General features: G+C 37.4%; 15 protein-coding genes and 1 long non-coding RNA gene across 30 annotated transcripts in view; 9 read left to right on the forward strand and 7 right to left on the reverse strand.

Annotated features, from left to right (window-relative positions):
- Positions 1 to 2,195: 2,195 nt before the first annotated feature.
- LOC122302696 lies at positions 2,196 to 21,462 on the reverse strand. 5 transcript variants are annotated; one of them, XM_043114083.1, is made up of 19 exons: positions 21,238 to 21,462; positions 19,948 to 20,311; positions 19,383 to 19,631; positions 18,607 to 18,797; positions 18,319 to 18,490; positions 17,648 to 17,785; positions 17,312 to 17,504; positions 15,904 to 16,028; positions 9,331 to 9,507; positions 8,973 to 9,083; positions 8,570 to 8,689; positions 8,262 to 8,415; positions 7,728 to 7,891; positions 7,499 to 7,585; positions 6,178 to 6,506; positions 5,585 to 5,666; positions 5,212 to 5,351; positions 3,675 to 3,948; positions 2,196 to 2,994 (listed from the first exon to the last, which is right to left on the reverse strand). In XM_043114083.1, exons 2-19 carry the CDS (start codon positions 20,236 to 20,238, stop codon positions 2,662 to 2,664), a joined length of 3,330 nt encoding a protein of 1,109 aa, XP_042970017.1. In that variant the 5' UTR covers positions 20,239 to 20,311; positions 21,238 to 21,462; the 3' UTR covers positions 2,196 to 2,661. The 5 variants fall into 5 exon arrangements, with proteins under 5 accessions (XP_042970017.1, XP_042970018.1, XP_042970016.1 ...); XM_043114084.1 differs by having other exon boundaries at positions 3,675 to 3,924; positions 8,259 to 8,415; XM_043114082.1 differs by having other exon boundaries at positions 8,259 to 8,415; positions 21,238 to 21,461.
- Positions 21,463 to 23,533: 2,071 nt separating this feature from the next.
- LOC122302698 (probable carboxylesterase 11) lies at positions 23,534 to 28,769 on the reverse strand. The gene is made up of 2 exons (XM_043114087.1): positions 27,545 to 28,769; positions 23,534 to 24,425 (listed from the first exon to the last, which is right to left on the reverse strand). The coding sequence occupies exons 1-2, from the start codon at positions 28,450 to 28,452 to the stop codon at positions 23,888 to 23,890; spliced, it is 1,446 nt and encodes a 481-aa protein (XP_042970021.1). The 5' UTR covers positions 28,453 to 28,769; the 3' UTR covers positions 23,534 to 23,887.
- Positions 28,770 to 31,643: 2,874 nt separating this feature from the next.
- On the reverse strand, positions 31,644 to 42,337 carry LOC122302699 (serine/threonine protein phosphatase 2A 57 kDa regulatory subunit B' theta isoform-like). 4 transcript variants are annotated; one of them, XM_043114090.1, is made up of 5 exons: positions 42,206 to 42,337; positions 41,698 to 41,820; positions 39,893 to 41,159; positions 32,068 to 32,474; positions 31,644 to 31,959 (listed from the first exon to the last, which is right to left on the reverse strand). In XM_043114090.1, the coding sequence occupies exons 3-4, from the start codon at positions 41,105 to 41,107 to the stop codon at positions 32,115 to 32,117; spliced, it is 1,575 nt and encodes a 524-aa protein (XP_042970024.1). In that variant the 5' UTR covers positions 41,108 to 41,159; positions 41,698 to 41,820; positions 42,206 to 42,337; the 3' UTR covers positions 31,644 to 31,959; positions 32,068 to 32,114. The 4 variants fall into 4 exon arrangements, with proteins under 4 accessions (XP_042970024.1, XP_042970022.1, XP_042970025.1 ...); XM_043114088.1 differs by lacking the exon at positions 42,206 to 42,337 and adding an exon at positions 42,028 to 42,199; XM_043114091.1 differs by lacking the exon at positions 42,206 to 42,337 and adding an exon at positions 41,987 to 42,005.
- Positions 42,338 to 44,398: 2,061 nt separating this feature from the next.
- On the reverse strand, positions 44,399 to 52,301 carry LOC122302700 (AUGMIN subunit 6-like). The gene is made up of 13 exons (XM_043114092.1): positions 51,942 to 52,301; positions 51,760 to 51,816; positions 51,560 to 51,654; positions 50,931 to 51,081; positions 50,001 to 50,126; positions 49,701 to 49,857; positions 48,887 to 48,947; positions 48,479 to 48,800; positions 47,498 to 47,623; positions 46,566 to 46,727; positions 46,208 to 46,460; positions 45,605 to 46,081; positions 44,399 to 45,023 (listed from the first exon to the last, which is right to left on the reverse strand). Exons 1-13 carry the CDS (start codon positions 52,155 to 52,157, stop codon positions 44,983 to 44,985), a joined length of 2,244 nt encoding a protein of 747 aa, XP_042970026.1. The 5' UTR covers positions 52,158 to 52,301; the 3' UTR covers positions 44,399 to 44,982.
- A 1,579-nt stretch (positions 52,302 to 53,880) lies between these two features.
- Positions 53,881 to 57,606, forward strand: LOC122302702 (plant UBX domain-containing protein 1-like). 2 transcript variants are annotated; one of them, XM_043114094.1, is made up of 8 exons: positions 53,881 to 54,042; positions 55,190 to 55,286; positions 55,464 to 55,532; positions 55,994 to 56,061; positions 56,237 to 56,366; positions 56,503 to 56,607; positions 56,977 to 57,207; positions 57,307 to 57,606. In XM_043114094.1, the coding sequence occupies exons 1-7, from the start codon at positions 53,959 to 53,961 to the stop codon at positions 57,183 to 57,185; spliced, it is 762 nt and encodes a 253-aa protein (XP_042970028.1). In that variant the 5' UTR covers positions 53,881 to 53,958; the 3' UTR covers positions 57,186 to 57,207; positions 57,307 to 57,606. The 2 variants fall into 2 exon arrangements, with proteins under 2 accessions (XP_042970028.1, XP_042970027.1); XM_043114093.1 differs by having other exon boundaries at positions 53,883 to 54,042; positions 55,461 to 55,532.
- Positions 57,607 to 60,273: 2,667 nt separating this feature from the next.
- LOC122302703 (glucose-6-phosphate 1-dehydrogenase, cytoplasmic isoform-like) lies at positions 60,274 to 67,662 on the forward strand. Of its 2 annotated transcripts, none has more exons than XM_043114097.1 (16): positions 60,274 to 60,426; positions 61,063 to 61,243; positions 61,562 to 61,647; positions 61,994 to 62,060; positions 62,146 to 62,332; positions 63,373 to 63,530; positions 63,610 to 63,678; positions 63,988 to 64,046; positions 64,797 to 64,833; positions 65,201 to 65,272; positions 65,646 to 65,793; positions 65,942 to 66,037; positions 66,482 to 66,552; positions 66,938 to 67,053; positions 67,142 to 67,187; positions 67,255 to 67,662. In XM_043114097.1, exons 2-16 carry the CDS (start codon positions 61,073 to 61,075, stop codon positions 67,420 to 67,422), a joined length of 1,551 nt encoding a protein of 516 aa, XP_042970031.1. In that variant the 5' UTR covers positions 60,274 to 60,426; positions 61,063 to 61,072; the 3' UTR covers positions 67,423 to 67,662. The 2 variants fall into 2 exon arrangements, with proteins under 2 accessions (XP_042970031.1, XP_042970029.1); XM_043114095.1 differs by having other exon boundaries at positions 60,342 to 60,838.
- An 801-nt stretch (positions 67,663 to 68,463) lies between these two features.
- Positions 68,464 to 75,201, forward strand: LOC122302704 (F-box protein SKIP14-like). Of its 2 annotated transcripts, XM_043114098.1 has the most exons (3): positions 68,464 to 69,808; positions 73,390 to 73,461; positions 73,560 to 75,201. In XM_043114098.1, the coding sequence occupies exons 1-3, from the start codon at positions 68,936 to 68,938 to the stop codon at positions 74,136 to 74,138; spliced, it is 1,524 nt and encodes a 507-aa protein (XP_042970032.1). In that variant the 5' UTR covers positions 68,464 to 68,935; the 3' UTR covers positions 74,139 to 75,201. The 2 variants fall into 2 exon arrangements, with proteins under 2 accessions (XP_042970032.1, XP_042970033.1); XM_043114099.1 differs by lacking the exon at positions 73,390 to 73,461 and having other exon boundaries at positions 68,480 to 69,808.
- A 154-nt stretch (positions 75,202 to 75,355) lies between these two features.
- Positions 75,356 to 82,023, forward strand: LOC122302705 (cytosolic Fe-S cluster assembly factor NBP35-like). The gene is made up of 3 exons (XM_043114100.1): positions 75,356 to 76,093; positions 76,213 to 76,314; positions 80,924 to 82,023. Exons 1-3 carry the CDS (start codon positions 76,057 to 76,059, stop codon positions 81,853 to 81,855), a joined length of 1,071 nt encoding a protein of 356 aa, XP_042970034.1. The 5' UTR covers positions 75,356 to 76,056; the 3' UTR covers positions 81,856 to 82,023.
- A 902-nt stretch (positions 82,024 to 82,925) lies between these two features.
- On the reverse strand, positions 82,926 to 85,462 carry LOC122302707 (prohibitin-3, mitochondrial-like). The gene is made up of 2 exons (XM_043114101.1): positions 84,568 to 85,462; positions 82,926 to 83,352 (listed from the first exon to the last, which is right to left on the reverse strand). Exon 1 carries the CDS (start codon positions 85,407 to 85,409, stop codon positions 84,573 to 84,575), a length of 837 nt encoding a protein of 278 aa, XP_042970035.1. The 5' UTR covers positions 85,410 to 85,462; the 3' UTR covers positions 82,926 to 83,352; positions 84,568 to 84,572.
- Positions 85,463 to 86,338: 876 nt separating this feature from the next.
- LOC122302709 (54S ribosomal protein L37, mitochondrial-like) lies at positions 86,339 to 96,157 on the forward strand. Of its 5 annotated transcripts, XM_043114105.1 has the most exons (4): positions 86,339 to 86,512; positions 87,480 to 87,546; positions 92,215 to 92,328; positions 95,307 to 96,157. In XM_043114105.1, exon 4 carries the CDS (start codon positions 95,317 to 95,319, stop codon positions 95,710 to 95,712), a length of 396 nt encoding a protein of 131 aa, XP_042970039.1. In that variant the 5' UTR covers positions 86,339 to 86,512; positions 87,480 to 87,546; positions 92,215 to 92,328; positions 95,307 to 95,316; the 3' UTR covers positions 95,713 to 96,157. The 5 variants fall into 5 exon arrangements, with proteins under 5 accessions (XP_042970039.1, XP_042970038.1, XP_042970040.1 ...); XM_043114104.1 differs by lacking the exon at positions 92,215 to 92,328; XM_043114106.1 differs by lacking the exon at positions 87,480 to 87,546.
- Positions 91,655 to 92,603, forward strand: LOC122302255. The gene is made up of 2 exons (XM_043113433.1): positions 91,655 to 92,036; positions 92,215 to 92,603. Exons 1-2 carry the CDS (start codon positions 91,655 to 91,657, stop codon positions 92,601 to 92,603), a joined length of 771 nt encoding a protein of 256 aa, XP_042969367.1.
- Positions 96,158 to 98,251: 2,094 nt separating the features above from the next.
- On the forward strand, positions 98,252 to 102,100 carry LOC122302708 (inversin-like). Its single transcript, XM_043114102.1, has 3 exons — positions 98,252 to 98,494; positions 99,406 to 100,128; positions 100,510 to 102,100. Exons 2-3 carry the CDS (start codon positions 99,421 to 99,423, stop codon positions 101,839 to 101,841), a joined length of 2,040 nt encoding a protein of 679 aa, XP_042970036.1. The 5' UTR covers positions 98,252 to 98,494; positions 99,406 to 99,420; the 3' UTR covers positions 101,842 to 102,100.
- Positions 102,101 to 112,706: 10,606 nt separating this feature from the next.
- On the forward strand, positions 112,707 to 114,528 carry LOC122303961. Its single transcript, XR_006240869.1, has 2 exons — positions 112,707 to 113,201; positions 114,231 to 114,528. It is a non-coding gene; the product is annotated as an uncharacterized LOC122303961 (long non-coding RNA).
- Positions 114,529 to 120,241: 5,713 nt separating this feature from the next.
- On the forward strand, positions 120,242 to 124,938 carry LOC122302712 (lysine histidine transporter 1-like). The gene is made up of 8 exons (XM_043114109.1): positions 120,242 to 120,481; positions 122,467 to 122,624; positions 122,784 to 123,167; positions 123,338 to 123,731; positions 123,825 to 123,930; positions 124,058 to 124,149; positions 124,275 to 124,343; positions 124,442 to 124,938. Exons 1-8 carry the CDS (start codon positions 120,434 to 120,436, stop codon positions 124,538 to 124,540), a joined length of 1,350 nt encoding a protein of 449 aa, XP_042970043.1. The 5' UTR covers positions 120,242 to 120,433; the 3' UTR covers positions 124,541 to 124,938.
- A 359-nt stretch (positions 124,939 to 125,297) lies between these two features.
- Positions 125,298 to 126,843, reverse strand: LOC122302713 (TLC domain-containing protein At5g14285-like). The gene has a single exon (XM_043114110.1). It carries the CDS (start codon positions 126,399 to 126,401, stop codon positions 125,658 to 125,660), a length of 744 nt encoding a protein of 247 aa, XP_042970044.1. The 5' UTR covers positions 126,402 to 126,843; the 3' UTR covers positions 125,298 to 125,657.
- Positions 126,844 to 126,987: 144 nt separating this feature from the next.
- The window catches only part of LOC122302711 (transcription factor GTE8), a 7,442-nt gene continuing 5,331 nt past the window's right edge, over positions 126,988 to 129,098 (reverse strand). Inside the window, exons 7-11 of the mRNA XM_043114108.1 lie at positions 128,042 to 128,122; positions 127,848 to 127,963; positions 127,670 to 127,736; positions 127,402 to 127,532; positions 126,988 to 127,328 (exon numbers count right to left, since the gene is read on the reverse strand). Coding sequence (XP_042970042.1) covers positions 127,068 to 127,328; positions 127,402 to 127,532; positions 127,670 to 127,736; positions 127,848 to 127,963; positions 128,042 to 128,122 — 656 coding nt within the window. The 3' untranslated portion in view covers positions 126,988 to 127,067. The remainder of the gene's footprint in view (positions 127,329 to 127,401; positions 127,533 to 127,669; positions 127,737 to 127,847; positions 127,964 to 128,041; positions 128,123 to 129,098) is intronic.

Genomic DNA, 129,098 nt, shown 5'->3' on the forward strand with positions numbered 1-129,098 from the left:
TCACATGCCTCTCTTGTTGATCCTGTTCCTATTCAATTACTCAATGGAACTTCCGTTCATGTTTTCTATGTGGTTCCATTGATCTTACTTCCATGTTACACTTAGATAATGTATTTCATGTCCCAACCTTTAATGTCAATTTAATGTCTGTAAGTAAACTTACACATTCTCTTCACTGCTCTGTTTCTTTTTTCCCTGAATTTTGTATTTTTCAGAACCTTGCAACGAGGAAGATGATTGGATTGGGTAAAGAAGTTGATGGCCTCCATTTGTTCAATCCAACTACCTCTTATCCTCGTACAGCTTTTTCTACTCACAATAAAGTTTCGCCACACATTTGGCATCAACGATTGGGACACTCATCTCATGAATGAATTCAATGCCTTGCTCGAGCATTCCCTGAAGTTAGTTTTGATACACCTTATTTTGTAAACTTTGTCCAATGGTAAAGCAAACTCGTCTTCCTTTTTTTAGTAGCTCAATAACTTCTAGTTATTTTTATTTATTTATTGTAAGTACCATAGCATCACATAATATCATTGGCCATTGCCAAAGAAGTTTTCTCCAGGTAGCATATAAGAAGACAACTGTTTCGCATTATCAAACCCTAACAACAAACTGAAAAGAAATGATTATATGTCTTCCCCAACAATTACAGAGATACCTATGATACGAAATACATTATTGCTAACAAAGTTGTCCTGAATTCAGAGCATTGAGTCGTTTAGGAATTCAAGACACCGATTTAGATCTTACTCAGCATTGTGTCGTCTAGTTAGTTGATTAGTCTTGAGTTTGGAGCTTGCCACACATTACAGACTACAGTGTGCTTTTAGTATAAATGATAGGAAATGCCACAATTGTTTGTTGCTCAATCCTATTGAGTGTGGTCTCTTTAAGTAATCCTTTTGTTATTGATCGTTTGCTTAAAAGAATATGAGATGATAATTTAATGATTAAGGTTATTTATCAATGTGAAATCCACGAAATGTTGGCTTTATGAAGGATACATCCCTCAATCAGGTCTATGTAGTATGAAAATTAAACGGATTCACATCAATAACAATATATTCTATTATCATAACCTCATGATTGTCCAACCACTTAGCAAATATCTAAATTAATTTAGAATGGTCAACTTTTATGCGCTGCAGCCGTTAAATAGTCAGTCCAAAAGGCATCGGCAGGGGTTTTCATTGCTAGTTTCTGTGAGAACACTAGCGTGCTAAGATACTGACCTCTAAAGCCCTCCAGACTTCATTCATTAGATATAATACAAGTGATATTGTAATCTTGGACTGACCATTTCTCCACAAACTGTAATAATAATAACAATATTGAATTACAATAATAACAGCATCTTGGACTGAGGAAATAGAAGAACTAAACAAATTGATGGAACCCTGACTATTGGGTACGTGGGAGGTTGACTAAATGGACAAAATGCGCCATTACCTTGTGTAACAAGCATGTTGGTAAGGTTAGGATTTAGGAAGATTGTGGCACCTCCATATTATATAAAGCTTTACCACTTTGAGACACAATAAGCTCACTCATTGCCTTAATTCAGTGGAGATGGCAACCAGAATGTTAGGGCTTCTCTTTGCCTCATTTTGCATGATACTTGCAATGCTTGTAGCGGTGGGTATGTCCGACTCCAGTTGGGACTATGTGCACTCACCTACATCGAGTCGGCCTCCTAACACAGATGCTGGACCTGGTGGCTCTGCTGCATCCTGTCTCTCTCCACACTTACTCACCACGGCATTACTTGCATCCTTAGCCTTCCTCTTGCCTTTCTGCCTCTCTTTCTTGTGCTAGTTGCTTGGAAAGCAGTGAGTATCAGGATCCATGTAGTCATGTTTTTGCTGCTGTGCTGGTTTTGGTCTACTGGATTCAGGCTTGGGTGGGAATTAATCTTCTCGGTTTTTTCTTCATAATAAATGGTTTTCAGTACTCTTTTGAGTTTGAATGTTGTTTATCGTAACATGGGAGTAATTATGATTACGCTATGTGATATTGTCATTGTAATTTAGTTTCTCATAGTAAGTTGGTTTTATTCTGTGGTCTGAAACAGAGACACTGCACATATGCAAATCATCCATATCCCTTACGAAAACACAAGTGGCGTAGTAAGTAAGTAGTCCACTCGTGGTATTCTAATTTTAGCAGCAGTCCTTTCTCACAATCAGATGTAGAAGAAATTCAAAATTCATTAATTGGATTTATCGTCCGGCTTGTTTTGAACATGCAATCAATCCCAAACTATAACCATTCTTCTCTGCTAAGAGCACACTTCGCAGGCCAACACTCTGCTCCCAATGGTGAGACAAGCGGCTTTCCTCCGTCGATTTTCAGACAAGTTGCTAAAAAATGTGAACTTAAATATCACAAAATGGCCCCAACACATGAAAAAAAAGGACCCAGCCTCCTATAAACGCCCGAGATACAACAACTGTATAAAGTTTTGCTCCTTCCCAACATTACAGCTTTTCACCTGTAAATAATGTCACTTGAATGAGAGAATTCTGCTAGCAAAACTGTGGTTCTTGGAATGATTTCCACTACACCTGACTCTTGTGGATGAATCACGCATATCAGCAGATAATATATGATTGATTGTTCAGGGGACCTGGGAGTCTTGATAATGGAAAAGCTCTCTCAATGTCGGTGTGAATGCTTTCGGCTCCCAAAAGAAACCTCACCCTTTTCACGGTTTCTTCTCTGCAGAGTCCTCAAAACAAAAGAAATGAAGCCAATGGCGGCCATGACATAAATTGCTCTGTATGGAGCCAAGGCCAATCCCGAGAGATAGGAATAGTATCCGGCAACAAGGTAGACAAAATCAAGTCTCACTTCCCTGCTTGGGATGCCAGGAAAAGAGAACAGGAAGTAATTGAACTCAGGCTTTGAATTGCAAATACCATGAAGGATGACACCAGTGCAAAGAGCAGAATCCAGGAACCATGGAAAGCTCTGGCCCATCCCTATTCTCTGCAACCATGCCAGAAGTCTTGTTAAGGCCAGCTACATGTTTGAAATACAGAGGATAATTGATTTTCTTCAGTAGGTCAGGGCAACATAATGCCTTAGCAACTAAGTAGAAGGTTTTAATTCCTAAACTTAGAAATTTGCTATGCAATATATATTCAAGAGCAAAGCACCCATTTTGTAACCATGTTGTGTATACTATGAAGACAAAAGAAGTTTGATATACATCATGTCAAGTAGAACCCAATACTAAGATACGCCATAGAAATTAAGATTAAAAAAAAAAAGGAAGAAGGAAAATATAAACATTTATTTATTTATTTTTGATAAATAAGAAGGCAAATATAAACATATAGAAGCAAAATCAATGGATGCTGGGGCAGTAAACTCAACCTTCCAGAGATTTTTGACTTTCAAACAAAATAGTAAGAGATCTATAGATAAGATTGTTGGTAACTGCTTGGGTACTTGGTTGGGCCTTATGCATGAACGCGCGTGTGTGGGTGCACATGTAAGATTATTTGCACTCGGTCTTGGGTATAAACTGAGCTTAACATACATCTTCAGAGTGTAGGAAACTAGAATGCGTTGATAGCAGTGATGGTAATTGCTCAAGCATCCAAACTTTCTTTTCATTTGTTTTAAAGTCACGTTCTAGACAAGGAAAGAGATATCTTTTATACCTGCAACCAAGCCACAAGTGAGGGAGCAAACATAAGTGCTGCAACAAGGTGCAAAATCAACATGCCATGCCGATGATGGAACATCTCTAATTGATTGTCCCCAAAACTTTTTGGAGAGTCTAGTCTATTGGAACTGTTCTCTTCCAAAGGCAATCTCTGGTTGGATCTTTCGTCAAATTTGGATGTAAATTGCCGAGACCCATCATTGCCTTTATTCTTATAGCCAAATAATTCTTTTCTCCATGCATGGCTGCGAAAGGAAGCCGTCAAAAAACTGTTACAGAAACATGAAGCAACACTTAGGATCACCATAGTCGCAAATAATGACACATGAAAATTTCAATATTATCTTTCTGACATTTTTTCTGTAAATAATATTATCTTTCACCATACACACGGTTTGATAAAGATTGAGCAAACAAAATGCAATAAGCAATTATAAGTTTTATAATACGTCCTTTAAATTACATCCCACTTGTGGATGCTTGAGCTTAAACTGCAGTCAAGTCTAGCAGATGGACCATAATTGAGAGCAAGGGAAAATTAGTGGAAAGTCAATGCTACCACTATCTGCGTCCGTATGTCATCAGACTTTAATAATTTAACAATGAAGCACGACTCTAGAAAATAAAGAACAATGAAATAAAAGTACATAAACAGGACCGGTTAAGGACAAATCACAAAACAAGCCCCTCCGTAAATTGGGCCAAATTCCCATCAAAGACCATCCTATTCAGTGTTTCCTCGTAGCTGTCAGACATTAGCATCATTTCTTTTTTCGTCACAAACATTAGCGTCACTGAATTAATACTAAATTGAACATCAAAAGCCATTCAGATCAATACTGCTACCTAAGAAAAAGAACACAACCAGAGCGTCAATGCACTCACATAACACAAGGTGAACGTGTGCACTTCTCAAGTGTAAAGAAATAAGAAGCATGCAGTGCTCCACCTTTTCAATGCTTTCAAATTTTTTTTTTTTTTGGTTGAGGCTGTTCTTATAAGAGATAATGTGTTCCATATATCCCCTGTGCACTAGGGACTAGCTTCTTGTCTAGTAATCAAAGTATTTTATTCATAAAAGTAGGCAAAGCCCAATTACACAGGGAGTATGAAATACCTAACTAGAGTTTACAACTGATGGTAAAAAGTCATGGACACTTAGTCCGTTACAAACAATTGCCCCCAAGTTACCAACGTTTTTACCATGTCATCATTCTTGAGATGGTTTCTAGAAATTGTCCTTTCCAATTTTTTTTTTTTTATTATTAACTATCAAAAAAAAAATTGTACTTTCTAACTTTCCATGGCTTTTACTGACATGCATGCGTAAATACTAATAATTTTGCCCATGCAAGAGAGAAATTCCTCCACAATTTTTTGGCAAAATATATTACTTAAGAGAGAGAGAGAGAGTAGCAGCACATAGCATACAGTTAAGCAAATCCACAAATTTGAGGCCCATGTCTTTATTTCAATGATTCACACATCACACCATAAGGAAAATCAAGAAGGAATTTAAACTTGAACAATACCTGCACAGCATCTTGTGACAGCCCAAAGCATGAAATATGAGGAGTGCGAATAATCCTAGTGCTGGGTGAACCAAGCATGCCAACATAACTGCAGTGAGTGCTGTAACAAGTAAGGGATTGACTCTTAGAACCCTTACCACCTGTTTTATGATTGGATTAGATCAAAATTGACAAGTTAACATTTGCCTAAAAACATAAAAGGGAAGGAAACAAAGTGGGGTATAAATTTTTGTGCCACGGGAAATTTTTTCTGTATCGTTTGCCACTTATCTGGGCCGGGCAGAAGTAAAGACAACATGATAGCACAAAAGAATTTTAGTCCAGTCCACCAGAATCCATTACTTGCACATTTGTATCAGAGATATGTAGTTACCTTTAACGAGGAAAAACGGGAGAAGAGATTAATAAACCGGTGAAAAGATCCAAAGCAGACTTTTCCTTCCCACACCTCCCACCTGTAAAAAACAATAGTTCCTACCATTCAGCAGTTGGAGTTTTAGACTTGGGATCAGACAAATTACTAATATACAGAAAAATAAAAGAAAATGTCAAGGTGTTCAACGAAAACATATTTTTTGTTTGATTTCCATCAACAAAAGTGGCGTACTATCATTTAGTCTATTCACATTGAGTTAAAAAATATTATTGGTGAAAAAAGAAAAAAAAATAGAGAGGTATTTCCAGTTTTCTCCAATAAAACCATGATTCACTATGTAGATAATGCCGAACCATGTTGCAAAGATTAGACACTTCAAAAAAGCTAAAGAGGGATTCTTAAATACACTACAAAAAAGGGGGAAAAAAAGATACACCAAGTACTTTCCCATATTCTCTTCTCATCTTGGTTCAGGCGTGAGGGTTGGTTTCTACAAATGTTACAAATAAGATATCTACAATTTAAAGTGACAAACACATCAAGCCATATCATATTCCATACTAGTGAGATTGTAGAAAGAGCCTACTAACCTTGTCTTAATGAAAATATGTATAATGGCAGCCACATAGAAGACCGATTGGGTTACCAAAATCAGAATGATAATGAACCCATTTGCAAATAAGTAACAAACCACTGAGACAATGATGAAGCTAGCAAATGGAGGAAATGGTTGGGACATCAAAGAGGTCAGCAACAAGGAGACCAAGATTGGGACAATGGCAAGGAGAAAAATTGGCACTGGCATTCTCAAATTGGATTCTACAGCTAATAGCATCGAAGGTATAGGCAGATCGAGATCCCAGGAACGTGCTTGCCGCATTAGAGCAAAAAAGACTACAGCAATGGAGAAACCAATTATCTGCATGAATACAGTTTAATAACATTATAACCGCTGCTAGGTATGAGGCATAGAAAACCAAAAATTATAATTGCTTGGGCTACGAATTAATGGCAGTTTGTAATAGTGAACTACATTCAGAAAATATCAGTTAGTTATTGCTGAGCCTTCTATTGAGAACCGTAACACTCAGAAATCACAGGACAAACACTAGTGTTTATCAAAACATGCTTAAGGTTGATTAGTTTCTGATGTGCATTTAAATCAAACGTCCAATTTGCTCTTCATTATGTGTTTTTTTATAAGTAAAAGTTTATTAATACCGGCGTAGCCAAGTACACTGGATGTATACAAGAGAAAACACCTAGTTGTGGCAATTTGCTCTTCATTATAAAACCTAACAGATTTAGCAATTGCTTGGACATTACTTTCAAGATTGCTTTAGAGAAATTAAAAGGTTCCCTCATCATACCTTCTGTGTGTTTCCCAAGAATTGCATTAAAAAACACAACATTTGGGCATTCATAGTTTTCCTTGGAATCTATCGGTGATAATTCCGTGCATATATTTTTTAATATATTGCTGCAAATTAGAAGTTCAAATAGTTAATCATTAAATCTCTATAGCCCCAAAGTCGAGTGTAAAAGGAATTGTCACAAAATTGCAAATGAAGCATATAGGGTAAAGAAACATCGTAACTGCATGCTGTTCTTCCAACCAATTTGCTCCACATAACCTTGATGGCAGCCTTTTGCCTTGGATGCTATGTGAATGGAAAACTCATCCCAATGTTTTCTACTCATAATTACCTTCTATAAGAATTGTTTGGCAACAACTTATTCAAGCAAGAACTAGAAAATAGTCTAATAACCCACAAAGGTGAACATAAATATAATAGACTGAAGCAATTATGTCTTTTAAAATAAGTATCAAATGGATACAAACTCCAGTAGGCAAATATCATGCACAAAATTAGAATATGCATCCACGTCACCACTGTTTAAACTTATCACCTGTGGACTATACAAGAGCAAAAATCTGCTGGAAGCTGCAGTGACAGAGACAGTGACGCTTGTCCTGTATGAACAATGTGGGTCTACCTGAGCAAAGTGATGCAGACATTAAAACCTATGATCAATAACAATGGAGGAATGAGATAATGAAAAAACACTATAACCTGCTACCATTGCATGCTAATATCATATTAAGTGACAAGACACTTTTATTTAGGTGACCTCTTACCAACAGCAAAACAGTAGTTTTCTCAGAATCCCGAGTTGAACCCCAAAGTGCTGGTGAGGAATCGACAACAATTGTCTCACTGTACAAATTGGGAAATATGTGAAGTCCAGATGTATCATCCCACACAAGGGCAACAGGCGGGAAACAACGCAGTTTACAAAGCCCTGTAATAAAGAGGTGGCTCATGAAAGCTGTTGGTCCACATCTGCCAAACTCTTAGTCAAATTCACTACAACAGCCTGAGATCTAAGACCATTGGTCAAGGGCAAGCATTTGTTAAGGTTGGATAGGCTACCTCATCCAAACACATGTTTGGACAATTGCAAGGACTATCCACCTTGACTCTTTTGGAAATATACATCAGACTAAATGCATCGCACATGCTTTTGTTTAGCCTACCACCAACTTAAGCTGGTGGTGTCTTTTATACGTAAAACCTGTTATATATTAGCGACTCCTTTCACTTATCATATATGTAAATATATATATAAAACTCTAAACTGACTGCTGAAAAGTGTATAGATTACTTACTACCGTTTTCTACATTTCCAGCCACTTCATCTGGTAGCTCAGAATTTTTAATTCCACATCCAACAGTTTTCAATGATAGAGTGACAGGAAGAAGCCCTAAGCTAAGGGCAAAAGATAGATTGAGAGCAAGGGGATGATCCTCCTTCACAAGTGTCTCCTGCTTCACATCAAAGTCATGAACCAGTGAAAGATCAGTGAGCTAAATTAATTTTGGGGGGGGGGGGGGGGGGGGGGGGAGGGAAATGGAACAGATAAAAGTTCTATGATTTCATATTCCAGGTACTATCTAAGCCGCTGCATGAGATAATAACCTTATGAGAATAAAAAGATTGAAGCATGGATAAGGGAGGAAACTCTATCTTCCCTTCCTCGGGGTTAAAGAACTGCCCAACTGCCATGGATGCTGCTGGTGGAGGTCTGCCTGAAACAGTCTGAGAACCAGATTGTCACCAAAAGAATCAATACCAAAAATAAGCTTATACAAAGTTTACATTTCTGTTAATAAAGGTTAGAAAAATCTTCTAAGAATATCAGAAAAAACAGTCCCTTGCAGGAAAAAAATAGAATATAAAAAAGCAAAGGTATCGCAAGAGCTTTTTATGTATGCTTAAGATGGTGCATCCATGAGATAGAAGCATCACACAGAAAAAGCAAATTGCTAATAACCTCCCAACTTGATAAGAGTAGAAAAAGAATCTTCATAAAAAGAAATACCGGACGAGGTGCAACTGAGATGGTTAGAAATCTAAACCCATGCAGATCCTCTGGTCCCAACCAAAATACAGCTGATGGAGGAGCTTGCTCAGTCTGACTCCCAGGTTCAATCTAATAAACATAAAGCAGGTCAAGAAATATAAGTAATGCCAATCATATCAGCTGAACCAATTTTTTTAGTCCAGCCAGTCTCTGATAGCAACCAAATTTAAATGTCCTACTTAAGGACAGCACTTCACCCAGACAAGACAAAAAGAAAAAAAAAGTACAGTCCAATTTGTGAAGACATACTGAGTACAAAAACAAAAACGTTCATAAATGTGAGTTCTAAAAGAATGCCATGAATACAGCAGTGTACCTGTGTTGGTGCTGGTCCTGATGGAATAGACACCATTTTCAATGTCACCTCAACAACCCTACCACTCAAAGGCAAGTTTGAATTTGAAGTTCCTTTTTCTGGCCACATATGAAGTCTGACCCCAGAACACGGAGCAAGGTTTGTCACAAATATGAAATGGTTTTTCCCATTAGACCCCTACACCACACAGGCTGAATGTGAGTAACTTTTGGCTAATAGAAACATAATGAATGAATGATACCACAAAAGTGTGTGTGTGTGTGTATATATATTTTTTTTTGATAAGTAAACGGTAGTATTAATAATAAAAGGCATAGCCCAAGTACACAAGAAGGTATACAAGAGGCAAGACCTATCTAAGTGGCTATAGAAGTCATTAGAAACTCGTTTACATTTAGTCCATTAAAGTCTATAGCTAGAGACCATAGAAACAAAGTGCTGAAAAATAAGATACAAAGCTCCTCAGATGTCCTCTCCTTATCTTCAAAAGTTCGTTCATTTCGCTCTTGCCAAATGCACCACATAATGCAGATAGGTACCATCTTCCACACAGCTTTGATATGTAAGTCTCCCCCCGGCATCGCCCAACTGGCTAATAGTTCAACAACTGACTTCGGCATCACCCAATTCAACCCTACTCGACGGAATACTTCACACCACAATGCTCTGGCTGTCTCACAGTGTAGCAGAAGATGATTCACTGACTCACCAGCTTTCTTACACATACAGCACCAATCCGTAATGATTACCCGCCGCTTCCGCAGATTATCGGTAGTCAGGATCTTACCCAGGGCTGCTGTCCAGATGAAGAAAAGTGTTTTGGGCGGCGCCTTATTCCTCCACAATCTTCTCCATGGAAACGGAACATTCGGTATATCTGTAAGGGCCTTATAATAAGAGCGAACCGAGAAAATACCCTTACCCGTATGTTTCCACCACAGCTTATCTTCATGCAATCCATTCGGCTTCATAGAGTACACTAGGTTGAAAAAATCTGCGAAACTATTTACTTCCCAATCATGTGCTGCTCTATAGAAAGTGACGTTCCAGTGTACTTGATCCCCTGAGCGAATCAAAAGATCCGCGACCGAGGCTTCTTGATCGCACGCCATTTGATATACAAAAGGAAAAGCATCCTTCAGTGCCTCCTCCCCACACCAAATGTCCCTCCAAAATCTTATACGTGTGCCCTCCCCCACCAAAAGTTTAGTATGGTTGGCAAATAGCCTCCATCCTCTTCTTATTTGCTTCCAGACCCCCACTCCATACGGCCCATTTCCTTCTCTACTACACCATCCCCCCCATAGGCTGCCATATTTACTATGGACTACTGTTTTCCATAATGCTTCTGGTTCCATATTATATCTCCAGAACCATTTCCCTAGGAGTGCCTGATTGAACTTTCTCAAGTTCTTTATCCCCAAACCACCTGAAGAAATTGGTCTGCAAACCGTATCTCAGTTGATTAAGTGAAACTTGAATTCATCCCCCAAACCACTCCAGAGGAAATCCCGATACAATTTTTCAATCCGTGCCGCCACAGATGCTGGAATTGTAAAAAGAGACAGGAAGTAAGTGGGTAAGTTAGAAAGAGTACTCTTTATCAGGGTCACTCGGCCTCCTTTCGATAAATACAGTCTCTTCCATCCAGCCAATCTTCTCTCTATTTTCTCGATAACTGTATCCCATATAGCTATGGCACGTGAAGCCGCCCCCAGCGGTAGACCCAGATATGACATAGGAAGAGTGGCTACCTTACACCCCAAAGTGTTAGCCAACTGTCGAGATCTACTAACATTCCCAACTGGTACTAGTTCTGATTTATCAAAATTTACTCTCAAACCTGATGCTGCTTCAAAGCATAACAATACCGCTTTCAGAGTTCTAAGTTGTTCTTGATCTGCCTCACAGAAAATTAAAGTATCATCGGCAAAAAGTAAATGAGATATTGAGATAAGGCCCCTATCCGGATCACCCACAAAAAAACCAGCCAACAAACCATTGGTAACTAAGGCCATTAACATCCTACTCAGGGCCTCCATGATAATAACAAAGAGAAGTGGAGATAGCGGATCCCCTTGTCTCAAACCTCTCGAACTGTTAAAAAAGCCTTCTGGACTGCCATTAATCAGAATTGAGAATCTTGCTGTTGAGATGCACCATCTGATCCACCTACACCATTTTTCTCCAAATCCACATCTCCTCAATAGATAGATAAGAAAGTCCCAATTTACATGGTCATATGCCTTTTCCATGTCTAATTTACAAATAATCTCTGCCATACCGGATTTTAGTCTACTATCCAAACATTCATTGGCTATTAATACCGAATCCAGAATTTGAAGACCCCTAACAAAGGCATTTTGTGGCTTTGAAATTATCTTACCAATGGCCTCTCCCAACCTGTTTGCTAGAACCTTTGAAATGATTTTATAGACCCCGTTAATGAGGCTAACGGGCCTAAAATCCTTCACTTCCACAGCCTCGGTCTTCTTCGGAATTAATGCAATAAAAGTTGTATTCAAACTTTTCTGAAATTTCCCAGACAAGAATAATTCCTGGAAGACATTCAACATATCCTCTTTTATCACCTCCCAACATGTGTGGAAAAATCCCATCGAGAAGCCATCTGGTCCTGGCGCTTTTTCTTTCCCCATACGTCTGATCACTTCATATATCTCCTCTTCCTCGAACGCTCTTTCCAACCTTGCCGCTGTCTGTGGTTCAATGGAATCAAAAACAAGACCATCTACTTTTGGCCTCCATCCCTCTCTCTCTGTAAATAGTTGTTCGAAAAAATTCAGCACATGTCCCCGTATCACCGGTGCCTCAGTACACTCTCTACCATTTATATTCAACATCTCAATGGTATTATTCCTCCTATGTGAGTTTGCCACTCTATGGAAGAATTTGGTACTTCTATCCCCTTCTTTCAGCCACAAAGCTCTTGATTTTTGTCGCCAAGATATCTCTTCAAAAGATAATACCTTTTCCAGCTCTGAAGTCAATTCTGCCTTTCTTGATCTTTCCTCTACGGTGAGAGATCGACCTTCATTGATCCTTTCAATAACCTGTAATTCTCCCAACATGTTTTTCTTTTGCTCCCCTAGGTCACCAAAAGATTGAGCATTCCATAGCTTTAAATCTTCCTTTAAAGCCTTTAATTTGCCTGCAAGAACATGGGAAGGAGTACCATTAAACTGATAAGAGGACCACCAACGCCTTACCCTTTCCACAAAGCCCTCGCTTTTAAGCCACATGTTTTCAAATTTGAAGTAACTACGCCCACTTTGAATGCCTCCTCCGTCCAGTACAATTGGAAAGTGATCTGAGCATATACGCGGCAATCTCCTCTGACAAACCTCTGGATACTGACATTCCCACTCTGGCGATATTAAGAATCTATCCAACCGTGACCATGTCTGACTATTGGACCAGGTAAAAGGGCCGCCGATAAGTGGTAAATCCACCAAGTTCAGCTCAAAGATACAGTCGGAAAACTCTGTCATGGCTGGTCGTATACGACTATCACCCGATCTTTCACTGGGAAACCTTGTGATGTTAAAATCCCCTCCTATGCACCACGGGAGATCCCACCAGCTGTGTACCCCCGCCATTTCTTCCCATAGTTGATGTCTGACGTTGTCAACATTCGGTCCATAAATTCCTGCAAAAGCCCACAAAAAATTATCTTCCACCATTTTAAGAGAAACGGCCACCGTATATTCCCCTATGAACTCCTCCCTCTTCATCATCACCCTTTTGTCCCACATCACCAAAATACCCCCCGAAGCCCCATTCGAAGCCAGATACACCCAGTCTACGTATGGGCAATGCCATACACTTCTCACTATTTTTCTGGTTACCAATTTCAGTTTGGTCTCTTGTAAGCATACAATATCCACCCGCCATTCCCGTAACAAGTTTTTTATGCAGGAGCGCTTATTATTCTCATTTAGCCCCCGAACATTCCACGACACTATTTTTGGCTTCATAAAGGAACAAACGTACCCTTCCCTTTGACCCTCTCACGGCTTGAACTACCCTCATTCAATGACCAATCCAATCTCTTAAGCTCCCTTTCTTTCTTGGCTCCTTTATTTTTAGAATGCGAGTGACCCACCTCAATGGCTGTGAGAAGAGCCAAAAACTGTTCTTCATAGCCCACACACTTCATGCCCACTATCTGTTGAATATCTTTCACCTTGTTGAATACCCAATCCGACATCTCACATTCATTTGGTAAGAGACAGTCTAAAGGGAACGGATTCTTGTCCCCCTGCCCTTCACACTGATTTTGGCCTTCCCATTCCACCATTGTGTTTACTGTCTCCACTCCATCTGCTCTGGTGATCATCTGGTTTAAATCTTGAGAGTTAGGGACACTGATTAAGGTTATCGGCTGGTTTAAATCTTGAGAGTCAGGGACCATTATTATTTCATCACTTTGATCTGTAGGCTCCTCCCCCATGCTATCCGAAATATTCTGTCCACCATCCGTAAGTGGGAAAGCTCTCGGGAGCTGATTTTTTTCGTTTTTCTCCATGATCTCCTTATTCCGTTCGGATCCGTGTTCTGGGAAAAGGTCTAGATGTTCTCCCACTGGACCATGTAACTCCATATGCGGAAAAACCTCCACCATATTGCCTATCGGTGTTGTCTGTACGTAAATATCTGGGAAAAGAACCATCGGAGGCTGGATCTCCTCATTTTCCTCTATACGATACGGTAAAATCTGGTCCACCCTACTCGCCGGCGATGTCTGTGTTGCCGGAATCATATTCGCCGTCGTTATCTGTTCAGCCTGAGCGTGGGTTTTCGTTAGCTTCTGGGCTGCCGACGTAGACGGGTCTGCTATCGGGTCACGGATCCTCCAGGTTTTAGATACCTGCCCGTAAGCTAAGGTCGGGTTATTAGGCCTGTTAGGGCCTTTACCCACAGGCCCCTTGCTGCCCAAATTAAAAGGCCTCGTGGCCCTGAGCTCCTTTTCTTCCAGGCCCATATCCGGCCCATTATAGGCCTGCCCCAACTCCTTGTTTAAAAGAAACTCTATTTTCTTCTGCAGATCTATAATCTGCGTTTTCGCTTCCCACAACAAATTCAACTTTTCCCCGTCAGACACGCCACCTACCTGTCTGCTACAGTTCTGCCATTGTATCGGGCACGTCTCTCTGTCAGGGACCTGACCCAAAGCCATACTTTCAGTTCGCTGCTCCTGTGGTTGCACCACCATCAAAGCCTCCTTGTAGGACAGAGGTTGTGATTGCACCCGCCACTGCTTAACCATCGCCTTCTTCCTACTGTCCTCAGTTTGCATTTTTCTCTTTTCTTCCACAAAATCCCACAGCGCCTCCCCCATCTTATTCCACCCATTTCCTTCTTCCTCAGGTATGAGTATGAAGTTCCTCCTCCCACCAACTCCATACTCTACCACTGCTAGATAACGGCCTCTCGAGTTTGAACACCGTTGAGCAATGAAACTACTGCTGCCTTCCCTTTTTGAGGTATAAAACTCCTTTTGTTCTTCCTTTGAACAGACCTCCATGGCCTTTGCCAGCCACTGCACCGCTGATATACCCAGAGTAATCTTTGCCACCATCCTCCAAGATTTTTCAGTGATAACCACCCTGCCTCCCTCCTTTACAAGAGAGAAGCATTTTGAATCAATAACTATCTCCTTACACCACTGCATAACGTATAACCAGATCCTAACTAACCACCGCCGTGAGAACCGTCGTTACCTACCCCAACTAAAGCAACTGGATAAAGCTAACCATCACGGGAGAGAAAGTGTACGGAGAGAAAGTGACCCAATCTCGAAAAGTGAAGAATGATATTGTGAGAGAAGTGAAGAATCAGTTGATCATACTTTACTTCGTTGCGCAATTGCTAACGCCTTGTGGAATGGCTTCTTCAATTGGGTTAGTTTGGCTTGGGTCATGCCCATAAGAGGAAAGACCTTTTTGACTTGGAGAGGGTTAGTTGGTGGCCCACAAATTGCAGTTGTGTGAAAGATCTGAACCTTTTCATTCTGAAGTTCCTGAAGGTGTGACTTAAGCTCTCCCAACTTCTTCACTGTCAGATCACTTTCAGAAACTTGTGGATCAGAAGAAATGTTACGTTCACCATTGCCTGCTATTTCAGCACAGATCTGAACAACCTGAGTCTGTATTTCTGAAAATTCCTTAACTCTTTCTCGCTTCTTTGACCTCAACTCCGCCAATATAGGTTTTATGGCAGATATCTGCTCCTTAAGAGTGCCTCTTCCCTTTCCGTGTATATATATAATATGTATATGAGGAAGAAAACAAAAACAATCCCTAATGCGACAAATATAAAAGATGATTAATCATAGTTATTACATCGGAGAGCATCGTTGAGCTTTTGAGGACTAGTATTTTTTACAGATAGAATATAAAACAATGTGGCACCAAGGTCAAAGAAACCCTTGTCTAGAAACATGAATCATAAAGAGGGGAAGAACTATAGAGAATAGGATATGCAATCAACTGTGGGGAAAAGAATAATCAACAGAGCAAGTTTCTTTCTTATGAATACTCTGAAGGAGCTAACCAGTTTCTGGATGTCCAACCATCGCCTCCGACCATCCATTGCTAAAACAGTGACAGTGGTCGTCTGAATGTATAGATCCCTCTCAAGGCCATCATCAGTCCAATGAACATTGCTGGGACAAGCGGCTGAAGCATGCGGTAGAAAAGTGAGAAAATTTGTATGATAATACCGTGTAACTTTAACTATAATGTCTTGTGTAAGGGTGCATTGAGTCCCAGATGCTATGAAACTTAAGCTCTAACGCATGGTTATACATCAAAAGAAGCCCATCCTTGCATGGTTAAATATGTAAGCGTCAAAACAGTGAACATTTGACTTCAATAATTACATCAAGCCTCTTTATGCTGCATGTAAATCATAATTTCAAACCGTTGTGCTTTCTCAACAAAAAGACCTACAGTCATATACTTCTTTTTCTTCACGGTGTGGAAGTTCACCAAGGCACAACCCTTCGGACCCACCCTTGTGTAGTAAACCACCCAGGATACACGACCCTACCCTCCAAAACATTGTATCAAGTAATCTAAGGAAACTACAAATGTGGAATACCCAGGATCACTAAGTATACAGCAACAGAATTTCTTTTTTTTTTTTTATAAGTGTATACAGCAACAGATTTCATCATGAAATTAAAAATTTTGAGATATGGGTTGAAAATACTACTACTGAAACTGTTAACCAATCATCACCAAAATTCTGCTTATTCATGAAACTCCCATTATGAAATCGGATTTCTGATTTTGGTCAGGAAAAGTATTATAAACATAGCAACTGGGCATAGGCACTTAAACCACTTCTATATGTCTAAAAACATTTGCCAAGCAAAAGCACATTCAGAGTGTTTGATAGCTGTCTATAAAGTAATGCCCATGCCAGATATGTGGCATTTTCTGTTTTCTTGTTTTGTCTCCATTAAGTGCAAATTAAGAAAGAAAAGAATGGTTTATAAACATAAGATTTTAGATTTTTCTTTTGTATACTTCCTGTGTACATGGGTTTTGCCTATACGTTCGTTTCTACTAAAACTTCTTATTATCAAAAATAAATAAACATAAGATTTCAGATATTTAATAACAGCAGCACATTATGATTTATGACAGTTATACAGAAGAATAATAACTTCAGGGAGAAATTTTAGTTCAAATATACCATTCGGAACAATAGTGCTGAAGTTGGTTTTCTAGTTTACTAAGGCCAAAAGTTACTGCTTTCACTCTTGCTACCTAAGAATTAGAAGAAATTATCCTCGTTTAAAAGCTCAAAATTTTTCTACCAAAATCACTAACTTGGCATCAAGATCGATTCAGCAACTTAGCTTATAAAAGAAAAGAATGTTCCAGAAATTTCAGAAAACTGAAATGTGCAACAATGTAGTTTTCTGGCAGTAGACAAAAATAGAGTATAATACCAGCTGCATGTTTGACATCCTTCATGGAAACATGTTTCAGCTTCTGGGATGCTAATTGTGATTGCATCTTCCAATTGAAGCTAGGCGGTATGCCACTACGAAGCATCCTTGTGAATATCGCAAGTCTCTTTTGAGCGTTAGCATATGGTTGGCCTGTTCTGGAGTCTATCAAACTCAGAAGAGTGTGCGACACCTAGAAAAGAACAGACACGTTAAAATCATTTTTTATCAGTAAATAAGAATTTTATTGATGAGATATAGGCATAGCCCAACTACATGGGACGTTATATTCATTTATCCAAATGTTAAGTTTGAATTGAAGAGAGTTTCACTCACTTGGATAACTAGCTGATTACACCACAGAATAGCCTGATGTTCCATTGACAACCACACATTTTTCATGCCAGTACTACTGATCAGAAAGCCATTGGTAGGAGGAACAATACCATCAAGGGATTCTAATTTTGTTCGCACCTGACAACGATAACCAAAAATGCTCAGTGGACCAAATTAAGGTACATACAAAGATTTTTTTTTTTTTTTTTTTATAGGTAATCAAGAAGTTTTATTCATAGAAAGCATTTAAATCAATACAACAACAAAAATATGAACTTTCATGGCAACCCACTAGACAGCAACTTCAAACATGGACAACTACAGTAAAGCGGGGTTAATTCATCAACCAAAAGAAACAAAAATGAAAAAGAAAACATGCATCGACCATATTACATGAACTATCCACAAGAAGCATGGGAAAAACAGCAAGAAGGCAGCTACTCTAGAGTGTTTACGAAAGAGCATCATGCCTAGTCAATTTGCCAGATACTGCAGAGTTGCATAGAGCTACTAGAAAAACTAGATGTAAGAAAACAGGACTGAGATCCTCATTGACCAGAGATTAGTACGGAATCATGCAAACATATAAAGAACCCCTTTTAGTTTAATTAGGCAGAGAATCTGGTGGATTGCCCACCCTACTAAAGCAAAAGATGCAAAGATACATGTACCTGATAATCATGATAACCGCCAGAAATGGAAACAACAACAACATGAGAGAGTACAGGATCAGACACAAAACGTCCAGTGCGAGTGGTTTCAACCTCATATCCCTTTCTCCATTGTTGATTTACACTTGCAAAGTAATGACCCAAGGAAGGCTGCAATGCCACAGGAGGTGATCTGAATAAAAATAGGTAACCCAATTAAAATTTGAACAAACAAAACAATTTGTAAAAACCAAAGCCGTCTTCATTAAAGGGAGAAAAACGTCATTTCATTGAAACGACAGGACTCACTGGTGTGGGCTTGAAAGTGTGAGAACAGTTTCAACTGCTGACTTCCTCAAGCGAGGATGTATGATGGCAGCTCTAGCAACAAAACCACCCATAGAGTGGCCAACCAATAACACACTTTTTGGCAAACTCCCTGAGGTTGCAGCACCTTCTTTTTCTCGAACATCATATGATGCTCTGTACTGGTCCAAAATCTGTAAGCATAGGCATATGATAGCTTTTGCATAAAGTTCTTCAAGAAAACATACACAACCACAATTGGCGACAAGAATTGCGAACTCAATAAGTGCCAATATGGTGTAACGGGATCAGACAATGATGACAAGATAAGAAACAGTGAAAGAAAAGTGTGGTCTGAAGCTATGGAGAAAGGAAATAGTGGACACTAAGAGTTGCATGGTTCTTGGTTCAGTGAAAAAGTTTAATGTTTCAGTTTAACGTCATTAACCTCTTGCATTGAGAAGTACAGTGATAACATCAGTTTTTTTTAATAAGACATTCCATGTCCTCAATATTTTTTTTATAGAAGTATCCCATGTCCTCAATATTGACACCCATATTGAATATGTTAGTTTAATTACAAAGTTTGATGCCATTTATCTCAATTTTCAAGATCTTCCTGATTGGCAGTTCTAAAAACATGTTAACTGAAAATATTATCTGATACATCTATGCTAAACAGAGAAAAGGGTTCAAGAGTATTTAATCTTAATTGACCTTATCATCCAATTTTCATATGCTACTAGAGTCAATAACGCCAAAAATGAAGAAAGAAATACCCTGTGAATGGCATTTACAACATATTCTGTATGTTCTTCAAGTATTCCACCATCCATTGCAGAATGTTCACCTTCAAGATCCACGGCAAACCAGTCTAGCCTGCTAGTATATCGATTGGGCAATTGAAAGCCAGCTACATCAAAATCCACCCCTCCCTCTTCAGGAGTTAGGGAGGCTTCTTGATAAAATGTATGCTCCAAAGGCCCTCCTTGATATGCCCTATCAGATTCTGCTGCCAAGGATCGTACCTATAAATTGTAATGACCACAAAAAAATCAAAGAATATCATAAAGATAACTAATCTCAACACTAAAGGCACCATATTTGATACTATATATGCCTATTGTATAATACATTCCAACACTTTCAATGGAATCTGATCTACCTTATGTCAGATGACAACCAAATATTTGTTGTATCATATAGTGACTATAAAACTCTACACTACAGGTATGATTACAAGATTTAAAAAATAATAATTATACAAAAAGTAAATAATTATAAGTAATAGCCAGGTGTTTCGGTAATAATCTAATCGAGTTAAAGAGACTATGAGGACCTTGCCTGTTTGTAGCTACCACCATTGCCCGGAATAAAAAGGACGGGAATGCCACTTAGTTTCTTAAGGTGCTCCTTAAAATCTATCTTTTTCCATCCTTCATGGTACAGATACAATCCATACTTTTCTGATGATACGCCTTCCAGAGATGAAATTGGAATATATGTTGGATACATGTATGTCATAATACAACCATTCGAAATAGGTTTTAACAAGCCATACAAAGCAGCTAGACCAGTCCATACGGCTACAGCCACAAGAGTCGCTACTCTAAATTTCGCTTTGAAACCTTGCATTGTTCAGGATCAACCTTTCACTCCTCGTTGAACTTACTTCGCATATCTTTCTGTCTGCCTGCACCAAGAAACCCTGCCCTCCCCAAAAAAAAACAGCAAAAAGATTTTGCTAAAATATTAACAGTCAAAAATTGCATCCATCCAACCGTGACACTTGAAACAAGCATCAGGATAATGGCAATATATAACGCATGAATACGGTTTTGGTCAAAATCGTGCCCCAAAAGATGTTACGAAGTCCACAATTTATTATCTCTTTCAATTTTCCATAAGAAGGAGAGCAATTTTCCTTCTATTTTTCTCTTTCTGTTTCGTTAATTCTGAAGTAGACTTTAACTAACGAGCGACCGATGTTTTTCCTTTCAGACCGAATCGTTAAACAGTCTAAAAACCAACACCTGCACAAACTTTGTGCAAACTAACACAGCAGCAAGCTCAGGACAACGCGATAGCGAATAACAATCCACTACAGTATCCACGAAACCACATTATTTAGCCATAACCAAACCTACATACACTTGTATTAATCTCATACCAGCAAAGAAAATCCGACCAAGTTTAAGAACCGAACCAAATTCCGAACAAAAATATCAAGATTGTATATAGCCTAAAAGGCATCCATGTATACATATATATTTTATGTGCATACGTAGATGCATACATCATATAAAGCGATAGATAGTCAATCTATCGCCCTCCATGGTTTCAAACCGGAGTGCAGAAGGTAAATAGTAACAAAACATTCCGAAAAGCTAGTTGGTTCAGATCGATTTTACTGGAAAGGTAGAAATATCAGTTTCGCACAAAGTTGCATTAATTTGAGTGTTATATTCGGGATTGCGAGAGAGAGAGAGAGAGAGAGAGAGAGAGAGAGAGAGAGAGAGAGAGAGAGGTGAAATCAAAGCGAACGGAGACCAGTACTAGGATTGAGCAGATGGATCTGAATCGCGGAAGAAGCTGAAGAGAGAAAGAGAAGAAGAATGTGAAGGATATTCTTACCAAATCGGAGAAACACCGGAATCTCTGGCTGATTAAACTGTGAGGCTCAACTTGCGGAGACAGATCCGGTACTGAGAGGTCTACCGAACTGTATATTACTATATTGGTCCTACAGGGAATGGGAAAGGATATGACGATACATAGAAAACAAGCAAACGGGTGTCAGATCGAGCTACGGAAAGGTCACCAGCAAGGTTTTTCTCTTTGGTAACAAACTTTCTCGGTGGTAAGAAACTTTTTCTAAAGTGGTTTCTTTTTGACATTTTTAAAATATGTGCAAAATTTAAGAATATGTTTAAATATTTTTAAAAAATTAAAGAAAATAAAAATCTAATTGTAAGTATAATTACGCACTAATATGTATATCAATCTAATTTAATTAGTCAAAAAATAGATTTTATTGAAAATAGTACTAATTTAAATTTTAAATATGAAGAAATTAATGTTAGTATGTAGATTAGTACACGATTTTGCTTATATATAGCAAAACTCTTAAAGAAATTTACAAATACACTAACCCTCACTTAAAAAATTAAATGCATGAACAATTAAAATGAGGAAGCAAAATGAAAAAATATGGTAGCATTATTCCTTTTTTTTTTCCCTTTTTATGTCTTAGATATATTCCTGATTTTATTCAAATGAAGTAGGTAATGTACTCTACATACTACACTCTGATTTGAGAATATAATAACTCGTATGAATGTTGTATAGAATACATCTAACCTTCCTATGCTACAAAAGGTGCAGAAAGTTGTAGAAAAGGTTTTAAGGGCATTTTTAATTTCAAAACGGATCAAAACTGGTTGAACTTGTTCAATAATATTATTCCTCAACTTTCTATTTGTGATGAGACCAGGTGGGTTAATTATTTTTATTTTTGTAAAGTTTATGAGATTTAATTATGAAAAAAAATGGTGGCAATTTTAGAAGTTCAGCTTCCTTTAAAAATGTGGACCAATGACATGATCAACTAACGTTTATCACATTTTAACGTTAATCATGCTTATAAACCTATCGATCCATGTAAAGGAGTCGGTCCAAAATTCTTTAGAACTAATAAAACTAAAATCTGTAGAGGGTCGGCCCAAAATGCCTTATCTGCTGTGGTAAGTCTATTTATTATCACCTATCAAAAAAAAAGTCTATTTATTATCAAAACTTTCACATAAAATAAACATAAAATTTGTCAATTTGATACAACCTAGAACAACACCACACACTGAAATCTTTTTTTTTGATCGGTAACACCACACACTGAAATCTTATCCAAGAAATGTATTACTGGAACAATCCTGCTACCCTTAAAATTTCATTAGGTTGCTTAAAATTGCAGTAATACAGTTTTCGTGCCTGCTCTTTTATAGGGAAGTAGGTAACTCCCGGTAAAATTCCAGGTCATCTTCCTGGGTATTGTCATGAGAGGTGACTAAAGGATCGCCTTCAAGAACACGAGTAGTAGTGATCTATCTGAATATGCTTGAAGTTGAAGATAAACAAAGCGGCTTTTCACTGACAAGCCTATGAGTTTTCAACGTGTGCTAGCCACAGGCAAGGCCGGGTAGATTGCATCACACAAGCCTGTGAGTTTATATGCCAAAGATGATTGGGTGGGGGTTGATTAACCCAACACCGCGCCGGCGGCCAGGTAGACCAAGTGCCATTGCCTAAAGTCACCATTTGAACTCCCTCCCTCAAGTGCTTCCAGCATTGGGGTGCATTGGCTAAACTGGATTCAGCTCCTTGAGCATGACCAAAGAAGAGAGACCCAGATGTTTCTTGCGAGAGAATCATCCGTATATTCACTCCAAGGTCATCTTCAGCCTCTTCTGTGGTTCCCAAGGGTTATTCAATAAGTGGAGGAACCACAAAGAGGAACTGCTTAAAGGTTTAGACACAAACCCCAGGGACCCAATCTGAATGACATTGGATATTTATAATTGAAGTGGGAACTCTCATCAAAGCTCTCCCAGGCTGAATCCGTATAAGGAGGAAAAAATGAAGTTTTGTACTGTACTTTGGTTTGGAATTACTGGTAGTCCAAAACTCTTATTAGCCTAGGCGGTGTCACTGTCTGCTCGCAGAGATCCTATATGGGAGAGTCTCTTTCAATTTGAACAATCCAAGGTTCCAACAAATGCTCACACAAGAAAAAGGTGGGGTGGTTGTTTTTTTTTTTTTTTTTTTTTTTTTTTTGGGGGGGGGGGGGGATGTGGCGGGGGTTAATTAGGCATCATTAACAATGGGCTTGATCCAGTGATGTCTCCGAAACACAAGTACACAGCAAGAGAGGGCATTTCATAATATATTCATTGCATTGAACAATTGAAGTCTATTGATTGCGACAGCACATCATAATTCACAGGAAAATTTTGACAAGAACGTCCAAATGTGGCGTTCGTTTGTTGAACTAAATCCTACTCTCAGACAGTTTCTCTATCTTACAAAAAAAAGAGAAGAGGAAAAGGAATAAACCTGAAACTAATAACCACCCAGCATCTTAGGAGCCATATATAACCTATGCAATATATCATAATCCCCAAGTAGTGGATGCGTTGTATGATATCACGAGCTCATCTTCCAACAGAACACGCTCACAGGAAAATGTTCATCTTGCTGCAATGTAAACCTCAATTTTCTTGTATCCTACTTAATAAGAGAACTCGTGACCTCGAAGTGAAATGTATTTCTTGACCCAGATGGCAATGTCCTCGGCACAGGCTTGAGCCAGTGGAGTCTTGAGAAGCATGTCAAGGGTCGCGAATTCATGAACTGCATCCTTGTACTCAAGAACAGGAGCGTCGACATTTACCTTCCGTAACTCCTCTGAGTAAGCAATGGCTCGATCTCTCATCCAGTCATGTTCTGCCACTACTGTTAACGTTGGAGGCATGAGCTTCAAAGGAGGCCCCCGTCCTGGGATAAGAGGGTTGGCAGCTGGGTGGTCCAGACTAAACTCTTCCTCTGGTAAGAATAATTTCCATGCAAGTGTGCACATAGCCTTGTCATAGAAGTAGGAATTTGCTAACTTTATCTCGGAATGTGTGGGGACACTTCCAATGAAGAATGGGTACATAAGGACCTGAGCAACCACTTTGACAGGATCCAGAAGCCTGCCCGCCTCTACAGCTTTCCGAGCCACATAATCTGCAATATTTGCACCACAACTCACACCAAGGAGAACACATCTGTTTCAATGAAATAAAAAAAGGTTTAGACATTTGTTGAATAGCATTCAAGTTCTTCTGAGAGGATGGGTTTCTAAATGGCTAAAAGGGGAACAGCTAGAGGGGTACAGTACATATATATATAAATATATAAAATCTATCAATAAAGTTTGTTTATTTATCAAAAATATATATATAAATATATAAAATCAGCATTTGAAGCTAATTTTGTGATGTTACCTTATGTGGCCATACCTAAATCTGGCATCATATCGCGTCAGCACAGTATCAAATAAAGCCTCCTATTCCAGGAGCATAACTAGCTACCCAACTATATCATTTGTATTTGACATGCATCCTAAGATAGTTTCCCATAAGCAAAGAAGCACATAGGCAAAGGGGTCCAAATCAACACAACAGCGCAATTTATGCAAGATCATCCAAATTTCCAGTTCTATTTCTGGAAAGATACAGCTAACAGCTTTCTTTAGATAATTTTTGGTTTAAATGTTGGCGGCGAAAGTCTAACAATGGAGCCAAATACTAACAAACAATCAACGTGGCAGGAAGAAAGATTGAGCAAATGGCAGTGAAGTGTGTATTATATCTTTCAAAAAGACGCGAGCAAGCCTGAAAAGGCCCTCACACCTGGACTACCTGAACTCTTTCTTTCCACTTCCGGTCTAGGTACACTATTTCTTAGCAAATCCTCCCCGCTTTACCATTTACAGATGAAACTGATCTTGTTAAACTCTGAACTTATGTACGGGAAACAAACAATGACCGGTCCGGGACTGAGCTGAACTTGTTAAAATTCTAAAAAAGTAAAAAAAAATGAAAAAGGAAACAAGCAAAAGCTTGTGATACTCTTAGAATGCACTAACTTCCACTAGTGCAAGGTAGTCTAAGCAGCAATGGACCCAGCTCAAAAATAGACCCAAAATGAGATATTAGACCAGGCACAATCTTGAGAACTCTATCATAAACACTAACATAAAGCTCAGATTTAATTCGCATCACCTACTTCTTGAATGATTAAATATACAGTTTTAACCATGGGTGATGAAATTTGGTTTCATTACTTTAACACCTAATTTATAGTTGGCTAACACTTCAGTATCAATTCCACTCACATTCATATGAAGTATGAACACCATTCTCTTTTTATGATGAGGAATTCCAAAAACCATGCAACTGCAACATGCTTTTTAATCTGGTTAAACTCCGGATCTGTGTAACATAGATCAGATAAATCATCAACTTTTCACTGATGAGATATGGCCTATAAAATTGTTTACACCACAGGATTCGAACCTTAGACCCGAAGGAAGCATACCAACAATACCAAAGCCCTTACCACTTGAACCAATCCCTAGGGGTTTAAGTATGCACACCATTCTAAACTTGAAAACATTCTTACATCCAACGATTCCAAATCTAGAGACTAGAGCCCCCATTTTCCAAGTTCATGATCTACAAGAGCGTTGCACGCCTGCTTCGCAGATCACAATCACCCTCCCAACTTCTAGATAATTTTAAACCACATATGAATTACTAGAAGAGTATGTATAACTAGAAAGTGGTAAGAGCCTTAGTATTTGTGGTATGCTCCACCCAGGTTTAAGGTTCAAACCCTTGGGTGCAAACAATTTCTTTAGCAATGGGCGATTTTTTTTCAATTACTTGAGGTGCAATTACGATTTTTTTTTTTTTGATAATTAATAAGATATTTTTTTACTAATAATAGGCACAGCCTAAGTACACAGGATGTATACAAAGGAAATACCTACTAAACTCTAGAAAGCAGGACAACTAAAATAGATTTAGTACAATATCATCATTCCTTGCAAAGATCTTAGCCCACAAACTCAAAAATAGAAAATAAAAATTTCCGAAGATCTTCGAAAGAATGCCCTGTCTTCAAAACATCTCTCATTCCTTTCCAGCCAAAGACACCACATTAAACACAAAGGAATCATTCTCCATCTAGCAGCTACACATTTCCTTTCCTCAAAGCCATGCCAACATGCAAGAAGATCCACAACTTCCTTAGGCATCACCCAAAATAAACTCGTCCAACCAATAATCTCATTCCACAAAGACTTAGCCACCTCACAATGTAGAAATAGATGATTTACAGATTCACCATCCTTCTTACACATGACACACCAATCAACTATACACAAACCACGTTTTCTAAGGTTATCCGTGGTCAATAGTTTCCCTAAAGCAACCACCCAACTGAAAAGCGCCACCTTAGTAGGTACCTCCACCCTCCAATGCTTTCACAGGGGAATACACAGCCCAAATGACAATTAAGCACCTTACAAAAAGAACTGACTGAAAACCTGGAATTTCCAGCATGGTCCCACGGTAGCCTGTACTCTCTTCCTTGCATCACTTTTGAATTATAAATTCTTCCCAAAAAATCTGAAACAACATTCACTTCCCAGTCATTTGCATCTCTAATAAAGTCAACACTCCATAGAATATTATTATCTGTACATTGAAGATAATTTGCCACAACAGCATTTTGATCCCTTGCAAACCTATAAAGAGATGGAAAATCAGATTTGAGAGCTGATTCCCCACACCAAATGTCATGCCAAAAGAGAATCCCCTTCCCTTCCTTCCTCTTCCCTTCCCCCACCTTAAATTTAATATGTTTAGAAAACTCCCCCAACCTTTCCTAATAAGCTTCTATAAACTCAACCAATACGCTCCTCTAACTTCATTAGAACACCAAGCCCCACACCCACTCCCATATTTAACACAAAATTCTTTGCCGATAGCATGTGCACCCTAGAATTAGTCGAGCCTTTGTTCCAGATACCCAGTACCAATATAAAAATAGCATGAATCAACAACAGCCCTCTCCTTGCCTTTATCTCTAAAGGCAATTGCAAATAATTCTTTGCCGATAGCACGTGCACCCTAGAATTAGTCGAGCCTTTGTTCCAGATACCCGGTACCAATATAAAAATAGCACGAATCAACATCACATCTTGTACTGAATTAATTTCGATAGTCATCGGACATCAGCAGATAATAACACAAATTCACCAATAATATTAATGTCGGAACATGTCGCATCGAAATGCAAGCGTTCTAGAAAATCACAATGTGATTGAGATTGTTACCTCGATGGATCTGCGTGCGCTGCCAACCATGGCTCGACCATCGACGCCCCAAACGTGTCCACAATATGAGACTTCTTAAACTCGCCACCGCTACCCCCGCCGCCCCGCACATTCCCCATCGACTTACTACACTCGGCCAAATTCGCCTGCTTCCCCAACCAATTCAATACCTTCACACCATCCTCGAATGCCGCCGGGTAACGATTCTCCGGCGCAAGCCGGTACCCCACTGCCACAATGATCACATCCAAGAGCTTTGCGATTCGCCGGCAAAAGAAATCGTTGGCCACTGAATCATTGCTCCCACTGACCCAACCGCCACCATGAAATTGCAATATCACCGGTAATTTACGACGATTCTCCGGCAACGGAGAGTACCCTCTGTAAACTCCTCCGCCAGAGCTCGACATCAAATTCAAACCGTCCATGTCATTGGCGGAACCGTGGCTATTCCTTCTAGGCTCTTCCTTAGGGTTGCTGGGAATGTTGGGATGGCCATAGCTGTTCCGGCGCAAAGAGTAATAGTGAGAATTGGATGAGTCGAGTTGGGGCGAACCTGGACCGATATCGAGATCTGAATCGGATCCGGGGCGTTTTGCGATGGGGAGATGGGATTTGGATCTGGGAGGGTGGTGGTGGTGCGATTTCGAGCCGGTCTCGGGTGCGTTTAGAGCGGATTCCGGGAGGAATATACGGATTGAGAGGGAGGTGAAGGGGTCTATGTGGATGTCCTTGGTGGCGATGCCGTCGGTGAACGAAGGGTTAGCGGCGGCAATGGTCTCCTCGGGGCGGGAGGTGACTCCGAATGGGTCGGACTCTTCGGGAGAAGACTGGATCCGATTTTGCAGCCGGTGCTTCAAGAGGAACTTGAAGAAGACGCTATAGAGCTTCACAGCTACGCTTGGCATTTCCGGAAAGAAACGCGCTGTGTCTTCCTCTCAGGGATTGTTCTATACAAGGAGTGTGTGGCTTTTCAAATTACGGAAAAAAAAGCCATAGCTGACAAAGGATCAGAAACTATAGATGGATTATATGAGACACTGGGGTTTTGAAATTGAAGATTGCTTGATGCCGGGGCTTCAATGGCGTGGCGAGGTGAGAGACAGGGAGAGAGAGGTGCGCGATAGTGATGGGCTTGCTTTGGCTATGCATGCAAGTTTAGGCTGTTTCTTCGGCTCATTCAAAGATTTTCTTTTTCCTCAGGGTTTTCGTATTGAATTCGAAGATGTGCCGAGTGCTTATCCGTGCCAGGTGTGAATATGCGGGAGAGCCAGATTCGTATGTGGTGTATTTTCGTGCAACCATGCTCGGATATTGGTCCTCGCCAATAGAATCAAAGATAGATTCCATCGATATTGTTTTAATTTTTAAAATGAGTAATGCTACATACAGTTATTTTTGCACACTCTCAGCGCACTCTACTGATATGATTGGCTGGATTAATTTTTTTTTAATACACAACAAATCATATCACTGGAGTGCGCAAAGGAGTCCGCGAAAATAACTGCATATAAAATTTTCCTTTTAAAATTTGAACTGCTTGGTCATCACGGTATTCAAGATAGATAGGTTAGAATCTAGGGCGTTTATTGTAATTTACTGAATTTGGAGCTATGAGGTCTCATTATAGTTATCATTGCATTACCCAACATTTAAGATACATAATTGCTTTGTTTGTATTAAAATTAAATACTAGTAGATAATTATAAATCTTTTATCTTATCGCCTAGAAAATCTATCCATCAAACCGACTGATTTACAATTAAATCGCTTGAAATTTAATTTAAGAAAACTGTTTTAATCACAAAATTTACAAATTGATGTAAATTGATATGATATATCATATTGTATAAAATAAATATAATATATCATATCAATTCACGACATCAAATTTATAGAATAATAATCCAAACGAGTAGTAAATTTGTCAATCATGCAACCGTATTAAAATTGTCAAGACATATTCTATTTTTTAGGGGTGAAAACAGTACGGTCTGAAGGGTGATGATTTTGATCTATCATTTTCTCCATATCGAACTGGATTGAACATCTTTAAGGACCAAACCAGACCAATAGCTATTGATCCGATTCAGTCTAACCCTTTTTTTAAAAATCAATTAATAAAAAAAAATTATTTAAAATACTCAATTAAAATTAAGTAACTTATTAAATGAAAATTACGTTATAAATTGTACAATTATTAATATATACTAGCACTATATATTATAATTATACATTAAAAAATATAATAATATATTGATCTAAATATATATAATTATAGACTTAGTAGCAATACTATAACTAGTAAGTATACTAGTAGTATTACTAATATACTATATGTTAGTAATAAATTTGTAATACTATATTAAATAATACTATATGCAGTTATAGTGATTTAATACTAACATATTAAATTTACCTTGGCTTGCAACCCGATCCACCAAATGCAGATGTTGGGCAGACCCGACCCGAAAAACAACGTAGTCGAAATTGATATGACCCGACCCAACATGTTGCAGGTCGGATAAGAAAATTCTAGAACTAAACGCTGCATTTCACCTCTTTCCTTTTCCCTTCTTTCATTTTCTATGTAGCGACACCCCACAACCCACTTCCATCGTTCTCGCTACCAAAGAACCATCAAAAGGCACACTCTTGAATCTCAAATCGAGTCGATGTTGTTTTCGAATCCAAAGAAAATCAAGAGGGGAGTATGGGCGAGGACAAGGAATACGATCTTGGAGCAACGATTATGGAGAGAAATGGGAGTATGGGCGAGGAGAATGAATACGATCTTGGAGCAGCAATCATGGAGAGAGAGAGAGAGAGAGAGAGAGAGAGAGAGAGAGAGAGAGAGTAGGGTGTTTTTGCAGGGAAGAAAGGTTGAAAGAGTGGGATTTTTTTTTGTTCTAAACTTCTGAAATCGCTGCTCCAAAATCATGATTTTACTGAAAAGTATAACTAATACAAGTGGTAATAGTAATACGTACGTAGTTTAGATGTGGAACCTCAAGTTTCAGCTAATGAACCATCACGAAGCCAAGTGGAATGATCCAAAAATGTTTAATATTTAGCAGATCAGCATCTTTGACAATGCACGAAATTATCGAGATAGAAGAAACTATGGCCTGTGACTTTCACTCCTTTTCACCTTACTCACACAAGTTGTAATTTCCTTGCTCGTTCCTTTTTTCTAAAATTCTGAAATCGTCCATATACTCCAGCAGCAGCTCTTAATGTCCAGGGGTGTGGCCGAAGCAAGTGATTCTAGGTTGATTTTTGAGATATGTTAGGGTTTGAGAACAAGGGAGAAATGGGGACAGTTTCAACGGGTTGGTCAGTTTCGACTTGTAATTAACCCAGTAAATGGTTTGACCTATTGAACCTGACTTTTGTTAGGTGGGCCCATGTTGGGTTTGTCGGATTGATCGAGCCAAGCCCTTTTATTCACAAGCTTAAGTTAACTATACTAACAGTACTATAAATTTATACATGTACTATAATTTATACTATAACTCTTATAATATGTTAACATATTAATATATACTAATACTATATATTATAGTTATATATTAAAGAATATAATACTTATATAATATTGTGGTATATTAATAATTAATTATATACAATTATTTATATAAATAATATATATAAATAATAAAATATATATTTTTATTTTCATATGGTCCGGTCTGCCGGATGGACCGGATGAATTCAATCCAATAAAAATTAGACTGGATCAGACCAGACTAGACCCAATTCAATCCGGTCACCGGCCGAGTCTCACCCTTGCTCCTTTTGCGGTCAACACGAAAAGTTATTGCGTTCTTAATTTGCTAACTCAACATCAAGAAGTCCCAAAAATAAACACCCCCACCCCAACCCCAATTGATTTACAAAAGAAACGAGAGAGCCAATTCGTGGTAATCTAGAAGTTCATCTGGAGTCTTAGGTAATTAGTCTAGAAGAAAGACTTGGATGACATGAAGAGAATTCAAGTTGAATACGAGGAAAGCAATGAAATGGACGCTGTGTTCATACTGCCTACAAAACTCTTCCATCTTTAAACAATTTTATGTCAAAGCAATGGAACACCCAGTAAAGAAAAAAAACAACAAAGTTTGATAATATATATTAATAAATCAGAAGATTTGAGCCTACTTCCATTGAACCAAATACACAAAAATAAAATAAAATAAAATAAAAATGTAGCTCATACATGTCAAATTCGAACTCTTCCCCCTCGTTTCCTTTCCCAACTACTTTGCAGACTAAATCTTCATTACCAAGGCGATCTGCAGCAACCATTTGCTTTGTCCATCCAATTGAATATATACAATCCAGACGTGCTAAACCGAAATGGGGCTGCTTCGTACCCCCATGCAATGCCATCTTTGACTTTGTGGTTCAATCACCTGGCAAACCAACAATACAGAATGTGATCAACCAAGGAACTAATATCTAGCAAAAACTAATTTGATCTCTCATAACTTAAATCACAAAGTCTGTTTATGGTTGCATACCAATTTATGTTTCAAACCGCTAGAATCTGACACGCAGAAACCTCTCTCTAGCCAGAAGGTGCACGAGTGGCATTTCTTGGAGAGACAAGCACTGCTTCTTTAACTGAAACTTTCATTGAAGCCATTTCTTCTAAGCGCTTCCATGTGGCTTCGCGTTTCAATTTCATTTCATTCTCTTGTGCCTCATCTTCCTGAAACTTGAGCAAACATTCCTCAAAAAGCTCAGGGTCGGTATCAGAGAAAATTTTGCGAACGTTTAATGTCAAGTTCTGTACTGCCAGGTTCCAGTGGTTTCTTGAATTTCTCTCCAATGCAGGGAAGATAATTGGCAGTATAACATTGCGATTCTGTTTGATTAGGTTCTCAATGTGATCGTTGTTCCATAAAAACAAAGCCCTCTCCGCCACCTGTATAGAAAGGATATACACATCACGGTAACTGGCTAGCTAGACCGATTAACCAAGAAGGGTTTCTCATTTGGTATTTGATGTATGACTTCAGAGTGAACTAAATTCAGGAATCGTAGGGGATATAATTTAAACCAGCATCACTTACAAGGATCTAATTTTGCTGTGGCATAAGGTCTTTTATAAATAATATTATGACAACACTTAAGGTATTTATTTGATGTATGTGGCCAAAGACTATAATTAGCTTCGCATACAATTGATATTTCTGAAGAAGCCCATGATCTGGAAGCCCAGATTCTAGAAAGAAAAAATTTATGAGAAGCTTGTGCATGCACACGGGAAGAGGGGGCATATAGAGTTCAGAACCAAGAATTATATATCTGACTACCTACAACGAGCACATACTACCAAAAAAAACCTCAGAATTTCTCCATAGATACCTAAGAATGAAAAGATACCCCTTACCTAATAAGCGTATACATTTTTTTGATAAGTATAAGAATCAAGCGTAAATACAAAGCAATTGAACATTATTGTTAAGAATAATTCTATTTGAAAACCTTTACACCACGCACCATTTATATGACATATTTTGATTTGGAATATAAATTTTAAAATTTGAATCTTACAAATAAAATTATACCACGTGGATGGTATATGGTGTAAAGGCCTTCAAATAGCACTACTCTATTGTTAATTAAGGCCTCGTTTGGTTACACATACCATCTCATCTAATCTCATTTAATCATTACAATTTTCTTAAACTCTACACAAAATACAATAAACAATTCAATTTTTTCAAATCTCAAAATAAAAATAATATTAAAAAATTATATATATATTTTTTATATATATAATGTCGGGGAACCTTTCAAAGGCAGGGCCCTTTGGACCCACCCTTGTAAAGTAAACCCCGATCCCGTACATAGCACCCTCAGAAGTTTCCCTACACGGAACTGTTAAAAAATTATATTCTAATAATATTTTATTCAACTTTCATCCCACTTCATCTATGTAACTAAACGAGGTCTAAAACCTTCTAAAATTTCAACCTAGTCTTTTATTTTACCTATGAAAAAAATTTTCACCTAGTCTATACACGTTTTATTAAGCTATTCCATGAGAAGATTATAAAAGTAGAAAGTACACTAACACCATCACTACTACGTTAACCACAAAATTACTAGACATCAAAATTATTAAAGAGTAAAGATAAAGTATATAAAAATTATTACTTTTTTAATCCATTTAATTGGACTCTTGAGATTCAATTTACCAATGTTGCTACTGCAACTACCAATAATTCCTGGGCAGCCACCAACACTCCACAATTTAACCCTCGACCCTCTGCAAGACTACCATTAAGCCATGACAGTAAAACAAGCTCTAATATACCCATCTAGACTCTAGATTGCAGTACCATTTGCCACAATACAGTTACAGCACCATACCAGCACACCACCAGTAGCTCCTTGATGCTGCTGAAATAGTACCATTATCCCACAGCCAAAGAACAGCTCCATAATCACAGCCTAGTTACCAATACCATTCCGCTGATCAAGATCATCGTCACCATTTGTTGTTAGGCACCTCCAGAATCCTACTATGGCTTAGATTGGGCTAATACAACCAGTTATACCATGTCCATACATGGACAAATATGTTAATCACACTTAAGACACGTGAAATACTTAACAGGGATATCCAGACTGCATATATGCCTCAATTCAACCCCATGGTATTTGTGGTTCATAACCAGGCATGCATATGCAATGGTGTTATGAACAGAAATGAGAACTCCCTAAATGAATCTATATCAATTCAAACCTGGCCACGCGTTCAAGAGTCACCATTAGACATGACTTTCTCTTGGAATCCTAAGACCAAACGCTGAGTTTGGGGTTTGACGTGCACAGAATGGGTCACCATTAAACTCACTCAATCTCTCCGTTGAGTTGGATGGTACGTGGCGTTTTTCACGGCTGAGTTTGGGGGTTGACGTGCACAAAATGGGTCTCTCTAAGGAGTTGGTCGTTGATTCTAAATACTTTACACTCGTGAAAGAGGGTCATGTTGGTTATTACAGAGAGAAGTTGGAGGGTGGTGGCTAAGGTGGTTCTGGGACTTTCATCGGTGTAGTGGCTGGCTAAGGCCATGAAAGCATGCACAAAGGAAGAAAAAGGGGATTTTTTCCCCACAGTTCAGGAAGGCAGCCACAGCTTTATAGCACAACGTTGTTTGAATGATCGAGGCCACTATATGGCGGTTGTGGAGGGAGGCGGAATTTTATCTTCATTCTTGAGGAAGTGGGCAGTGGTTGGAATAGGATGGGGGAGGCGCTGCGGGATTTTTTCTTCTACAGGAGAAGCAGCCACAGTGACGGAAACACAAAGAGGAAGGAGGTGACAGCTCAGCCGCGACATCATTCCTACAAGGAGAAAATGATGGTGGAGCAGCCTCATGTGTCTTGGAAAGGGAATGACAACATGTTAGGACAAAGAGGCGCTACTATGGGACATGGCTCTGACAGAGAGTCGCATCCAGCACAGTGGCAGGGTGGCAGTAGCAGACGTGTAGGAGGCATGGCAGAGGGGGAGACTCTGAGTACCTTGTTGGACGCCAAGCTCAACTAGATGTCCTGCAAAACAAAATAGATTGGTTAATAAGGAAGGAGATGGGCTCGGACAGCATGGATGTGGGTGCTGAGCGGATTAAAGCTAGGCCTCAGTCAGGTGGAGTTTCTGGTGAAGGGTATCCATTTCCATTGAACTGTTTGTTACCGAATGAGTTCGAGGTCTCTGATTGGGTGCTCAGAAAGGTAAAGGATATCCAACATGTTGTGGGAATGGAGTGTGAGTTATGAAGAGCAGTTTATGGCTATTCTCACGACCATTGAGGTGGGTCATTTTCAGTCTAAGAAGCTGGATCCATCCAAGAAACAAAGGGAGCTTAAGAGACTTAAATGGTCATTGAATGAGAGTAGCTCAAGCCATGATAGGTCCAAAGGGAAGGGGATTGTGTTTCCTTTATGAAGCCAAAAATTGTGTCTTGGAACATTCGCGGGCTGAATGAGGTAAATAAGCATCTTTGCATAAAAAACTTGCTTCAGAAATGGAGGGCGGACATTGTTTGTTTACAAGAAACCAAGTTGAAATTGGTGACTAGAAAACTAGTGAGAAGTGTGTGGAGTTGCCCCTATGTAGATTGGGTTTATTTGGCTTCGAATGGGGCATCAATGGTATTCTTGTGATGTGGGATAAAAGGGTGGTGAAGAAAAGGGAGGATTTTGTAAGGGAATACACAGTGGCCTGTTCCTTTAAGTTGGTGGAGGATAATTTCTTATGGGCTTTTGTAAGTATATAGGGACCGAATGTTGATAGAAAAAGAAGATTATTGTGGGAAGAACTTGCTGGAATACATAGCTGGTGGGACCTCCTTTGGTGCATAGGTGGAGACTTTAACGTAATAAGGTTCCCTAGTGAATGATCTGGAGACAGTCGTCTATGCCCAGCCATGACAGATTTTTTAGATTGCATTTTTTTACTTGAATCTGGTGGATCCCTATAAGCTCCCACTTATAGGTGGTCCCTTTACCTGGTCTAATAGTCAGATATGGTCTCTGCTGGATAGATTCCTAATATCGCTGAATTGGGAAAGTCATTTTCCGGAGGTGTATTAGAAGAGATTGCCGCACCTCGACTCGGATCATTTTCCCATTTTGTTGGATGGAGGTTGTATTCAAGGAAGTCGTCATTATTTTAAGTTCAAAAACATGTAGCTTAAAAGCGAAGGCTTTGCGGACAGGGGAAGGCATTGGTGGTCATCTTATCAGTTCTATGATACCCCCTCCCAAATACTTGCAGGCAAACTAAAAGTTTTAAAGAATGATTTAAAACTTTGGAACTCTCAAACATTTGGAGACAAAGGGGAGAAAAGAAAATCATGATGGAGGAATTACAGGATCTCGAGAGGATTACTGAAGATAGAGTCTTCACCTCAGAGGAAGTCTCACGAAAGGCAGAGCTAGCCTCAGAGTTAGAAGGAGTATTATCTCTAGAGGAGATTTTTTGACGGCAGAAGTCAAAAGCACTTAGGTTGAAAGAAGGGGATCGAAACACAAAATTCTTTCATAAAGTGGCTAATTCTTATAGGAGAAATAATACCATTGAGATGCTAAAAATCAGTGGTAGAGACTGCATGGAGGCTCTTGTGATCCAGGACCATGTGGTGAGTTTCTTTGAACATTTATTTACAGAATGAGAGGGGTGGAGGCCAAAATTAGATGGACTCGGTTTCAATTCTATTGAGCCACAAACAATGTCTTGGTTGGAAAGATCTTTTGAGGAAGATGAGGTATATGATGTGGTCAGAAGAATGGTGAAAGACAAATCACCAGGTCCAAATGGCTTTTCAATGGGGTTTTTTCAAACATGTTGAGAGTTAGGGAAAGGACATTATGAATGTGTTCCAGGAATTGTTTTTGGTTGGGAATTTTAAGAAAAGCTTGAATGTTACTTTTATTGCTTTGATCCCGAAAAAGATCGGAGCATCGGAAGTGAAGGACTTTAGGCCCATTAGCCTCATAAATGGGGTATACAAAATCATTTCCAAGGTGCTTGCAAACAAGCAAAGGGAGGCCATCGGTAAGATAATTTCGAAGCCACAAAATGCCTTTGTAAGGGATCGTCAAATCCTAGATTTTGACCTTATAGCCAATGAATGCCTGAATAGTAGATTAAAGTCTGGTATTGTAAAATTATCTGTAAACTAGATATGGAAAAGTCATATGATCATGTAAACTGAGACTTCCTTCTTTATTTGTTGAAGAGATGTGGCTTTAGGGAGAAATGGTGTGTGTGGATCAGATAGTGCATTTTAAACGGTTTATTCAGTAGCTCTCAAGGCCTAAGACAAGGAGATCCCCTGTTCCCACTTCTTTTTGTTGTCATCATGGAGGCCCGAAGTAGGATGTTATCGGTTGTGGTTAGAAACGGTTTCATGGCTAGATTTTCAATAGGTGATCCGAATAGGGGCCTTATCTCGACTTCCCATTTACTATTTGTAGATAACCCACTAATTTTCTACGAGGTAGAGCAAGACCAGCTTAGGGCACTGAAGGCGCTTCTTCTATGCTTCAAAGCAACGTCAGGGTTGAGAGTGAAGTTCGATAAATCAGAGTTAGTGCCAGTTGAGAGCATTAGTACTACTAGGCAATTGGCCAGCACACTTGGGTGTAAGGTCGCTTCTCTTCCTATGAAATATTTGAGATTGTCGTTGGGGGCTGCCTCACGGGCCTTATCTATTTGGGATACAGTTATTGAGAAGATAGAATGAAGATTGGCAGGGTGGAAGAGATTGTACTTGTCGAAAGGAGGTTGGGTGACTCTAATCAAGAGCACTCTCTCAAACTTACCAATTTATTTTCTGTCTTTATTTCCAATTCCAGTTTGCGTGGTGGCACGGATTGAAAAACTCTATCGTTATTTCTTATGGAGTGGGATGGGGGACGAATTCAAGTTTCATCTAATCAGTTGGGATAAGGTGTGCATACCAATTCCTTTAGGTGGGTTGGAGATAAAGAACTTGAAAACATTTAATCGGACCCTTCTTGGGAAATGGCTTTGGAGATGCAATATGGAACCAAAAGCCCTTCGGAAACTGGTGGTCGATTGCAAACACAGTAGCTTATGAGGGGTTGGTGTACTAGAGATGGGAATGGGTCCCATGATGTGGGGGTTTGGAAGCACATAAGACGAAGGTGGAGGGTGTTTACTCGCCATACTAAATTTATGGTGGGGGAACGTACTCGTATAAAATTATGGAGGAGCATTTGGTGTGCGGAGGAGGCTCTAAAGAACTCTTTCTCATACGTTTTTTGAGTGGCATGTGATCAAGAAGCTTCGGTGGTGGACCTCATGGCTCATGGTTCGTTCAGGAGACCAAGTTCAATGAAATGTCACTTTTAGTAGAGCAGCTCAAGATTGGGAAATAGACAATTTTGAGGCTTTTTTTAACCTAGTCTATTCTATGAAGCTGAATGGACTGCGAGCTAATAAGCTGTGGTGGACACCTGTAGGTAAGGTACCTTCTCGGTTCGCTCCTTCCATAAGTCCCTTACATTCCTAACAAATACTCATTTCCCATAGAGAAGACTATGGAGAAATAAGGCGCCCCCAAAGCACTCTTCTTCACTTGGACAACCGCCCGGGGTAAGATTTTGACAACCGATAATCTGTGAAGCGTCAGGTAATTATTTCAGATTGGTGATGTCTATGCAAGAAAGCTGGCAAGATAGTGGATCATCTCTTGCTACATTGTGAGATAGCTAAAGCTGTGTGGAGCGTAGTGTTCAGCCAAATAGTGTTAAACTGGGTGATGCCTGCTACAATGGTTGAGTTATTGGCCAGTTGAACAATTCTGGGAGGCGCTCCACAAATCAAAGATGTGTGGAAGATAGTCTCTATCTGCATTACGTGGTGCATATGGCGAGAGCGTAACGAGCGAACATTCAAAGATAAGGAGCGGACACTAGAGGAGCTTCGATTTTTATTTTTCCGTACCTTATTTCTTTGGACTATAGCTATAGATTCTAATGGAATAAATTTACATGATTTTCTTGTTTCCTCTATGGTGACCTAGATAGGTCTTATCTCTTGTATACCGTCTTGTGTTACTTTGGTTATGCCTATCCTTATTAACACTACCGTTTACTTATTTAAAAAAAAAAAAAAAACTAAGTTATCACGCTTCCAGATGATTTGGTGGGCGGATTACATCCTCGCTTTAATGATTGGCATTTCATAATATCCATGTGCATGACAGCAAAAACATGAAACTCAAAAAATGGCTAAAAATTTCCAAACTTGAAAAGTATAAAATCTTATAGTTAGGCCAATATCAAACAGCTTTCTTTTTAATATTAAACACGAAGCATCCCGTCACTTTACCACCTCAGCTAAGACCAAGGGCAAAGTCCTTATAAACTTTCTCTAACCAAGAAGAAAAATCTATAAGAGTGAGTGACAAAGAGACAGTCTTTAAAGATATGGAAACGGCATAAGCATTTCCACCTCATCAAACTTATCTGTGAATTTTAAATGTAAATTGACGGAGAAAGGGGAAGATGATATATGGGGGAACCACGGGAGTGAGGACATTACTCAAAAACCAGTATTACCAAAATAATGAATTTGATTTTGTGAAATGCAAATTCTAATTTTATTATTCCATTAATCTAGATAAGCCCAAGACAGATGACTTTCTACAAAATTCATATTCTAAAAGGTTTTGGTTTTATACTAGTCTAACAATGCAAAGACTTGCAAAAAGACCACATGGACCAAACTCGCACTTGAAATGAGAAAGGGGAGAGGAACTAACAAGTAGAAACTGATAGAACTGGTAAAAAAACCTACCTGGAAATGTGAACTGCTCAAGCAACGGCCAATTTGGCGGAACAAGGGCACCATGCACCGCTGGAACTCAGCAGGCTGAGTTGCTTCTAAAACTTCCTCAAGCTCACCTAAGAACATGACCTCCTTAGAACTATTTGTAATTGGCCAATACTTTAGTAAACCCCGTATAATAGTATCAGCAAGTTTGCAATCTTTCTCCACAAATTGGGTTATGCAGTAAGATAACTGCTGATGGTACATGGGAATGCATTTTGGTTTATGAAGTGGAATAAGTGCCCGAACAAGAAAGAGCTTGTGTTCTTCTTTAAGCGGCAGCGCAAACCCATTAATTATACTACCCAGAATCTCCAACAACTCTGCGATCCCATTATGCTTCTCAGTCTCAAAGATAAAACGAAAGAAGATGTTGTTGATTGCTTTCCTGATGAATGGTCGATGCACCATAAATTTCCCATAAATACGGTGCAGAACCGTTTTCAAGTAATCCCTCTCTCTTGGGTCCTCGGAATCAAAAAGATCTAACAACTTGAGAACAAATGAGTGATCAATATACCTCTTAGCCAACTTCGCATCCGTCTCAGGTGACGCCACAACCCTCAAAAAAAATTCATAGACACCTTGCAAGTGAGGCCACGCAGGATCCATTGACGGCTCCTCCTCTTCCAAATCAAAGGCTTCCAAGACTTTATTCTCACGGGGTGGAGAAGTGAGAGTTCTAAACAAATTTATGGATACCATCTTTATTATCTCTTGCATAACATTTTCTGAGAACTTCCCATTAGCTGAAGCAACATAATCCACAAGTTCAACCAATGTCTGTCGCTTGATGTCCTTTTCTTTAAGGTCCTTTGTTGGGTCAGTAAAGTCAAACACAACACAGCATAAGTTCAGCTTTTTAATAAACAAGTTTTGCTTCTCCGAATTCGGAACATCTTTAAAACTAGGCAAAGCCTCAAACGAGGAAGCCGCCAAATTCCCATTCAGCTTTGAGTCCACAGCTTGCATAAGCTTACCGGCATGATTTAATCCTATATTTGAAGAATCAAAGCCTGGAAAAGATGTAGTGCCTGGATTCGCATATCGATTACTTGCTAAATCACTGCTTCTTGAACTGGTAGAAGCATTTGAAGAGGAGGTAGAGGTTCCCCCTCCTTCACGATTTTCAGCAGACTTAGAGGACTTGCGTGGGAGCTTATTAAGTATCTGTTTGATCATAATTTAAGTTGGCAAAATAAAGGCTCCCTCCTGAAGTTTAAGAAATCAATACCTATCGAAAATCATCCAAATTAAAACACAGCATCAATTATAGAGAACAGACGATTCTCAGTCAAACAATACATTAAACCAAATTCAAGCCACATCTATCACTCCGCATGTCCGTTAAAGAGATGATCCACCCTCGGAAGATTTTTAATCTTTGCTTGAATTTAAGAATGGTCCAACCGACCCGAGCGATAACTAGAATAGAAGCATCAAACCCACTCCATACGATAAGCAATAAAATACCAGAGACATCGCAAGCTAAAAATCACATGGAGAATTTAACTTCCGATGTCTCTTCAACTAATTGGAACAAAACACAAGCTAGCTTTTCAGTTTTCTCTAATAAAGTAATAAAGGATATTTTCCCTTGTTAGAACAGTAGAAATGTGACCTTTGGAATTATACTGAAAAATCCTGAGGAAGAAAACCATTGGCAATCCAAGAAAAATAAAAAAAATAAAAAATATCATGCGATCAATCCCCAGAAACTTTGACTTCTTTGTTCAACCAACTTAAAAGGGAAAGCGATAATGAATATCCACCTCTTTTCCTCTCCCTCTCTTTTGTTCAGTTTTCGCAATATGTGCATGCTAATCAGATGGATCGATTAGTAGTAAGATCTGGGTATGATCTAGAAGACCCAGATGGCATTCTCCATAAGCAACCTGCAATTAATTTCACAGAAAGAAAACAAGACAAGTAATGAACAACATTAAACTCATAGTTATAAGGTAAAAAATGAGAACCAACGAACACGAGAGAGAGAGAGAGAGAGAGAGAGAGAGAACAGTCAATAAAAGAGGAAAAAAAAGGGGGCGAGGGGAAGCAAACCACAAGCATCTAAAGAAAGAGGATTGTTCCTCTATACTCACCGAGAAAGTTCATCTACTCCTTTCATAGAGAGAGATAGAGATAGAATCCAAAAATAAAAAAAAAAAATGAAAAAAAAAAAGTGGGCTTAAAGAGGAGCAATCTCTGGCTGCTATTGTTGTTGAAGTTGGTTTTTTGTTATAGCGAAAATCATTGTTGTTGATATTTTCTCTGTCTCACCTTTTCCTCTTCAACTTTCTCGGCAACATATTAACCTCAAAACTGTTTTTAATTTTGTTTACTTTTTTAACTTTCTCCAGCCTCCAGGTAGAGAGAGAATCGGATATCTCTGTGACGAAACTAGCCCTTCATAGCCCGCTACTAAAGCGGTACCGAGTTGGGAAAGATAAAGGTTAAAATGGTACGAATGGCTTAACATAATCTAGAGGAAAAAGTACTTCCCACGCGCCTCTGTAATGGTCGTGGGTTTCGTCGCTGTAAGTTGCAGTGTACGAGAAGTTGCACTTCAAACTTCAAGTCTAAGCACCAGTTGGATAACAGATTCCACGTCCCCTCCTTTAGACGCGTCGACTCCTGGTCCTCCTTCCCCCAGCTCAATCCAATTATGTTTCAAAATTTTTTGCAATTATTATTTTTTAGATTTTTTTATAAATTTTGTAGAAATTGTGTATTTTGATGAACAAATTTCCGGGTTTACTTTATTTTATATTTTTTATTCTAATTTTTTAGAGCAATTGTATTTTTTTTTTTTAAATTCAGATAAATCTATAGCAAACTCTCCAATTAGGAGGTGTAGCTTGAGAGAAGTTATCAAGAAAATCGTTTGTCTTTTTTTTTTTCATGCATTTTGTAGTCCTCTTAAACATATAAAAAAATACAACATTAATAAAAAATACTTACTTAATCATTAAGTAAACAAAAAAAAAAATATCAGGATCTATTATCGAGATGTTTTGTCCGAACACATAGCATTTTCCTTCAAATTTATGATAAAAATTTCTCAAATTTTTACAATTCAAACTTGTATCAGGCAATACATATATGTTCTATTTTTTTGTCAAGTTGAAATTATATTTTTTATATATATTTTAGATAAAAATATATATATATATTTGGAAAGAAAGTGATTTTTTTTTTTTTGGTAGAAATAAAAAGTTTCTCAAAATGTAGAAAAAACCGATTGGGCAAGCTTGGGGACAGGGTAGGTAAGTAATCTTTCGGGTTTGAGTAGTTCTTAAGTTGTAAGATTGATTAGAGACTTGAATTCTAATCATCAATGATGATTGTTCTTTTAGTTCTATGTTATGAAATAACATAAACGAGAAATTAGTCTAAGTTTAATTCTCATATTTTGTTCTATTTTCTTTTATAAATGTTGGTGAAGTGGTGGTGTTGTCCTCTCACATGAAATTAGGCACACGCGAGGCTCTATCTCTCACTCTCATTTAGAGATAGAGAAGAGACGAATATGAAGGGGATACTTCATATTTTCCTTTGTGCTGGGCAGTTTGGAGACAAATATTAGTGATAGAGAAGAAATCATCAGGATAATCCCAATAATGCTAGTAACATCATGAAAAGGATATGAGATGGTACGAACAAAGAAAAGTCACACGGTATGAGGTGGATCTCTTGTTTCAATTACAAGATTTCTTTAAATTGTCGGTAAATGACTTGGAAACACGTAACAATAGTGATATATCTTTAAATTATATAAAAATAAACTTATAAATTGATTTAATTTAATGTAATATGTTATATCTTTTTTATAATAGTTTTAAAAATAATTTTATAATTTGACATATTATATTAAATTATCAATGTGTGAGTTTTTGAAAACCATAATTCCAGATATTTAATTAAATTCACAGTTTATTTTTTTAGACATGTTCTCTTTGAAGAAAAAGAAGCAAAACTGTTCACATAAATGTTTTACAAAAACTACATTGGATCCACTATTGACTTGAACATTTTTATTATTTTTTATATTTTATCACGCGCATCCTTTTAACGGACCAATCCGACGCAACCTGCACCTTAGAATCCTCGCTCCGAGCCCCAAAAACAAAAGGCGAAAAAAAAAAAAAAACCAAAAACAAAAACAAGAAGGGATAACCGTGCGCCAATTAAAATCTACGAAGTTGTTGGGATAATCACATCAGGAGCACAGATCCAACACCCAATACAATGCCGCAATGATCGATATGCCATCTCCAACCATTTCAGTGGGCCATAGACTTGTCAAAGTCAATCCCCCGTATCCAATGAATTTGGCACATCCAGACCCAGATCTAGTTAATTCCGTGTAAGCTTACGTGAGAATATTAATTTTTTGAATTAAATTCTCCACATAATTAAAACTAAATTAAAGGAAAAAACACACACACACACATCGCTTTACTAAACCATATATATAAAATTAATCCACCTGTTACGGGCAGTAATTTCTCATTCCTGTGGCATCCGCAGAATACATTATCCAGTTCATTTCATTACAAATCCCTCAAACACGTAGTAATCAGTCCATCAACAATCGACCCAGTTAAAACAAGATGCTAACTGAATCAAGTTTTGCGGCGCTACACCAATCAGGCTAAAAACCAAACTTCACCTTCTACTTGAACATGGGAGGTCGCATTTCTCTTCTTGGGTAACCTTAAAGAACAAATGCCTAGCAAAGTTTCCGACCATACCGTTGGGCTGTGGAGTCTGGTTGCCGAGAGCCAGGTCAGCATTCCAATGTGTTACACGACCATCTCACGTTCCAGGCATCTGTCAGGCGTGTGTACAAAGGTGATGCAATTGGCACATAGTTCCCTTCAAACAATTGGGATAAAGAAGTGCCGAATGAGTGGGCAGAATTTACAGAGCATGAAGGAAAAGAGATCCTACAAACACCGTGTCATTCAATAATAATGAGAGGAAAGAATATGACACCACAGCAACCAAAATTATCAGGGCTCGACAACATGAGGAAAGTTGCCCAAACATGTGTTTCAATGCTCCATCAAAGCCGTTTCAGTTTCTGACAGAGGAGCTGCAACCAAAAGGAACAAACTGTCAGGCAGTGGTACAGAATGTGGATGCTGTATATGCCATTCATGCATTTTATGTAAAAGGGCAAAGATATAACCCATGTCATGCCAGCTTCTTTTGTATTTTTGTTTGGGGGGGGGGGGGGGGGGGGGGAGCCGGAAGAAGGGAGACAGGACAGGGTATAACACCTAAAGAGACCAAAATCTTGATCAGAAGTTCTTAGATTTCTAAAACACCTTTCTGCTCAGTCTTGCTAAGTTGCACAAGATAGAGACTGACAATTAATGGGTCCAAACTCCCAACCAAGATCAACTGGTGATATTAAATAATCTGACCATATAAATTGTCACAAAATGCAATAAAAGATATTATATAATCTAATATCTCAGGTCAGCACAAGTTCACATTAACCAAAAATATTAGGTTAGAGGTTCTGACAGTATTGCAGTACAATACCTGTAAATGGCATGCTAAAGGTAAAGCATTCAATAACAAGAATGTAATTGTTGAATAAAAAATAACAAGCATGTAAACCAACACAAATGCCTACAATTCGTTTTGTTTGCGGCCAAAACAGCATACCAAGCAAGTCTTCGTAAGAATCTGCTGATAGCGATGTGTCCATTAGCAAAGGAGGTGAGAAGACCTGCTCCTGAGATTCCTCAAAGTCATAAAACGATCTTTTTGCATCGGAAGTTGCACAATTTGAGTCGCTGACTGAGAGAAACCCATTTATGCTGTCATATTCATTGAGTGAATCCAAATCATTTAACATGTCTGGAAACTCATCATACTTGCTCCTGACACTACCATCAGGAGCTTGATTCTCAAGCAAGGAATTGTCTGCTTGAGATACAAACAACCTTTTACTCCTAAAAGAAGACACTTTGTTTTCTGCACCCAGATGAGAGAACCCAGCTGTTGATAGAGGTACAAAGAAGTGCTCAGAGCTTTCATCAGAATGATTGTTTCGTAATGATTCTGAATTACAAGATTTCATCAACAGAGCAGCTTCTCTTACAGATCTCTTCATGTTCTGAACGTAAGTATTATCCCTATCTGCAAAAACATCCACATTTAGAATGACTAAGTCTGTTTCTAATAGGTAAAATAGAATGCGTTAAAAACCAATAAGCTTGTATTTGCAGATGGCTATGAAGTGAGGAGCAGGGCAGATGCAGAAACCTTGAGGCATATTTTCAACTTGTTTACTCGTACGAGTCTGGTCCTGAGATTTCCTTTCAGGATGGTTTTCTATTGGGTTTGTTAGAGGAGCTGAAGTGTTTCGTTTTTGCATATTTCCACCTTTTCCAGAAGAGTTTGGTGTCAAGCTAAACAACTGTGGGAGCTTTAAAGCAGGAGGACTGGCTGAGACCTTGTCAAGCAGAATGGTAGACATTTTTGTAGTCACCTCAGCAACATCATCAGTGCTACTTTCCTGAAATTTTCCAGAAGACCCAAAAGAAAGTTCTATAGGAAATTGCTCAAGGTTGGGCAATCAAAGTATATAGAAAGCTTTCTACATCACACACTGAAGACTTACCAATGTCCTTCCACTGCTTTGAGCCTGAAGAGGTGAGGTTGATTGGCTACAATGTCTGGTCATGGAAGGCAGAGCACAAGATATATTCTGGACTTTCTCTGTACACTCTGATATTGACTGCTGTATGGCCGGAGCAACTTCCTTAAGTTGGTTAATGAGTACCTGCACATGAGGAATATTTGAATAGGAAGTCTAGATTTTTTTTTTTTTTTGGATAGTTAATCAAGACATTTTATTCAGGAGGCATAGTCCAAGTACACAGGACATATACTTATATCCCTCCCTCCTACAGTTGTCTTTCTTTCATCAAAACTGTCCCATTCTGCTACTTGACTATCAAAAAAGGAAAGCATTATAAAAATTTACTGTTTTAAGTTATGCATTACACCCACCATTGGCACCCGTAAATACAAAAACGAAAAAGCATTACAATTTGAATATCAATGACAGGAGCAGCTCCAGATTATTTATAGAAAAAGGGTGAGGCGTTATGGCACAGACTACTTCTTCCGAGAAGTAGGCTCCTAATTTGGAGCTTCTCTACATGTAAACCAATATATATATATATATATATGCTATCAGTCGTCAAAGGCTCTAAATGTGAATTTCAAATGAAAAAATAACTTGCTGCATAATATGTATTATGCGCCTCTTCATATCTTCACCTCAGGTCCTCAACTAAGGAGTTCCACTAATCACTGTGAAACTGCGATTTAAGTGGGAGGCCACAGCGGTGGGTTGTTGTGCTAGTCTCCATAGGGGTTTAGGTTTCATGGACGGGTCCTAAGGGCTCTGCCGTGGGGTGGTTCCCCGTCATCAAAAAAACAATTGCTCCTTGAGTAGAAAATCAGGCTGAAGGTAGAATAACTAAGCATAATGACATCAAATATGCATACAGAAAGAATAGCATGGATAATAGGTGCGCGCATTACCTGAAAGCTAGCCAAGTGTTGCTGATGCTCAGCAAGAGTTGCAGCTAATGACTCAGCGTGGCCACCTGTACCCCCATCCTGTGAGGTTCGTAAAATTTCTGGGCCTTCTCCATTATTAGCTTTTGCCTACAGAACAAATGTTAAAAACGACAACACTTCACTAAGTGGTAAATCAATGCCTTAGTTCACAACTTAGATAGTAAGACAACTGAATTATTATTTTTTTGATAAGTAAGAAGAATATTATTGATCCACATAATTAGGCAAGGCCCAAGTACACATGAAGTATACAAGAGACAAACCTAATTACAAGCTAAGCACTATGAAAAACAGGGTAAAAAGTCATTAAAACTAGTCCCATTCAATACAATACCTGAATGACAACAGAATTATCAATATGGAGTCTCCTAATTCGACTTTTAAAAAGGTTTTTAATGACAGAAGGATATAATATGTACATGCCAAACTATTAAGAATAGTGCATCAAAGAATGGAATATTCCAAGTTTAGATAAGATCCATTTGCGGTGCCCTTCCAACTTCAACAGAAACACAATCAAGGCAAAGAAAGTCACTCACCAATCACCATTAATGAAGCTTTAAAAAGCAAAGCTTTAAGAACTAACAAATAGGATGATGTGGTCGAAACGTTTAGATTAAAAATAAACAAAACCAAGGAAACCACATATCGCACCAATGTTTTGGACAAAAAAGGGGGAAAACCAGCAAGAAACATAAAATATCATGGATGACCGTGAGGATGTTAATTTGAATTTATTTTCAGGACTTGAAATTTGATTTCTAAATCAGCCATGGCAACCAATAATCTCAAACCTGCCATTGCAATGATTTTTTTAATGAATAAAGGAGCTAGATGCTGCAATCACTGAGCAGAAGACAAGGCTCCATATTGAAACAATTTCATGAGTTAGTAAAGGATCTTATGTTGTCGTAAACAGCTTGAATAAAGAAAAGAGGATACCAGATGAAGTGACTGCTTATGAATACGCTGTAAAGCATGTGTCCAACGCCTGATGATTTCAGCTACATCAACGGTGGGCTGAACTCTTCCACTCCTATCATCTACTCGAGAAAGTGTTCCATCATTTAATTGTGAATTGGATGAATCTACATTCTTCTTCAGCTTTTCCCTATTTGAATTGACATGTATTCCATCACTCTGCTCTTTTTCATCCATCCATGTTGAATGAAGGTCACCAGGCTCAACAGACAAGACATCTGAATAAGAAACCTGAGAACTCTGATCCATAGCTGCAAGCAAAGATGATCCAGAGATGCGGTACCTGAAAAAGAAATTTATGCATGAGTAAGTAAGTTGGAAAAAAAAGGGGATCTATGAAACTTAGAATGATGTGGGGAGCTAAATTACCTATGCTCACGGTGAGCTATCAAGTCCTCAATAGGACCTGAAGCAAGAACTTCATGTTGACCTGTGCATGAATGTGATCAGCTCTAAGGTGATCAGAATAGAATTGCGAGAAAGAAGGAAATAATAATAAGATAAAATTAAAAAAAAAAAAAAGGAAAATTTCCAAGCTCTTCTCATTCATTCAGAATCCAAGAAAAACGTGTCAACCAACATGGAAAGGCAGCCCATTCATCCTTCAGTTACTCCCCAGTATTTAGTTGTGCCAAAAAACCCAGTGACATAATCAAACTCTGGAAATCCCCAAATAAATATGATCACAAATCATGGGTATATCCAAACTAACAACAACAGTAGCCACAGGCAGAGATCAAAAACAAAATAACTACTGAAACATTACAATTTATGACCAAGGCCAACTTCTTAACCTAGGATGTGCAGCCCAACTCAAACATCAACGAGCACAAAATACTGCCTTGCTTATCTCACAAATTCATTATTGTAGTTAGCACTCAATTGGGTGAAGAAACTGCCATGAGACCAAAGATTCAAAGAAAAGAACAAGAACCACAATTTCTATTTGCAGTATTAGAGTCTCCCTAGCAGGAAATCGCTCTAACCACTGTGCTCAATCCAGAAAGAAAGGAGCAAAACTCAAGGAAGGAACAGTTCTGAACATTAAAGCATTAATCCTTCCAAACATAGTATAAATTTCTAAATGATATGGAACGATATGGATTAACTTTGAGAAATCAAGGACTCAATGAAATAATGAGAACTTCAAATCAGAAAAGAAATAAGATTCTCCTGTACTTACTTTTTCGAGCTAATATAGACTCCCACAAGCGAGTAGCCTTTGCAACTAAATGGGAATTCTGGCTTGAACTAGATACAAGGTCATCCCAAAGTTCCCCTTCCAACTTCACTTTATTCCTCAAGTCATGCAGTTTTTCCAGCTCTTGCTGCAAAAAAGCCTAAGTCCAAGTTTTCCAAGAAAAAACATTAAGGAAACAAACCTAAAGCCACATAAGAGAAAAAAAAAGAAAAGAAAGAAAGATAGATTTCAATTTATTAAAGATAAGCCCATTCCAAGAATGCGAATGAGTTTGCCTCATACCTCTTCAGCACAGAGACCACGAAACTCTGCAGTCATTTCATGAGCCAAATTTGACCACATGGCCTGTCGCTGTACCGCTGTTTCTGCATTCTTAAGAAATCTCCTCCGTTCAAGTGCTATCCTTGCCTGCTTAAGACATGAGGCTTAGACCACTACTATTGAATGTCAAGCAGATTTGAAAACTGTTGCTAACAAGGAAATCAAGTAAAAATATAAACAAAAAAGGAAGCAAGACATTCAACATATAAAATAAAACACTTTTCGTGAACACAAACACAGCCATTATTACCAGTGCATTATAACATTAAATAGTAAAAGGAGACCGAGTAGTTGATACAGATCATGTAACCACTGATGCATGGCACAAAGAACTGAAACTACATTATTCTGTGTCCATCCTTTTACATCAAAAGAAGATGATTAAAAAATGCCTACCAACCATCTAATCCATTCCTTTCTTTCCTTGCTTAGCTTACGGGCTTGAAGAGGTTATTGCCTGTACCATTAGTCTATGATTGGTGGCATATTAGACTACCAGCTAGCTTAGCAGGACTAGCTTGAATGGATTTCCCGCCTTTCATAGCTTACAAATAGATACTAGTAGGAACATCACGACCGGATCAACTAGATATTCTATGCTTTCAGATCAAATCATCCATCGGTAGCCCAACAACACAGTTAAAAAAAATTAAAAATTAAAAAAATCTAATAGACAAATGACGTGAAACTAGAGCTCCGAATGTCTCATCTTTAATCATGTTAAATGCCTCATTTTGAATTAGCCTACAGGAGTACAGCCATACTTATGAACTTCAGCAATTCACAGATTATCACTCCAGGCACCTTCAATCACTGACTTCAAATAGTTCATGTTTTAATGCAAAAATTTAAAATTAAAAATTAAAAAAAAAATCATAAAAGCAGTACTACCTTTGTGACAGGAAGTAGCGTAGCTGCATGAGAAAAGGCTACATCTGTCAATGATGCAGGCAGTGGATTAGAAGCTATGTCAGCTGCAAAAGTTCGCCTATGAACCTCTCGCAAAGCATGCAAAGAAAGTTGCCACAAGAGTTCAACAAACCTGAAATTAACATGTGAGGATCATGATGGTTATATCCACAACTACCATCCCAAAACACATAAAAACAGAAGCAATTGAGTTATTTAGGATGGCAAAGAAACTCTTCATTATAGCTCCAAATGTTACATGATTATCTGGCATAATTCCCATATGTTGGCTCGGCTGTTATTTATCATTCCAATACCAAAACAGTAGCCTCTTCCTAATTGCTAGGATAATCTAGTAAGCATAAAAGAAACTCATAAATAATAGAGTTTCCATACCGGCCAAAACCAAAACTTCCACTTAAGGAGCCTAACACAACCATTTGGTTTAGCCGAGATCAGTAAAACAGCAAACATAATTAAACATCACTCTTATTTCTGCTTTTGCTTTCCTCAGTTTTATCACCAACCAAACGCACGTCTACTAAACCCGAACATAACTTCAAAGAAGAGATGTAAACACAGAAACCATGACAAAAAGAATCCCAACCAACCTCGGCCCACAACACGTAGCGAGCGAGGAAACCCTCGAATTGCTCCTCGGAAGTGCACCTTGCGATTCGAGCTCACTAATAATCCCTTGCACAACCTGAGGCAAACAATATCACAGTTACACATAAAAACTTCAAATTCGAGGGAAAAAACTGAAAAAAGTAGTTCCAAAAAAACAGTAACACAATCGAGTTTTCTTTACCTTTCGGAAATCCCTCGATTGTGCAGAGTCGAAGATTGGCCAGACCTTGTCGAAATCCTGCAAAAATCCCCGAAACAATCAGAGAAAAGAAAAGAAAAACAGAAGTAGATCGAAGTTAAAAAAAAACATATACGGATATGTGTAAAGCGAATGTAGGTAGAGTAGCGAGGGGCAGAAAGTACTTTGGTGGATTGAATTGGGCCACGGAGGGATGAGAGGATGAAGTAGAGAAGCTGTTCGCCTAATTTAGGGTTGGAGTGGCGGAAGAGTCCGACCCGAGGAGTACCATTGGAGCCTCCGACTCCGATAACAGCCGGATCCAGCCCTAACAACAAGCAGTTAGTGTACATTGCGCTCTCTAGCTCTATCTCTCTCTCTTTCTCTCTGTCCATCGTCATCACCTTCACCAGTCACCACCAGCACCAGCACCACCAACCTCTCTGTCCCTCTCTTGGTTTCTTCTCTGCGTATTCTGGTTGTTTAAATTTCCTTTTGATTGGTTCTTTTGTTGGGACGAAGGTCCTTGGGGAAGCTAGTAATTGCAAAGTTGAACCAAGATTTGAACAGAAAGGGGTGATTTTAGAATAATCTAAAATGCTAGGTAAATATGTAATTTTATTTTTTATTTTTTATTTTTTAAAACCGTCCCCTGCTCGCTTTGATCGTCGATGGGCCTCGTGGTGGGGGGAACACAAAATTTAAAAAAATTAAAAATTAAAAGAAAAAGGAATCGGTCTCGTCAAGTTTACTCGCCGACTTATGGTATTTGAAATAGCGGAGGGTGAGGGTGGGCCGGTGGGCCACTGCTAACGTGCCCCGGGGGAACTGTAGCCAGCAGGCCTTGTCGAAAAGCCACGGTCACCTTTGATTTTGCATTATTTGAAACATAACAAATATTCAACTTTCACTCTAAAAATCTTTTTAAATTTAAAATAAAATATTAATAATTTGTTCAAATCTCTATGAAGAAAAACACAAAAATCAATTTTTTTTTAAAACCTCGAAAAATAAATTTCCCCCAAAAATTTATCTATTTTTTTTTTATCGGAATTTAGATGTCACCTTTGAGAGATTAAGATGGGTACTACTTTGGGTTAAAAATATATGCTTGAATTAAAATTTTACTATATATAAATCAGTGGGTTAACATATTATTTATAGTGTGATCTTATTATAATTTTAAAAAAATCAAAATATCAATTATCTTTCGACATAATTGATATGAAAAGCTTTCACATCAACAATGCGTTGGATGTATTAAAAATAAGATTTATAAATATGTTTTCTCATTAATATGCACAATGATTGTAAAGCTAGATTTGGAATTGTATTTGTTGCTTAGCTTGGATGCCAATTATCTCTTGAATATATATTCAAAAGGCAAAAAGATGAGTAAATTAAAATGCTACGTGGGCGAGAGGATTGGTCAGCGGTAGTGTCACGTGTGGCTGTTGATTGTCGAAGTTGTTGTCATTGAGTTTGCCTCCCTTTGATTGCTGCTTCATCCATCATAATAATGCACAAAGCTGGTGAGCCAACTCTTAATACCCAGATTCCACTTTTAATCTTTTTTGTTGTGCATGGATTGAACGTCCTTTCATTGTGTGCGCGCAATGCTTTTCCACTTTTTTTCTTCTTCTTGCAAAGGTGCCCTTTCTTCCATTGTAAAAGACCAACTTATTAACAATGATTAGTTGTTTTAACTGTATTAAAAATTCAGTTTAAAATTGTTGATATGAAATTATTTGGTTATGTAACTTAGATAAGACGATAAAAGATATTTTGATATCAATGAAATAAAAATATTATTATAATATTATTTTTTAATCTTATTTTTATATTAAAATTTGAAAAGATTAATTTTTTCATTATATATTATATGAATTTTGATAAAACTGTAATGATTACATGAAATAATTTGTTTTTATAGTTCTAATATCGAGCCCAGGTTTTATTGCCGAGTACCAGGTCCAATAACATAGCAACAGTATATATCGGCCCATGTTCGGTGAACTCGTGCGCGTGAGACTGGACACTGGACAGCAAAGGCCGGCCCATTGTTGGGGACCTTGTGCACGTGCACTTACCACGTGTAAGCGCAGACTTGAAAAAAGAGGAAAGGAATTTCGGTCTGAGAGGGATTGGGAAAACAAGCCCAGAACGTAGGCATAGACAAGATTTGCTGTCTTTTATTCTCTAATGTTTGTTGATGCTCCGGTTCCACTGCCTTTGAAGAGAAGAAGACTCGCGAACGTTGATCCCATGGAGGTTGAAGCGGCCAAGGTCTTTTTCTTTCAAAACTCTTAACTTCCTTACGTATTTAATTCACAAACATCGTTTCTACGTACTGGTTCAAGTGTTTGTTTTTTATGGTGGGTCCATCTGGTTTTTGTCTAAAGATAGTCTGGTTTGCCCTAATTGTTGAACAATGGAAGATTTTAGCCGTGGATTTCGTGTCCTGATTATTCAATTGTGGGTTTAATTTGATGCTTTAAATTTTGGGTAAGTTTGATTCAATTTATACTTCCTCATGTCCGGTTTTTTGAATATACAGTTGATATCAAACTTGATTTTTGAAAAACATAATTGAGTGGCAGTAGATAGGATTTCATGATGGAAGATAATGAATAATAATTAATTGGATTGAAGATATTGTGAATTATAGTTGACGAACAATGAGCATTGTAATGTGTATCTATGAAAAGCTCGCACCTTGTTAACATACCAAGTTTACAATTTACAAAATCAGAACTGTCCTGAGCTCTATGTTTAATCAAGCCTCATTAACTTGCATCTATGTTCTCCAATTAATATGCATGCTCTTATGCGTTAAGTGCAAATAAATTAACATCATTCATGCTATCCTCTCGAATTGTTGAAGAAAGAAGTTAATTTCTCGCCTTAAAGAAGCTAAATAGTAATTGGGGGTGTTCTAGAAGAGAATTTGAATATTTTGTCGGCTTGATATGAAAGGCTATGGACTTATCTCAGGATGGATGAGGTGTTGGGTCGTGTCCCATAGGAGTGAAGAAAAATGCTAATTGTACTTAAGAACAACTTACAAAAAAAATTATTTCTCCACGTGTCAATTATTGATATGCTGAAAATTGTGAAATTTATTTCAAAATTTGAATTAAAAAAAAAAAACTGACAAAATGAGTTTTGTGCTTAAAATTGTAAGTATATGTAGCACAACTCATGATTGAAATGCAATCTTTTAAACATTCATTTATCAATTTCATAATGGTAGTACCATCATTGACAAAGAAAGTGGTTGGTAACTAAAAAAGGGAGCTTAATTGGGAGATTAGTCCATACCTCTTATTTTGGATTCATTGTTGATCTCAACCAAAGTGTCACATGGTTTCTGGCACACTCTACACGTGTGATGTTGTGTTGATGTATACATATATATTTTCAATGATGTCAGGCGAAGTTTGCAGCTATTAAAGAAAAATTTGGACGAGAAATTCGTGTGTTTGAAACATCAGCAGCTTCTCCATCATCACATGAAGTGTCCAATAGTGGTATGCAGCAAGATTTCAACTTTTGTGCCTTCTACCTTAGGCCACAATATCCACTCAGTCTCAAAAGTTCCCTACCTGTCCTGTTAAGCTTTGGAACACCTATGATTTTTTCTTTTTGCATCCCTTATAATGGTCTCTTTTATTTGATCAGTATTGATTTTTTATGTTGTACAGCAGAGGAGACAGATGATTTCTATGAGTTTACTGCTGAGGATTATTATCGAATTTCTGCTTCTAAAAAGGAAGGTAAATGTTGAGGATGCCCCAGTTTTAAAAGATGAGATGGTTCTTTTATTGAATTATTTTAAACACTTGCTGAAGGTCTTGAAAAGACTAAATGGGATTGCAAATCGTAAATTCTACTTTATGGCATGGCTTAGTGACTTGTAAATATATATATATGTATAAATTGTTTGGTTGATACTTGACTCAGCGTTATGAGTTTTGGTACTTATATCTCGTGGCATGTCAGGAATATAAGCAAGGAATGGAAAGTCTCTTCTGCTCTCATATTTGTTGGAAGTCTTGTTTACAGATACATATGTTCATATTGGTTATGTTTCCTGAGAAAAAGTTGGACAATATGAGAAGTTCAATAGAATCCCAATGCAAAACACACACCCCTGTGCACTGATCGGTAAAAGAATGCAGTTGTGTGTGTATGATGTTGAATACTTCTTCTAAGGTGTTAATGGAATAGTGTACAGATAAATTCTTGAAGACACGAAAAATTCGAGAAGCAGAAGAAGCGGCTCGCAAGTCAAAAATAACAAAGGTGCTTCATGAAGCTTTCTTTTTAAGTCTTTTTTTCTTCTTCTTCTTCCTTTTTTTTTTTTCTTTCTTTCTTTTTTTTTTTTTTTTTTTTCCTTTTTAATTTGATGGGCATGCATGGTATGAATGTATGATGTAAATCTAAACTTATTGATGAATTTATCTGCTCACTCGTGCAGGCTGTCATTAGGGTTCGCTTTCCTGATCATCACACATTAGAGGTCACATTTCATGCATCAGAAACACTTCAGAGCTTGGTTGATCTTCTCAAGAAAGTGGTTACTCGACCAGAACTGCCATTCTATATATGTATACCTATCAAATTTATAATATTCCTTACCTCCATAAGATTGGATATTTTTTGTAAAAATTATCTGAAAAGTTGATTTCAATAAGGATTTCTAAAGGTAAAAACATCAAAATGCAAAACTTGGTTATGTTGCAGATACCGCTCCTCCTAAGAAGCAGATAACAGACATGCCTCAAGATTTTTACAATGCTGGATTTGTTCCCGGAGCAATTGTGTATTTTTCTTATGATCTACGAGAAGGTTAGTAATGATTTTGGGTGCCACAATTCAATTTAAATATTTTGTTGGCTTATTCAGCATGACTAATTATAATTTCTTCTTGACCATGTAATATTTCACACTATTTATGGCTTATCCAAAAAAAATATTTTCTTGTTTTTGTTTAATGATTTCATGTGAATTCTGCAAATTGGGTGCTTGGTGATTGAGACTTACTCAAAAGGAATTGAAGTTCTTTTTAAGTTAAAATCTATGTGGTCCGATTCCAAAACATTGATTTGCATCATTCACAAAGAATGTGACCCTCGCCCTCCCTCTTTTATTCTGTTGTTAAACTTTGGTTATGTAATAGCGAAAACTAATTCTATATTTTTCTTATGCCATCATCAGGTGATGATTCTACAGATGCAAATTCAGCTCCCTTCCTTCAGGAAGAGATCATGTCTTTGAAAGATCTGGACTTTAGTACTGAGCAGAGCCAGAAGGCAGAGGCTGTTCAGTCTGCACCAGAATCTGTACCAGTAGCACCCACCCCCCTCGTTCAAGAACACAAACCTGCAGGGAAAAAGCCTGTTAAGCCCAAGTGGCTGAAAATGTGATTACGCCGACTCTGGAGATCAGGTCCTTGTTCTTGTTAGAACGTTTTATTCCAATTTTCAATTGATTTGCGCTCATCTCATCTCATTATGCTAACTATGGGTATCGGTTTTGTTCTTGCAGGCAACCTCAAACAAGTAACCTTGACAGTCGTGACATATTGATATCTCCCTTATGTTTCGTGAAGGTTTGTGTTGTGCCAAAGTTGAAATATGCATAATGCCTCAGTCCGTGGAAAGAACATGGCTGGATATTTTCTTTTTCATCTCACCTTTTTAATGCGTTTCTTTTCAATCTTAGCAATGCCTCCCTTTAGCGTTACCGTTAAACATGACATGACTTGACATGATATGTTATAACATATAAACAGTTTAGTTTTAAAACAACCTTTTTTTTTTTTAATTTAATTCTGGTTCTGATTCATTTCTCTTTAAATATGTGCAACTCTTAAAGGATGTTGAGATGATAACCGGCGGTGACAAGTTCAGGCTCACCAATTCTTGGACTGATTGGGCCTATTGGGTTTTCACAGGCACATTGTACCATTCGGCGATAAAACGACAGAATTCGGGTTTAACGTTTTGGACTCTTCTTTTTTCTTTTTTGTGGCCCATTTTAACTAATATTAAAATTAGTTGTTATTCTAATCATAATTCACCAAAATTCCAAATCACCGCTCGTCGGTGAGAGAGAGAGAGAGAGTTGGGAATCCCAATCCGTACAGACTTACACGTGACGAACTAACGCCACGTGCTTTACAGAAGGGATACGGATCTGGTCACGTGTGATGTTGGCTGAATATTCCATAATATGGTATGGAGCTCTCGATAGATGCAACCCATCACTATTGGTCTAAGAAAAAATTTAGTTGCAACATAATTATGCATTAATATATATTAATTTAATATAATTATTTAAAAAATAAATTTTATTAAAAATAATATTAATTTAAATTTTAAATATAAAAAAATAATATTAATATATAAATTAATACGTAATTTTACTTATATATAATAAAATTCGTTATATATATAATATTAAATGCTTAAATAAATATTATGAAATTATTTTATATGTCTATCATTCTATGAAAAATTCGATACAGCAATTCTATACTCCACATCTATTTTTATTTTTGATCTCTTTTTTTATTTTCTTAAAAAATATGTGGTGTAAAGATACTGAGTATAATAACTCATCATTCTATAATTCTATCATATTATAAAATTTTGATTCCATACCATTATGTCTTGATAATAAAAGTAAACGTTTATCTTTTAATAGACACGTCATTAGTGCGTTCCAACTATCCCTAAGCATGGGCATGTTTGGGAAATGCGATATTTTAAAAAAAATTTGTGATTTCATTTTTAAACATTATTCAAATATAAAAATATTTAAATTTTAAATTTTAAAATTTTTCATCTAATTATTACTAGGATATAAAAAAATACAATTTTTATAAACTCTAAAACAAAATTTATATTGAGATATTTTTAAAATTTTATCTATATACTTTTACAAGCTCCGTTACAATACTTATTTTTTTAAAAATATTTCTATTTAATTTTTTATCACTCTTCTTTTTTAATTCAATAAAATATATTCACTCGGATTATTTGGTTATTATTTTCAGAATTTTGTGATAGTTGCATCCAAACGTTACCTATAATTGAAGTTTAATAAAGCAATATATTCAAAGAGCATCACTCCGTTCGTGACATCCATTCAATCTAGGAACATGGTAATATATTTTTATGCTAAAGTTGTTATTCTCCCTTTGCTTTTATCCTGTCTGTAGCCGACAGTGGCTGTACAGGTTGACCTCCAGATTGGTGACGTTGCTTGTGATGATTGGTGGAGCGAATGGTACAAAGTTTGGGTCTCGATCAAACTGGTCCACCCACACTTATATCTGTCCGGATCGAACAATCCTCTTTATTGATGCCAAATCTAAATCTATCCATTTTGAGTATGGAGTACTGTTACTGAAGTACTATTGCCTTAAGGATTGTGCAATTATGATGCACTCTTTTTTTTTTTTTTTTTTAAATGAAGTTGTATTTATTATAAAAATAATAATTATTTACGTAGATATTATATATATTTTTTAATTTCTCTAATTCTAGTTTTTCTAATAAATTAAATCTAGTTCGTATCCAATGAAAGAATATCAGTAAATTAGTAATAATATCCATACAATATATTTCACAATATATATTATAAAATAAAAATATTTTTATAAAATGATTTTACTTTTATAATATAGTTTATAAAAATATTTTTTTAAAATATTACTGTATAAAATATTGTAAAAATTGATGTTTATTTATTATAAATATTTTGCTATTACTTGAATAAAAATCAATTTATTTTAAGCCACACTGTAAAAAATAGAGATCTTATAAAGATAAATTTATAAATTAATATTATTTTATATAACATGTTTTATTTATTTTATAATAAAAATAATTTTATAATTTAACGTAACATATTAACTTGTTTTCGTAGTATCTCTTTATTACTTAACCATTTCTCAAAAATATATGGAAAATCTCGAATAAACGGGCAAACCGTTGAAGTGGAAGAAGTCTACCCACAGTTATAAGCTCACTCATTAATGAAAAAAAGGGCGATCGTTATTAAAATCTCCTACAATAATTTATGTTTTTTTTATTACCTTGAAAGTCTATCATTTCAACCTTCCAACGATAAAGATTGATAGATTATTGTTATCATTATTGACATTTTATTTGTATTTAGAATTATTATATATTTAGATATAATACTTTTTGTATAAAAAATTAAAAAAAAATATTTATAATTGTAAGTGTGTGAATGTCGTATAATTATTTTAAAAAAATAAATAAATATGAAATTTACTTAAAAAATTAATTTTTTAATAATAAATTTTATTATTTTTTAAAACGATTTATTTTACATAGCATTACTTTAAAAAATTAATAGTTAAAAAAATAGTGGAAATAATGATAATAAAAATGTAAAAAAAATTTAATAATCAAGCCGTCGGTAACGAAAATCCAACGGGCTTGATCCGTCATATGTGCCATGTGGTGGAGAAATAGGAGAGCTTGGGCAGACACCTTGGCGGCTGATAACAGTGAGAGACAGAGAGTTTGTGATTAGCTACCGTTATCTAAACCATAAATAAAAGAAATAGAAGCTTAGAGCCCACCACCCATTCCTACCTCAAATTTTCCACTTCAAACTTTGCATCGAAAGGTATCTGTGCTTCAATATCTGTTAGCTCCGCGGTCCCGTTTCTACAACCCTTCACCTGATTCTTTTTGGCATTTCATTTCATTATGTTACGGAATTTCCAGTTCTGTTCAGAGCTTTCAACTCGGTCCTTTTCATGATTTTGATTTCCGTGTTTCGATCTCCCTATTTAAGCGTTTTTGTGGATGTTGAGGTCCATATATAGAGTGAAACAGTCTTAGTTTTTACTCTTCCATCTGTTTGGTTCTCGAGAAACTCGGGAGAAATAATAATATATTTTGAAAAATTGAATTTGAGAACTACGCTATATGCTCTATTCCAACGATCAGTTTTGTAATTTCGAAGCATACGGCTGTTGTTTTCTAATTCTACATCATCTTAGCGACCAAACGAGACTCGCAAACGTTCTAAATCGGTGAGATCATTTTTCTTCATTTTTTGGCTAATCTGATCAATTCCATGCACTGAAAATTGATTGCCCCTTTGGCTCATTCTATTCCATGCTCTGGCAAGTACAGTGAAATCCTTGTATCTCCTTCCCCCAGTGTCCACTTTCAGTACTATGCTTACAGCTTATACTTTTCTTAATACAGACTGCATCATGAGAAATTGTGACGGAGCTGGCTTTTTCTTTTCCAGGTTTTAGAAGATGGAATCAGGATCATGGCACATGGAGGAAAGAACTACTTTAAGAGACGAGTTGTTCAAAGATGTTGACAATGTCCCCGAAACTGGGTGTCTCTCCATTGTTTTGCTCGGTGCTTCTGGCGATCTCGCCAAGAAGAAGACCTTCCCGGCACTCTACAACCTCTTTCGGCAGGTTTTGTTAGACTCTTGTTTAACTGTCTTTCTATTATTTTCGTGAATTATATCTATCGGTATTAATTTTTATATGATTTTTGTTAAAATGTATAATTAGAACGATTGTCCTCTCTCGTTTGGTCAGTATGTTTTAAGATGATTGTTTCAGCTTTGATATTAGCATTCTATCTATTTTGATGGAAGTTTCTTATTCATAAAAGACAAGTGAGAATATGATCTTCTGTCTCTTAAGACTAGAGAAGAAGTAGAGTTACCGGTTATTATTAGGACCTGCGAACTTTTTTACTCACTTTGAAAGGCACTGGATTGTTCCCAGGGATTCCTACCCCCCGATGAAGTTCACATTTTTGGCTATGCAAGGTCTAAGATTTCGGATGAAGAGCTAAGAAATCGCATACGTGGGTGAGATGCCTTCTGCTGTCAGTTTCTATTTTATAATAAACAATGTTTGGTGCGAGGTCCCTTGCTTAGAAGTTATTTCTTATAAATTACATATTAATAAACCTTATTTGCAAGGTTGATATTTGGTAGAGCATACCTACCAAAATTACCTCAATTTTTTTCACCTTCGTTTCTCTTTTTGAATACTTGTTTCTTTGATTCTTATCTTATGCCTGCTCACTTCCTTTTGACTATTTTTTCCCCAAAAAAACTGTTTTTGTAATTTTTCACTCACTTAAACTATCTCTTCAAATGTTTATCAGAATAGCACATGGCATGGATTGATTTAGATGTGATAAAACTGCAGGTATCTTAGTAATGAAAAAAGTGCTTCATCCGAGAACTTGGAGAATTTAAGAAATTTTCTGCAACTGGTGAGCACAACCATTATCTTGCATTATTTTGGAATCATTTCTGTAGTGTCCCATAAGTACATTGTATTTTTAATTTATTTTGTAGGTTAAGTATGTAAGCGGTTCCTATGATTCCGAGGAAGGCTTTCAGCTGTTGGATAAGGAAATCTCAAAGCAGGAATTATCAAAAAATACTGTGGAGGGATCATCTCGGAGACTTTTTTATCTGGCACTTCCTCCATCAGTTTATCCATCTGTCTGCAAGATGATCAGGCATTTTTGCACGAATAAATGTAAGGTTCTCTAACTCATATTTTAATTTGCAACTGGAATTATTTTACAATCTGGTGACTAATTTTTGGTCATTCGTGTTTGGACGGGTGGTTTCATTCATCATTGTTGAAAGATCTCGCACGGAGGTCATTTCTTTGAAATGATACACAACTACATAACTTGGATTCATATGTACATTCCTGTACTTTATTTGATTTGCTTCTAGAGAGTTGCTGAAAGATGAAGAATTCGGAAGATAGGATAGGATGCTCAGCTGGGTAGCCATATTTAAGGCAGAAAGAGCACTATCTGATAGCATAATTACACAGTACTCATAGAAGTTGCCATTCTGTTGTTAAGGATAATTATAGGAACTTTTTTGCTGAGTCGTTGGAGTTACAAAGATTTTATTACTGGTATTTTTTTTCCTAACATTGCTCTGATGGTAAGGGAGAAGTCTAAAAGATACCTGAAGTCTGTTTACATACCTGGATACCAGCAAAAGAAAACTAGGCCTTCTATTCCTAGTTAGTGTCTCAATTAACTCTTTGTTGTAATCTTGCTGAACCTGCATGCCATTTACAATACTGCAAAATGTTATTCTCTTAGCTAAAGTTGATTTAACTAAACTAGCTGGTCGAATCGAGCATCTTGGATTCCTGTATGAGATGTAGATTTATAGAGTATATTTTTCAAACATTTTTTTTTCAAACAATGGAGGTCAGGCCTCCTTCTTATTATTCATCCTCATAAAGGCAAAGGAGAAACCGTGGTAACAAATAAAGAACAATAACTTCACAAAAAAAGCCCAACACTGAAAAGACAAACAAATGAAATAATACCCCAAAAAAACCACCTCTACACAAAACACCTTATAACCGAATGGAAGAGCAGCCCCCCTTATCTAAACGAAAGAGACTGCGAAGATGTCTCGGAAGTTCAGAACTATAATTCCAAACCTTGCAAACTCCTGAAGTGCCAAGATGAGCAAAGCCATCTGCCAAGGTATTTCCTTCCCTGATACAGACCTTTCTGAATGAGTTCATCTAATTATTTCCAGCCGATCTTGGTGGATGGACAAGGATTGTTGTTGAGAAGCCTTTTGGCAAAGATTTGGGATCTGCAGAGCAACTCAGTGCCCAGATTGGAGAGTTATTTGAAGAACCACAAATTTTCCGTATAGACCACTATTTGGGAAAGGAATTGGTGCAGAATATGGTAATAAATGTACATAGGCCTTAGTTATTTATTTTGTTTCAAGACTCTGATTATTTCTCTTCATATCTTAAATATGCAGTTGGTTCTTCGATTTGCAAATCGCTTCTTCTTGCCCCTTTGGAATCGTGACAACATTGACAATATACAAGTGAGAATCCTTCTTTTGCTGATCATATTTTAAAGTTACTTATCTAAGAAAAAAAATTATTTCCCATTGTTCACATGATTTCTTTTCCACTAATAAAAAAAGAGTTACTGATAAAAAAATGTTTGAAATTTACTCACCTAAGGTGAGGCTGCAAGAGTACATTACTAGTCATAAATTCCAGGCTATATCTTGTTCTCCTCTAATCAGTGGTTACCTCAATATATAAAGTTGTAACTTTCTTTTGTCACCTAATGTAACTGTCTTATTTCCAAGTTCAATATGTATCTTATTCATATGATTCTCTGGCAGATTGTGTTCAGGGAGGATTTTGGGACTGAAGGTCGTGGTGGATATTTTGATGAATATGGGTATGCACAATAAATGCTTGTGCCTCAGTTTGTTCTTTTAGCAGGAGCCTAAATGAGCAATCATTTCCTTGTCCTCTTTAAAATTTTATTTTTAATATTCAAAATTGATTACTTCTATATCAAATTCCACGTATAAAAAAGCATGTATTCGAATATTTTTCAATCACTACTTACATGCTAGTGGAAAAAGAAAAAAGATATTGGAGGTCCTAACATTTTAGTTTTAAGGCCATATTTGTTTACTGCAAAATATATCACATGATCGATGAAAAACTAATCTTTTAAGGCAGAAAATGCCTTGATCTTCCAAGGAGGCACTTTTCATGTTCCGAACCCAAGGAAAATATGGAAATACTATTTATGAATAAAATTTAAATACATTCAGAGCCAATTATAGAGGATATCAAGAATGAAGTTAATAGAAATAAATTGGGCTTTTGAGGTGAGTTTTCTTGGGTTTTGTCCAAGAGGTGGGGCTTGTAGAAATATGGTTAACTTGAGAAAGTTAGTGGGGCTCATTCAAAATGTGTGTAGGAAGAAAATTTCTGTGAGATGTGTCTTTTGTTAGTTTTTGTGTTTTTCTTTTATCACGGAACTAGGGCAAATGATTTCAAGATTGTTTTTGAAAGATGAAAAATTGTTTTGGCGTTTAAATTATGTTTGATTTAAGGTGACTTTAATTTTTTGCTTGCCTAGTTTTATTTGTTAAATATATTAAGGAGAATAACTAATAATTTATTGTGTTGACAGGATTGTTCGTGATATCATTCAAAATCATCTGTTGCAGGTAAGACCTTGGCATTAAGAGAAAGAGATTCGTATCCTTAAAGATGCCATCTCAGCATGATGGATTATTTCTTAATTATTGTTTTATTGTTGTACCCTAAATTTTAGTATTTCTTAGTTTTCTTAGTTATTTGTTTTACTTCTTCTTGTGATAATATACTTGCATGAATTTGGAGGATCTTGTGTGTGTGGTAGCAACATCTTCAACTGTAATGTTCTTTCGGCAGAGTTTAATGTTAATATATATATATATATATATATATATATTCTTTCCTCTGAGTTTGTTATCCCAGCCTGTCAGCAGAAAGATGAAATGTGTTTAAATTTTTGCATATTGATATTGCTCATTTTTCATCTACCAAGTGCAGATTCTTTGCCTACTTGCCATGGAAAAGCCAGTTTCTCTCAAACCTGAGCATATTCGGGATGAGAAAGTGAAAGTACGTATCTTACACCGCAAAGGGGGGAGTTTATTTCAGTTATTATCTTTTGGATGTTTATGCTCTGAAGCTTCTCTTACAGACTAAGAAACAAAGATGTGTTGATTCCCACCCTCCACATCCTTCTGCCTCTGTCTCCCTAAAACTGCTTTATGATAATAGGCTTCTAAATGAACATAGAAAATAATACTATCTATCTCTGTAGATCTAAAGGAACCTAAGAGTTTTGAAAGCCTTTTTTCCCCTAAAAAAGAAAAAAGATTCATGTTTTACAATTGACATAAAACTCTTTCCCATATAATTTATCTTCTCAGTTATGCGAGTTCCAGACATATCTTCTTACATTGTTTGCTGATTATTACTTGAATCTCAGGTTCTTCAATCAGTTCTTCCAATTAAGGATGAAGATGTTGTTCTCGGACAATATGAAGGCTATAGGGATGATCCAACAGTTCCTGATAACTCAAATACTCCAACTTTTGCAACTGTAATTCTGAGAATAAACAATGAAAGATGGGAGGGTACTATCTACTTCACAATTTTTTTATCTTCTTTTGAAACTCTTTTATTGTTGAGTGAAACATAATATCTGAACCCACATTTGGGTATCAATTAGAGCATAATTTTGTTCAACCTCTCATCATAGTTGAAGCGAATTTTATTATTCAGGTGTACCATTTATACTCAAGGCTGGGAAAGCATTGGATTCGAGAAAGGCAGACATTCGTGTTCAATTTAAGGATGTGCCTGGTGATATATTCAGATGTACGTATGGCACATAACCTTGAGAATTCTGTGTGACTTATCTTCAAGATTTTGCCTGGTTCGTTATACATCTTACAATTTTCCATGTTTAACTATTTATAAAAAAAACTCTCACCAATAGATGACATACCTTTTACTTATGATTATACTCGTACATGAATGAAAAGCACAGAAGGATTTTGCTAAGGTGGTCATGCACTTAAAATTTTGGGTGTTAAAAGTGAGAAAAATCATGATTATTGTCCAAGTGAACACTTCCGTGAGGATTATTGCATTGGTTAATGTGCAGAATGGCACATTTTCTGTTTCTGTCATGATTAACTCTTCTTGCTTGCAATATAACTCCATATGGTCTTGCTGCCACTTACCTCCTTGGTTGGCTTTCCATTCAGCGTCTGTGTATTGTTGTATTATCTATTTATTGAACATTGTCTTCTTATTCAGGTAAAAAGCAGGGGAGAAATGAGTTTGTAATACGCCTTCAGCCATCAGAAGCCATGTACATGAAGCTTACGGTATGTTTATGATTCTAACATCATTGTGAGAATTGTTGGTCCCGCAATGTCTGAGCTGTACCTGCCTATGTTTTCACGTGCTTCTTGTTGAGACCAGGTGGGGCATTGGGAAAAGTAGAAAACAGTGTGCATGTGCTTGCCTATCGAATTATTTTAGTTGCATATTTTTTCCAGGGTTTTTCTAGTAGCATCATACTAGATCATACTTTCCTAGAATTTTCCCTGAGGTTACTTTGCTGTTCACTATTAGCTTTATAGAAAATTCTGGGAATATAATATTAAGCTTGTTTTTACTGGAATCCTCTCGTAAGCATTGCTGATGGTGTCTAATTAAGTAACTGTACTTTTGTCTGAAAACCCATTTCTCACAATGTCTCTCATGCAGGTCAAGACGCCTGGACTGGAGATGCAGACTATCCAAAGTGAATTAGACTTGTCTTACGGGCAACGTTATCAAGGGGTCACAATCCCAGAGGCTTATGAACGTCTAATTCTTGACATGTATGATCCTTGCCTTCCATACTGAGGATTAATATCATGGTGTTCCATTGATTTCTTACTCACTGAGAAGAAGAATTTTGTTCTACAGCATAAGAGGTGATCAGCAGCATTTTGTTCGCAGAGATGAGTTGAAGGTATGAACATTGTGCATTAAATACAATATGTGTCGGCTCTTAATTTGACGGTTGTGTGAACCCTCAGGTGGCATGGGAGATCTTCACACCTCTTCTGCACAGAATTGATGGTGGAGAAATGAAGCCGGTTCCATACAAACCGGGGAGCCGAGGTCCTGCAGCAGCAGATGAACTGCTAGAAAAAGCTGGTTATGTTCAAACACATGGCTATGTATGGATCCCTCCCGCCTTGTAGAATGCTGTATACTTGCAATAATGGACTCTGGTGTATCATCCTGTTGCCTGCCGATATCAAGTTTGCATGAAAAATGGAACAACTAACAAGTAGGGTATGACTCGACCTTTACGTAAGCAATACGAGGCAATTCTATGCCCTTTCTGTAATAAATTGCTGATAAAGCTGTTTTTCACTTTGTAATATGAGTTTTTCTTTGTACGCATTTAAGGAATAAGGAATTGAATGTGTTGCCGAGCTTCCAAGGCGTATTTAGTATTATGATACGCTATATTTTAAATAATGAGTAATAAATTGTATAAATCTAAAATATATAAACCTCGTGCAGATATTTTATAAAAAATATAGACTCGATCTTGAAAAAATATAAATAAATCCCTTTATTATGATAGGTTTCACTTTTTTACTAAGAGTTTGTATACTAAGAATCGTATTATTGAGTAATTGTCCATCTAAGTTACACATTTTCATACGAATGATGGTACCTCCATCGAGAGTGGGTAACGAAAAAAATCACTGATTTTGTTTTTTTATTTAATAATTAAGAAATTATTTTTTAATTAGTTTGTATTTTTTTTTTAAATATTTTAATGGACTTAAAAAATATTTAAAAAAAGAAGAAGCTATGAGTAGAAGTTTTCGGTGATCTTTCTACCCTTTTTATATTCCTTCCAACACAAGGGATTTTATTGTGAAAAAGGTTTAGAAGTCTGTTCTTGTCCTTCCGACACAAGTTAAATGGACATAATTTGATACAATCAAGTTGGGTCTTGGGTCTGGTGATTTTTCCGGACCGCGTTGGTTCCAAGCTGCTGTCCGACCGTATATCGGCCCAACCCAACCCAACCGAACCGGGAACATTCAAAGACCAGGACACACGGTTTTGTTTTACTTCCTGTGATGAAAGTTGCCGCGTATGCACGTCTCTCATTTCTTACGTGACAAGGTTAGGAGATGCAACTCCTACAAGGTTTCTCTGCTTCCATTTATTTTATTTTATTTTATTTTTCTTCTTCTTATTTATTTTGTTTTTATGTGCGGATGTTCTTTCTATAATTATTAAAAAAATATATTTTCTCATTTATTATTAGACTATACAATATTTTCTTTTTTCTTTTTTGAAGAGATTTAGGATTATATATTTACGGATTTAATTTTCGTTCGGCAAAAACAACAAATTAAAATTCGGAAAAGAATAAAAAAGAGGTTAAGGGGCAAAGGACACATATCCATCTAATCCCCGAATGCAGAGTTCTTAGTTCTATCGGCCCAAGGATCATCTGGCTTTCTGATTCTCCACCCGCCTCCTCCATCTCTCGCTCGCTCGCAGTCTCCATCTCTCGCTCTTTGTTGCGAAGTCTCTTATATTAGGCTTCTTTTCCTTTTTCCGAACCCGTTGCGATCTTTTCTTTCTCCTTCTTCTTCTTCTTCACCTCAATAATAAGCGGGTGTATATAATTGGGTTGTTTGACCAGGTCTGGGTGTCTTGGCGTAGGGTTCGTGAGATTCAAGAATGCCTCTCAGTTTCTCTAATACGTACGCGGATATGAATTGTGAGGGTCCACGCGATTCTTGGAGTTGCTGGGGTTTGAATTCTGAGTTGGAGGGTTCTGATTGCAGCGAAATGGGCAAGGCTGAATTGGGCGGCTATGGTGAATCGGTGGTGGCTGATGACGTTATCGATAAGTTGCCTAGTGATCCATTTGGAATGGACATAAGGTCTACGATTACGATCACGGGCTGGTTTAACAATTGGGGAGAGGAATCTGATTCAGGTTGTGATGGTTTTGGGATTGATGAAGCGGAAAATGAGAGTGCTGATCCTCATGAACTATTTGCAGGGTTAAATTGGGTTTGGAATGGTTCCATGAAGTTTGCACCTGATTCTGGTAACATGAAATTAGGCGGAATCTCAATTCCTTGTGATGGGTTTGATGGACTTGGGGTTGAGACTGAATTTCTTGATGATGCTTTTGCACTGGATGGAAATGTGGAGGATTTTATGAGTTTCAGCGGTTTTGGAAATTGGGTTGTGAGCAAAGGAGCTCGGGGGTTGAGGGATTGCGGGAAAACTTGTTTTGATGACGGCGAAGGAGATGCACCACACGATGCCATGTTTTTTGCTTTGGGCTATCTGGGTGTGCAGGACCTTCTCAATGTAGAAAGGGTTTGCAAATCTTTGCGCGATACGGTTAGAAGTGATCATCTTCTATGGAGAACTATTCACATTGATCAGCCGTTGAGTGAGAAGATCACGGATGATGCTCTTCTGAAGTTGGCTAACAGGGCACAAGGTACCCTTCGGTGCTTGAACCTAATGGAGTGCATAAGAATAACAGATAGTGGTTTGAAGCACGTACTTGAAACCAATCCAAGACTGACAAAGGTTGGTATTTATAACTCTTATCTTGGAACATATTTGATTTGTGCTTTTCATATGTATTCGCGTATTGTCTCCAGATGCTTTCCTGTTGCCTTTTCTTCCTCTGATGTGCCTTATGATTTCATGAGGTTAAAGTATATAGTCTTGAAACTATTTAGTTACTGAAGAGAGCATTGTCTCATCTTCCATTATTCTTTATTCAATAAACAAAGATACATAAAATTTCACGTATTATCGTTTCTCTTATACATAACTGAATGTGATATTTATGCCTTTTTGCATCTCAATTAAAATCATAGGGCATTCAGGCATTCTTTACAACTTGAGTGACTTTAATGTGTTTCAGATAGCTTTTGAAAGATTTGATGTGTTTTCTTAGTAGTTATCTTGAAAAAAATAAACGTGTAGATGTAACACTCCTACCCTTACATGGTTAGGAATGTCACTTTCAAAACATTACATAGAGTCAGGCTATAAGAGATCCATAAATACTTCAAAACATGACCAAAAATTTAATTTAAACTTGAAAAAGTAATGATGGAAAAACCGCATAAACTGAAAATTAGGGAAAGACCCTCAATTTCATTCTATTCCAACATAAACCGAATTCTAACCTATGTGATGAGCGCATACTGACTAGGGCATGGTCTCCATTGCTGGTTCTAGTTTTTTTTTTTTTTTCATTGGCACCGGCTGTTCAAGGGTTCTAGTTTGCATCCTCATCTTTAACCTCACCAGAGGTATTTAAAACATAAAAACAAATTTGAGTTGATTTCTTAGTAAGTAGACCCAACATACTGTAAATAAGTTGGAAACAAGTTTATAAAACATTCATATGTATACACACGCATTTGTGCACGTCACCAACCATTTTCATTTAATCTCTTGGTGATTAACACACATTTGCACCTTATGTATAAGGGTTGGTGGCCCATACAAGATGGCTTGCTGCTCCTCTAGCTTTGGTGCCACTGCACATTAGTCGTAACTCGTAAGGTCAAGAAAAACGTTGAAATCCTTAAGAGGCATTTTTACAATCACGTCCTTTTTTTTCTTTTGTTTTTCTTCTCCTTTATTTATTTTCCTTTGCTTTTCATCATGTAGTACACTGTAAAAGTTACACATCACATGGCAGAAGCATCATGTAGTACACTGTAAAAGTTACACATCACATGGCAGAAGCATGCATATAAAATCATTCACATTCACACATCTTTTTCACATATTATTGGATGCATTAAATGGGCTACGAAAGAAGGCTACAGAACATTGTATTACATGAAACAATCTTAGAGAAATGTTGCATTGACATTTGAAGAAGTAAGGGTCTGATAATGTCTACTACTTCTTAGCTTCAAGAATTTCAATACGCCTCATTCGTTCCTACTACTGACATGAACTCTTGAACATTAGAGAAAGATACCCAAGAATTTTTGTAGAAACTGGACAGCAAGTGACAGCCTCTAAAATTGATGACTTATACTGTTGGGTTCTATAGGAGGTGGAAAACTTAGAACTAGTGAATTGATTAAACTGTTGGAAGATAAAACAGTTACTATGTCTTGGAAATTGAAGGGGGAAAGCTCTTGCTTTCCAGGTAGCGATGGCAGCAATAGGGAAAGGGCGTGGTAGACTAGGTTTGAATTTGGGAGCCAACATGTACCGATTTGCAAGGAAAGGACTTCAGCAATTATTCCCTGGGAAAACTGTGACCGAGGTGCTGAAAGTCAGGATTTTCTCACATGAAGTTGCAGGAGACTTGGAGAGTGATCTATGTTCTCCCGACTTTCTGGAGGACTTTGGGGAAATGTGTTCTGTGAGAGGTGTCAAACTTGGAGGAAGTCTCCAGTCCCTTTTCTATTGTTTTTTTAAAAACAGGCCGAGTGGCAGCAGAATTGTCTGAAAAATTGTGGTGTGTTTTGTCAACAAAAAGCTAGAGTTTTAAGGAATAAAGCCCAGTTTTTAAAGCCAGCCTGATTGGCTGCAGATTCCCAGTGGTTTATGAATTTCTTAGAAGCTGCCAAACTTTATTATTTATAAGTAAATCGGATTTTTATTAATATGAAAAATTGGCATAGCCCTAATACAAAGGAAGTATATAAGAGAATGCACCTAATTAGGAGCTAGAGATAGATACAAGGAAGTCATGAAAATTTAGTCCGTTGATGCATGATTCAAGCCATTAATTTATTTCTATTCTATTTGTTATCATCATTATTTACTATTACCAAATAAGAAAAGTACCATAAATAGTGAAGAACTTACTTTTAGGAATCATTAAATCCTCACATTGAAGTCTATAGCTATAGCCTAGCGAAATGATGTATTGAAAAAGAAACTTTTAAGATCATCCAGATAGAGCTCCTAATTTTCGAAGTTCCAGTGATTTCTTTCGATCCAAATGCACCATAATAAGCAAATGGAAGCCATCTTCCACACTGCTGCAATTTGGGGATTGCCTTAAAGGCCCCTCTCAAGTTGGCAAGAAGATCGACCACCCTCCTAGACATAATCATGCTAACCCAACTCTGCTGAAAAATAATTCCACAAAGCCATGGCAATGCCATAGTGAAGGAGAAAGTGATCCACCTTTTCTTCACTTTTCTCTACCATCCAGCACCAAAGTTTGGAAGTTGAAACTTAACCCCAAGGGGTTGGCCCAAGTGGTGAAGGCCTTGGTCTTGGGATATCACTCATTTTAAGGTACAAGGTTCAACATCTCATGGGTGCAAACAATTCTTTGGGGCCACACCCCCTGGTCAAAAGTCAGCAATTTAACCAGTTTCGTGTAGGGAAACTTCCGAGGGTGCGGTGCACGAGACCAGGGTTTACTCTGCAAGGGTAGATCTGAAGGGTCCTGCCTTGGAGAGGTTCCCTGACATCAAAAAAGTTTGGAAGTTGAAACTTTCTTCCAAACTTTTCAATTCATTAACTAGAAATCCTAGGCTTAATGGGTTTGGCAGGATTGATTTCTTTGGTTCTAGAAGCCTCATTCCCCTTAATTGCAGCTAGATCAATGATTCTATCCATAGGGACTCGGCAGGTTGCATAACAGTCCTAATTTGGCAGTTTTCTACTCTATGGGTCTTGATTATATTCATACTACTATAGCAAATTAACACCATAAATGAAAATCAATCAGCAATTAACATCATACTAACTGGTGCTTATAACATAGGCCAGTCGGAGAATGATAAAGTTCTTTTTATAAGTAAAAATTTATTAATTGCAAGAGGCATAGCCAAGTACACTGGATGTATACAAGAGAAAACACCTAGTTGGGGTGCCAAAAAAAAAAAAAGATAAACCCATCTAGGAAAATGAACCTAACAAAGCCCTAGCCCAAGCCCAAAGATGTGTCTGCCCAAACCATGATAAAGTTACAACTACTTTACAACTCTATTTCAAATGGGGGTAGTTATGTAAATTTAAAATTATTTTTAATGAAGTGGCACAATTACATTGGTTAATTGTAAAGAGTTGTAAAATAGTTGTGGATGTATCATTACCTAGGCCAATTTGTTTCATTGGTGATCTCATTTGAGTTGGGATCTATATGGCAAAAAATTTGACATCTTTTGCAGCTCTTGATGCTGCATGTGTCAGGTTGTTCTTTTTTCGGTTTTCATCTAAATCTTGAGTCAGCAGAACCAAAGGTTTCTAACTGTTGCTATTGATTCCTTGTCCTTTTCGATTATTATGTTTATCTCTTGAACTTTTGTTAATTCATTTTTGGCTCACTTCTTCTATGCAGCTAAGCGTCCCAGGATGTGTCAGACTTAGTGTCGATGGCTTATTAGATAACTTAAGGGCCTTCAAATCTGTTGGCTTGCCCGGAATAAAGCACTTAAGAATTGGGGGCATCCACAGTATAATGGACAAACAGTATGAAGAATTGCAGTTTTTGCTGAATGCAGATAAACATATGCAGATGAGTGCCCGCCGACCACGGATTTATCGTGGGGGGAAGTCGTATCTCTCTTGTGATGATGATTGTGCCATCGATGTTGAGGTCTGCCCCAGGTGCCAGAAGTTTAGACTAGTTTATGATTGTCCAGCGGAGAGTTGTCAGGGGAAACATCAGACTGCCCAGTTGTGCAGGGCTTGCATACTCTGCATAGCACGCTGTATCAATTGTGGGCGCTGCATTAAGGACCGTGATTATGAGGAAACATTTTGTCTAGACTCCCTTTGTTTGGATTGTTGGAAGCAGCACCCTAATGGCCAAGATAGGCCAGGTGAAAATGGTGCACCATCTTTCATCGAGAGACCTGGTACCAGTTTTGCTTCTGTGGCAGATAGGGAAGATATTGTGCATCGCCATTGGATGTAGGTTTTGTGGTAGAATCACATCGTTTGGCTGGCTGCCCAGATGAATAATGCAAATGCCACTTGCATAGATGCTAGGAGTGGGAACTCCTGTTATCGTGAAGAATATGCAGCTTGTGAAGACAGTGGAAGTGTACCCCTAGCAGACCTCTTAACAGCGTAGTTGGTGCCTTGTTGCTGCCTTGATATAGGATGTTCAAGGAGAAGAAAAATAAAATAAGAAAAAAATGAAGAAAACGAATTGAATGAAAGAAGGGAACTGGAAAGAGGGGGCAGGCAAGAGAATAAATAAAAGGGAATGCTGGTCAAATAAAAATAGGATCTTGATTTATAATTTGTTGTGTCAAGGATTATCTAATGCTTCTCTGGCTCCTGGCGTTACTATTTGTGTTCTTTGACGACGAAGAAGAAGAAACAATGAGGAATGCTGGTCAAATAAAAATAGGCTTTTGATTAATAATTTCGTGTCAAGTAGGGATGAGCTCATGCTTCCGTGGTCTCTATGATTTGTGTTCTTTGATGACACTGAAGAATTTAATTTGTACGCGTGACTGTGGAAGTTTGGTAGCATCTGCTTCTAGTAATGTTTGCTGAAGACCACTCTTGTCATAAAAGTTGGGATTTTTTCAATCGATGCAGATGAGGAGAAATCATACCAGAAGCACAGAGTGCTGGAGGTATTATGCCACTTGTGTTTTTTGTCAACTCTGTGATACCTTGCTTTACATGGGCAGCTGTTGCACCTTGACTGATCTATTATTTTTCATGGGATCTGTTGCAAAGCTGTTCCGTTTGAAGTAACCTATAAGTTTAGCATTCCCATTTGTCTCCCGGTTGGAAACAAAAAAAAAAAAAAAATGCATTCCCGTTGTCTTATGACTTGGTGATTTGGTCTTGGCAACCTCATAATATTGTAATCGACCAGTAGATGAGGAGGATTGTATGTCCGTTTTTCTTTTGTTGTCTATTGTTCCCATGGAGTAGCGTCTCACTCTTGATAAGGTAACCTGACTCCATTTTGCCCCTGCTTTCGTAATGAATGAGAATTGTTATGCGAGTTCTTTTCATTAGTTCATATGCAGGATTGGGTTGAGTGGTTCAAGTCCACTTGTTTATCTTCATACTTGGTGGTTTAGAAGTCATTTTCTATAAATATGCTTCCAATCAACAGTCTTTAACACATATTACATCCCATGTTGTTCTCTTCTGCCCCCACCTATCTAGATGTCAATGGTTTTTGCGATAAAGTTGGTTAGGGCCTGCAAAAGACTGTTTGGTGCAATCTTAGCTATCCCACTTGATTGAAAGATCAGAGTTTGGAATGTAGGCGTATGGGGGGGTATGATGCTATAATAATTGTCTGAAATCATGCACCAGATCCTCCCATGGTGATGATTTCTCATTAACTATGTCCGTTGTTAGGGTATATAAACACAACATGGTGTTCAAGTGTTGTAGCCGCAATGAAATGGCACCAGTACCGTATCTATAACTTTCGAACTGTTATCATATATTGGAAGAATTCGATTATTCCTGAAAAAACAACACTAGTCGACATTCTTTTTGGCCTTTCGGATGACCAAGAACAGATCACGATAAATCCAGCATGAACGATAAAACTAGTGATCAGACTGAAAGAAAGGGAAAAGAAAAGTAAAAAAGACAAGACAATACAAAACGGTGCCGTGTTGGACATGTATCGGTTTGGGATATAATTAAGATTTCGGGTCAACGGCTACGGCGCGGCTGCTTGGCGTGGGATACGACTCAAGAATCAACATGCAACCGTGGATGTCGATCCGAACCACAACCCACGGTCCAGACTCCAGACCCGACGTGAAATATCGCTTCTTTTATATTCTTTTCATTTCTTTGGTTCCGTCTCTCAACTTCAACTTGAAGCAGAAGACAAAACCGCGAACATGGAGAATGGTGAAATTCCCGAAAACGCTAACGAGCGTAAGTTTTTCCCATTGTTATTCATCCCTCCCAACCTTGCTATCTTCAAGGATCACTGGCTTTTGTTCGTTGAGTTACTTCTCAAATTCTTATTTTTTACCCTTCTTTGTGATATTCAGATTGCCCTGGTCCCCAAGCAGATTCTGCTGGAAAATCTGACGCTTGCCAAGGATGCCCTAATCAAGAAGTTTGTGCTACTGCTCCTAAAGGCCCTGACCCAGGTTCTCTCTCTCTCTCTTGCGCGCGCTCTTATTTCTTTATTTTTTTTTTCCATATTGACTTGAATTCGGATTTGATTAATTAGTATGACTTTTTTGTTTGTTATTCAAGTTTAGCCTTGGGCCACATCCATGCATGTGTTCTGTGCCGATATTATGTTTGTCGTTGTTACCTGGTAAACTTTGAGTTTTTGTGACTCCTAGAATTATGATTGCAATTAGAGAGCTCGTTGTTACTTGCACCCAGATAGGAACTGTGCGGAAATAGTAAACAATGTGATCAAGGATTTTGCTTACATCTTGGAATAAGTCAGATGTCCAAAATAGGAGAGACAGGAAGTTCTGGTGTAGGATTATTTTGTGAGTCTTCCCTTAGCACGTGGCCTTACGATTATCCTTTGTTACAAAATACGGGACAGGTATACCAAGTCATTCTTTAGGCATTTGAGGTTGTGGGTATCTTTTTTTATAAGTGGATTCAATCTGCTCACAATAATATTATCCATTGAGTAAAGTACCAAGGAATACAAACTACTTCCTTGGTGTACATAGAAAGGTGAAAACATATAGTCATGAGGTTGTGGATATCTTTATGAAGTCTTCATTTGTGATTGTGTTATGAAGGGTTTTTTATAACAGTTCTTCTAGGTACAGGCAGTTTGGTATACCGATTGTGCACGAAAGATGACATGGCAGGGGCATTTGTTTATTATAAAAAAGATAACGAAAAGGAACGAAATCCCTCCGTCTGCCATTTTCATACGAACAGAAGAAGAAGAAGAAGAAGAAAGATATACTGAGGTCTCAGCTGCCATTTTCATCTTGCCTCCATCTTCCCTCGTCCAATTTCCATCTTTGCATCCTATTTTCTCCATTTTCATCTCCGCTGCAGATTGGCTGATCTCCTCCATGACCTACCTCAGAAGACTTTGACCATTGAACCCGTAATGGAATACACTTTGACCATTGAAAATGAGCACTTACGCTCTGACCATTCTTACAGCACCAACCTCGCCGTCTTAGGAGACATTTTTGTTTTGTTCTATACATCCTATGATCCATCTCAGAAGACTAGCCTCTGCCTCGAGATCAAGATCTCCTCATTGATATAAAGTAAACTTGCGTAGTCTGAGGGAGAAAGTAAGAGAAGAGAGAAATTTTTTTGATAAGTAAAAAGAGGAGGGAAAATGCATTTTCTGGGAGTCGAATCCGGGTTTATTGCTTGGAAGAGGAGAGAAATTCAATAATGGTGCTCTTCACGTACACCATGGCAGGTGCTGGATTCATTCTGATTGGTGCATGGGAAGTCCTCAAGTCCTCAAAATCATCCCGTAATCCAAACCAAAATTCATTTTCATCTTCAACCTCAACTTCGATTCGCGCATCAACATAGGCTTCATTGTCGAGAACCAATTTTATTCATCTTTGACCTTCATCTCCATCTCTGTCCTCTCCTTCTTATTTATTTTAAACTCTATGGTCTCCTTCATTGACGCGCTCAGTTCCGGTGACAAAGTTGACTCTGCACTCCAATTACAAGTCCTTGCCATTGCGTCGCTCTTTCTTCTATATTTCATTACGAGTATCTTGGTAAATTTTACAAATTCAATTCCTCTACATTATTCGATTCTTAGTTTGATTGGTCTTTTCGCTTTCGTCGAAGAGTTTTTGCTGTTTTACTTACAAAGGAATTGAAAACCACAACACAAAATTAATCAACCTAAATTTAGTGAAACTACTGCAGGGAGGGAGGGAGGGAGGGAGGGAGGTATGATCAATGAATATAAGGAATTCATGTAACCCCAAACCATTGAAATCAACCGCTATGGTCCATGTACAAAGAGTTTTAAAGAAAAAAAACTATCAAATCCTCCATCGATCTCTCTTTGTCCTCGAATGTCCTGTCATTGTGTGCTCTCCATAAACACCACATGATGTATATAAGGATCATCTTCCACACTACCTTTATCTGTTGATTTCCTCTCAGATTTTTCCAACTGGCCAAAACCTCGACCACCGTCTTTGGCATAACCCAAGCCAAGTCCAATCTACCAAGAACCTCATTCCATAACCTCCCTTCCTACACATGCAGCACCAATCTTCCATAACCTCATTCCATAAGAGATGGTTCACCGATTCACCTCCCTTCCTACACATGTAGCATCAATCTGCGATTATCACCCTGTGCTTCCTCAAGTTATCAGTTGTAAGAATCTTACCCAATGCTGCAGTCCACACAAAGAAGGCTGCTTTGGGTGGCGCCTTATGTCTCCATATCTTTCGCCATGGAAATTGAATAGATGTCTCTTGGGTAAGAGACTTATAGAAAGAGCGCACCGAAAAAATACCTTTAATTGTAGGTATCCACCATAAATTATCCTGTGAATTACCCGGTTTAATAGAATACAAAAGGCTATAGAAGGCTTCAAAACTACTCATCTCCCAATCTTGTGCCTCCCTACTGAAGTGGATGTTCCATTGAATTTGCTCCCTTGATCTTTCCAGTACATCAGCTACTGAGTCATCAATATCTCTTGCAATTCTGAATAATGAAGGAAAAGATTCCTTTAGAGCCAGATGATCACACCAAGTGTTGTATCAAAACTTAATACGGGTTCCTCCTCCTAAACGGATTTGGGTATAACGAGTGAAGACCTCCCACCCTTTTCTTATATGTATCCACAAACCCACTCCATGTGCTCCTCTCACAAAAACTAGGAGAGAGAGAGAGAGAGAGAGAGAGAGAGAGAGAGAGAGAGAGAGAGAGAGAGAGAGAGAGAGTTGTTGAAGTATATGGCTCATACAATGAAAGTAGGCAGATGCCGGAGCGAGCGGAGTGTAGTGGAGCGGAGCGGAGCGACATGGTACATGGGGTATTTTTGTAATTTTTCCTAAATACATTTGTACGTCTAGGGTTAGTATAAATACATATTATGTAAGCTACTTGCCTGATAGTGAATTTCGCGCCATTCGCTCCTATAGACGTAGGCACATTGCCGAACCACGTTAAATCTCTGTGTCGATTTCTATTGTTTTTTCTCTTTTGATTATTCTGTACAATTCATCAGCAATTGCTGCACGTTTCACAACAAAACTGTCGATGAAGAAATTTCCGCCCAAAACATTGCTTACTCCAGTCAATTTAAATCGCACCATTTCATTAAACGGTACAAGTGGGATGGATTCCAATCCATCCCCCAACTCGCCTTGTTTTAGACTTTTCCTTTTTATGATTGACAAAGGTCGTGCATATAACTCCAAGTGATTTAATATTCTAGTCAGTGGGTATCCTTACAAATGTTTTGCCATTACATATATTATGTTAAAATACTGCTTCTCCCCAAAACTTAAGGTGATAAGAAAGGGTAAATCTAATTACTTAACCATTATTCTTGCACCCTTTCTCTTGTGCCTATGCTGTAGATTCAGAATTTTCCTTAATAAATGGATCCAAAAACATGAGATTTTGACTTCTAAAATAGAATGCAGTGTGTGTCAAGGTTTGAACTCAAGACTAATACCATGTCAAATTACCTTTTGTCCCAAACGTTTGAAGAGATAGGAAAGGGAGAATCTCATTACTTAAAAATTATGCTTAGATAGCATCACACATACCATCATAAGAAAGCAGAGCAGCCAAAAGAAATGGGTCAATCAAAGATACTAATAAGAACATTTCCCTGATTCTTGTATGTCATCAACTGAGCCATTTATGGAAATAGTTTCAGGTTCTAGCTTTAATTATCATCATTTCTAGATGTTTCAGGTTGGTAGCTCGTGTTTCTGTCCTCCCTTAATTCTGCTTGGATAAATTTTGAGAGAGAGGCCTTTTGCTGAAAGTTCACTAAGTTTACCAAACTTCATAATTCCTATTTGGAGGCCTTATAATGAGTAGAATACATATGTGGTTCCAGTTCTTTTTGCACCGTGATGAAAGCATAGTACATCTCCAAGATTGAACTGCCCGGCTGTTGCATTGTCTTAATGATCTTGTGCATTACCCTATGTGTCAAAGCTACATTATTGATAATTTCATGCAGATTCTTTTAATCCAAATATGAGCTGTGTCTGTGGGAGGCTGCTCTGCTAAGAGTATTAACTGTAATTCAGTTATTACTGTTATGCACAACCTGCAAGGCATTTCGTTATGTTTGGGGAGGGAGGGAGCTGCTCTGCTAAGAGTATTAACTGTAATTCAGTTATTATAGTTATGCACAACCTGCAAGGCATTTGGTTATGTTTGCTTTGGAATGGTGAGGGAGGGAGGGAGAGGGGCTGCTCTGCTAACTGTAATTCAGTTATTACAGTTATGCACAACCTGCAAGGCATTTGGTTATGTTTGCTTTGGAATGGTGCATGTCGTGTTCTGTGATTGTATTGGGAGGGATTTTATTTGGTGTTTTTTTTTTTTTTTTTTTGGGGGGGGGGGGGGGGGGGGGGGGCGGGCTTGAAGTATTACCTGTGTGGAGTTCAGTTATTACAGTTAGGCCAACCTGCAAGGCATTTGGTTATGTTTGCTTTGGAATGGTGCATGTTGTGTTCTGTGGTTGTATTGAATGTCACAAAAGTGGTATGCTTTTCGTCATCACATTTCCAATGTTTGTTTGTGCAGACTTGGTTGCAATCACTGAAAGAATGGCTACTGTTAAGCATAAAATACTGGTTTTATCGGGGAAAGGTGGAGTTGGCAAGAGCACATTCTCTGCCCAACTGTCATTTGCTCTGGCAGCTATGGACTTCCAAGTGGGTCTCCTTGACATTGACATTTGTGGCCCGAGCGTCCCAAAGATGCTTGGCCTAGAAGGTCAAGATGTCCACCAGAGCAACCTTGGCTGGTCACCTGTTTACGTTGAGTCCAACCTTGGGGTCATGTCCATTGGATTCATGCTTCCTAACCCCGAGGAAGCTGTCATATGGAGGGGTCCACGCAAAAATGGGCTCATAAAGCAATTCCTAAAGGATGTATACTGGGGAGAACTGGATTTTTTGATTGTTGATGCTCCTCCTGGGACCTCAGATGAGCACATCTCAATTGTCCAATTGCTCGAGGCTACTGGAATAGATGGTGCAATTATAGTCACTACTCCACAAGAAGTCTCCTTGATTGATGTGCGGAAAGAAGTGAGTTTCTGCAAGAAAGTTGGAGTCCAGGTTCTTGGGGTTGTTGAGAACATGAGTGGCTTGTGCCAGCCAGTGATGGATTTCAAGTTTACAAAGATGACAGAGACAGGTGAACAGAGAGATGTTACAGAGTGGGTCAAGGAGTACGTGAGAGAAAAGGCACCAGAGATTCAAGATTTGTTTGCTTGTACTGAAGTCTTTGATAGTAGTGGTGGTGGTGCAGAAAGAATGTCGAGGGAAATGGGTGTACCTTTTCTTGGGAAAGTACCGTTGGATCCACAGCTTTGCAAGGCAGCTGAGGAAGGTAGATCCTGCTTCATTGATAAAAAATGTGGGGCAAGCGCTCCTGCACTGAAGATGATCATAGAAAAATTGATTGAAAATCAGGGGTTCTCAAGAATGTTGGTTGCTGATAGTGCGTAGGTGGTTGGCATCAGCTTGCGGTCCTCGTGGATTAAAATTTTGTTTCCCTTCTGTTCCCCTTTCTATCTATAGTAGCTTGAATCTCATTTGTATTTTTTAGCTTGATATGTGTGAACTGATTTGTTTATAACATGACAATTTTTTTTAATGTAATGAAAACCTGTGGTATTTGGTGTGTTTTTTTTTTGTTTTTCGAAGAGGTGGTATTTGGTTTTGATTGGCCATGCGCTATGCAAAATAGTTATTTGATGTGTTTTACAGGCGATGATGTTACTCTTATCTTTTTGGTTTATACACCAAAATTGAAAATTCAGGAAACTTTTGTAAACGAGTAATAGCTTCTGAACTGATGCCCCCCAGAACGGGGCTTTTGAACTGATTTTGTACTTAAATTCTTTAATTTTCCCGAAATGGCTGATCACTGAGGGCTCATTATTTGCCTCAGCTCAAAGTACCTCATTCGTTAAATGCATTAGCTAAACGCAGACAATGGACGCATTGGAACTCGACTGTTCATGGTGAGGACTACGAGGTTATATGTCGTAATTTCTCCAGTTACCGAGCGGAGCCTTCCGTCTTCTCAAGAACTAGACTTCTATAGGCTTCCACTCTACTTGCATGTTAACTTCAGACAATAACCGTGCAACATATCCCAAAATCGCCACCAGAAAAGTTGAATTGCAGCTTGTCTCAACCACAAGACATGCTTTCTGCAACAATGAAAGTGATAGTAGTATGTATGTACGTACGGGTGGTGTGCGAACATCCAAAAAGAAGGCACTGGATAGAATTGCCAATGAAGTATAGATGGCCGATCCATATCTCATGTCAACGTACTTTTCAACTCGATTTCACCTTATTAGAGCATCGGCATCAGCTATGCGATTTTCTGTCTAAAATTTAGCCATAAAAGCCATCAGCATGTCAGATGTGGATATCTCCATCAGCTAGTTCCGGAAATTGGCAGTCTTGCCCTTGATCTTATCCATGCTAACTAAACAGATGCTATTAGGACATATTTCACATCATGTGCTGCTTTACAACTATACATACATTGCCAAAGAGTTATATGCATGCAAATGTAACAGGAGGAAGCCATCCTTTAAAGAAATAAATCATGTTATTTATCCCATACTACATTGCACGGATAGGCAATATAGGGCCACCCGTGATGGACCGTAAATTATGAATAAAAAAACTGGCCGATTCTCAAAACAACTTTTGGAAGATGACATACAGCATAGGTTGTTATTAAGTACCAAAACTTACATGTGAAGTTATAACATTTGGGAAACAAGACGATGGTTGCAGGACAGGTCAAAAACCCATGCGTTTTCAACTTGATCTCCAAAAACACCACAAATTCGGAATTTCTGATTGCTCAAAGAAAGTTTGAATCTTTATGGTCTTAGATACCAAAACAAAAACTTCATCGACTATAAACCATCAATAATGCATATCCATGACCATTTCACGTTGTTATGCCATCCTCATACCCTGAAACAAACAAATAACACATCAAAGAATTTTTTTATTAGTAATAAATATTTATTGATAGGCATAAACTCAAGTACACAAGGAGTATATAAGAGATACACCTATCCAGAAGGGGAAAAGGATTCTAAAAATTCATGCAGAATCAGTCCATTAAAAATTCATACACACAAAAATATTGCCACTCAGACATGTGAACTAGATGTTTTGTGATAATATTCATTCCACCAACGGTGACACTTTTGTCAACTTTGGTGCACTGCCTCTTAAAGCTATTTTCATGAAAATGATACATTCACATAATTATTGCATCATTCAATTCTTACTTTTTGGGATGTTGAGTCAAGGCATTCTAAATTTAGCTATGTAGCAAGCATACCGCACCTCCATAGTCAGTGAATACATTCCAGCACATTTAATCAAGCTAAAGTAAAAAATATCTCGTAGTTATCTCGTAGTAAAAGCATTCCACAGTTCCAGATATCATTCATACAAAATGTCCTATCTTTCTTTACATCAAGCACCATCTAACTCCTGAATGCAATTGGCATGACATGAAATCAGGTAAACTACATAAAAAAATAGCAATTTGCAACTTCCCACTGGTCAAATGCTTCTGAATATAATGATCACTGCCTTCAAATTACTACGTTATTTCCACAAAGAAAATCACTTAACCTACAAAACCAATCTACATTATACATATGTCAGAACTTCTCTTGTTTTCTTAGAATCAAAAGTAGCTTCAAACTGTTGTTCGAATAAAATAGAGCAGGTCCTATGTTAATGAACTAGAAGCCCAAACTCCATGCACAGCTTCCTTCTAAACACTATGTTTATAACTTCCATTACGCTTGGAATTACAGCATTGATTACCAAAATCCTATGTTCACAAGGCTCTATCATTGGAAAACAACACCACACCACAAACAGCAACCCACAAAATCCTAGTTCAACGAGCAAATTTTAAGGGATAACATGTAGTCAAGAAGTTAAATAAATCAAACCAATCAGAACAGAATTGAAGAGATTAAGATGGAGTACCCAAGTTCTAATTAGCGATACAAAAGTACCAAAACATATAAAAATAAAAATCACAAATAGAACATGACCAATATCCCGAAAACTTCTTGCCTACTTGGGTCTTCACTCATCGATTCTATTATTTCTACCATTATAATTCCAAACAAAATAACTCGATAACAAACATTATTGTACCGGACTCAACGCGAGGCATTGAGAGCCATGAGCATTTGCTGACCGCCGGGCAGGTATGCCACATTTGGCGACTTGGCCAGCGTGTTAGCGTTCTCCCTCATAGCCTCAATCTTCCTGAGCTCGATAAGGCCCATCCCAGCCTGTGCAGTGGCGTCCGAGATCATCTTTGCCGCCTCGCTCTCTCCCTCAGCCCGAATAATTGCGGCCCGCCTCTCTTGCTCCGCCTTCGCCACCACGAACTTGGACCGCTCGGCCTCCTGCTGGGCCACTTGCTTCTGCTCTACGGCGCGTGAGAATTCCCCCCCGTAAGACAGGTGCGTGATCGCTACGTCGTCGAGCACGATGTTAAAATTCCTGGCCCGCTCCATCAGGCCATTGCGGACCAAGGCCGAGACCTGAGGCCGCTCAGTGAGCAGCTGGTCAGCGTTGAACTGCGCCACCACGGCCTTGAGAACCTCGTTGCCGATAGATGGGAGAACCTTCTCATCGTACTCGAGCCCTAGGGTTTGGAAGATCTCTGGCAGTTTCGTGACCTCGGGACGAGAGAGGACTCGGAGGGTCAGATTGACCATCTGGAGGTCCTTGGTGCCGGAGACAGAGGAAAAAGTGTGGGGCTTGGTTCGGATGTCGAAGATGAAGGGCTTCTGGAGCCATGGAACCAGGAAATGTGTCCCCTCCCCCACGGTCTCGTCCCGTATTCCGCGGAGACGGTCGAATATGACGGCCCGCTGCCCACCGTCAACGTTGTAAAGCGAGGAGTTGAGGACCGTCGCGGCTGCGCCGAGACCAAAGGCGGCGCGTGCTATGGTGGTGAGGAAAGAAACAGCAGCTTGGCTACCCATCGTTCGAGAGTGTAGGGTTTTAGGGAGGCTTTGGTGGGGTTTGGAGTTTATTACCCATAGATAAATTTTGGGGCCAAGCCTGAATAAACGTCACGACTCGACTACTTGGGCCTGGCCCTTTAATATAGGCCCGAAAAAGAGAAGCTATTCATCTCTCCCCGTCCTTCTACTTTAACACAAGGCTAACTTTTATGAGTTTTGTTACATATAAGTATAGTCGTACACTAATCTGTGTATTAATGTTGATTTATTTATATTTAAAATTTAAATTAATACAATTTTCAATAAAATCTATTTTTTGACCAATCACATCACATTAGTGTACAGATTAGTGTACAATTATATTTGTAACTATATTTTTCCAACTTTTATTTTAAAAGGAAAATGATGGTATTCTTATTATTCTCTTATTATCTCTTTAATATTTTAAAATATTTGAAATTTTTGTTTTATTTTTATTATTTTGTTTCAAATATTTTTGTAATAATCTTAATTATTAATAAAAGATTTAAAAAGTATACAATTTTATTAATAGTCACTTATTTAATTATTAAATAAAAAAATTAAAATTAAAAAAATAAAATAAGTAATAAAATTGTTGCAGGAGGATGGTAAACTTATCATTATACTTTTAAAGAAATCCTAATATGCAAGTCTCGAACTAGGTATTTGCAAAGTTTTAAAAATTACACTTTACCAATCGGATGGGTTGAAATTTACTATACCGGAATAGTAACCAGCATAAAAAATGTCTACATTTCGTACTAAATCAAATACCAGCAGTTTCGTTCAATGTCGGTTAGTTTTCGTTTCGCGCAAGTAAAGTTACCAACCAAGTAGCATGGCGATGTTGTAAATAAACTTTCTGAAAGGGCTTTTCCGTAAAATTGAACTCAAAATGAAGGGTTTTTTGGGTTTTTGAATTTTTTGGGCTTCTTCGTTCTTCCTCAGGCTCAGCCGCTCAAGTCTCCATTGTTTCACTGACCTCTCCCTAGCGCCACCACCACCCCATTCGTTTCTTCCTTCATTTCAATTTGCTTCTCCTTCTGCGGAAGCCCCTGACTGTCTTCAGTGAACCCAAAGGTCCAGACTCCAGAACGACGGTGAGCTCTCTCTCTCTCTCTCTCTCTCTCTCTCTCTCTCTCTCTCTCTCTCACTACCACTTCCATTAGGCACTCGAAAGAGATGATTTACTTTTGATTTTTAATCTTCGTCTTTCATTCTAGAAAATTCTTGAACAGTGTATCAGCCTCTAAAAATTAAATCCACAGCTTTTGGTTAATTCTTGTTAAGAGATAGAGAAATGACTACATTCTTATCGACACTCCCTCTGGTTCGTTCAACACAGCCCCTACCTTTTTTTTACAAGCCATCTCACACTCACTCACTCACTTTGCCCCCTGGAAATTGACTTTTTTTCCCTTGTAATGCCTCAAAACTTTCCACACAGAATCTTGGTGGAGAATGAAAGATGATTTTGGCCATTCACTTGGGTAGATAAGAACCCCAGGCTGTTGTGCAGACATACACCCGTGTATGTTTGTGTGCATATATAATTTGCTTATAATTCTCATTTTATTAAAGAAAAAACTCTCCAACTTAATTTCAAATTACATCCACATTTCAGAATCTATATGGGTCACTAAAAATGAAAATGCTATATGTGTCATTAAAAATTAAAATGCTATATGGGTCATTAAAAATACGCTGGATTGGTGGTAGTTGTAACTTGGTAGCTGATTGAATTGATTCTATTAAAATTATTGGTAACTTGTATTGAGAAGTATTAATGAGTTTCTCCTTATATTTTTGTTATTTTAGAATATAGTTTATATATATATAATTTATTTATTCATATAGGCTATTCCAAAACTGTACACTGAAACGGTATCAGTTTTAAAATATTTCGTTCTAGTGTCTCGACCGAAATGGTCATTGAAACGGTATTCAAAACTTTGGGTATTTTCCTTCGAATCTATAAAAATTCCCATTTTACCGCCCTGATGCTGTGCTCTTGTATGGTTCAAAAATTTTCATTTTCCATCTCTTTCTGTCTCTCCCTCGCTGCAGCGCTGCTGTTTTCCTTGCCATAGAACGTCCCAGCTCTATCTTCCCTGCCATCTTCGCCCTCTCTCTGGTAATTTTCCATTCTCTCCCAATCAACACAGATCTCTCTCTCTCTCTCTCTCTCTCTCTCTCTCTCTCTCTCTCTCTCTCTCTCTCTCTCTCTCTCAATTTATCTTTCTATTCTTCTGAAGATCATCTCTCTGTGTGGGGTCTTAGCTGTCTTCATTGCTCTGATCCAAGCATTGCACGATTCAATATATTCGCATATGTGTGTGTGTGAATTTCTTTTGTGGCTACAAACATATTGAGCTTGAAGCTACCAGTCGGCAACCGAAGGAGTTTGCAATCGGTGCTGGCTGGTGGTGTTAGATACCTATTGTGATGGCGTTGTGATGATTGAATGTAAATAGGGAATGAGTGTAATAGCAGCTGGGTATTGCAGAAATGAAATAGAAGGATGGATGCAAGGTGCTTGTAAAAAGGCTTCAAACAGCCATACGTATATTGGATAAGGGAATGCTTCGAAGGATTCCCAACTTCCTTACAGAATTCAGACTTAACAATTTCCAGATCATCCCTCTGTTTCCTTGATTTCCCTTTTTACAATGCGCCCAGCATCCTGTAACAAACCCAAAACAGAAAAATACAAGTATTAAATGACTGAGGGAAAGACCATACGAAAATGACAGACACATAAACTGTAAAACTAGTGAAACGCACAGCTTTGACTCTCCAAAACGCATAGCTTCAATTATTCCAAAACAGACAGCTTCTATGCCCATAAAATGCAGCGTCTTCCACTTCGATTCAAACGACATCGTCTCCTCTTAAGCTTCTATGGCATCGTTTTAAGATGCAACTTCAACTCCTTTCCTCCTATCGACACAACACTTCGGCATCTTCATTTCGTAAGCTCAGGTTCCATCATCCCTTTCCCTTCTATAGCTGGGTTCCTAATTAACTTATTGCAAAGTGTTAGGAAGAGAGAGAAAATCCTCTCTGTACACTTTTCCTTCCGTACATTTTTTCTCTCAAGAATTTTCATCCCGATGGTGTTCGTGAATGCTTGAATGTCTGTGTTTGTTTGGTTGGGAAGAAAAATGGCTCTTGTTAAAGTTGTTGTCATTGAACTAAAAACCTTTGAGGTCTCAAGGGAAGGTCGATGGTTGATCCTTACCGAAAGAGGGTGGAAGTTTGTGAAAAGCATGAGATTGGAGTTAGCCACTGCACGGTGGTTTAGCAAAGCCCTTGAGGATGGCGTGAATGCTAGGAGGAAAGGGTTTTATGTAGGCCAGTGGTAAGGGGACAAGGGCTTCACTGCTCAGAGGTGCTCAAATGCTCAAGGAGTTTTCATGGCCCTGGAAGAGCATCGAGGGGGTGGGTGTCGTGACTCGTAACTACATTTTTGTCCCTGATGATAGAGACGGTAGGGGATGGTGGAAACTTGCAGAGGTGCTGAGGGAGGTTGTTCGTCTTGGTGGGCCGGCACCATCAATGACAACGGTAGCGTCACTTCCACTACCTTCTCAGTCATATAAGGAGGCTCTCCAGCATCCGAGGTCTTTGGACCTGTCCCATCAGTTGGACAGTAGGGCTACTAGTGGGGCTGACAGTGGCGCCATGTCTGCAAGGACTCAGGGACGTGAGGAGGGTGGCAGGAGGCTTGTTGGCCTTCAAAAGGAAATGGCCTTGTGGGTAATGGCTGACATGCAAAAGCAGCTGGGGGAGTTGCAATTTAATCTCAGTTGGATGAAACGGTGCATCGAGGAGGATAGAGGGTTGGGGGTGGACTCGGTTTTGGGTTATGGGCTTTCTAATGGGGTAGGAGATGGGCCCAAGGGGCAACCCAAGAACAAGGAGCCCATGGGGGTCATTCGAGGGGGGTCAGTTGTTGGTCCCTCCAATGGGCCTAGGCTTTTCAGGTTGGAAGGTTCGAACAGACCCAGTGGATCTGTTTGGAGGAGGTGCGGGGTTTCCCAACCACCCGCCGCAGTGGGCTTTGTCAAGGTTGGCAAGTCTTAGCCTCTGGTGTCGGCAAAGAGTCTAGGGATCCCGACGAAGGCAGTGGCACCCCTTTCGGCGGCTCTACAGCAGTTTCCAAATTTGTAGTTTCAGGCAACACGACTTGTACCCCCTTGGGGGTCTTTGACGTGGTGGAACCTTTACAGAAAAAGTCGATAGAGGATGTTGCGCCCTCGACGGCAGCCGTAGCTTCGTTTCGACCGTTGGCGACTGTCTTATCTTCTTAGAGGGCTCTGATAGAGGTGGGTGGCCAACTTCAGCCACAGCAGACGGGTGGGGAACCTCTACAGAACAGATCGACGGAGGATGCTGGTCGCTCGACGACAGCTGTAGATCCATCTCGACCGCTGGTGTTTGTCTTTCCTTCTGAGGGGGCTCTGATTGAGATGGGTGACCAATCACAGCTGATGGGTGGTCAGCTTGGGAAGAAGGACATTGGTGACCTCAAGTTGGACTTCACTCAAGACTCTAAAATGGTAGTGGCTATTTTTGACAACGAGCAATTTTTTTTTTTTTTTTTAGTTTTAGGGGTGGGGGCAAGGGAGGATGAACCAACTCCTTTATGCACACTTCCCCCCAACTCGGATTTGTGTGTATCAAATTAGGTGTTCAAGAAGGTTGAGGAGATGCAAACAGTTCTTGAGTTTTCTTGTATAGGCTTTGAAGATCAAGCTAGAGCCCTCCTTATAGCCATTGAAAATAGTTGCTCAAGGTTGGCCACGAAGCAAGAAAGGGAACTTAAAAGGCTCTATTGTTCCATTAATTATGAAGTTAAGGGGGGGTTGGGGTGGATAGATTGAAAGGGATGGGCACTCTATGTAATTATGAAGCCTAAGATCCTATCGTGGAATGTGCGGAGCTTGAATGATTGTAATAAGCATCTTCACATAAGATCCTTATTGCCGTCATGGAAGGTGGATGTGGTGCGTTTTCAAGAAACAAAGTTGATGGTTGTGGATAGAAGAATCATCCGTAGCTTGTGGGCATGTTCATATGTGGGTTGGTCTTACTTGGCCTCATTGGGTGCTTCTGGTGGTGTCATTTTAATGTGGGATAAAAGAGTGGTGGAGGCGATTGAGGAATGTGTTGGGAATTTCTCAATTGTTAGTCGTTTTAAAAATACGATTGATGGATGGGAGTGGGCGTTTGCAGGCAACTATGGTCCAAATTTGGATAGTGATAGGAGGCGTCTTTGGGAGGAGTTGGTGGGTCTAATTTATTTATGGGAGATATCATGGTGCACAAGGGGAGATTTCCATACTGTTCACTTCCCCAACGAGTGTTTGGGAATCATCTTAATTCGGCAACCATGGAAGAGTTTTCGGAGTTTGTATTTGATTTGGATCTTATGGATCTCCCTCTTCTCGGGGGGCGAGTTCATGTGGTCAAATAGTCGGAAATGGTCGAGATTAGATAGGTTCATTGTCTCTTCGTCGTGGGAGGCGTACATTCTGGAGCTTTCTCAGAAGCAGCTGCCCCGAGTGTGTTTGGATCATTTTCCTATTGTATTGGACTGCGAAGGTATCATTGGTTTAGACGCCGGTATTTCAAGTTTGAAAATATGTGGTTAGTAGCAGAAGGTTTTGTAGAAAATGTGTGTTCTTGCTGGTCTTCTTATCTGTTTACAGGCACCCCCAGTTTCCTTCTAGCATATAAGCTTAAGGCTTAAGCAAGATCTAAAGAAGTGGAACTTGGAAGTGTTTGGTAGCATTGACAATCAGAAGAATACCCTTATGCAGGAAATACAGGAATTAGACGAAAGGGAATTGATGGGAGACGTCTAGGGGAGGCCTTAGCAAGAAAAGGGTGGTGGTGACTGATTTGAAGAGGGTGTTATTGATGGAAGAGATTTCGTGGTTACAAAAATCCAGGGCCCTTTGGTTAAAAGAAGGTGATAAATGTACGAAGTTTTTCCAAGTGGCAAATTCACATAGACGCAACAACACCATTGAGTCACTTCATTCAGGTTCTCAAGTGCTCTTTTCCCCCAATTATCTAGAAAATCATATTGTGCATTATTATAGAACCTCCTTTCAGAACCGGCATGCATGCGGCCAAAGCTCAATGGCTTGTTGTTCGAGTCTATTGATTCATAAAGTGCGTGTGGTTTGGAAAGGCCTTTTGATGAAGATGAGGTTTATTAGGTCATTCGTAATATGGCGAAGGACAAAGCACCGGGCCCGGATGGATTCTTGATGGATTTTTTTCAGGCTTGTTGGGATGTCGTGAAATGTGATATTATGCAGGTTTTCTTAGAATTTCACTCTTACCAGAAATTTGAAAAAAACCTCAATGCGACGTTCATCGCTCTTATACCAAAGAAACATAGGGCTAAGACAGTTGAATATTTCCGCCCCATAAGCCTTGCGAGTGGAGTATACAAAATCATCTCAAAGGTTCTTGCTAATCGGCTTAGCCCGGTGTTGGAACATATTATCTCTAAGCCTCAAAATGCTTTTATTCGGAGGAGACCGATTCTAGATTCGGTACTTATTGCCAATGAGTGCTTGGATCATAGGATGCTGGAAGGTGTCCCAGGTATTCTTTGCAAACTTTACATGAAAAAGGCCCATGACCATGTGAACTGGGATTTCCTTTTATACTTGCTCAGAGGTGTGGCTTTGGTGATAGCTGAATTTCCTAGATCTGATTTTTGTGTATGTACCGCTCGTTTCTCAGTGTTAGTTAATGGCACTCCTGTTGGGTTCTTTAACAGGTTTGAGTCAAGGGGATTCTTTGTCTCCTCTCCAGTTTGTCATTGTTATGGAGGCACCTGGTCGGATGGTGAAGGCTAGTGTTGGAGGAGGGTTTCTTTCCCGGTTTTCAATGGGTAATGGCACGAATGGCCCTTCTTTACTCTCACATCTATTATTTGCAAATGATACTCTCTTATTTTGTGATGCGGATCTTGGTCAGATCCAATCTCTGCAAGTTCTTTTGTTATGTTTTGAAGCAGTGTCGGGGCTTAAGGTCAACCTTGGTAAATCTGAGATGGTTGTGGTGGGTGTGGTGCCTAATATTAACAGCTTGGCGCATTTTTTGGATTGTAAGGTGTCTTCCTTGTCCCATGAAATATTTGGGACTCCATTTGGGGGCGATTTTTAAGACTCGAGCTATATGGGATGGGGTGGTGGAGAAAGTAGAGAGAAAGCTTGTTGGGTAGAAACAGATGTATTTATCGAAAGGGGGGCGACTCACTTTAATTAAGAGTTCTTTAACTAATCTCCCCACATATTTCGTTTCACTTTTTCCTTTGCCTGTAGGGGTGGCGACTAGAATTGAGAGATTATTCCAGGCTTTTCTGTTTTTGGGTGTTTTTGGTTTTTGGGGGGGGGGATTTATCTTGTTAATTGGAACAAAGTTTGTTCTCCAATTCCAAATGGCGGCTTGGGAGTATGCAATTTGAGGACTTTCAATAAAACTTTATTGGGAAAATGGTTATGGAGGTACCACTTAGAGGGGGACACTCTCTGGAAGGTGATTATTGATTCTAGACACAGGAATGTGTGGGGAGGCTGGATCTCCAATGTAGGGAGGGGGTATGGCGTGGGCTTATGGAAATTTATTAGGAGGGTTGGCAGTGCTTTGAAAGTCATGTACGGTTTGTGTTGGGAAAGGGTTTCAAAATCAGGTTTTGGCAAGATGTTTGATGTGGAGAGTGCACTTTGTACAGGGCATTTCCAGCAATCTATAGTATTGCAGCTAACAGTGAGGCTTTTGTGGCAGATATGTGGGTATTCTCCCCTAGTTCTTATCAGTGGAATGTCCTTTTTAATAGGGATACTAATGATTGGGAATCGCATGTTGTGTCTGATTTTTTCAAGTTGCTCTATTCCATGGGAAATACTACGGCACAGATGGATAAGTTGCAGTGGAGGGCCAATGATAGTAAAAAATGTACAGTCAGGACATACTACAGAATATTGTCAGCCCAAGGCCATGCTTCATTCCCATGGAAGAGGATTTGGAGGTTCTGAGTGCCTACTAAAGTAGCTTTCTTTGTTTGGACTGTTGCTCTTGGGAAGATCTTGACTATGGATAATACGAGAAAGAGGGAACTCATTGTGATGGATTGGTGCTATTTCTGCAAAAAGCATAGAGAATCTGTAGATCATTTATTATTGCATTGTGAGGTCACAAGGGGGCTATGGAATGAGATCTTTAGAAGAATGGATATTGCTTGGGTAATGCCTTTGAGGGTGGTGGATTTATTGGCCTGCTGGAAGGAGCTTCAAGGTTGTCCTCAAGTTGTGGCAGTGTGGAAGATGATTCTGTTGTGTATCACGTGGTGCATATGATCGGAAAGGAATTAAAGTTGCTTTGAAGATAGGGAGCACACAATTGCGGAGCTTCATAATTTTTTATGCACACTTTAATGCTTTGGTTCTCAACCATTGTACTTGATGGAAACAATGTGCATGACTTCCTCTCCTTAATCTAGAATGTATTTAGGTGTTCTTTTGGAAACCCAGCCTTTTTTTTTTTTTTTAAAAGTAAGAAGTAAGTTTTATTCATACGAATGAAATATGCATAACCCGTGTACACAGGAAGTAAGCACACAATTGCGGAGCTTCAGAATTTTTTATGCACACTTTAATGCTTTGGTTCTCAACCATTGTACTTGATGGAAACAATGTGCATGACTTCCTCTCCTTAATCTAGAATGTATTTAGGTGTTCTTTTGTATACTTCCTGTGTACACGGGTTATGCATATTTCATTCGTATGAATAAAACTTACTTCTTACTTATCAAAAAAAAAAAAAAAAAAAGGCTGGGTTCCTAACAGCTCTTTTGCGCATGGGCATGACAGAGTATGTGTGTTAGTCTGGTCTTGTAAAATTATGAAACCTAATGGGATTTGAGAAGTTGTGGGTTTATTAGACCTTATTGCCTTCTCTCTCTTTTTTTTCCAAGTTTTTTACTGTTCTTGGATGCTTTTGAAGCTTATTTTGCTAAATTCTTCTGGTAGGGTAGGAGATAGATATGCATTCTGGTTTACTATAATCAATAGTTTTATTTTTATTTTTGAATTGCTTATATTGCACTTAAGCCATTCCATGATTGTATTACGGCTACCATGATGTTTTTAAAGTGGTTGGGAATTTGAATTGAGGATTTAGAGCTTTATGAGGCTGAGCACCCGAAAAGCTAGAATAAGTCAAGATTAGTAGATTTGGCTATAATTCCATTGCATAATTTTTGTTGGTTATTGAGTGGAGTATCTATTTACATGAGAACAACGTTTAGAAGCTGTTTATGTTCTTGGTTTCATGCTCATTAATGGTGTCACTTTCTTCTAGCCACATTTCTATATTTTTATGTTGCTACCATCAATGTAATACTTAGAAAGCTTTTGCTCCATTGCCTTCATCGTGGACTGGATCCATACAAGTTTTTGAAGGACGAAATGCATGTTCCATGTTATCGATGGAAGGTACAAAGCAGCTTTCTCCTATTTTTAATTTGTTAGCCCATGAGCTTAGACTTCTAGAATGAGCACTGGCTTTTTAATTTTGAGCTATAATGCCATAGTAGAAGTTGATGTAATTGTTAAATGTTGTTTGTCTGTCCTATGTTCAAATGAATACTTAACAATGCAAGCATTCCAGGTCTATGTTCAGCTTCCCTTGAAACTTAACTTTAGAAGGAGATAATTTGTTGAACAGAATTAATGATACATTAGTGCAGGAGGTAGAGAACTTGGATGGTAGTCAGTTTGTGTAAATTTGATTGTATAAGGATATGCACCCAAGTTTTCTTGTCTCTTATCTTTTTCATCCCACTATTCATTAGTGATAATGTTGCAGGGATTAAGTTATGGCAATGAACCATGTTAGATCGGTTAGAGGGATCATTGTTAACAAGGAGGCAATTGGGGTGATATGCCAACGAACATATTCTGCTGGTAAAGCAAAGAAGGGCTCTAAAGGGAGTGCGGCCAGTGATGCACCAAAAGCTTCAATTCTTAGCAAAGAAGTCAAGTCTACTACAGTGGTTGGTGCCAATATCCTCAAGGATGGGGCAGACCCCAAGATCCTGGCTGATTCTGAATACCCTGATTGGCTGTGGCATTTGCTCGATAAACGCCCAGCATTGAGTGAATTAAGGAGGAAGAACATTGAAACTCTCCCTTATGAAGATCTCAAACGCTTTGTTAAACTGGACAACCGAGCAAGGATCAAGGAAAACAACTCCATTAAGGCTAAGAACTGAGAAAGAAAATTGGTTAATAGGCATTACTACTTTGTGAAGTGTGATTCATTTATATGTTCTGGGATTCATTTTTATGTTCTGGGATTCCTTCGAGTGATTAACCTGGATGTGTGGAAATGGTCATATGGGATCAGGACAGAGCAGAAGTGATTGGCATTTCTCTGTAGCTTCAGGCACTTTTTTGTTTACTTTCTAGATTTACCAAGTTTAATGGTATAAAAAGACTTGGTAAAAAGATCTGATATGTTGTCGCTTGCGATGTGGCAGAACCCTACCATAGTATTACCTTTTGCTTAACATTATAATGGGACTGGGTTGTACAGTCTCTTTGTGGTTTTTTAGGTGGTCTTGGGTTATGATCATCTTTCTTTATGGTAGGATTTGTGTTCATTGATGTTTTGACTGTTTGACAAAACCACAATAATAATCCTCTAGTTATGTGCCTCGCGGTGCTGGACCTTCGACATGATACTCTATATAGGGCACCATTATGCAAGCTTTAATCCGCGAATTGAGGTGCCGGATCCATATAACTGTAGAATGGAGATTATTTGATAAGAGTGAGAAAAATAATCCTCTGCCTAACCGTCTAGTTATACCTGATGTCCATATGGGATCTTATGGGCGTTTCTTTGGAAAATTAAGATAAATTATCTACAGGCTCTATTGTATGTTGGGTTCCATCCAGTTGCAAGCTAAGGATGCAACAATATAAGATGCTTTCATTGAGTTTGCTCTACGACATTGTTTCTCCCTCGTTGGATTAAACATGTGAGGTAAGGTTCATACAGACTATTCCATCTTGTTCACTGCATTATTCAGCTGGGTCCAGAATTTCGGTTCCGCCATCAAAGTTCATAGGTGGAAGCCACATCCTCTTGTTCCATCCCCTCTTCCCCAACTTTACAATGGTGGGGGATCAGTTATCCTTAAAGTCTAGCTGAAATGTAAATCTCTTTTCCCCCTTTTTCCTGGCATCATTGAACTTGGTGGTCCAACCCTTCTAATGAAAGGCCTTATGATTTCGTATTAAGTGACCTTGATGAGCTTGCCTTTTTCTTTTTGCATGGACTAAGAACATATGGAGAGAGTGATATAATGTATAACGATCATTATCATTTTATAAGATAAATAAATTGGTGTTCCAGATTTCTTGTTGCTCAATAGTTTAGAAGAATATTATGCAGAGCATGAAGCATCATACTGCAGCATGGTTTACAATCCGACACTTTTTAGCTCGCTATAATGGTGTTGGGAGTGACCTGTGTGCTAAGATGGAGATTTTCATGCTTTTCTTTGTACCATGTGAAGATGAGGCTTCATGACTCCCACTCAAGAAGGAAAGTGACTGGTGGAAGCAGAAGAAAGGAAAAAGAAAAGAAAAGTAAGCAAGAAAATGATAGAAGCCGGGGAACAAGTCATATGCATTATTATTGTTAAAGCAGGTAAACCCACCCTATATTATGGCAATTGATGTAGGCAGTACCGCAAAAAGTAAAGATACCACTTACACGCCCTCCTTTTTGTATTTTAAAGTTGTACAGTTTCCGGCTTTTAAAGTGCCAAACCAGCCAGGATCCAGCACTGCTCACCAACTTGCAGGAGAGATGCAAGCGCCAATATAAAGCTTGAACCAATTAACAACCCCCAAAACTAGGCTTCTCATCGAATGTGTATCTCTCACATTATGCTATATTTCATGAAGGACCAATGGAGAAACATGTGCTTATAGGTTTACTGACATTTATTGTCCCGAAAGGAGTAGATCGCATAACTAATCACACTATTTCTTTTAGTTGGATTCTAATTTTATCCCAAATTTTGCAGGGAAAAGAGTAATATAAAATGTAAATATCATTTTAAAATTATTGTAATTGTCATTTTTTTCTTCAACAAAAAGGGAAGGTGGGGGCGTCCAGCATATCAACTCTCTCTAGGCATGACCATAAGAGCTCGTACTCACTGCAAAATATTCAGTTTGAGTTCTAAAAGGTGCTGTCACCATAGCACCCCCAAAATATCAAAATTTGAAAACCCTGGTTTAGTTTTTTTGAGGATTTGGTGCTACAATCAAAGTTGGTTTGAGTGTCCTGAAAAACTCATCTGACCACATGGCTTCTCCAACTTTTTGTTTTTTTATATCAGCAATCAATTATGCTGTTTTTAGCATATATTGTAGGGATTCTGTTTATTCCAAACGAAATGGGGAGTATCCTATTTCTATTGTGGGAAGGATTTTGCTAATGATTGAACAATTAAATTGTTATTACTAAGTAACGAATAATGCTAGAATATAAACACTATGATTAAATTCACCTCTTCTTATTATCTTTGTTCCTTTGGATACATGGTGATTTGACTTTGTACCAGAGTAGAAGTATCCAAAGGAACAAAGATAATAAGAAGAGGTGATTAGAAAACGTTGATAAGGAATCTGAGTAGAACAATCAACTTCCATATCAAGTTTGGATGGAAAGAGAAAGCACTTTATTGGCAGAGTACTTGAATAAAATAGGTCAAGCACAAGCATGCATGTGGAATCTGGAGAGAAACCATCACTTTAACCACGCGTGTAGTTATCCAAAGACTACTAAAGTCTAAAGTAATCAAGAAATTATAAGGGTCATTTTATGCTCGGTTAAAACTCATTCAAACAGAGAAGAAAATCTGGTTCGGCAAATCTTTCCTGATTAGCTTTAGTATAATTACCCCTACATCGTCATGCAGAGTAAAAGCTGCAATCAAGTGGTTCAGCTTGCCACCTCTATCATCACTCCAACCTGTAAGTGAAAACAACATCCTCTCTCTCTCTCTCTCTCTCTCTCCCCCGAGATATAGTTTCTCTACATTATTATTATTTTTTGTGGGAGGTTCTCTCTTCACAGACCATATATGGCCATCATCATCTGTGTTCCTAACTGCACTTTTACTGTATAAGAGGAATCTCACCTTGTAATAAATTGATAATATATGGTTTTTGTTTTTCAATTGTAATTTATTTTTTAGCCATCCAGCAAAAACTCAAAAAGTATGTTTCATCAAGTTCGCAAGTTTGCCTAGCTATCTTCTGAAATGAATCCGGTTTTGACCTTGTAACTATGTTATTCTCCAACTTTTCCTTGAAGGGCCTGTTTCTTTACCTTTGGCTGCTTTGTGTAAGCAATGATGGCTATTTCCTTTCTCGTATAATCTAGTTGATATAATTAATTCCCAACTACCTAACTTGGCATCAACACTTGCTTGGCATCCATTATTTTCACAAACTGTGCTGCTGTTATTCTTCGTACTTAAATCCTTCATTTCCTTTGCCGGAGTATTAATTGGTTTTGTTACTGGTAGTTCAACTGCTTTCACTAATACTAGAAGGGTACCCTTCTGTTATCTCTTTATGTAAGATTTAGTGCAGTTATTTAATTCTCCATGTGGCTCTCTTGATTTTCTTAGGTTTAACTCTCGCCCATCCGGGTTATTAGTTGTATACATTTTTCCTGTCAATCTTACGTCTAGTTATGTTTGTTCTAGATTTATTCTGGTGCAGCTCTTTTGCATAGAACTGGGGAAAGTCTTTTTCATATTGCCGTCTTGAGTTATTTCATCTTTTCGTTCCTTCTAGTTCTGCTCTGCTCAATTGACTTTTTGTTAAGCTCACATAGCAGTTATTGGTCTTTATTATCGCATTCCATCATTCTCTAGTTTCTCATCTTCCCAATGCCTCCAACATATTTTCCTCTTCGGTGGGAGAGCACCGGAGATCAATGGTGGTATGCTTCTCCCATTGATTGGGCAGCTGCTAATGGCCACTATGACTTGGTCCGGGAGCTGCTTCGTATTGATAGCAATCACCTTATCAAGCTGTCCTCTTTACGACGTATTCGAAGACTTGAAACAGTCTGGGATGGTGAAGAGAAGTTCGATGATGTTGCCAAGTGCCGTTCTCAGGTTGCAAGAAAGCTTTTTGTCGAGTGTGAATCCAAGAGAGGGAAAAACTCTCTCATCCTAGCTGGCTATGGCGGATGGCTTGTGTACACTGCTGCCTCCGCAGGAGACTTGGGTTTTGTTCAAGAACTTCTTGAAAGGAATCCTCTGCTTGTTTTTGGGGAAGGAGAATATGGTGTTACTGATATGTTTTATGCGGCAGCCAGGAGTAAGAGTTCTGAGGTTTTCAGGCTCCTTTTGGATTTTGCAGTCTCCCCCAGGTTTTTAACCGGGAAAGGTGGAGAACTGACGGAGCACGTTGGGGAGATCCCTTCTGTTTACAAGTGGGAGATGATCAACAGGGCTGTTCATGCTGCTGCTAGGGGAGGAAATTTGAATATTCTCAAGGACCTTCTTGCTGATTGCTCCGATATTTTTTCTTACAGAGATGTTCAGGGCTCAACTATCCTACATGCTGCGGCTGGCAAAGGGCAGGTTGAGGTAGGCACTGACTAGCTGATTTAAAGTTTGAACCGATGTTTTGAATAGCTAGCTTTTAGCCATCAATCTAATCATCGATTTGTTTTGCTTTATAAGGGATTGAATCACCTTTAACTACTGACTGAATTTTCAAAAACTATTTAAAGATGTGCAATCATGGAAGTGAAGCTCGAGTAATAGCATTTGAAATGCTTGAAAGAGTTAGATAAGAATTCCAAACATATATTTCTTATGAACATTAGTTTCCAAAATCCTGATGTATGACACTTATATTTGAATTTACAATACAATGGACACTGAATGGCAGCAAATTTTTTCTTTTCTTAAATTGTCTGTCTGCCTGCATCTCTCACAAAAATCTTGCTATCTTGTTTTGTGCAGGTGGTTAAGTATCTGATAGCATCCTTTGATATTATAAACTCCACTGATCATCAGGGCAATACAGCATTGCATGTGGCTGCTTACAGGGGCCAATTAGCAGCTGTGGAAGCTCTGATTTCTGCATCTCCTTCGTCCATCTCTCTGAAAAACAGTTCTGGAGAAACTTTTCTCCACAGGGCCGTGTCCGGTTTCCAGACATCTGCTTTTCGAAGGCTAGACCGACAAATTGAGCTCATGAAGAATCTGGTATGTGGGAAGCTTTTCACCATGGAGGATGTCATCAATGCCCAAAACAATGATGAAAGGACTGCTCTTCACATGGCCATCATCGGGAACGTTCACTCTGACCTTGTGAAACTTCTGATGACTGCTCGATCAATCAATGTGAATGTCCGGGATGTAGATGGGTTGACCCCACTTGATTACCTCAGGCAACGGCCACGTTCCGTGTCGTCGGATGTACTAATTAGACAGCTAATTTCAGCTGGGGCAATATTTGGCAGTCAGGATTATACTGCAAGAAGAGCCATTGCTTCCCGCATAAAGATGCAAGGCATAGGTGGCAGTCCTGGAACTTTGTTTAGAATCTCCGACGCAGAAATATTCTTACATACAGGCATTGAGAAAGCATTAGATGCAAATGCTGATCAGGGTAGTGTAGCCATGAGTTCATCGCCACTGGAACAAAGTCCGGATACCGCAACCAATGAGAACAATAGCTCACAACCTAGCAAGAAACCAGGTTCTGTGAATACCGCAGCACAAAGATTGAAATCTGTGCTTTTATGGCCCAGGGTGAGAGACAAGAAACCTGAGAGATTAAAAAAAGAGAGTGATGCAGGTTCGGTAAAACAACACAAGAAAAGCAACAGTTCGGACGATACTCCTACTCCACTTCGACTGAGATTTTCGAAGCCTTCATCACTTCCGAACAACAAACGGACACTTGCTGTCAGGAGTAACCAATCAAGTCCAACTGCCAAGAAAAGATTTGCATCAGGGCTCGTGCATGGTGTCATGCAGGCCATGCCACATATTTCAGTGCCACGCCGCTCCCGTTCCAGCTCATTTTCAAAATCATCACTTTCTTCACCTAATTCATCGGATAAACAGAAAGGCATTTTATTTGAAGAAGATGCGGCAGGACCATCTTTCTCAAATCAACCATTTCATGATCATGGAGCCCCAGAATTGATTAAACAAGGCCCCAATCATAGGAGATCTAGGAGCCAGTATTTCTGTTTCGGTACGTCAGGCGAATCCGTGAAAGACCCAGTAAGCAGGCAGCAGCAAGGCCAGAGTTTCAAGTGTCCCGTTGTTTCAGTGGTTTGATGAATGATAAGAGGAGAAAATGCACTAACTTAGAATAAGAATCAGATCAGGCCAGTCCTCTAGCTGGTTCCTGAAGTCCAGAACTTTATAGCATTTCCTGCATTTGTTTCTTTGTAGCACGTTTGCTCGATGAATATGTACTAATTCTGCAATCATTCTTCAATACTGTCTGCTTTGTCATGTTTCATGCTGTATTGAGAGCTGATTTGCAGAATAAAAAAATGTATAATACTATGTATTAAGCATGTATGCTTTTATCTGTTCTCCTTCGTTCCTTTTACTCCAGTAAAAGAGATATGGAGCAGCATGTACTATGTGCCTTATAGGACGAAATGCAATGACTTCTGATACTGTAGGTATATAAAAATCACGTGTTTCATCTTAAGAGTAGAATGATAGGAAAACAAGTTTAAAAAATGCTTTTATTCAATGATTGTAATAGAATTTTTACGTTAATATGCTTTGTAATGATAGCATTTACTTAAGAAAGAAATACTTTAGTCATAAATAAGTTATATAAAAGTAAGTCTACAAGGTGACGTAACTTTATATGATATATCTTACTTTCATAATAAAAAATATCTAACGAATTACACGAAATCACGTTATTTTAGAATTTTTTTTTTTATGTAATCCTTTTGTGTGTGCCATTCTCGAATCAAAGTTAACTTTGATCACCCAAGTTCTCTTCAAATCTAAAATACTATTATCTAAAAGTTGAATCTTTTTACTTCACAAATATATTTTCAAAATTCAATGCGGGCCTCGATAACAAATTGTGCTTTGTTTATATTTTCAGGCTCGACACTTTTTATCTTCTTATTCTTTTAAAAGAAAGGTGGGCCAATTGAGCCCAGCTATTTCACCCACCCGTATCGGAAGATATAACATTATTTGGGCCGAAGATGATAAAAAGTTTAAAACGGGCCGAACATTATTGTGGGTATTGCTCGAAACTTGTTTACTGGCTAGGTCGCAGTAAGTCCAAAGTCAATATTTATAGTTATGTTTGGTAAGACAGACTATTTTATTATTATTTATAAATTATTTACTATTAATTATAATTTTTTTTTTTATTGTTATTATTTATTTTATTTTATTTATTATTCACATTTCATTTAAGATTCTCCCTACACAACATGGTTAGTAGATCTTCAATTTCCACGTTTGCATGATACCGACAATTCTTACAAGAGTGTAGACCACTTGAACTCTTATGTACTAACTTTCCACGAAGCTTCCATGCAAATTCTTCTCTCTACAGTGAATTGCATGCACTTGCCTGCATTTTCTTGAAAATAATAGAGATATTTCCTTGACATGTCACACGCAATAGCATTATAAATCATGATTTTTAAAAAACATGGACTCAGAGCTATCAACATTGACAATTCCTTTACTCTTGTTGGAGCCAAAATGCCGTATTTTCTCCCATTTATCTTCCTTTTATAATGTTGCTGATTACATATTCCTAGTGCCATGGTGACTATATATAGCTTGCTTGGAGCAGAATTTCAGCAGCTGATGTCATTATATGAAACAGAAACAAAGACTAACGTACAAGCATATATGAAATTCTTCCACGTCAACATCGACAGGGTAGATCCAACCACAAGCTTCAGAAGAGGCCAGCTAACTATATATATTTCATTCAAATATGTTGACTTTTCTGCATGTAGTTACAAGAACAAGTGTCACAGATTTCAAAACTTTCGGATAACCCTAACTATAATAATTGTACTAACCTTGTGCCATTTTGTATTAACCTTTGAAAGGAAAGGTGCTAATTCTTCTGGTTTTCTCGGATGCTGTTGAATAAAAAATATTATGAACGGTTTCGATTATTTATCTCTGTCCATGTTTTTGTTTTTGTCGTTTAAATGAGTTAAGACAGGAGGGTACCGACTTAAATTGTGACTTGCAATCAAGGAATTAAATAGTAATGTGAATTTGATTTTGGAAGCCGCCATGCCAGCAGCAAAATTAGCATGAGTGGGATTAATTACCTAGCCGTTAAACAAGTCATGGCGAGCTGGAGGAGAGAGGACAAGCTAGCCTTAAAAATGGCCAATTTTGTGCAAAACACGACATGATATTATCTCTATATATAATGGTCGACAAAATTGAGGAACGTGGTGTGTATGCCACAGGTTCACAAGTCCACAACGGCATTTTGTGTTGACTACAAATTAAGCAAGCATTCGTGAAAAGTCTCCAATCATATATATAATATATATATATATATATATATATATATATATATATATGTATATATATGAGATTGAAAGGCTGTGGGTGGGTGAGCGTGTGGACACAAGAGCCCCGCCCCTTGAAGGAACCCACCACATTTCTCAGACTCAGACAGTACTGATGGTTTGCTAAGACAGAGAGTCCTGCACTCAATTAATTAATTGGAAATAAAATATCTGTTACGAAACTAAAAGAGAAATGATATTGTAATAGAGAGAAGATATTACAAGAGAAAGAATTATTATTCAAATACAAAACTTGATGATATATAAGTAAATGATACCCATATATATAGGAATACAAAAGAGTAGGTATAGCTCAATAGTCTTAATTGATGGCTAAAAATTGATCTTCATTGATGACTTCAATGGTCTTACTTAATGGCTAAAAATTGATCTTCATTGATGGCTTCAATAGTCTTAATTAATGGCTATGTATGGTTATACAATAAATTTATAACACTCCCCCTTTGGATGACTATATATAAAAAATATGACTCGTTAAAACCTTGCCAAGGAAAAACCCAGAAGGAAAAAACCAATGGCGAAAGAAAAATAGTACAATATTCATGTATATCGCCAAGTGTTTTAAGATTACCTCATTAAAACTTTGCAAAGGAAAACCCAGTGGGATAAAACCTTAGTGAAGGAAAAAGAGTACAATCAGCACAAGTTTTCAAGACATTACTCCCTCTGAAAAGTGTATGATAATAGATCTTCAAGTCTTCGCATTCCAATGTTCTGCACAATTTTCTTAAATGTTGCAGTTGGTAATACTTTTATGAATAAATCTGCCAGATTATCACTTGACCGTATCTACTTGATATTAATTTCACCTTTCTCCTGAAGTTCTTGGGTATAAAAGAATTTAGGTGAAATATGTTTGGTTCTATCACCTTTGATATATCCTAATCTAATTTGAATAATACAAGCAGCATTATTTTCGTATAAAATTGTTAGACTATCATTAATCACTGGAAGATCACATTTTTCTTGAATATGTTAAATCACTGATTTTAGCCAAATGCATTCTCGACTTGCCTCATGGATTGCGATGATCTCTGACTGATTTAAAGAGGTAGCAGATAGTGTTTGCTTGACAGATCTCCATGGTATATCAGAATTTCCATAAGTAAATATATATCCAGTTTGAGATCTACCTCTGTGTGGATCTGAAAGATAACCTGCATCCGCATATCCAACTAATTGTGGACTTAAACCATGTTGATAAAATAATCTCATATCAACCGTATCTCAGAGGTATCGAATGATATGTTTAATGTCATTCCAATATCTTCGAGTTGGTGTGGAACTATATATTGTAAGTAAATTAACTGAAAATGCAATATCAGGCCGAGTGCAATTTGCAAGATACATCAGGGCTCCAATTGCACTGAGATAAGGTATTTCAGGACCAAAAATTTCTTCATCGTCTTCACAAGGACGAAATGGATCTTTCTGCACATCAAGTGATCGAACAACCATTGAAGTACTCAGGGGATGAGGTTTGTTCATGTAAAAGTGTTTCAAGACTTTCTCTATATAATTTGACTAATGAATGAGAATTCTATTTTGCAAATGTTCGAGCTGCAAGCCAAGACAAAATTTCGTTTTTCCAAGATCCTTCATTTCAAATTCATTCTTTAAATATATAGCAATTCTTCTGATCTCTTCAAGAGTTCCAACAAGATTTAGATCATCAACATAAACCGCAATAATAACAAATCAGGAGTCTGATTTCTTAATAAAAATACATGGGCATATTGGATTATTCTCAAATCCTTCTTTCAATAGATATTCGCTAAGGCGTTTATACCACATGCGTCCGGATTGCTTTAACCCATATAAAGATCTTTGAAATTTAATAGAATATATATTTCTGGATGTACTCATATTAGAAGTTTCATGCATTTTATATCCTTCAGGGATTTTCATATATATGTCATGATCTAATGATCCATATAAATATGCAGTGACCATATCCATCAACTGCATATCCAATCCTTTTGTAACTACCAAACTAATCAAAAATCTGAATGTGATTGCATCCATAACAGGAGAGTATGTTTCCTCATAATCAATCCCCGGTTTCTGCAGGAAGTATTGTGCAACAAGTCATGCTTTATATCGCACAATTTCATTCCTCTCATTACGCTTACGTATAAATACCCATTTATATCCAACAGGTACTACACCCTTTGGTGTTTACACAATCGGTCCAAAGACTTCTCGCTTTGCTAGCGAGTTTAATTCAGCTTGGATAGCTGATTTCCATTTTGGCCAGTCATTTCTACGTCGACATTATTCGACAGTTCTTAGCTCAATTTCTTCATTACTTCTGGTAATGTCAAGTGCCATTTTATATGAAAATATGTTGTCGACAATAATTTTATTTCTATTCAAAATTTCTCCAGTACATGAAATGTATCGAGATCTCGTTATTTTCAAGTACCTGTCCCTCTTCAAGGAAAGACATTTCATTAAATCCTTCTTCAGGAGGTTCTTTTTGAGGAGATTTAGTCTCTTCAGGAGCATCAATTACTCTTATGGTCTGTGTGGGTATAGATTCTTCAGGAGTACCAAATTCATTTTGTATTTTTCTCTTTCGAGAAATTTTGTCCTTAGCACTAATAGGTCGTCCACGCTTCAGGCGTATCTTAAACTCACCTATTGTTGTTTTGGCAACTTGTCCTTCAGGGACTGCAATTCTTGCTGGAACATTAACAGCAGGAATATATGATTTTACCATACCTTTAATGTCATTAAATATATCCGGTAATTGATTTACAACATTTTACAAATGAATAATCTTTTGAACCTCTAGTTTACATTCATTTGTACGAGGATTACATTGGAAAAGGGCTTTATTTTTCCAAGTAATTTCCTGTCGTGTTTTAGGCACCGACTTCTCATTACCCAATATTGAAAAAATGGATTCGTCAAAATGACAATCCTCAAAACGTGCCTTAAACATATCCTCTGTAAGAGGCTCAAGATATCTAATAATAGATGGAGAATCAAACCCAACATATATCCCAAGTCTACGTTGAGGGTCCATTTTTGTAAGTTATGGAGGTGTAATTGGAACATATACCGTACATCCAAAAATACGAAGATGAGAAATATTTGGTTGTTGACCAAATGTAAGCTGTAATGGAGAATATTTGTGATATGCTAATGGCCTAACTCGAATCAACTATGCTGCATGAAGTATAGCATGTCCCCAAGCAGAAATATGAAGTTTTGATTTCATGAGTAAAGGTCTAGCAATTATCTGAAGCCTTTTAATTAATGATTCAGCTAAACTATTTTGAGTGTGTGTGTGAGCAACTGGATGTTCAACATCTATTTCTATTGACATGCAATAGTTATCAAAAGTTTGAGATGTAAATTCACCTGCATTATCCAATCGAATAGTTTTAATTGAATAGTCAGGGAATTGTGCTCGTAGTTTAATTATTTGGACAAGAAGTTTAGCAAATGCAATATTTCTAGTGGAAAGTAAACAAACATGTGACCATCAACTTGATGCATCAATTAAAACTATAAAGTATCTGAACGGTCCACTTGATGGTTGAATAGGCCCACATATATCCCCATGAATCATTTGTAAAAATGATGGAAATTCAAAAACAACATTTGAGATAGATGGTTTGATAATCAATTTACCCTGAGAACATGCAGAGCATGGATATTCATTGGGTAAGATAATCTTCTGATTCTTTAGGGGATACACATACGAATTATCAATTATTCGTCTCATCATTATTGATTTCAGATGTCCAAGACGATCATTCCAAGTCATAAATATTTTGGGGTCAATGCACTTCTGGTGCATTACGACATGTGATTCAATTGTTCTCATTTTTGTATAATACAATCTAGATGAGAGAGCAGACAATTTTTCTAATAAGAGCTTCTGACTCGAAATTATTTTAATAATGAGAAGATGTTCTTTATTGTCTTCGTTGGTGGTTTCAATATGACAACCATTACAACGTATATCTTTAAAACTCAATAAATCTCTTCTGGATCGTGAAGAAAATAGAGCATCATTAATACAAAATTTGGTGCCATTAGACAACACAATATAAGCTCTTCCGGAACCTTCAATTAGATTCGATGAACCAGATATGGTATGAACATATGCTTTACTCAATGTTAAATTTTGAAAATATTTTTTATTCTTAAGAATTGTGTGAATTGTAGCACTATCAGCCAGACATACATCTCTACTATTCATTTTAGAGATAAAAAGTTCATCAGTAAGACTCATGATTCTACAAAATATATAAAACTTTCATTACTACAAGGCTTGTAATATCTTCTCCATCTATAGAATCTACATCATCATATGGTTCAACAAAATTTATTTCAAACTTTTTTATTTTTTCTTTTATAAAAGTTTGGTATAAGTCAACCAAGTGCTTAACTGTACAACAGGTATAAGATCAATGTCCAGTCATACCACATCTATAGCATCCATTTTCATCTTTCTTTACAAATTTGTTTTGAGGACCTTTACCCTTCTCTGAGTTGAACCGCTTCTGGTGGTACGGTGTATTTCTATTATTATCCTTTTTAGTGTGGTCGTTTTTAGGACCTCCACTTCTATAGTTTTTCCTACCACGTCCACGCTCTCGATTTTTTTGAAAAGATGCACCATTTGCTTCTGGAAATTGTGTAAATCTAGTACCATTCATTTCAAGGAATGATATAGAACCAGTAGAACGTGACTGGTGATTTTTTAACAAAAGCTCATTATTTTGCTCAGCTAATAAAAGACAAGATATAAGTTCAGAATATTTTTTAAACTTTTGCTCTTGATACTGCTGCTGCTGCAGGAGCACATTCGATGCATGAAAAGTAGCATATGTCTTCTATAACAAGTCATCATCAGTGACTTTTTCACCACATAATTTCAATAGTGAGCTAATTTTAAAGGGTGCAGAGTTATACTCACTAACACTCTTGAAGTTTTGCACCATCAGATGCATCCAATCATGAAGAGCTTTTGGGAGGATTACAGTTTTCTGGTGCTCATATCTCTCCCTTAAATCATTTTTACAAAATAAGTGGATCTTCACCGTGAGATACTCAGTTTTTAATTATTCATGAAGATGGTGTCTAAGGAAAATCATTGCCTTAACGCGGTCTTGCCGGGACCATTGATTTCCTTTTTTAATTATATCTCTCAGGTTCATCGCATTCAGATGGATCTCAGCATCAAGGATCCAAAATAAATAATTTTTTCTAAAAATGTCAAGAACAAAGAATTCCAATTTTGTAAGATTTGACATTTTTTGAAGTAGAGGACTACTAGCTTCAAAATCGTCAGAACCTTCGTTCTGATAACGTATTATGAAACTAAAAAAGAAATGATATTACAAGAGAGACAGGATATTACAAGAGAAAGAGTTGTTATTCAAATACAAAACTTGATGATATACAAGTGAATGATACCCATATATATAGGAGTACAAAGGAGTAGGTATAGCTCAATGGTCTTAATTAATGGCTAGAGATTGGTCTTCATTGATGGTTTCAATGGTCTTACTTAATGACTAAAAATTAGTCTTCATTAATGGCTTCAATGGTCTTAATTAATGACTATGTATGGTCATACAATAAATTTATAACAATACCATATATATTTAGGAATAATACCAATGATTATAAGAGGTCTTGTCCCGACTCTCCACTTTAGTATTTCATGAATTCTGCATCCTATTAATTTCCTCGTCACATTTTATGGTTATAATTTTCAACAGAAAAAAGTGGTAGGATTTTTTTTTTTTTTTAAGGAAAATAGTTGCAGAGAAATATATGATCAGATATATTCTAAGACGTCTCCATATCAAATATAATATTATAAATTAAAATAATACACTTTGAGCTCTACCAGTACATTATTTTTTTTTGTAATTGGTCTGATTTTCATTATTGCTGATATTCTCTATAAACAAACGTCCAAGAGACAATACTCTCTATCTAAACAGAAACTTAACCACACCCTTCATAGAAAGAGAGAACTCAACCTCTATAGATAAACGTCTTAGAGACGAACTTTTTTTTTAAAATAATAATAAGGAAACCAAAAATGAATGCAGTAGATAGATGTGAAAAATGACGGATTACAATTTAGACCAACTCCGATAGATTTCAGAAGCTGTGACAACCCGTGAAAGCAACACACTTATCTCTTTTCAACTGCAAATGTCAGATCTGAAAGATTTGGTGCTGGAAAGTCTAGTGATTTGGCGTGTGTGTCAAGAAGAGCTATTGGAAGGGATAACACAGGAGGACCACATGCAGATGTGGATGTGGATAGCGATGATTTTGGAAAAGTATCACTTTCTTCCAAATGATTTTCAACATGTAAATCTACTTGTGCCACACGTGTCTTTTAGAAATTGTCAAGAAGCTGTAAATTTGTCTTTTTTGACATTAAAGAATGCAAAATAAAACTAAGCAAAAGAAACTCCTCCTCCTCCCTTCCGACGAAAATCAGATATAAAACCCTTAATCTTTTTAAGAAAGGAGGCGCCTCTTAGAGAATACATTGATCTAAATATGTAGTAAGAATTTTTTTTTGAAATACACGCAGAAGGAAATTAGTTACGATAAATATGTGTAAAATCATATTAATGTAATTAAAAAGTCTATAAAGTATTTTAAAAAAAAAATCCAAGTCTAGAAAGTCAGCAACCTCGCGGGCACGTTTGAATAAATTATTGACCACGTATACTATTTTATTATATGATCCTTATCGGTTAATTAATTATTTAAATTGGTTGTGGGCGGTGAGATATTATAAGAAAAGCTTTACCTATAAAACTAAACCACAAATTAATATGGGTTGACGTGGTATTTTAGATTATAAAATAATTTTTATTTTAAAATATATTTAATATATTATATAAAGTCATGTTAATTGTAAGTTTACTTTCATAAAACTTCTTTATAGATGTAACACTTATCTTATTTCCATGAAACTTCTTTATAGATGTAACACTTATCTTATTTCTATTGAGAAAAAATGAAAGCCAAATTCAGAAAATCAATTATAGACAATTCCATTATTTATAAGTTAGTATGTAAATACAGGACAATACAATTATAAAAAGTTTCAATACAAATTTTTATATTAATTGATATGACAAACTTTTTACAACATTATATAGAATTGTTTTAGTGCATTTTAAAATCGAAAATAGTATAAAGAAGTCTTATACCACACATTTTTACTTAATTAACATGTGATTTATTATTTTTGTTATTTTATTTAAACACGCATGTATTTAAACATTAAGATAGAATGATAAATTACACATTAATTAGATAGATTTATGTGGTGTAAGTCTTTTAGATAAAATCTCTTTTAATACTCTTCGAGAATTGCATTACGTTTTCTATATTCTTAGTTTTTCAGTTAGAGTTGAATGTATTTTTGGGAGTCTGGATTGATTTTGACTTCGATATTGTATATATCTTATAAAAATATATACTTATCTATATATTTATCATATTATAGTTATATAATTATATAACTAAAACTTATATAGTTAAATTCAATAATATACTAATATAAGCTAATTATTATAAATTAATATACTTGTACGATAAAAAATAGACTAATAATAATTTAGCATATGTAAACATTATAGTATTACAACCATGCACAATCAAGTATATAAATAAGTTATATACTAATATTGAAACAAGTCTAGTATAATAAGTTTTTTTTCTTTTTAGTTTTTAGTCTAGTATAATAAGTTAATACATACCATACTAATTTACTAAAATATAATTACATGTAATCAGACACTAGAAATTAGTATTGTGTAAAAATAAGTTAGACACTAGTATAATATAATAACATGTAATACTATAGTATAGAAATAAGTCTAATATAATAAATTAATAACACATAATATTATAGTATAATGAAATGTGATTGGACACAAAAAATAATACGTAATATTATAATATGATAACATATAATTAAAACTATAATACTATACGTCTAGAATAAAAATAATTTATATATTAGTATAGAAGTAAATCAGCATTGTATGATTTAATTTTAATTTTTAATTTTTGAAAAAGTTTAAATTTAAAAGCTCACAGAAAATTCTTTTTAAAAATTAACTAAATATAAAATTAAAAAAATCTAAAATCCGATTTTGCTCTAATAAATCGGAGTCAAAGCAGAGTCTATACAAATTAAAGTTGGATTCACAATTTAGATTTAAACTTCGAGTAAGTCGGTATTCATCCCTACTTTAGGTGGCATTTTACTCGTAGAAAGACGTGAATCTACCGAAAATAATAATAATAATAAATCAAAATTTTCTGGTCAAACGGATTATTTGGCAATGCGCATGTACAGTTTGAATAGTATTATATATAATTATTTTTATGTATTTTTTATAAATTTTATTAATATATCAAATTTTTTTAATATGTAATTAATCATATTAATAAAATATATAATAAAAAATACACTAAAAAGAGTGTCCGTAACATTTTTTTATTGTTGGAAATTTCTGCAAATCCAAACTCATACAATTCAGTAAGCCAAAGATTCTATCAAACTGAAAGGGTGCTGCTTCACTGCCTGTCCACCGTTAGAATACGTTGCTGTGTCGCTGGGTCAAAAAAAAAAAACGCACGTCACCTTCAAGAAACTCGTCCTTCCTTCCCAGCTCCCCCCCTCTCTCTCCCAAACTCTTTAAATACACAGATCCATTTCGGTATTTTTGTAAGCTGGAATGTCTTGCATTTATATTCACGCTTTCTTCGGCCATTTCTACCTGTCTGGTTTCTGCAATTATCTGCAGCGAACACGTACAGCCATGGGAACTCAAGCTCCCAGTCATCAGAACTCATACGACAGCGCTGTCGTTACTCTCTCTCTCTCTCTCTCTCACACACACACACAAACACAATGGAAGTTCTGAAATTCCCAAAATCGCTGGAGTTCTGTATTGAGCTCTTCCTTATTTTATCTTCTTTTAAAAGTTATGTCTCAACGTTTTCATGCCGTATTACATGCTTCCCATAGAACACAAACTCCAACAATTAGATGACCCCTCTTTGATAAAAATGGTAAAATATTATAAGCCATTCAGAAGTATATTGTAGCAAACAATTCCGAGAGTAGATTCTGTTTTTCTTAGTTCTTGCCTTGCAAATATATAGATTTTTTTGGAGTTAATTACCCATTACATGATAGATAATGATGTCCGTTAATTGCACCGCCCGAGGGATTTACCTCTTTATTTCTCCTTTCTTTCAGTTTAGGAAAATGGATATGGGATTGACGTACATGTTCATCAAACGAGCTAGAGAACACGAATAAGATTTTTAGCAGATACCCATGTACTTCTTTATTCTGCAGTTTGTATGTCAAAGCAAACTTGCTTTTTGTTTTGTTTTGATCAAGATACCTGCGATTGGAAAGTATGGGAATAGTTGAACCTAATATTCCAAGGAAAGTTGCAAGGTAATTGTGTGGATGGAAAAGATATTGGAGGCTGTTGGTCACTATTTTTTAGGAGCTGGGCCTTACTTACTAGGTTGGCTGAGGATGTCGGTTCATGCCTAAGCAGCCAATGGAGAATTTCAATGTCATGGGTCAATAATGCGTGTCGAATAAGCTTGAGCAAATCAATTGGTTCAGTTGAGTAGGTCCCGAATAAGAAGAGACCTTTCACGATAATAGGACACTTTGCAAGCAAACTATGAAGCTGTATACCATACGACAACTTGGTTTGTTTCTCCCCATAGATTTGGCGGATCCCCACCATCAACATTGGCTAAAATCAGATATCAAAATCATGTAGAAATTTTATGGTAATTTACAATTATGGAACCCTCTAGGCTTTAGCACTTAGAAAGATCATAATTTTCTGCATAACCAAAGCCACTTAATATACGAACGAGTTCCGATTAAAAAGGCAAGCATTACCTTTTGAATGGTCTTGCCTTGTTTGTTTCTCCAGCCTTTCTGGTTCAACTTTGCTGACCAGCATGAGCATTAGTGTGCAAATAGCTCGACTATTTTTTCGTTTTTTATGAAATGGTCTTTACATTGCCATTCATACTGATGAAGAATAGTGCAATTATTGACTACAGACTGATGAAAAACTAGCGAAGCAGAAAGCTATTGATGGATGGCTTCCGATTACTTCTGCGAGGAATGCAAAATGTTGGTATTCAGCTTCCGATTACTTCTGCGAGGAATGCAAGTGTAGACCACTTGCACTCTAAGTACTAACTTTCCACGAAGCTTCCATGCAAATTCTTCTCTCTATGGTGAATTGCGTGCACTTGCCTCTACATTTTCTTGAAAATGATAGAGATATTTCCTAGACATGTCACACGCAATAGCATTATAAATCAAATCATGATTTTTTTAAAACAGGGACTCAGAGATATCAACATTGGCAATTCTTTTACTCTTGTTGCAGCCAAAATGCCTTATTTTCTCCCATTTATCTCTAATTACATATTCCTAGTGCCATGATGACTATATATAGCTTGCTTGGAGCAGAATTTCAGCAGCTGATGTCATTATATGAAACAGAAACAAAGACTAACGTACAAGCATATATGAAATTCTTCCACGTTAACATCAACAGGGTAGATCCAACCACAAGCTTCCGAAGAGGCCAGCTAACTATATGTATTTCATTCAAATATGTTGACTTTTCTGCATGTAGTTACAAGAACAAGTGTCACAGATTTCAAAACTTTCGGATAACCCTAACTATAATAATTGTACTAACCGTGTGCAGAGGTAGCAGCTTTGACATTAACCTTGGAAAGGAAAGGTGCTAATTCTTCTGGTTTTCTTGAATGCTGTTGAATAAAAAATATTATGAACGGTTTCGATTATTTACCTCTGTGCATGTTTTTGTTTTTGTCGTTTAAATGAGTTAAGACAGGAGAGAGGAGGGTACCGACTTAAATTGTGGCTTGCAATCAAGGAATTCAATAGTAATGTGAATCTGATTTTGGAAGCCGCCATGCCAGCAGCAAAATTAGCATGAGTGGGATTAGCTAGCTAGCCGTTAAACAAGTCATGGCGAGGTCGAGGAGGGAGGACAAGCTAGCCTTAAAAATGGTCAATTTTGTGCAAAACACGACATGATATTATCTCTATTATATAATGGTCGACAAAATTGAGGAACGTGGAGTGAATATCACAGGTCCACAAGTCCACTACGGCATTTTGTGTTGACTACAAATTAAGCAAGCATTAGTCAAAAGTCTCCAATCATAGATGTATATATATATATATATATTTATATATATGAGATTGAAAGGCTGTGGGTGGGTCGGTGAGCGTGTCGACACAAGAGCCCCGCCCCTTGAAGGAACCCACTACATTTCTCAGACTCAGACAGCACTGATGGTTTGCTAAGACAGAGAGTCCCGCACTCAATTAATTAATTGGAAATAAAATACTATATATATTGAGGAATAATACCAATGATTATAAGAGGTCTTGTCCCGACTCTCCACTTTGAGTATTTTATGAAGGAAAAATATACACAACAGTTCACACTTATTTATATTATTAAAAATTATAAATTTATTATTTTATTATTTTTTATTTTATATTTTAAAAATGATGATGCGTTGGATATGAGGCTGTATAGCAGTTCATGAATTAATCTCTATACGCATGGACTCTCGTTGTCAGAAGTAAAATACTTTGTGCGTAAAAACATTGAATATCGGCCGCCTAATTTATATCTCAGGCGAGCTTAGGGAGCGAATAAAATTAAAAGCCAACGTTCTCATCGGTCGACAGTCTCTCTGGGGTTGGGTTGCCTCGGAAATCAACTTTGGACAGCTAGGGGAGGATACATAAATCAACAAAAAGATAGGATTGAAGTTCAAACCAAACAAACTTCATTATTATAAGTCAAAATTGAAGTGGAAGCCCTAATTTGAACGAACCCTTTTCGCCTTTCGTGGGCTTTTCTTTCACCTTTTAGAATTCAAAGGTTTCAGATGACGTAAGGACATGCATGATTAATTTGGGTACTGATCCGTATACCTTTTGGACACGAAGAATCCACACAAACGGTCGAAAATTCAAAAGATATTAATGTGAACACTTGGATATGTTGAATCAAAGACTATAGCAGCTGTATAAGGTGTGCATTGACTTTTTGCCCTTTCGTGGAATTTGTGAGACACGTAGGATTGTTTCAGCATTTTATTTAAAATAATGAGATCACGCTAGAGGCCTCAGTCGGAGAAATTTCACAAATAACCGCAGTACTTATCTTGGACTCATCATCAGCATGTGACAAATACAAACAGCAGTAGGAATATTAAGTTGAAAATTATAAGCAAAACGAATTAAGCAGCTTTGAATTCAAATAAAGACTTATTATTTTATGAATTGATGTATCCAATTTTGATTAAACATTAGCATTTTTAAATACCGAGGCATCCTCGAAAAAGATCATCGATGGCGACATAACATTTTTTGAAATACGACCAAGCTGGATTTAATAAAGTCATTGAACCGCGTAAATGGTGACTTGTCAAATATTCGGAGTCATTTGAAATTAACAATTGAGATTTATAAACTATACGTGATGAAGCGACGTCATGGAAACTCTGGAGGATCGGATCGGATTCACGTAGAGGTGTCAAATCGTATTAACGGGTCGTGTTCGTGTCGTGTCAAAGTATGTATATTATAATATATAGATAAACTCTAACTCGACCCGTTAAGCTTATCGTGTCAAAATTTCAAACCCTAACCCAACCCGTTAACATAACGTGTCGTGTCGTGTCAATCCGTTTTAACCTATTAGTGAATATTACTAAATAAGGTGACACAAAACAATATGATCCGTTTCAAACTGTTTATGTAAATGTGTTGAATATGCTTGAAATTAACTTATTTAACTTGATTAAATTTAACATAATTTTCTATAAATGTTAAAATTACAATATCTATAAAAATTATAAAACTAACTACAAGTCCAAAATTATAATCTAAACAATAAAAATATCGAAATTAAAATTGTAACAATTTTACTTTTGGGTAGAACGGTATAATTGTAATTTTAACTTTCTTAACGTGTCATAACGGGTTATAACGGGTCTAAACGGGTTGACCCATTATCAACCCGTTAAGTAATCGTGTCTTATCGGGTCAACCCGTTTTGACCCGAACCCGTTAAAACCAAACCCTAACCCGCTATTATCGTGTCGTGTTCGTGTTGGGTTAACGGATCGTGTAACATATTGCCACTCCTAGATTTACGGTTATAATTTTTAACAGAAAAAAGTGTTAGGAATTTTTTATTTTTTTTTAAGGAAAATAGTTGTAGAGAAATATATGATCGGATATATTCTAAAACGTCTCTATATCAAACATAACATTATAAATTAAAATAATACACTTTAAGCTCTACCAGTACATTATTTCTTTTTTTCATTGGTCTGATTTTCATTATTACTGATACTCTCTATAAATAAACGTCCAAGAGATAACATTCTCTATCTAAACAGAAACTTAACTACACCCTTCATAAAAAGAGAGAACTCAACCTCTACAGACAAACTTCTCAAATCTTTTTTTTTTTAAATAACAATAAGGAAACCAAAAATAAAAATAGTAAGATAGATGTGAAAAATGACGGATTACAATTTAGACAAACTCCGATAGACTTTAGAAGCTGTGACAACCCATGAAAGCAACACACTTATCTCTTTTCAGCTACAAAGGTCAGATCTAAAAGATTTGGTGCTGGAAAGTCTAGTGATTTGGCATGTGTGTCAAGAAGAACTATTAGAAGAGATAACACATGAAGACCACATGCAGATGTGGATAGCGATGATTTTGGAAAAGTACCACTTTCTTCCAAATGATTTTTAACATGTAAATCTATTTGTGCCACATGTGTCGTTTGGAAATTGTCGAGAAGCTGTAAATTTTTCTTTTTTAACATTGAAGAATGCAAAATAAAACTAAGTAAAAGAAACTCCTCCTACTTCCCTCTGATGAAGATCAGATCTAAAATCCTTAATTTTTAAGGAAAGGAGGTGCCTCTCAGAGAATACATTGATCTAAATACGTAGGAGGAATTTTTTTTGAAATACACGCAGTAGGAAATTAGTTACGATAAATATGTGTAAAATCATATTAATGTAATTAAGAAGTCTATAAAGTATTTTTTTTTAAAAAAATCAAGTCTAGAAAGTCAGCAACCTCGCGGGCACGTTTGAATAAATTAAATTGACCACGTATACCATTTTATTATATGATCCTTATCGGTTAATTAATTATTTAAATTGGTTGTGGACGGTGAGATATTATAAGAAAAGCTTTACTTATAAAACTAAACCATAAATTAATATGGGTTGACGTCGTATTTTAGATTATAAAGTAATTTTTATTTTAAAATATATTTAATATATTATATAAAGTCATGTTAATTGTGAGTTTACTTTTATAAAATTTATTTATAGCCGTAACACTTATCTTGTTTCTATTGAAAAAAAATGAAAGCCAAATTCAGAAAATTAATTATAGACAATTCCATTATTTATAAGTTAGTATGTAAATACAGGATTATAGAATTATAAAAAGTTTCAATACAATTTTTTATATTAATTGATATGACAAACTTTTTACAACATTATATAGAATTGTTTTAGTGCATTTTAAAATCGAAAATAGTATAAAGAAGTCTTATACCACACATTTTTACTTAACTAACACGTGATTTATCATTTTTGTTATTTTATTTAAACATGCATGTATTTAAACATTAAGATAGAATGATAAATTACACATTGATTAGATAGATTTATGTGGTGTAAGTCTTTCAGATAAAATCTCTTTTAATACTCTTCGAGAATTGCATTACGTTTGCTATTAAGTTTTTCAGTCAGAGTCGGAGTTAGAGTTGAATGTGTCTTTGGGAGTCTGGACTAACTCTGACTTTGATATTGTATATATGTTATAAAAATATATATTTATCTATATATTTATCATATTATAGTTATATAATTATATAACTAGAACTTATATAATTAAATTCAATAATATACTAATATGAGCTAATTATTATAAATTAATATACTTATACGATAACAAAAAGACTAATAATAGTTTAGCATATGTAAACATTATAGTATTACAACCATGCACAATCAAGTATATAAATAAGTTAGATACTAATATTGAAACAAGTATAGTATAATAAGTTAATAACATACCATACTAATTTACTAAAATATAATTACATGTAATTAGACACTAGAAATTAGTATTGTGTAAAAATAAGTTAGACACTAGTATAATATAATAACATGTAATACTATAGTATAGAAATAAGTCTAATATAATAAATTAATAACACATAATATTATAGTATAATGAAATGTAATTGGACACTCAAAATAATATGTAATATTATAATATGATAACATATAATTAAAACTATAGTACTATACGTATAGTATAAAAATAAATTATATATTAGTATAGAAGTAAATCAACATCGAATGATTTATTTTTAATTTTTGAAAAATTTAAAATTTGAAAACTCACAAAAAATTCTTTTTAAAAATTGGCTAAATATAAAATTAAAAAAAAAATCTAAAATCCGATTCCACTCTAGTAGGTCGGAGTCAAATTAGAGTCTATACAAATTAAAGTCAGAGTTGGAGTTTAGATTTAAACTCCGACTAAGTCGATATTTATCCCTACTTTAGGGGGCATTTTACTCAGAAAAAGAAGTGAATTTAATAATAATAATAATAATAATAATAATAATAATAATAATAAAATCAAAATTTTATGGTCAATGGATTATTTGACAATCCGCGTGTATGGTTTGAATAGTATTATATATAATTATTTTTATATATTTTATTAATGTGATTAATTATATAAAAATTTTGTAATATTTAATTAATCATATCAAAAGGTATATAAAAAAAAATACTCAAAAAGAGTGTACGTAACATTTTTTTTATTGTTGGAAATTTCTGCATATCCAAACTCATACAATTCAATAAGCAAAAGATTCTATCAAACTGAAAGGACGCTGCTTCGCTGCCTGTCCACCATTAAAATACGTTGCTGTTTCGCTGAGTCAAACAAAAACGCACGTCACCTTCAAGAAACTCGTCCCTTCCTTCCCAGCTCCCCCCCTCTCTCTCTCCCAAACTCTTTAAATACACAGATCCATCCAGTATTTTTGTAACCTGGAACGTGTTGCATTTATATTCACGCTTTCTTCCGCCATTTCTACCTGTCTGGTTTCTGCAATTATCTGCAGCGAACACGTACAGCCATGGGAACTCAAGCTCCCAGTCATCAGAACTCATACGACAGCGCTGACGTTAGTCTCTCTCTCTCTATCTCTCTCTCTCTCTCACACACACAAACACAAACACAATGGAAGTTCTGAAATTCCCAAAATCGCTGGAGTTCTGTATTGAGCTCTTCCTTATTTTATCTTCCTTTAAAAGTTATGTCTCAACGTTTTCATGCCGTATTACATGCTTCCCATAGAACACAAACTCCAACAATTAGATGACCCCTCTTTGATAAAAATGGTAAGATATTATAAGCCATTCAGAAGCATATTGTAGCAAACAATTCCGAGTGTACATATTGTTTTTCTTAGTTCTTGCCTTGCAAATATATAGATTTTTTTGGAGCTAATTACCCATTACATGATAGATAATGATGTCCGTTAATTGCACCGCCCGAGGGATTTACCTCTTTATTTCTCCTTTCTTTCAGTTTAGGAAAATGGATATGGGATTGACGTACATGTTCATCAAATATATTTTAATTATCACTACTTTTTGAGTCTCCAAAATTATATCGAGATCAATCCTTTCCCTACAATTGGCCAGGGAAATGATAATTTTTCCCCTTTGAAGGGATAATGAAATAGATTGATTCTAGACTTTTGTTGTTCTCTGTTTTCTTTTTTTATTTTTTATTTTTTATTTTTACCTTTCCCCATAGTCTAAGCTGAAATGTTTATCAGAAGGGTCAGAAACAATACATTGGGGCAAAACGGGACCCCGCAATTCATTTGGCTGAAAGAACTGATCTCCTGGACTCAAACTTTCCGCTCACGGCACCTTATTGTCTAGTTTTGATTTTTCATAGACACCCCTAATAAAACGGAACTTCTTCCATGTAACATGCATCCATCTTAATTCGCCGCTGCACACGCATATCATCATGCTAACAGCTTTCATTCAATTGGTATTTAAATATATTTGTATATTTGTTTCTCATCCTTATTTTGGCCTGGCCTTCAACGTTCAAACAATTTGACCCAGTTTCTAACTTAGGACCTTTTAAATAATGGCCCTTGTGTGCTGGCAATAGGATGCCTATGTCAATTATTTTTTTAATGTTATGCTTGACAGCAACTTTTAGTGAGCTTTTTGCATAACTATACGCTTGAAAATGAAGTCATACTGCATGTACCAAATCCCATGTGCCTTAGCTGGCAATTCTTAACTCCTTCGGTCAATATGAGTATACCAAACGAGCTAGAGAACATGAATAAGATTTTTAGCAGATACCCATGTACTTCTTTCTTCTGCAGTTTGTATGTCAAAGTAAACTTGCTTTTTGTTTTGTTTTGAGCAAGATACCTGCGATGGGAAAGTATGGGAATAGTTGCACCTAATATTCCAAGGAAAGTTACTAGGTAATTGTGTGGATGGAAAAGATATTGGAGGCTGTTGATCACTATCTTTTAGGAGCTGGGCCTTACTTACTAGGTTGGCTGAGGATGTTGGTTCATGCCTAAGCAGCCAATGGAGAATTTCAATGTCATGGGTCAATAATGTGTGTTGAATAAGCTTTGAGCAAATCAATTGGTTCAGTTGAGTAGGTCCCGAATAAGAAGAGACCTTTCACGATAATAGGACACTTTGGAAGCAAACTATGAAGCTGTATACCATATGACAACTTATAATGGCCTTTTTTGTTTGTTTCTCCCCATAGATTTGGCGGATCCCCACCATCAACATTGGCTAAAATCAGATACCAAAATCATGTAGAAATTTTATGGTAATTTACAATTATGGAACCTTCTAGGCTTTAGCACTCAGAAAGATCATAATTTTCTGCATAACCAAAGCCACTTAATATACGAATGAGTTCCGATTAAAAAGGCAAGCATTACCTTTTGAATGGTCTTGCCTTGTTTGTTTCTCCAGTCTTTCTGGTTCAACTTTGCTGACCAGCATGAGCATTAGTGTGCAAATAGCTAGACTATTTTTTCGTTTTTTATGAAATGGTCTTTACATTGTCGTTCATACTGATGAAGAATAGTGCAATTATTGACTACAGACTGATGAAAAACTAGCGAAGCAGAAAGCTATTGATGAATGGCTTCCGATTACTTCTGCGAGGAATGCAAAATGGTGGTATTCAGCTTTCCACAATGTCACTGCCATGGTTGGAGCTGGTGTCCTCGGTCTCCCTTATGCCCTATCAGAGCTTGGATGGTAAGTTTGCGTTAAAGTTTCCACAAGATACATTTAGAGTTGCTTCATAAATTGCATCCAAGGAGATCACCCTCAGAGATCTCTGGTTCGTTTTGTAACTTCACCATGTATAGAATTCACATTTATATTAATGCTGAGCTTTCTTTTTCTCAATTTCAGGGGTCCTGGTGTAGCTGTTCTAGTCCTATCATGGATCATTACTTTATACACTCTATGGCAAATGGTTGAGATGCATGAGATGGTACCTGGGAGACGGTTTGATAGATACCATGAGCTTGGTCAGTATGCTTTTGGTGAAAAACTCGGTCTCTATATCGTGGTGCCCCAACAACTTATTGTTGAGGTTGGTGTGGACATAGTCTACATGGTCACCGGTGGGCAATCGCTGAAGAAGTTCCATGATACAGTCTGTCCAGGTTGTAAAAACATCAAATTAACATACTTCATTATGATCTTTGCCTCTGTTCACTTTGTGCTCTCCCATCTCCCCAACTTCAACTCCATCTCTGGTGTGTCTTTGGCTGCAGCGGTCATGTCCTTGAGGTATAATGTCTCTTGCATTCCATTTCTCTAATCTATTTGCCAGCTTTTGCTGCAAGCAATAACAGAATTTATTATGAAGGCAACAACTCTGTGAAAAAAAAGAAGATAATAAAAAGTTAAACAAAAGTGGGATAGTTACAATAATATGTCACTGTTATGTTATGTGGCAGTTACTCTACCATTGCTTGGGGCGCTTCTGTTGATAAAGGCGTTCAGCCAAATGTGCAATACGGCTATAAAGCCAAGTCTACAGCCGGAACAGTCTTCAACTTCTTTAATGCCTTGGGTACCGTGGCTTTTGCATATGCTGGGCACAATGTAGTGCTCGAGATCCAAGCAACAATCCCATCTACACCGGAAAAGCCTTCCAAAGGGCCCATGTGGAGAGGAGTCGTAGTTGCCTATATAGTTGTCGCTTTGTGCTACTTCCCTGTTTCTCTGATTGGTTATTGGGTGTTCGGTAATGAAGTACAAGACAATATTCTCAAGTCATTGGAGAAGCCTAGTTGGCTTATTGCAATGGCTAACATGTTTGTTGTCATCCATGTTATTGGAAGCTATCAGGTGATGTTCAAACTTCAAACTCTGGTGTACATATCCTCAGAGTAATCGATACTGCTTTACTGAATGAATTTTGCTTCCTTTCTGTTAATGCAGATTTATGCAATGCCAGTGTTTGACATGATAGAAACCGTACTGGTAAAGAAATTGCATTTCAAGCCAAGTAGAACTCTTCGTTTCATTTCACGCAATGTATATGTGGGTAAGGAAACTCCCCCCCTCCCCTCCCCTCCTTTCCATTTGCTTGTGCCATACAAGGTTGCAGGATGACAACCACTGGTTGGTTTTGAACTTGAACCTAAGGTGATAAGAACATTTTTCTATTGCAGCATTGACTATGTTCATCGGCATTACCTTCCCTTTCTTCGATGGTCTTCTTGGATTTTTTGGAGGATTTGCTTTTGCCCCAACTACGTACTTCGTAAGCCACCCTCTGCTTTGATATTTATGCCATTCCTCGTTCGAGCATAACGTTATTTGGAAATATTATTTTGATAATTGTCATCAATGGGACTTAAAATTATCGTTTTCTTTTCAATTCCTCAGCTCCCCTGCATCATGTGGCTTGCCATCTACAAACCAAGGAAGTTCAGCTTATCTTGGTGGGCTAATTGGGTATGTGCCAACTTGATTTTTGTTCAGTTGTTCTCCGTCATTTCTTTTGCTTAGATATTCAAGTGTAGCTGATTTTATTTGGGTTCAATTCATTTCAGTTCTGCATCGTACTTGGCGTTCTTTTGATGATTGTATCGCCTATTGGAGGATTGAGAACTATCATTATTCAAGCCAAGAATTATCAATTTTACTCTTAAGTCATCCTCCCTAGACAAACACGGGTCCCTTCAAACGCAATCTTATAGATATAAGGAAAGCAAAAGATGCTGCTGATGATCATGAGAATAGAGTGCAGACTATGTTACAACTGAGTTTCGCATTCATTGTGACACAAATAGTTTGTCTTTGGAATATGGAGTATTGATACACTAGTTTTCTCTGTGGGGAAAGGGAATTCTGGCCGCAGAACCGACTCAAAGTGGGGAATTTATGCAGGCCATCACTGTTTTTCTTTGCTATTTTGCTTTGTATACATTTATGAATAAGGCTTCTCGTTGTCTCTGTTTATGATTTTCTGAACTGGGTAAAGGCGTTTAACATTGACACATTGTAGCGCGTGGCGTTTCCTTCATTTGCAATACATATTGATTGTCTTCGCCTTTATTTATCAAAAAAAAAAAAATATTGATTGTCTTCGCCTTGTATTTAAAATATGCAAAACAATATTGTTTGGTAGATCATAGAAGGTGTCACTGAAAGTCTCCTTCGAAAGAAATTACACGTCCAAGGCACGAACTCCTCCATTTATAGGCATTGCCTTTGAGGATTATGTTTGTATGCATGGTGATATTTTAAAATCGTTCCATTCTTTTGTGTCATCTTTATGGCGTTATTTCAATTTAGTAATTAGTTTAAATATTAAAATAGTTCATGTGATTAATCCATTGTGCAACGATAACAGAGAAATCAGATTTTACCATTGTAAGGAAGAAAGTTTTGAACTTTACCCAAAGATTTGTGGGGAAACTGCAAGGACCACTTGAATTGACAACCGAAACATGTTAATATCGAAGAAATCGAAAGAGAAATTAATCAGAACATACTTCAAATATCGCCGAATAAGTTTCACAGGCACAGGCTAAATACATTTCAAACTTTTACTAGTTTGAGCAAAGATAACCACGTTTGCCATTGAGGTCGCCATGCTAGCAGCTACTCCACAATTGCGTGGACACCTTCCATCCATAATGGTGGTATTCTGTGACAGACGTGGAACACCCGAATATGGCTGCAAATCACCGAGCAAGGCAAGAACACTGTTTGTCTTCTTCGCTGCCTTGGGCGACGTAGCATTGCTCCTACTGCTATATATATCTATCTAATTTTCTTGTCCAGTTTTCCCGTTCTTTCTCTGTAAAACTCGGCCCAAAGATTCGAAACCCACAATATACTAACAGAAATAGCCGTAAGAATTACAGCAATCCAAGAAACCCACACCCACTTTGGGATCACACTCTTCGCTGCCCCACTCGCATAAAACGTAAACATTTTGTACACAAAATACGGTCCCACGAGACCCCTGACAATCGAATACACCGTGTAAAAGGGGGCAGACAGGAGACCGTACAGTTTCGCGGCGAATACGACGTCGTTCTTCCGCGCATTCGCGAGCGTCCAAGTGTTCTGGCACGCGCTGGTGACCTCGGCCAGGATGAGGAGCACGAGTATGGCGTAGGCGCCATGGGAGACCAGGTACCGACACGTGACGAAGACAAAGAGCGTCGCCAAGTGGTGGGCTATGAAGAGGACGTCGCTGGGGTTGAAGACGATGAAATGGAGAAGGTCCATTAAGAAGTACGCGATGCTGTAATCGAGGACTAAGTTCTGGTGTTCGGTGTTCGGAGACGCAAAATCGGGATTCGAGTCGGCGAGTATGGAATAGGTAGCTAAGAGAACAGCGGGTGTGCCATGGGCAAGGGAGATTAAGCAGCTGGAGGCTTCAGGTCGGTTCTTGGGGCTCCAGTACCGGAAAACGATGAAGTAGGCAACGAGGTAGATGGTGAGGAACATGGAAAAGAATAGAGGGAGAAGAGGGAGGGGGCAAGCTTGAGTTTCCATTGAAATCCTTTGGGATGGAATTGAAATGAATGCAAAGGGAAAGGGAAAGGGAAAGGGAAATCCTAATAAATGACGAGGACGAGGGTGGATAGGTTTGGCGAAGAAAATTGGATGTGAAATTTGAAATTTTAAATGGAAAAACAGATTTTTGAAATTTATGGCATCATCGTCGTTATCGAGAATGGTTCAACAACCAGAACATCCATAATTCAACTACCTGGGCTGCTCTAATCCTAAAATTCTCTCTTTATGGTGGGAAACTGAAACATATTTGTTTTGTATATAAAATAATAGAAAATGTTTGTCCAGCTCGATCTTGACCTGACATTCTTTGCCATTTGTTCTCCAAAGTTACTTGACCAATAATTATGCAGGGTAGCAAGATTCATTTTGCATCAAAACGTTCATACAAATCGACTGATATTGGATCCTGTCCTACTTACTACTGTTCAAAGTTATTTTCCTTTTCAACCAGGGAAGAACTGTTCTGTGCCGTGCTGTTCAGTTTGCTTTTCTTTTTTCTCGCTTCCGTTTAAACAATGTGCAGGCTGAAAAACAAGTGATCCGAATTAATGGATTCAACAGATTCACGACGACGAAAGCTACGAACTTCATTTCTATTCTTTGCCCAATTCATTAGAGAACACAAAATACTATATATATAACTTAGTCTATTTCTCCCTCCTCGACATCATTTACAGGATTACTCGGTGGCTCAACTTCCTCTTCTTCATCCACTTTCATGAACAAACCGAGTTGTTCCAAGGGGTTAGAACCCCCAAACTTGAAACCACCCAAGCCATCCTGTGAGTGATCTGGGCTTGTCTCGTCTGCGGAACTTGGTAACTGCTCAGCTGGGGCAGTCCGAAGCATTTCCAAGTCTTCAAGAAACCGAGAATTATCATTGATTTCAACAGTTTTTCCTATCTGCAAGAGCCAGAATAAGTGATTGAAACCATGGAGACATTTAGCCACATGTAAATATACGGTGCTGATTTACCTGAAGCAATGCTTGTCGTGCTGCTTCTCTCTCCAGCTCCCTCTTCCGTCTAGCCTCAGCAGCAGCTTCAGCTTCTGCTTGCCTTCGAGCTTCTTCAGCAGCCTTGGCTTCTCTTTGTAACCTGGCTTTTTCTGAGTCCACGGTGAAAAAAACTGTTTTGTTAACAGCTGCATTGTTCAACCTTGTCTCCAAACAAAACAGAAATATTTCCTTCTTCTCGGTAAAACAGAAATATCAGAAGAGAACATCAAACGTAATAACTCACAACCTTTCCACCGCTCCAATTCCAGCTCCTCTCTTTCTCGACGCAATTTCTCAGGATCCCGCTTCTCATGCTGATCTCAACCAGATAGATTGAATCCAGTCAAATCCAAATTATTTAACACTCACAAATCAGATATACATAAATACAACAAATTTTTTGACAACTGAAATCCATGACCAACCTGTGCCAGTGTCTTTTCTCGAGCTTTCAAGATTGTATCAGCAAATCGGTTCTTCAAAAGAGCAGCCCGGTAAAGCTTCTCAGGGGAGACCTGCCTTTCGGTTGGAGCACTGTCCCCTACAATTTTTATGGGATGATCAGTTGGAAACTATTCCAAGATTAACAGGCCAGATTCCTTCAGAATCTTATGCTCACCATCTTGATGGCAATCTGAGTCAATAGAACTTGGCTTTTGCTGGGAATTCTGTTCAACTTGATCCAATCCACTGACAGATTCTGCATGTAACCATGCATTAGCAGACAAATAAATATAACACAAAGTTCACTAAAAGAACCAGTGATTAATTGGCAGAATTGGCATGTGAAGTGCGTTTAAACCATGTCTAAGGCACACACTTAGGGCTTGTTTGAAAAAAAAAAAATCTCAAAATTCTCATCTCATCTCCTTCCCCAACTATTACTCAAACACAAATATTTTCAAACTAATAATTACAACTTTCCTAAAATTTCAAACAAAAAATGAAAAATAATAACTTTTTCAAATCTCCAAACAAAAATAATATTACAAAACTATATTCTAACAATATTTTAACTTTATAATATTTTTTTTCAACGTTTTCTCTCTCATTTTTCCAAAACCCCATAAAACATTAACTAAAACTATTTCACTACCATTCACAAACTATCTTACCACTATTTTTAGAGTTCAAGAGGGGCTTGAGACAAAGGGATCCGTCATCTCCATTCTTAATAATTCTTGTTATGGAGGCTCTAAGTCATATGGTGAAGGCTGCTGTAAGGGGAGGATTTATTTCAGGTTTTACGGTGGGTGCTTCTTCTAATGGCTTTACTTCTGTATCACACTTACTTTTTGCCGATTATACTTTAATTTTTTGTGATGCTGTTGAGGATCAGATTAAAGCATTGAGGGCTGTCTTGCCATGTTTTCAAGCCATCTCGGGGTTAAAAGTGAACTTGGGTAAATCGGAGTTGGTCCCGGTGGGAGATGTTCATAATATTATTGATTTAGCAGCTTTTTTGGGATGCAGAGTTTCTTCTTTGCCCATGAAATATCTCGGCCTCCCTTTGGGTGCGTCGTTCAGGGCAAAGTATATTTGGGACGGGGTGGTTGAGAAGATTGAGAAACGGTTGGTGGCATGGAAAAGGATGTATTTATCAAAAGGGAGTAGAATCACCGTTATTAAGAAGTACTCTTTCTAATATCCCAACATATTTTCTTTCTTTATTCCCT

Source organism: Carya illinoinensis, chromosome 3 (genome assembly GCF_018687715.1).
Source record: "Carya illinoinensis cultivar Pawnee chromosome 3, C.illinoinensisPawnee_v1, whole genome shotgun sequence".
Lineage (NCBI taxonomy): Eukaryota > Viridiplantae > Streptophyta > Magnoliopsida > Fagales > Juglandaceae > Carya > Carya illinoinensis.

What these genes read in the sequence shown, in the direction of transcription:
- LOC122302705 (XM_043114100.1), top strand. Translation starts at nt 76,057, where the DNA reads ATGGAGAATGGTGAAATTCCCGAAAACGCTAACGAGC. An exon ending in TCCCGAAAACGCTAACGAGC is followed by an intron (nt 76,094 to 76,212) that starts GTAAGTTTTTCC and finishes TGTGATATTCAG; the next exon opens with ATTGCCCTGGTCCCCAAGCA. An exon ending in TCCTAAAGGCCCTGACCCAG is followed by an intron (nt 76,315 to 80,923) that starts GTTCTCTCTCTC and finishes TTGTTTGTGCAG; the next exon opens with ACTTGGTTGCAATCACTGAA.
- LOC122302712 (XM_043114109.1), top strand. Translation starts at nt 120,434, where the DNA reads ATGGGAACTCAAGCTCCCAGTCATCAGAACTCATACGACAGCGCTGAC. An exon ending in GCCCTATCAGAGCTTGGATG is followed by an intron (nt 122,625 to 122,783) that starts GTAAGTTTGCGT and finishes TCTCAATTTCAG; the next exon opens with GGGTCCTGGTGTAGCTGTTC. An exon ending in ATGTTATTGGAAGCTATCAG is followed by an intron (nt 123,732 to 123,824) that starts GTGATGTTCAAA and finishes CTGTTAATGCAG; the next exon opens with ATTTATGCAATGCCAGTGTT.
- LOC122302698 (XM_043114087.1), bottom strand. Translation starts at nt 28,452, where the DNA reads ATGCCAAGCGTAGCTGTGAAGCTCTATAGCGTCTTCTTCAAGTTCCTC. An exon ending in GCGCACGCAGATCCATCGAG is followed by an intron (nt 24,426 to 27,544) that starts GTAACAATCTCA and finishes TCATTGAAACAG; the next exon opens with ATGTGTTCTCCTTGGTGTGA.
- LOC122302704 (XM_043114098.1), top strand. Translation starts at nt 68,936, where the DNA reads ATGCCTCTCAGTTTCTCTAATACGTACGCGGATATGAATTGTGAGGGT. An exon ending in CCAATCCAAGACTGACAAAG is followed by an intron (nt 69,809 to 73,389) that starts GTTGGTATTTAT and finishes CATCTTTTGCAG; the next exon opens with CTCTTGATGCTGCATGTGTC. An exon ending in TTGAGTCAGCAGAACCAAAG is followed by an intron (nt 73,462 to 73,559) that starts GTTTCTAACTGT and finishes TCTTCTATGCAG; the next exon opens with CTAAGCGTCCCAGGATGTGT.
- LOC122302702 (XM_043114093.1), top strand. Translation starts at nt 53,959, where the DNA reads ATGTTTGTTGATGCTCCGGTTCCACTGCCTTTGAAGAGAAGAAGACTC. An exon ending in AGAACTGCCATTCTATATAT is followed by an intron (nt 56,367 to 56,502) that starts GTATACCTATCA and finishes GTTATGTTGCAG; the next exon opens with ATACCGCTCCTCCTAAGAAG. An exon ending in TTCTTATGATCTACGAGAAG is followed by an intron (nt 56,608 to 56,976) that starts GTTAGTAATGAT and finishes TGCCATCATCAG; the next exon opens with GTGATGATTCTACAGATGCA.
- LOC122302708 (XM_043114102.1), top strand. Translation starts at nt 99,421, where the DNA reads ATGCCTCCAACATATTTTCCTCTTCGGTGGGAGAGCACCGGAGATCAA. An exon ending in CTGGCAAAGGGCAGGTTGAG is followed by an intron (nt 100,129 to 100,509) that starts GTAGGCACTGAC and finishes TGTTTTGTGCAG; the next exon opens with GTGGTTAAGTATCTGATAGC.
- LOC122302699 (XM_043114090.1), bottom strand. Translation starts at nt 41,107, where the DNA reads ATGATCAAACAGATACTTAATAAGCTCCCACGCAAGTCCTCTAAGTCT. An exon ending in TGAGCAGTTCACATTTCCAG is followed by an intron (nt 32,475 to 39,892) that starts GTAGGTTTTTTT and finishes CTTTCTATACAG; the next exon opens with GTGGCGGAGAGGGCTTTGTT.
- LOC122302700 (XM_043114092.1), bottom strand. Translation starts at nt 52,157, where the DNA reads ATGACGATGGACAGAGAGAAAGAGAGAGAGATAGAGCTAGAGAGCGCA. An exon ending in GTCTATATTAGCTCGAAAAA is followed by an intron (nt 48,948 to 49,700) that starts GTAAGTACAGGA and finishes ATTCATGCACAG; the next exon opens with GTCAACATGAAGTTCTTGCT. An exon ending in ATAAGCAGTCACTTCATCTG is followed by an intron (nt 47,624 to 48,478) that starts GTATCCTCTTTT and finishes TTTGTTCTGTAG; the next exon opens with GCAAAAGCTAATAATGGAGA.
- LOC122302713 (XM_043114110.1), bottom strand. Translation starts at nt 126,401, where the DNA reads ATGGAAACTCAAGCTTGCCCCCTCCCTCTTCTCCCTCTATTCTTTTCC.
- LOC122302703 (XM_043114097.1), top strand. Translation starts at nt 61,073, where the DNA reads ATGGAATCAGGATCATGGCACATGGAGGAAAGAACTACTTTAAGAGAC. An exon ending in AGGAATTGGTGCAGAATATG is followed by an intron (nt 63,531 to 63,609) that starts GTAATAAATGTA and finishes TTAAATATGCAG; the next exon opens with TTGGTTCTTCGATTTGCAAA. An exon ending in GCCTGGTGATATATTCAGAT is followed by an intron (nt 66,038 to 66,481) that starts GTACGTATGGCA and finishes CTTCTTATTCAG; the next exon opens with GTAAAAAGCAGGGGAGAAAT.
- LOC122302255 (XM_043113433.1), top strand. Translation starts at nt 91,655, where the DNA reads ATGGCGAAGGACAAAGCACCGGGCCCGGATGGATTCTTGATGGATTTT. An exon ending in GATGCTGGAAGGTGTCCCAG is followed by an intron (nt 92,037 to 92,214) that starts GTATTCTTTGCA and finishes GTTCTTTAACAG; the next exon opens with GTTTGAGTCAAGGGGATTCT.
- LOC122302707 (XM_043114101.1), bottom strand. Translation starts at nt 85,409, where the DNA reads ATGGGTAGCCAAGCTGCTGTTTCTTTCCTCACCACCATAGCACGCGCC.
- LOC122302696 (XM_043114082.1), bottom strand. Translation starts at nt 20,238, where the DNA reads ATGCAAGGTTTCAAAGCGAAATTTAGAGTAGCGACTCTTGTGGCTGTA. An exon ending in GGTTGGACATCCAGAAACTG is followed by an intron (nt 9,508 to 15,903) that starts GTTAGCTCCTTC and finishes TGTGTGGTGTAG; the next exon opens with GGGTCTAATGGGAAAAACCA. An exon ending in TGTCACAAGATGCTGTGCAG is followed by an intron (nt 3,949 to 5,211) that starts GTATTGTTCAAG and finishes TTTCTGTAACAG; the next exon opens with TTTTTTGACGGCTTCCTTTC.
- LOC122302709 (XM_043114105.1), top strand. Translation starts at nt 95,317, where the DNA reads ATGGCAATGAACCATGTTAGATCGGTTAGAGGGATCATTGTTAACAAG.